The 123,141-nt window shown below is 38.3% G+C and overlaps 3 protein-coding genes across 3 annotated transcripts in view; 1 reads left to right on the forward strand and 2 right to left on the reverse strand.

The window, feature by feature from the left end:
• The window catches only part of mtor (mechanistic target of rapamycin kinase), a 243,218-nt gene extending 214,638 nt beyond the window's left edge, over nucleotides 1–28,580 (reverse strand). Inside the window, exons 1-16 of the mRNA XM_082187716.1 lie at nucleotides 28,490–28,580; nucleotides 27,581–27,735; nucleotides 19,044–19,152; nucleotides 18,623–18,855; nucleotides 15,572–15,772; nucleotides 15,336–15,470; nucleotides 14,579–14,854; nucleotides 12,386–12,494; nucleotides 12,004–12,187; nucleotides 11,231–11,359; nucleotides 8,668–8,912; nucleotides 5,843–6,058; nucleotides 4,025–4,230; nucleotides 1,714–1,836; nucleotides 975–1,058; nucleotides 470–562 (exon numbers count right to left, since the gene is read on the reverse strand). Of these exons, the coding sequence (XP_082043842.1) occupies nucleotides 470–562; nucleotides 975–1,058; nucleotides 1,714–1,836; nucleotides 4,025–4,230; nucleotides 5,843–6,058; nucleotides 8,668–8,912; nucleotides 11,231–11,359; nucleotides 12,004–12,187; nucleotides 12,386–12,494; nucleotides 14,579–14,854; nucleotides 15,336–15,470; nucleotides 15,572–15,772; nucleotides 18,623–18,855; nucleotides 19,044–19,152; nucleotides 27,581–27,700 (2,463 nt within the window). The 5' untranslated portion in view covers nucleotides 27,701–27,735; nucleotides 28,490–28,580. The remainder of the gene's footprint in view (nucleotides 1–469; nucleotides 563–974; nucleotides 1,059–1,713; nucleotides 1,837–4,024; nucleotides 4,231–5,842; nucleotides 6,059–8,667; nucleotides 8,913–11,230; nucleotides 11,360–12,003; nucleotides 12,188–12,385; nucleotides 12,495–14,578; nucleotides 14,855–15,335; nucleotides 15,471–15,571; nucleotides 15,773–18,622; nucleotides 18,856–19,043; nucleotides 19,153–27,580; nucleotides 27,736–28,489) is intronic.
• Nucleotides 28,581–53,373: 24,793 nt separating this feature from the next.
• LOC309512261 (uncharacterized protein) lies at nucleotides 53,374–59,720 on the forward strand. The gene is made up of 9 exons (XM_082187761.1): nucleotides 53,374–53,520; nucleotides 54,447–54,659; nucleotides 54,933–55,051; nucleotides 55,219–55,488; nucleotides 56,011–56,054; nucleotides 56,837–56,908; nucleotides 57,003–57,065; nucleotides 57,942–57,983; nucleotides 58,412–59,720. Exons 1-9 carry the CDS (start codon nucleotides 53,452–53,454, stop codon nucleotides 58,843–58,845), a joined length of 1,326 nt encoding a protein of 441 aa, XP_082043887.1. The 5' UTR covers nucleotides 53,374–53,451; the 3' UTR covers nucleotides 58,846–59,720.
• Nucleotides 59,721–60,014: 294 nt separating this feature from the next.
• qars1 (glutaminyl-tRNA synthetase 1) lies at nucleotides 60,015–110,050 on the reverse strand. Its single transcript, XM_082187741.1, has 23 exons — nucleotides 109,891–110,050; nucleotides 109,580–109,730; nucleotides 108,312–108,421; nucleotides 106,384–106,459; nucleotides 106,234–106,298; nucleotides 106,094–106,147; nucleotides 102,880–102,931; nucleotides 98,615–98,686; nucleotides 90,215–90,300; nucleotides 90,001–90,087; nucleotides 89,820–89,919; nucleotides 89,314–89,392; nucleotides 73,696–73,935; nucleotides 73,529–73,621; nucleotides 68,771–68,908; nucleotides 68,589–68,676; nucleotides 67,463–67,609; nucleotides 62,115–62,216; nucleotides 61,921–62,013; nucleotides 61,553–61,680; nucleotides 61,371–61,437; nucleotides 60,369–60,494; nucleotides 60,015–60,282 (listed from the first exon to the last, which is right to left on the reverse strand). Exons 1-23 carry the CDS (start codon nucleotides 109,999–110,001, stop codon nucleotides 60,232–60,234), a joined length of 2,316 nt encoding a protein of 771 aa, XP_082043867.1. The 5' UTR covers nucleotides 110,002–110,050; the 3' UTR covers nucleotides 60,015–60,231.
• Between the last annotated feature and the right edge of the window lie 13,091 nt (nucleotides 110,051–123,141).

Consider the following 123,141-nt stretch of genomic DNA (forward strand, 5'->3'; position numbering starts at 1 on the left):
AGTTTGATTCAGCATGATTGATGTTCACTCCTGATACAAATTAATAAATTACTGTCACTGTAAAATATTTTTTTGTAAAACACATGTCAAATATCAATGCTGGAATTTTAAATCTTTAAGTAAAGACCAAACGTTCGCTCCTGTCATGCTCATTTTGCGATCTAGATTGTTTTCAGTCAGCTGGTAAAATGGTGATGTCATTCTATGGAGGCGTGTTAAAGGCGGGCTTTAGGGTAGCGCTGCGGGGCTACTGGCCCGACAGTGGAAACCGAACTTGATTTTGAGCTCGGTGCTTGAGGCCCGAGGCTATTGGCCCTGCCTTTAGCCCTGGCTTGCACTGGCCCGACAGTGGAAAAGTGGCTACTGAGGTTAATGAAACTGCCAAATCTTAGATCACACTACCAAACGAAAAAATATAAAAATACAAGCATAACGATGGCCCTAAAGTTTAAAATGGGAATGAGCAAACCTGTCGCTTAGCTAATGAAGATGAGTCCTGCAGCATGTCCATGATGATGGGGAACAGCTCATCCATCCATTTCCTCATCTCCAGTCCACTCACCTGGAACATATTAAAGAAAGGGACATTTCAGCATTTCAAATGAACAAAATCAATGAGCTTTCAGGGTTGACTTTTTGAGTGTAATGTCATTTTGAATGTGAATCATCCAGGTGGCTCTAGTCCACTGTTTAATACCAACCGTAGTAGTCATATCTAACGTCACCATTTATCTGCTTTGGAAAAAACAATTCGCTCTTACACTTAATCCCTTTTCTCCAACCTCCTTCTTACCCATTATTACCCATTGTCCATAAACATTCTGTCTCTATGTTTGTCTTCTCAATAGAGCTACCCTGACCATTCTCCTGAAAGTTTCCTAAATATTGTGCAGCACTGAGTAGGAAGTAGACATGGTTATTTTAAAGGTACTGTAGATGATGTCTAAAGTTCAGGCTAGAAAATGATCCATTACCTGGGCAAGTTCTCCAATGGTAGCTAAAACACTGATAACGACTGCAGGGTTTGGATCAGGATCTTTCAGCTTTAAGATGAGGGCCTGTGTGAAGAACAAAATTGGATAAATACATCCCAAACATTTAGTCACACTTCAAGACCATCACAATATCTACATCCAGAAAAGGGACTGGCAAGTTATTAGATATGGGAATTTATAAAATTTACCTCAATAATTATGCTTAGTATAAAGTATTATTAATAGCAACAAAACTATTGATATAGCAAAAAATGAATAGCAAAAAAAACTGAACAAAAATTCTTAACACATTGTCAAACGACAGTAATTAATCCGTTGCTAAGCCCCACTTTGCAAAAAATTACTGACCATGACCAATCCTACATTATATGTTGACTATATTAAACAAGTTTTTCTCTTTTCTAATGAAAGTCTGTGTTTATCTAGTTTTACAAATGTTTAAAAAAATAAATAAGTTAAAACATTGTTTATAGGGCACTTTAAGAAAATAAATATTGATTCTTGAAAATTCATGCAGTGGATTAAACTGTGAAAAGTCCTCATTCTGAAATGAATATATACTATTAGTAGGAACACTAACATTTCTCGAATGTCAACTGCAGAAATTATCTTGGCTATTTTCCAAGTACAAACAAATAAACTTCCTGTTACAAAATTTCACAACACATTTGACAACATCCCTAAAACACATGCAGAGGTATTAAGGATGTGACTGTACCTTGAGAATGGGCTCCATGTATGGGCGGATGAGTCTGGGGGCATTAGACACCAAGTGACCCAACATGCGGGCACTTTGCTCTTTGTTTCGGCCCACACCGCTATGTTCCAGCTCAGTCAGGATCTGGACAATGTTTTATTGCATTGGACAGTACCAAGTTTGGCATTATTCAATTGTGTAACTACAGACACATTCATAACAGATGTGTGACAAAACAATTAATATTTGATCTAAACAGAGACTGTATCATATAATAAAAACAAATAAAACAAGAACTCTTCTAATGAAAAGACAGTAATAGCAGCACACTTAATATTAAAGGTTTCCAAGCAATATGAAAGTTGCTAGCCAACAGTTAAGTGAATTTGTTGAGGTGCCAGGGAAAACAGAGTCAGACAAGGCTGACTAGTGCTATGGTGAAACAAAACAGCTGCTATTTCAGCGGAAAAACATTTACTCACCGCCATCTGTTGGTAACTGAGATGAAGTAAAGTCATAGAAAAGAATGGCTACATACAACTCCTCGTAACAATTCTGCAGTGTTTAGTATGAGCATGAGTTTATTATAACCTACTACATTTGGCAAAATATGCAGTATAAAAAGTATTCCACTATGTGGAATAGTGTATCCCACCATGTTTAACATCTCTATTTTAACTCATTTTATTGGTCTGCCAAGAGTGAAGACATTTTTACACTAAATTTAGATACAGTAACTGTACTGCAGAAGTTATCTGTACTGAAGTACCTTTGAACCTAAGACTTCCACTACTAGAGGATAACTCTGTGTTTAAGAAACAAAATTATATTAATTTTAGATTTGTAGAAATTACAATGTCTGTGCTGCCTTCAAAAATCAATCAGATGAAGGTGTCAGTAGACAAGATGTGACAATCGTTGGATTCAGACATGGCTTGTTGCCTTCCTACCTGCAGAATTTTTCAGCTTTGGGACACAGCCAAATGCAGTTAAGTATGATCAGGGTTAGAGCTAAACTCTGCAGGAAAGTGGACCTCTGGGCCAGAGTTGAGAACCCCTACTGTAGCTCAACACACTATGCTCAACACACAATGCTAGGCCAGATCAGACACCTCTTGGCCACTCCAAGTCTTGAATCAATCTTTAAATGTGACTTGGTTTATATTATACATCACATGTGATGTATAATATATAAAAATTGACAGAATTAACATAGTTTTCTGAATGTATTAACTGTATGTTTAATGTCATTATTTAGAGAAACTCACAATATAATGTGAATAAAAAATAATAACTGACAAATATTTAGTAAAAGGATTTGAAAAATCTATTATCTCCAATGTCACGTGGTTTAAACAGGTATTCACAAGATAATCTACATAAATATTTCTCAATTGAGCGAGTTGATTTAATATTTAATATTTAACAACTTGAGTGATGCAACAATTGTCTTATTTCATGCATATTTTTGTCCAGTCTACAATCACAGTTATGCAAAAGTACACATTTGTAGTAAACATCTTTTCAAGTGAGTTATTTTTAAAATGGGCTTCAAATTACATTCACTTATAATTACAAATTACAGTTACTTTATAATAATGAGATCATTAGGTTTGTATAAAAAGTTATTCTTAGAAATTCCTAGAAATACAATATAGTAGATATCAGCAGTTGTCCTACATTTTTTACTTTCTTTCAAGTGTTTTTACAGACACATTGAGAAATGCGAGATAAAATAAGTATATAATAAAAGACACAGTTGTGTCAAGTGTCAAGTGTCAATTTCAGTCTCAAGCCAAATAACAAGACAATATCACTAGGGCTTGTGTTGTTTAATACATTCTTTTCTCCAGCGCACAACTTACATTTGACCTCTATTTTATATACTCTATAAATGTTATGAATTGAAATTCATGCGTATATTTCCATTTTGCAAAACAATTTGTCATAACAGCAACAGAGTCACTGTTCAACTTTAAAGATGGAGAAAAATAAGCGCAATAAGTTAATCTAAAATATGAATTTGAAACAAATATTTGTTGTTGGATATCAGATTTACACAAGGATTAGCATAATTTTTTTTAATAAAAACCATTTGGCTGTATTTTTGTATTATCGCTAGTATTATTATTAGTTCTGACTTACATTTTTTAATGCTGGTGCTAACACATCAGCTGTTGGTGATACCATATGTACAATTTGGTGGCACCAGCACCAACACTCTCATATATTAGTCAGGGGAACTGAATATTGAAAATATATAAGAGTAGTATGAGTAGTATGGTAGGATGCCATTTCAAATATAGCCATGTGCTGTGAAAAATGTAAATACCTGGATAAGCATCTTGCGCAGGAAGGGCATGACAAAGGCAGGGTTCATACTGCTAAGACGGCCGATAGTGCAGATGGCCAGTTCACGAATCTCAAACACTTCATCATTAAGTGCCACAAACAGAGCCTGGAGGTTCTCTGCTTGTGCCAGGTGGGCATCAAAGCGTTCGTCCAGGGAGGCCAGCACACAGTATCGAATATCAGGGTCTGAGAGGAAGCCACAAGTACAGTGCACAGCATAAATGAGTACACCCCCTCTGAACTTACAATTTAGCAATTTCTCTTCACATAAAAAATCTGGTAGATCAATTACCAAAAAAGCATGTCAATATTAAAGAGGAAAATACAATTTTTTTTTTGTCAAAGTGATAAAACGTTGTGTTGGGAAAATGAGTACACCCTCCAGAAGTTACCAAATTAAAACTTAATAAAACATGCAAGTTAAAGGAATTTTTTTGATAAAAAAAAAAATGGGAAGGGACTTGAAACAAGGTCCCTGAAATAATAAGACCTTCACTTTAAGCTTCTTGTGATTTTTAGCTAAGAAAAGAGCAGAAAAATGGCAAGCAAGTGTCTAAGAGCTGGCGAAAGCTACGAGAAGAGTATTGACTATTTCATCTCCCACAGTAAGACGCAACAGCAGTGAAATACACGGTTGTTGTCAAAAAAAAAGAAGAGAGTACCTAAAGTACTCTCTCTTCAAGTCAAGCATTTTGGATCTAACAGCATGTTGTTGTTTAAGGGGGAGGAGTACAGTGAGAAGTAGCTGGTACTCACAGTGAACATGGCAGTTTAAATGGAAGTTTAAATAAACCATACAAATTATATATTTCAACAGGACATCTTGCTTTATTAATATTTATTGTGAATTTCTTAACCAAATTTTAACAACATAAGGGCATATCCCTTGAGCACAGCTGATGACGCTTTGAAATGATGCTTAAGTGATCAAGAACATTCCAATGTACAAAAAATCTTTCTTTTGATTCCTACATCTTCATTTTCTTTCCTTGTATCCTTCCCTCACATCCGAAGGTGGTTGAGTTAGGGAGCGAGAAAAAAAAGCAAGGATGCACAAATAAGAAATGAGAAGCACCCATTAACTCTATTCTCCCAAAGAATTTCACCTGACCTTTAGACTACTGAGCACCATTTTGTAGAGACAAGTTGAGCAACACTTCCCATTAAACAAGGAAGTCATCCTTGAGGAGTTAAATAGGATAGATGTGACAATTTTTTGGCCTTCCGAAAACGAATACAACGCCGGCACTACACAAGTCGTGGTTGCAAGGTTGCTTCCGATCGATCTGCTTGATCATTCACATTTTCAGAATCTGACTCGGGCTTGAACTGATATGGTAAAACCGACGACAATAACTGTTAACCGTTTACAACTGCTTAAGAAGCCATGGAAGCTGAAGCTTGTGTTATGGAAAAAGGTGCTTTGTAGAAACTGGAACTCAATCAAAGTGTTTCAGACAGACTGGGAATAGAGGTAATGCAACAATGTACAATATGTGAAAAATAATGTGTTTTTTGAATATTAAAGCATGTTAACCTATTCTAATACACCGAATAATCATAATGATGAACTTTTAAACTATTAACAGAACCCCAGATTCTATGCATTAAACTTTACTGGCTAAAACTCAACTTATGTATTTCTATTTATTAAGAAGAATCTCCACTATGCAACACGTTTTCATTCAATTTATGGACGTATTCATTTACATTTGTATGAGTATAAACGTACTTGCACACAGAAATGTGTATACATAATCTATAAGCTAACATGCATTTAAACAGCTGTGTCTCTCACCTGGGTCAGTGATGCCAACCACCAGTAACTTGCTGAGAACATCAGCCACCACCTGCACAGCGGTTTGACTGACCACATGTCCGTGGCCGCTGATCAGGTGAATGGACGGGGTGAGCAGACGTGAGCAGGTACGTGCTGCCTCCATGCGGATCTCCTTGTGCTCGCTGTTCAGGAAGTGGTCAGCACAGTGGCGCACAAACTGGGTCAAGGAGTGACCTAAAAATCAACCAAACAGCAAAGAAAAAAACATAATATTTTCTAAAGAAAATGTAAGTGATCAGTTGAGCCCAATTAGATATGAATATTAAAAGGTTAGATCAGATGTTTTATCAAGCAATTATTATTTACATTTAGATACATATGTAAGGCAGAAAAGATACTGTATAGGGTTCAGAGTTGTTCCTCTTGAACTCTGGACTATTTTTATATTTTGCTTAAAATAAGTATCTACTAAAAACAAACAAACATTGTACATAATAATCAAAATGCCCTCATCATGAGCAGAAAAAAAGTTTTTGTTGTCTTTCCCTGCCATCTACAAATAATTTTCCCAATTATAGCAATCGTGTGTATGTATGTGTGTGTGTGTGTGTGTGTGTGTGTGTGTGTGTGTGTGTGTGTGTGTGTGTGTGTGTGTGTGTTTTAAGGCTCTTACATGCTGATTAATAATGCTAAATCTAGATGAAAAAACGTCGTCACAAACCTGGTTTGAACGGTCAGAGTCATATATGCCAGATAAAATAACTATATTTGCAGCATTGTTGTTTTCTGCAATGTTTTAGCAAAAGTATCTATCTATTTTACTGATCACTGTGTTTCTAATACTGTTGTTAAAATAACCACATCATCTGCAGCTCTTCGTGGTGCTATAGTGTCTTTAGCAAGGAAAAACAACGTGCATGGAACGGAAAGAGCTTGAATGAAGCGATTTTACCTCTGGATAAAATTATTAGAGCATATAGCGCCAAAAGTTCATTACCATAAAGGACCATGAGCACTTGTGGTTTGAACCACTCAGTTGTTTTGACGTGCTGCTCACTTTAACTGGAAACGGTCAAATGGTACAACAGTTGTCATTAAGTCTCGCGGGCCGGTTGGAACCAAGCCAGGGTCCGGACCAGGATCGCGGTCTGCCATTTGAATATTCCTAATTTAGGGAATATTAGTGTCTATGTCTATATTATAATTTTTTTTAAACTATTGATTTTGCAGTAAACAATTTGTATATACTTTATAGCAATAACTGTTCTATCCAGACCATCAAATCATCATTTGATGATAATTTTTTCAGGTTGCTCCTTTGCGCTTAAATAATTGTATACTGTTCTGAAGAATTGAATACAGTATTGTATACTGTTTTAGGCATGCCTTATGATGGAATACTAGTTATTGTAACCTCATCTATATCTTGCTGCCTATCAAAATAATCTTTGTTTAACATTGGTGTATATCTCCTCCTTGTAACATGCATTGTACGCTTGTTATATTAATCAGACTATAAAGGGACACAAAACTGCCAGCCCATTCTAATCAAGCAAATGAGTCAACTTCCAAACAAAGGAACTTTTCCCGGTTGAAAATTACACCTTTCTCGGTCAAGCCAAATTCGAAAGGTGTGACCTCCACAGAAGTTAAAGGGCACTGTTTTAGTGCTCTCCCTCTTCCGTCTTCTTCTGGTTGCTGTTCGTGTGAAAAGAGTGGTGACATCCGGTCTGAATAAATTAGGTCAACCCAACCGGAACCGAGAACACTTCCCATAACACCCGATGTACTTGTTACATAAGAAGAATGGCATCTATGCTAATATTAGTCTCTCTGTTTATCCCGAGGTTCGCTTTGTACCCAGATCAGATGGTGGACCTGCACCTAGACACGACCACAACGCAGCCCTGAACGTCAGCTGAGATCCTGCCAACTAAACAATCCCCTGTGAAGGCCTCGTCAACACGACAGCCATTGGCACAGATCCTTAGCAAAGACCACAAGAGGCAGACAATCCCTCTGCACAGACCTATGACCAGTTTCGTCTCAATACTGGCGTGATGAATCCGATCTTCAAGAAAAAGGAACTGGATGAAATATTTGAATGCTACGATCCACAATCTGATTTCTGACGTGTGATGCAGCCTGAATCATAATCAAACCGTGTTTGTTCTTTGGCCAGATGACAACTGGCCCCCAGACTGAGTCTGGTTCTCTCAAGGTTTTTTTCCCCATTCTGTCACCTGATGGAATTTGGGTTCCTTGCCACTGTCCCCTCTGGCTTGCATAGTTGGGGTCACTTAATATTCAACAATATTATTGATTTGACTGAACCGACACTATTCGAAGAGAACTGAACTGAGCTGGATGATGACATTACTATTTTCTGCAGAACTACTTTATAGTTGAAATGAACTAATTTAATAATTAATGATCTTTACACTGGAACTGAATCAACACTGAACTGACTTCAGCTGAACAATGACACTATTTTCTTTTAAAGCTGCTGTTATCACTGTAAAGCTGCTTTGCAACAATCTGTATTGTATAAAGCACTAAATAAAAAGATGACTTGACTTGACTACAATAGGTGATAGTCCAGGTTACTAGAAACTTCCAGGCTGGTGTGTTGGGAAAAGGTTGTAGTAAAACTTTGCAGGACATTGGCCAGCAGAAAGAGGATTGGACATCTCTGCCCTTGACCAATAGGTGACTTTTAAGACACTATTCATGAAAGTACATAATTAAAAGTAGATCTTTGCAAAAATTTTTTTTATAATTTATGAATAAACTGAAAATAAAATGGCATTTTAACCTAAAGTGTCATCTAAAGTATCCTGTACCTTCAAATTCAAAGCTGCCGAGAGTACGCAGTGCCAGGGTGATGCTGCCCACATCGCTAGCCTCAGGGATGTTGGTCAGGCTGGGTGATGCCAACTGGTATGCCAGGCCCTTGGGCATACCTGGGTGACGCAGAGGCTTATGCATGAGCACAAGTGAAAGCATCTTTAGCAGACCGTCCTGAATGTCCTTCTTCAGCTGTGGGATCTGCCTGCTCAGGTCGTAAAGCACTGCGGTGAGAGCAGGACTAAAGAGAAGAGAGGGAGAGAATCAGACAGATGACACAGGAAATGATGTCTGAATCTTCTGGCATGTAGAATAGAGGTCTGCACAGGCTTTAAACTGAAGCCCGAAACCGTTTGACCCGACCCAAACCTGAACGGGAGTGTTAAAGTTTAAGACGCTGAGCTTTTATTGGTTGAAACAACAAGATCATATCGTACAAGGTTTAAAACATAATAGACACATCAAGTGGTAAAAAATGTGAATGATTCAGAGACGCACAGAGATGGCAACACGGCTATTTTCATGCATATAGTTTGCACTCATTTATTTATCATATCGTACAATGTTTTAAACATTTAAATACACATCAAATAGTAGAAAATGTGTATGATGTAGTTTTAGTTGATAGCAGCCTTTTGACAAAGCTGATTTCTGAGAGACGCAAGAGAAACAAAGCTATTTGATTTACAAAAGCACATGCTCATTTCATTCATAGAGTTTTCACTCATTTGTGTATCATAATATAATCTATCAAATCGTCTCTCAAGGTTTAAAACATTTAAATATACATATCAAATAGCAGAAAATGTTTATAATGCAGTATTTTATTGATAGTAGGCCTACTCTTGACAAAGCTCTGATTTCTGAGAGACACAGAGACGGTAACGCAGCTTTTTTGATTTGCACTGTGCTTAGTTTACACTCATAGTTTATGTATAATTTTGTGCTATCCCCTGGCTCACCTGTTATCCAAAATTTTTTCCTTTTAGGCCTATTCAGTAGTATTCGTTGCAGTGCAGCTTTCCCTGCATCATTTGGCACGGTAATACGTTTTCCCTCAGTAATTGTTTGCCTTATCGCACTCATAGTTAAGGTTTGAGTGTCGTCTACTGTGTTGTGACTGAAAGAGCACGCGAGAGCACACGCAAAAAACAGTTCTGTTAATATATATATATATATGTGCACTCTTTCAGCCACAACACAGTAGACAGCACTCAAGCCTTAACTACATATAGTTTTTCTTAGTTAAAAACCCGAACCAGACCCGAAGCCAAAGATATTCATGATACATTAACCCAAACCCGGCCTGAAAGGACACGTCGGGCTCAGGTCAGGTAGCAGACTTCTGATATAGAATCCAAGCAAAAAGTCTTTGCACAATCAACTGCATTTATGTTTAGTAGTTTTATTATTAGTTAATAATAACTAAGAAAAGATTTGATTTAAACTAGGGCTGCGATAAAGGGAAAAAAATTACATTGCGATATTTTTTTCCCGACGATATATATTGCGAGCCATCAATCCAGGCTAAAGTCAATAATTACCATTCTATGATATTAATAATTTCACTAATAAGCGAGCTTCATTACAAGTGACAAAAAGGTCACTTAATATTTTATTCCAAAATTAGAACATATTTCTGTCAGAATTCGGTGAACGTTCTACGCAATCCAACGTGGCGGCGCTCTTAACAGATGTTTGTTTGTTCATTAGGCTATAATTCCTTAAAATAAGTAAAAAAAATCTTATTTCTCTAATCTTAAAATCTTAAATCTCTCTCTCTCTTTCTATCGCTCTATGTTTTCGGTGCTGATGCAGTGACGGGTTCATGTAAACGGCACCTAAAAGCTGTCACAAAGAACAAGCAAAAGTAATGATTATGAATATGTAAAATATTGCAACGAGAGACATTTTAATTGTTTATTAATAAACAAGTGTTTTCTGTGTCGGCTGCAAAAATGAAGTTGACGATACTGACTCGCGATCTTCGCAGTAGAGAACGCGCCGGAGAGAAATGCATATTTCATACGGATTACATCGTTTTATTTTGTTTTGAATGGTTCCGTTTTAAAAGTAGAGATTTCTGTAGATAATAGATATATTTCTCTTTTTTTTTTTTTGGTGTGTGAGGCGAGTAGGCTACCTTATACGCTGAGTTTCGGTTCATGGATGATAACTTAAGCTCCAGTTCAGGCGCTGGCGCCTCCGTGTCGTGATTATCTATTGTCTGCTATATTTCCTTTTTATTTATTAAATCCAGGAAATTGGATAATGAAACACTGATTAAAATTAAGATACAATTAATACAAAACGAAATTCCGTAATGGAGAAGTGTCACGTAACATTGTTTTTTCCTCATAAATGCGAACACGAAAAATAAAAGACAAAAGACTTTTTAAAAAAGACAACCATCCACAACTTTATAACACTCCAGGCACTCGCATGTTCCGGCGATATATGACTATCGCTCATACGCACATCGCGATGTCGATATTAAAACAGAATATCGTTCAGCCCTAATTTAAACACTAACTCAAAGTAGTTTGACTGGTACAGTACCTGAGACCAACAGCTAACATAGGCTCCAGAAGTTCTTTGACATCCTGTTGGATGCTAGGCCCCATAGCTCTGGACAGCATACTTATACAAGTAAACACAGTAGCATCCACCTGCATAGTCTTCTGCCTCCTAAAAGATTACAACACAGGACAGAGGGAGAAAAAGAAAAGAAAAGAACATTTACAGTGTATATAATTGTAATGTAATATAATTCTTAAATTTTTATGTTTAGTGAAACAGTAACAACACTAGTACATTTTATATTGAACTCTGATCATGTTGCCCGGCACTAATAAACATTGGACAGCAAACTTACTAACCTAATATTACTAAAAGTTGTACCCCTAGAAGTTGACGAAATTAAATGTTATCAGATTTTGTACTTGTTAAAATGTACAGTCTTTTGCTTCCAGGGAAATACAAAAAGCTCTCTAGAATGAGAACGTTCTACAGTTTAAACATTATGATAGTGGCTTCATTACTTTTGTCTATGGTACAAGCTGTCAAGTGAAAATGCTTTACATGAACACAAGAAAGAAACTGATCAACAGCCAATTGCATGGGATCAACTAAAAAAAAAAAAAAAAAAAATGTATTTAGCATGGATCATAACGTTGCTATAGTCATAAACAATAAATCAAGCTGAATGGTTCATCTGCTTAATAATCACTGTATGCCCTCTTATTGCTTTCATTTTTTAGGCCTCTAGATAGTGCTTGGATCTGAGCTGTGCACTGAAGAAAGTTTGGATGTGGATGGTTTCAGATTCTTACTTGTGTGCAAAGTCTTTAGGTGGCAGTGCAGCTTTAATAATCTCCAGGATCTTGGTGAGGAAGGGCTGAATTTCGGCCCTCACAGCCACCACCAGCAGACCCAATGCTTGAAACGCTGCCGTCCGTTCCTTTTCTTTTTTCAGGCAGCCCAGCAGGTGCCCCATAGTGTCCTGCAAATACTGATCTGAGGGTAGAAGAAAAAAGTAGAAGAAAAAAATACATATAGTCAATCAAAAAAAAAGTAAAACCAAACAAAAGTATTATTGTAATATGCATAGTAGCACAACAACAAATTAAAAAAATTAAGCTTTGTTAAAAATAAAGTGTCACTGAATTAGAGAGACATTTAATTATTGATATCAAAAATCAGTTGGTGGGTTACCAGTAAAAATGTGAGGCTGGAAGGCAGCGAGTCGAGGCAGAAGGTTTAGGATAGTCATCTGGATTAGTGGATTCTTACTGGTCCTGTATTTCAGCACCCAACGGCACACCTGATACAACAGCAGAGCCATAATGTCATAACATTTATGCAGTTTGTTCCATTCATAACACTATTCAGAAACATAATTGCTACATAAAATTCTATTATAAATGCGAAAAGTTCAGAAACTGAAACACAGATTTTATGGGCCATTTAGACAATATAGATAATTTCTGAATTATATATTAGCTCAAATTTGATAAATCAAACATTTTTGAAAACATTTTAATCTTTAAATACATTCCAATTTCCAAGTGAGTTAGACAATCACCCTTTTTTGAAAAAGTATGTTTTTCAGAAAATTCAGGAATTCTATATGACCATTTAATTTGAGGGTATTGATTCAAGCCCATACATTTCTGCAATCATTGGCACACATGTAAATGTGCTTATTATAGCGCCAGCTACACTCAGTGGGAAGAAAAACGTCATATGATAATGGCTGCATGGTATTGTCATAAACCATTTTTTAGTTGCAAAGGGTTAGTAAAATGGTTGGTAACCAAATGGTTAGTAACAGTTTACAGAACTTTTCTGGCCATAAGAATTTTTTTATATTTTCTTAAATTTAAAGTAAATCAAATATGAACAAAAAAACGTATTTTTCTAACATTTTTCTTTTAATTTAAGGAACATCAAAGAAATTTCAAACAAACTGAAATGGTCTTTGTGCGCTTTCCATTGAATACAAATTTTGTTTTTCATGCTGCTAAGAGGACCACTGGCCAATTACACGCTGCAAAATTTCGTAAGTGACATCTACATATAAATGCATGATTCACTCTTGAAATTGTAATTGACAGTGATAACTAACACGGGACAAAAATATGCCATTTCAAAATAGATACGAGGAATGTAATTGCAGACAAACAGATAAATAGAAAAATATTTTTGATATTCCATTACAGTTAAAAAAGTAATGTCAAAGTAATGACTAATCTGAAATAATCTTAGATGTCTCACTGTACATTGCAATTCTTGTTATGGTGGAGCCATTGCTTACGCATTACATCTGCACTTTACTAGAGAACCATATGGAAGCACAAGTCTTTCTCTGCGTCTTGTGTGTGTCACAAACAGAACATTCACAGGCAGCGTGTTCTCTTTTGTCTTGTCGCACTTGAATGGTTTAAAAGCATTTATGAAAAAGAATAAGAGCGGGATCATATAATTTAACGCTACCCAAAGGATGACAGAAATTTACGGATGCTGCGTTAATTGCGTTAGATATTTTAAAGGGATAGTTCACTTTGAAATTAAATTTTGGTATGTTTTAGCTTACCTCAAGGGCATCCAAGATGTAGGTGTCTTTGTTTCCGCAGTAGTTTCAATTTTGATATTTTTAAATCAAACCGTTCTTGTCTGTCAGTCATATAATGCAGGTCTATGGTCACCACCTCAAAGAGCATGCACAGAGAAATCCAAATTAAACAATTCCCCATCGTAAGTACACATTACGAGCGGCACGAAACGAGCGGTTTGTGTGAGAAAACTAACCGTATTTATATCGTTTTTACCTCTACACAACCACGTCCAAGTGATCTGAGGGCGCGCGCGCTTCCTGGTGTGTGACGTGTGCGCGCGTTCTGGCTAAGTCTGCGCAAGCGCCGGAAAGTGTACAAGAGGTAAAAACGATATAAATACTGTTCGTTTTCTCACACAAACCGCTCGTTTCATGTCTTAGGCCATCAATGTGTACTTACGATGGGGAATTGTTTCATTTGGACTTCTCTGTGCATGCTCTTTGAGGTGGTGACCATAGACCTGCATTATATGACTGACAGACAAGAGAGGTTTGACCTAAAAATATCAAAATTGAAACTACTGCGGAAACAAAGACACCTACATCTTGGATGCCCTTGAGGTAAGCTAAAACATACCAAAATTTAATTTCAAAGTGAACTATCCCTTTAACGCGTTAAATTGGAAAAAAATTATCGCATGCGTTAACAGCCTTAAAAAAATTATTTTCTTCAATGTACATATAACGTACCCTAAATGATAGACTGATTCAAAAAGAAAGAAAACAGATAAAAATGCTAGTCTTTTCCAAAACATTAATTTCCTCTTCACTACAGTAATAAATACAATCACCTGGTCAAAACGCTCCTCCATCAGTTCTCTGCAGTACCGGCTCTCTACCAGCGTGCTTTTAGAGGGAACAGGTGCAGCTCCAAAACTTAGAAAGCCCTGTGGTGTGCTATATCCCAGCAGCCCCAGCAGAGCATTGGACTGCTGTGGCTGCACTGACTGAAAGCTGGTGAAGGGTGTGATGTGCCGAGGCTTAGTGCTGAAACCCATCAACTCCTTACAGTACTTATCATGAACCATCTGCTGCTGCGTGATCTCCTCCATCTCTTCTCTCATACGCTTCAGGAATAAAAGAACCAAAATAATTAATCAAATAAGTAAAAACACTGAAGCAACGAATTATGCCAAATGAGTGAAAGATCAAACAAAATGAAAAATACAAAGAAACAAAAATAAACAAAGCAAGCAAAAATTGTGAAACCAAAGTTAAACAGAAACGAACATGCAAAAGGAAAACAAGATCAAGCAAATGAACAACTGAAAATGGCAAAAGATAACAAAGATAACAAAAGAGCACGAAAGAAAGAACAAAGAAAAAGTAAAAGACAAAACAAGAGAAAGAACAAATGAAAGAACCAAATAGAACAAAGAAAAAATAAGAAATTAACAAATGTACAATAAAAATAAGCAAAACAATAAGAAAAAGAACCAATAAAACAGAACAAAGAAAAGAAAAAGAAAGAGTAAATAAGCTTTAGTAAGGCAGAGTAACGTGAGGTAATCATGTGTCATGCTGCCCGTAGCATGTTCAGTGTCATACCTCTCCCTCCATACTGCTTATTCGCACTAGTTCATTGAGAATGAGTAGAGCTCCATGCACACGGTCATCCTTATTCATGCCTTTCTCTTTAGCCAGAGTTTCATCAAAACCCTTCTCGGCTTCCTCAAATGTTTGCTGTTAATGACAATAAAATACATAGAATGTGTGAGTGCCCATATACCCATAGCATTCATGCAAACATATTTGAAAACAGTTAAAGCTGTGTTGATTCTGACCTTGTACCACTGTGGTTTCTGCATCTCTTTGGTCTCTCTCTGTGTGGTGAGGATCAGACAGGCTCTGAGTGCAGATACTGCACCCTCACGAATGGCCTGTTTGGAGTCCCACACAGCATAGAAAATGTTATCAAAGAACGGTTGCACCTGCTGAAAGAAGAATGTAGGTGCGCTAACGGCGAGCTCTCGCAAAACCAGCACCTGAAACAAAAACACAGTGCCAAGTGGGGTCAGTGGAGTCACACAGTGGTCACTGAGGAGAGCAATGAGATCACATATACTGAGACTAGTACTATTCAAGAAGCTAAAATAACCAATAAAGTTGAAGAGATTCTGATATAAAGTTTGTATCGAAACATATCCGTGGCATTAATTTAAAATAATCCTAGGAAAAATGCTACTTTTAGTCTACTGTATCATATTTGATACGGAAATTTCTATGGCCTATAAATTATCAACATGATCAAAACTGCTGAAAAAGTGTTGACCACAATCTACTACATGCCTTCTGTTGTCTGATGTGGTAGTTTATCATTTTTAGCAAGTTAAAAGCCTTTTAGTATAATTTTTAAATGACCCACTTCAGGTTGTGGTACAGACGTCTTTTTGCTGTGAAATCTTTACTGATATTTATAAAGTTTACGTAAGAATAATTTTTTATTGTTACATTTCAAGATGTACAAAATAATCTGATCCAACTTAAGTTTACTTGACTATCTATAAAATCCTTTTTTTTTTAAATCATGTAAAATGTGAGTATCAATTATGAAAGATCAAGCTTTTGAGGAACATTTGTTTGTACATCTCTAAATCATTGTTGTATTGCATTGTATTATATGTTTGCCCCCCACAATAAAAACTACATAGCTTTAATCATAAAACTAAGCATTTAAATATCATCTTACTAAGACAAATTATTACAAGAAATAGAGTGACAACTGATATGTCTGCATTTTATGTTGTCTGCTATACTATTATAAAGATCTCATTGTTTTACATTACAAGCGATCAGAATTTAATCTTATTTTTGGCAATATAAATATCGGTAACCACACCAAATCTCTTATTTTTGTTCAGTTTTGCTCAGTTTGGACCTGTGTGTTTTCTTTCTTTTTTTTTCTATCAGGGCTTGACATTAACAACAGCCAACCCGATAAATGCAGGTGGATTTGAGCAGTGGCATGTAACAGTCACTCCTATTAGCCACTTTGGCTGGTAGAATTTTATATATAATATATACATTTCTCAATTGTAGTCTTTTAAAAAGGCATTTGAAATATAAAACTAAGTGCAATGTAGTGTTGTCAAAAAAAAAGTTTAAAAAAAATCAATACATATCGATACTGAAATATCTGAAACGATTCCAATACTTATTTTCCGCAGAATAGATACACAATACCAGCTGCGCTTTCTCTCTCTCTCTCATCTCTCCGACAGCGAGTTACACACAAACCCGCTTCCCCTCACTCACTCTTTTCATTTGCGCCAGATGAATATTGTTGGTGTTACAGGGCTTGAATTTGGTGAGGGATTGCGCGTATTGTGCATAATTTTGCTCAATCGAGCATATTTTTGGGCTCACACATAAAGCCGTCTCTCAGTACTAAATTGAGTATTATTTCGCTGCTTATTGTGCTTAAACAGTCAAATATACACAAAATAATGTAAAAAAATGCTGGTCTTGGTAAGTATTCATGTTAAACACAGTCAGTTCTATTTTGAATGAACGTAAACAGTTGAGAAATAAAATGCATATGTAACAGTATAATAAATCTGTGTGTCAAGTCTTAAAGTGACAGCAGCCAAATTATAATTTGGATAATATTAAAAATATCTATATCAGGGTTTTTCCTGCATAGAGAATTACAAGGCGGCCGCTTCCGTCAAATTTTGTGCCACCTCTGGCTCTCACAAAACTCACACGCTCAATTCACATGCTCAGATACACCTTTTCCACTGTGACGGTTCTGTTGCGGGTACCCGGCCTGTGTCCATTCTCAAACCGTATAGTTTGGCGATAGTGCTGCGCGGATCATAATTCGCCGGTCGGGCGGGCCAACTAATAATTCCAATTAACCGAGGGTGGATGACAGATAAATCATTATAATGTGTTGAGTTTAATAAAGACACGGAACTCTCATCACGGTAAAACGCCATGAACGTGCGTCACTCTTTTACTTTCGTTTTCAACAACGTAATACTCTTCAGGGAAAACCAATCAAGGAAACATATCAGGGGTCGACATTAACGCTTGTCCGGGACACGTGTTTTTTTTTTGTTTTTTTTTTAAGGGACAAGTGAGAGAGAATTGTACTTGCCCAACCAGACAAATGCCCTGATTAAAACGGCAATATAAAAAAATTTAATATAAAATAACAAGGGAATCACCAAAAACACGAGGATGATTCTGATTTTATTTCATTTAATGTAAGTGGCGATTGATAGCCTATAGTTGATAATAATATAAACGTCTTACCGTGTTTCCCAACGTTTTGATTGTTAACAGCCTATAATGTCTTATTATTCTAATTGAATGTATTGATCAAATTGAAGAATTTGAAATGAAAGATGGAGCATACATTTAATAAAATGGTTGGCATGCCCCCAAACCCCTCTAGAGGTACCAAAGTCCACCCACAAAAATACTGTGGGAAACACAGTAGGCTATATGATGGTCTACGAAAAATAAAAATGTAATTATCTTACTACTAAAACATGATCAGGATTTTACCACCTCCGCCTCGTTTTGAGCCAGGAAAAACCCTGTATATGGCCCCATGGTTTTTCCCCATGGTATGGATGTCAAAATTGTGGCCAGTGAAAATGCTGAGTGGCTAGTAACTTCAGAAAAGTTCTGCAAACAATATATAAATGATGAAACTCAACAAAAATCACTTATTTTTATATATATTTTATCTAAAGGTTCAATAAAGGTTCCATTTTTTATTATTTTATTATTTCATATGTCAGGGTCTACAATGTTAAGATCTTCAAACAGACTGCAATTCACTGTGACTATATAATATGATGCAGTTAAGTGTCTCTACGCACCGCTGCATGCCGTCTTCCTTCATTCCTGTCTGCTCCCAGCCATTCGAGAGCTCTCTTCACCTCAAACTCCACATACTCTGCAGTGAAGGTGTCTCCCGCCATGGACAGGTGACCCATGGCCTTAGAGGCCATCTCCATGACCACTGAGTCACTGGAGGGAAGCAGATTCCGTAGGTAGTTCGCAAATCGGCTGATACGGGTGGCATTTCCCCCCTCCACACCAATCAAACTCACTGTAGAGAAAGCCATTACACAATAACATCACTTCAAACCAAGCAATGCAATGGTGAGTCACTTTCAAAGCAAAATTAGTTCGATCTGGCAAAATGGAAACCTAAGGTAACATAAATTGACATGTTCCATTATTTTATTAAAAATAAAAAATATGAAGTAGAGTGAATTTCATTTGATTCATACTCACCTATGGCAAGGATACCGCCTTTTTTCTCATTCACATCTGAGCTGGAAACCAACTCGAATATGTGGTGGTTCAGCTCATCATAGAAAGTAGTGGCTTCATCTTGGCTCAGCTTGAGTCAGAAGCAAAAACAGAACACAAAACATGACTTTTCCCAATATTTGTATACTTTAAAGAAAGGACGTACTCACATTTGGCACAGTTACGTTGTACCGTGCTCAAGCACGATTGTACCCCACAGGCCTGCACTCACATTGCACTTAACGTTCCGGGCCTGAGCATGCATACGTCATTAAGTTGAAACTTCATGTTTTGAAGAAAACAGGAAGAAAGGAGCTCTTGTCCAAGTAGTAATAGAAGATGTTTATTGTAATGATTACAGTAGAGCACACAAAAGTAGTAGCTGTTCAATGCTCCGGCACAGTTAGCGATCACACTTTATGCATACCTCAGCCCACCTCTTCAAGCAGGCCAGGGCACATTTTTTTATTGCACCCATGACCAGTATGGAGTGATCACACTAGTCAAACGAACTGGACCTTGGGTGTCAAATTGGGTGCTCGGGCACAGTTCAGATAACCAAGTGTGAGTACACCCTAAACACACCTCAAAAATTCTCTACTTATATACTGTACATGATGTGCTCAATTAATCAATCGCCAAATAACTGTATGCTAATATTTACTAAGAAAAGCCCACAAATTAAGAAAATTCTTAAACATTACATTAGTCACAGAAAAAGCACTGAACAGACATTACAAACATTGGCTTTAGAGGTCACTATATTGTTTGTTGTATTTACATATGAGAGAACTTAAGCCTTTCACTGGTCTGCAGTAAACAGAAAATGCACACAGCATTTTTATTTTATTTATAATTTGTAGTTCAAAGTAGTCAAAACGCCCATGTTATGTTGCATTCTGTTTTTGAATACAAGAAGTGTGTGTGTGGGGGGGGGGTTATTATATTGCAGTTTTATATTGTTTATTATATTGCGGTTTTTAAGGGGCTTGTTTAGCTTTTTTGTGATATCTGGCAACCCTTCACCTGGAGCTTTAATGAAGAGTAGAAAGAGTTCAAAAGTGAGTAGAAGGAGAGCAGCAGTATGCAAACTGAACAGCAGGTACAGTTAGTGGAGTTACTTACTAAAGTAGTTTAGATTATACAAACCTTGTAACTGAATTACTATTTTACTTTAGCCCGATGGAGACTGAGACACTGTAATAGAAGATAGGGTACAACGGGGCTAAAGGCAAACCCTAAGAAAAATTTGCTTTTCACTACTCCCATAGTGTATGACACACTTTCAGGTGACACGCTTCAGAGTTAATCGCAAACTCTGGCTCAAACCTGAGTTGACAGAGAATGTTTATACCGAGCTTTGTGAGATCGTTTGAGCACATGTTTGAACCTCTCTACAGCACCATTAGCTGCCGGGTAGTAATATTCTTTCCTTCCTTTCAGAAAATTAGAGAAAGCAGCAGATGTAAACTGAACACCGTTATCAACAGCTATAGTCAATGTATTGCCATGGTGGCTGAAGACTAAAGATAGAAACGAAACCACAGAATCCCCAGTGAAAGTGTATGTAAAGGAGACCTCAGGCCATTTACTGTAATAGTCAGTATGTTATAGCAAACCTGCAATCAGATGCAGCAGTGTCAAATGGCCCGACTATATCCACAGCCATTTTCTGCCATGTTCCATCTGGCAGCAGCACCAGCTGGAGAGGAGAAGGATGTGACTGTGACTTGACAGTTTTGTCATTGAGCTGACACACGTGGCAAGAACTGACAGCATTAAGAGTACCTCTCCCTGATGTCCTTTGTGTGTTATGGATACCAGCACAGATCAAAGAGCAGCCTTGAATCGCCTATACACATGATTCATCAAGAAGACTCTTTGCTGAAACAGTATGACCTAAGAACAGTAGACTGGTTTGCTGGAAGCGACACTTGTCTCTATTGAGCTGCATGCATAGTGTGTCACATTCATGGATGATAATGTCATCCAGGTAATTTTCAACCCTAACAAGCCAGTCAGGAAGATGGTCATCATCTTCTGAAATGTCGCAGGAGCTAAAGCCAATCCGTAAGTAGCATGACAAAAACAGAACACTCCATTGTGAGTAATAAAGGGTGTGAGGTCACGACTGTCCTCATGCAGAGGCACTTTAGTCTGGCTATCACCAGACCAAGCTCAATCTTTTAAGATTGAACATTAGTCTGGGGAGTCTGCTCTGTATTTTCTACTGCACATGAGGCGTGATCAACAGGCATAGTTCAAATGACTCTGTACGCAATTGGATAGTCCTTCAACCAATCAGACCAACGATCCAGGTGACGAACTTTGCAGCGAAAACTCCAGGCAGGACACGTGTCAACAAACATGTTGGTTAGGAGCATTGACAAGCGGTTTACAGAAGCAGCAATGGCATCGAGCGATTTTTGCAGGTTGTGCAAAAAAAACAACATGAAAGTGAGTGGTATTTACACCCACTCGAGCGATTTGTTTGCTAAACTAAAGAAGCCATTGAGCATCGTTGAGAGGTTAAAAGGAATTGGATTGGATTAAACCCGCCGATAGCACGCCAGGTGGATTAGCCAGTTTGTGATTGGTCCCCGCAAATTTGTAACGGAAGCAGGATAGAAGAATGTACAGGTTTCCAGCCTGAGCCTCAGGGCGAAATCAAATCGCCGGCAGATCGGGCTGGGTTTACCCAGTCTAGCAGTACTTAGTAGTAAGCATTATTTAGGTTGATGGTAGAGAAAACGGTACAACCTTTTAGAGCAGAGAGTAGTTCATACATGTGTGGCAATGGAAAAAAGTTCACGATAACTGCTTTATTTGGCTGTCTAAGGTCATGGCACCTTTTTTTTTTCTTTCTGCGTAACAACAATTGGTGAGACCCATGCAGAGACGCTTTCTATCACCCCCAGCTGCTTGCAAGCGATTTAATTACTTTGACAGCACTATGAACAGAGAGTGGCAGACATCAAAGTTTCTGGTGCACAGGTGTAACGGTTTCATCCAGCTTTACCTGGTGTATAAAGTTTTTAGCAAATCCAAACTTAGTTGACTCAGCAACAGTGCACTGAAAGACTGGCAAAGAAGCAGGCACAGGAAGGGCATTAGGAGGAAGGAAATGATTGTTTTCAATCTTCACATGCAGTGCAGACATTAGATCCCTCCCCATGAGTGGTGTCTCTTTGTCCATGATGAATTTAGCAGAAACTGAGTGGTCATGTAGGGAAACTTTCGCTGATAAACATCCAACCACTGGAATTTGGGCTTTTTAATATGTCACCAGCCTGGCTGTGGGTTGCGACAGCACAATGTTACTGAAATGGCATGCATAAGTGCTATAGGGCAAGATAGATATGGAAGACCCTCTGTCAACCACCAAATTCACCACACAAGTCTGTGAGTCAGAAGTCGATATAGTCACTGCGCATGTAATGCTAAGAAGTCGAGCAGAATATTTAGTGTACAGTACAGTAACTCCTGGTAATTCAATTTCACGGACCTCACATATTTGATTGCGATGATCAGCACAGTTTAGCATACTGTCCAATCGTTTTACTCTTCCTGCATGTTGTAGTTGCAGCGTTATAGCTACAGTAAGTGTGCCTCCAATCCACAGCGAAAGCATGACTTCCTCTTCCCCACCTGAGCAGAATTAAGAAGTGTATGTGACTGTTTCCCCGTTGTTCTGCGTTTTGCTGTTTGCTGCACCGCTTGTACGGGGGTGGTAACTTGGCAAGAATTTAAAATGGATTTAGCCTGATGGGTAGCAGATTCAATCTGGCTTGCTATCGTAACCACTCTGTCCAGTGTAAGATCAGTTTCTAGTAAAAGTCTCTCATGTATTGGTGGGCTATACACATTCTCTACTAACTGATCGCAAATCATTTCTTCAGTACTGGCACCGAATTCAAATGAAACAACAAGCTCTCGCACAGCCTGACAGCTTTTACAGAAGGCGTAGCGCTCAGCTACTATGTTAGCTTTTGGTACGAGGTAGGCTTTCAATGCATCCTCTGCATCCGAGCCAAGGCAGTGAAGCAGTACAGCTATCGGTCTTTCGTCGTCCGGACAGGCATCCCCTGTAGCATCAATAACCCATAGATCATTTTCAAAAATCCGCAGCCATGTGCTGAACGGCATAGCAGGCTTACCGGGGCAATGCAGGAAAAAACTTGGGCAAGGCACGTTAGCAACAACCATCTTCGTGACAGACGATAGAGAAAATATTTTTAATCCTCGTTGCCAATTTATGGCATCTGTCAGGAGTTAGTAAGCAATGAAGCACACGAGACAGGAGTAGCGAACTTCATCCATCTTGTTTACTCTTTTACTTTTTTGCACATTCTGCTTGTAAAACGATAACAAACGACAATAAGCACATCACTTCATCCAAAATTAGCGCCAGAGTAAGTACGTTACAATGTGTCAACATTTTTATATTCAGAAACAAACTATTTGCGGAATCAGATACTACTAACAGTTACGTGTATATTCTGTATCGTGCTGCTATTAAAAATGTTACGATACAACATTTTATTAGTACCGGTACTTTAAGAACGATAGGATTCTGAGCCGTATTCCTTAATTTCCATCGATGTATGACAGCAGGAGTACGTCAGGACGTACGTGCAGAGCTCTGCTTCCACTCCCTGGAACAGGGTGTAAAATATATCCACGCAGCACATCAAGGATTGTGTGAATGTGAACTGAAGTGGTCCTCTCCATTTAACCCCTCCAAGTCAGTGCAGTGCACAAACATTAGGAATAGTGAGTAGTGAACACACAACGTGGACACACACACACGGAGCAGTGCGCAGCCATTTTGCTGTGGCGCCCGGGGAGTTAGGTGCCTTGCTCAAGGGCACCTCAGTCATTTCCTGCCTGAATTGAGAATCGAACCCGCAACCTTTAGGTTACCAGTCTGACTCACTAACCATTAGGCCACTACTGCCCCCATCTTAGAGCAACAAAGAAACATGCAAGTGTAGGACGTGTTTGATGTTAAAAAGAGTTAAGCGCAAATTCAGTACTCATTCGCAGATCATTGAATGGTCAAAAATATGTCAAAATGCACATCATGGCGAGTAATCACGTAAACACAATATGATGTGTCTTTTAGGGATGTAACGGTTCTCTGTAAAAAGAATCTAACCGTACCATTCTCCACCCAAGGTTCGGCACGCACTTGCACCGCGATTCATCTTAAATCTGACTTTGCACCTATAATATGCTTTGTTGAAAATAACATGTAAAACAGACAGACAGAGTTCCGCTAATGTATGTTGCAGTCGATGGATACGCATTCTGGCTTCCCAATACTATTTACAACTAGGGTTGGGCATTGTTTGAATTTTAACGATTCCGATTTCGATTTCAATTCTGCTTATCGATTACGAATCTTACCGATTCCTAATTTAGATTCCAATAAGGTCATAAAAAAACCTTACATATCATTCACATATTGGGCCCTATTTTAACGATCTGAAACGCAAGTATCAAGCGCTAAACGGAAGTAACTTTGTGGGCGGGTCTTGGGCGCTGTTGCTATTATACCGGCGGGATAAATTACTTTTGCGCCCGACGCAAATCTAAAATGGGTTGGTCTGAAGTAGGTTCATTATTCATAGGTGTGGTTTGGGCGTAACGTGAAATAAACCAATCAGAGCGACATCTCACATTCCCTTTAAGAGCAGTCACGCTTGTTCCATGGCGGATTGATATTATAACGTGGATTTGCCAGGCGCGCGCCAGGAGTGGTTCACAGCCGAGGAGACCAACGTTCTCGTCAGGGCCGTAAAACACAGAGAACTGACATTGGGGATGGAGAAACACACACAAATTAGCTTCGGTTAAACAGGTGTATAATAATTTGGGTAAAAGTGTAAGCTAGATTTATGCCTATTTTTTCACATCTTCATGGACACAACAATGATTTCCCTCATGTGTTAATATTTTTCCTTGTAATAATGTATGGTTTTCTAAAAATGAGAACTGCTGCGTCTGTGTGTAGATGAGATAAGCAAAGTGCATGCGAGTTGTGCACACGCTACATTGGTTATGGCCAAGCATGCGCCCTTAAAATAGCATATGAATAACATGCGCAACGCGCCACTGACTTTAGACTAGGTTTTTCCTGGTCAGTGGCGGAATTGTTTTCTAAACCTGCAAAATACGTTTGCGCCGGAACAGGCCTCCTCTTTGCGCTGAACCGCCCCCGGGAGCGTAAATGCATTTGCTAGTTTACCGACGTGCGTCTGTGGAGGGAAAAGTCCGCTGTGCGCGGGTGCAAAGTAGGAATGATACATGCGTCGGTGTACAAAGTCAATTGCGCTGGGTGCAAGATAGGGCCCTTAGTCTTATTGCAAACCATTTAATTGTAGCTGAATATCATGAACAAAAATAAACAGACTAAAGAACACTTACGCAAGGAACATTATTAAAAACAAGTAAACACTCAGTAATTAAAAAAGAACAAAAAAATAGCAATCGCAACACATAGATACAACTGAATAAAGATTATACGATTTTCAGGTATTCAGGTACAGAAACTGTAATCAAATGAAAAATAACAGCACTTTATAAATAAAATAGCCTATACATTACAAATATAGTTACAAAAGTTATTCAGTCAAGAACAAGTGAATTTTCTCTTTGTCTTTTGTTGTTTGATTAGTGTTATTAGAGACAGATGCTGTCACTTTAAGAGTTGCACAGATCCAATATAGTTACACTTGCCTGCAGCACTGAAAACAGCGTGAGTCGTCTCGCGCTTGAATAGTTTAAAATCACATTAAAATCACAGTTTCTGTACGCATGTTTTGGATGTGTGTGCAACACATGAACACGTCTCACGCTTGAATGGTTTAAAATCACTTTTTCTGTGAGCAAGCTTAGGATGTGTACAGCACATAAAACAGTGCGTGAGTCTTCGATTTTTCGATTCCCAAGCCTAGTTACAACAGATAGGATCAAAAACAGACAAAACAGTCACTCTCTGTAAACTTTGTTCAATGCGAGTGCCGTATGCTCTAATTATATGACCAGTTGTTTAAGCCGTCATCACCCGGTGTTGATAGCACGAGAGCAGGTGAGACCTGAACGGTAGGGATGCACCAATATTTTGGCTGATACCGATAACCGATAATTCTTTATATTTGAAAGCCGATAACCGATATATCGGCCGATAAATCTAAATCCAAATTTGTATAAATTATCAAAACCCATGTCCCAAGCACACAGTTATAAAGTTCTCATTATAATTTTATGTAGCCATCTTTGCATTGCAGAGGTGGCACGAAAGCTGCATCTGAAGTGGCATTTAGATGTATTAACACAAACTGTCTACAAATGCATAAATAATGTAATAAGATGAATGTTTTAAATAAAAAATATATTGAATATAGATATATAAAATTTCGATTTTTTTTTTAAATTAAAATTAAATATGAAACTAAAATCGCCAATAGGTATGAAACAAGTCACTGTCTTAATGAAAGAGTCTTTCATTCATCATTCATTCATTCATTCATTCATTCATTCATTCATTCATTCATTCAACCAATTTGTTCAAATCGGCTGATTCATTCAGGAAAGAAGCAAGTGGATTCTTTATGCTGCATTTAACTGCATTTAGATGGATTCGACTTCTGTGAAAAGTAAACCCGCCTTCTTTGGTTTGATTTGATTGGCCATCTCAAACATTTTGACATTGGCGAGCACTGTTAAACCGCTGCACTAAGCCAGAGCATGCCAAATCAGTTAATCATTTTGAGTCATGTGGGGCACGAGGGTATTCACCTGGGCTGATGGAATTATACATAAATGTACTATTATACCATCTTTATACATTTACATAGCAACAGGCTCTCATTTACATAGCAACATTGTCCAGCGGGTCACTGGGAAAACTCCTGGTGCTCCAGATGGTCAGTGCGCCCTTGCTCTTCACTAAATAACTATTTTAGCTTTAATAAGAATTAATCTATATTTAATTTATGCAGTGAATAATATGCAAGACTATTCTTTTATTTTGCAATTGATTACTTTATTTAATTCCTGCAGTATTTCTTTCCTTGAATACTACTCTTGGACTCCACTGAAAAATTAGGCAGGATGAGTAAAAAATCTGAACCACTAGTGTGACCGGGCCACTAGAAAGTTAAGAAAATCCTTAGCGTTGAGCCCTGTAAGCTGTAAAATCTAAATCATCCTATTAAAGTAGTACTATCTGTTACTGGTAGTATTCCTGTTAGCGGATCTTGCAGAACATCTACAAAGGCCTGTGGTCATGCACATGCAGTTATGCTTCCATAAGTGTATTTACTGTAAATATGTTTCCTTTCTTGTTTGTTTAAACACACTGAAGGACGTGTCTCTGTTTTCTGACAGTCACAGATGTGGTACCTAGACATTACATTTAGTAAAAACATATAGAATATTCCTTTGACTGTGGTCAAATCTAGGGTTCTGACTCTGCTGATGAAGTTTAATTATGTAAATAGATCAAAGTTTACCTCTCTTAGTTCTGTAGTGACATAATGCTGGAGGTCTTTGGCAGCTTTGGCACGTGTGTCTTCATTGCGACTCTTGAGACCACTCACAAACTGCTGCAGAACTGTGGCAGTGCCAGACATGCTGGCGGCTGGGATGCAGCTATCAGTAGATCTACCTGTAATTCAAACAACATGTCATATCAGAAACAACTGTGTTATTGGGACTATAGAAACTAAAGTGAAGAAATGTTTTGATGTCCAGGATAAGCAGTCTCCAGAGTCTGTCAGTCTCTGAGACTGTACTTCGGAAAAAAAGAAACTTTTACAACTTCCAGGAAATAAAAAGCATTCCATTGAAAATATATTTGACATTCAGTGTCCCCTTTATGGAAAATATATTTGCCATCATTTTATAAAAAATGTGAATGTCAATTCAATTAGTTAAAGTATATAAAATTACAGTATGCTAATGTCTACAGTAAAAGTAATTCATCCCTTGTAGGGTTTGAACCAAGTCTTTCGGTTAACAGCTCAGATTTTCACCACTACAAAGCCCATCCCCATTTCATTAAAACATAAACATACAGGAGCTTACAATTTTAAGTAATTCAATCCCCAAAATTAGGTGTCCTGATCAAGGATTTAACCTACAATTTCACAGATCCTAGCCCAGATCTTTAACCACAAAGGCTACACAATCTCGACTGTATAACACGTCATATTATTATTAAAGCATGCTCAGATGAAAATAAGAGACGCGCATTTAGAATAATATAGAATAATGGAAGAACACAATAACAGGACGCATAGTGGTTAGCCAAAGATGCTAACCTACAATCATCATTAGCACTAGTGACTGTTAACCGTTTACGTAATATCAAACAGAACATTAAAAAGGATTAATGTATTTTAAAATGCAATATTTCTTACTTGTGTAAAAGGTTTTGCACTAGATGTGTTGCACTCGTGAAACTGCAAATACAGAAGGCGGGCACAAAAACGGAGTGACGTCGCTTCCGCCTATGACTGTCCAGTTTTGGTTTAACCAACCATTCGCTCGGACGGAAACAGGAGGAAAGACACATAGGGGAATTTCAATTCACATGCAAGCACCACGTACTAAAAATTTGTAAAATATTGGCAATGGCATAAAAAAGCGACAAGGTAGTAAGACAGAACGCCAGTGTTTTTAATAATAAAATGTTCAGTTAAAAACTGCGAGGCCAGCCTCTACTTTGAAAAACGGTCAACCACCGTTGTTTTTTTGGTACGTGCATATAGACATTACGGTAGCATGTTAAAACTATTTTCAAAAATGAAAGCGATCTTCCTCTGAACATGATTTCGCATAGGCCTACATTTATTCAGTCAGTCTGTCTGTCAAAGATTGAATTAATTATTAAATAACGTAACAAAGTAAATAAATATAAAATAATACAAATACTAAATAAAACGCATGATAATGTTCAAATAAATTAAAAATTGTAATAATCTTAAATGCTGAATTTCAAAATTACTGTCTGATGTTGAATTACAAAATAAAAGCCCAACCAAAAACTCATATAACCTGTTTTGTCTAAAAAGGAAACTTATAAAGTCAATGTAGAATTCTTGTTGACACTTTTTATACCAATTTGAATTTATAGGGGAAAAAACAGCTTATGAGTTTTTAGAGGGCTTTTCTTTTGGAATTAAAGGCTACATCAGACTACACAGGCTAAATAGGTCCTGTGTGAGTGACACTCTGAGTAGGTATTATCAGGCATTTATTTATTTATTTATTTATTTATTTATTGATTGATTGATTGATTGATTTATTGATTTATTGATTGATTTATTGATTTATTGATTGATTGTCAGACTGACTGAATAAATATATTTTATTATGTAGCTCCGCCCCTTTTCAGGGCCACACTCATTGTGTTCTGTCTTCCGATTTGCATTTCCACAGCATGAGAGTAAGATCTTACAGATTTATGAATTAACCACTCGTTTTACAAAGGTGACTGTTATGTCTACAATAAGTAAATCCCATCAATTAATTAGCCTACTTTTCGACAATGATGCCACAGCTTGTTTCTCTGGCGAATAAGGTCTATAATGAAAAGTCTCGGGTCACTTAACGTAACCATGGTTCCCTAGCTGATGTTTTGGGGAAACTCTTTCACCGAAAATACTGAAGCCTGATTGAATTGCGCCATTGCAACTGCAATATCCAATGGCACTCACACGATCAAGTGAGGGGTGAGGCCAACCGCTATATATCTCAGTCAGCGCTTTTGCCTCAGAATCTTTCTACGAGTGAGAGCATACATGCAAAGACTCTGAGGAAGTTTTACACTGAAACTTACGCAATGTCTCATTCCCGACTCCCAGGGAACGTCTCGGTTACGTATGTAACCTTCGTTCCCTGAAGGAGGGAACGGAGACACAGTCGATGTGTCGACTGATTGGGATCACGCTAGGGAGCCTGTCATCTTCGAGTATTGTAAAAACGAGCCAATTGGCGTGCGTGAATCGCATCACATGCCCCGCCCCTTATGGATGCACCAGTTGTTTTTCGCTGAGGAGCCAAGCGGAACCTGGTCAGCGGTGGTACAGCAATAGTGGCTGGGGGACTACGTCTCCATTCCCTCCTTCAGGGAACGAGGGTTACATACGTAACCGAGACGTTCCCTTTCAGTCGGTCACGTTCGACGTAGTCGAAAATGTGTGCAGGTCCCCTACCTTCTTGATAGAGCAAGCAAGCAGGAGAACTGTTTCTTAAAAACAGAATTTTTTAACTCAAGTGCCTGCAGTGTTCAGGGGAGGTCTCAGAGTGCAGTAGCGCTGGAGATAGGTCCCAAGAAGGTATAGAGGGGGCGCAAGGAATATTTCATCTCCTTGCACCGCTCAGGAACCTGACGATCAAGTCGTACTTCCTATATCTCGACTGCATCCTGATTTGCGTTAATATAAGGGCAACATCATTTTGAGGGTGGAGTGGAACAGCTACGATCCGACCCATCTTCTGCAGGAAGGAAGCACAGAAGTGATCGAAGAAGAAGATATAGTATCTAAGTTCTTTTAGAGGTAGATAGCTGAACCACCGCAACGGAACCTGGATTTCTCCGGTTCAGTGCGGGTGCCAACGGTGCCCCATCCCTGAGAAGTCTCAGAGGAATGAGTCAGGAAGGCTGTCTGGGGAACGAGGTCCTAGTTGAGTCATTACAGGGCAACTGAAAGAACCTGCTCCTTCTTACCTGACCTAACACAGTGATGTGCAAGAGGGCTCACTGGGGAATGAAGCCGGTGTCTCCGTGTTTAAGGGAGTAAACAACTGGCAAGGGGACAAGATCAGAGCGGCAACAGATGTAACTGTGCGGCCCCGAAGATATCCCGGACAGCTGGACCGCCTGAGGATGGAGTCTCCACTCTCTTTGGCAACAGGCTGTCGTGAGGCCACATGGGCAGCACGATTGAGCAGGCCGGAATTTAAAGTGGAAGAAGCAACCTCAGAAGCTTCTGACTCCATAGGAGGAGGTGGCGGGCGAGTTGTGACATGCGAGGGAAGCGTATGAACAACGGTCGCTGTACTGGGCAGTGCATCTTGCTGAGCAGCGACATCAAGCAAGGAAACTGCTATTTTCAACTCGAGGCAATTAAATGCCAATGCAGTGTGAGGTATGCCCAAGCCCTCCTTACTGCATGCCCGTTATACGTGGCCCCTGAGCTAGTGTTTAGTAGACACTTATTCTAGGAGCGATAAGCCCGGAGAAACAAAAGGTCTGAACACTGCTGAGAGTTTGGCAGCATACCAGGTGTTGTTAACACACGGAGCGTGTTGCTCTACCACAGTCACCTAGGGACTTGGTCATGAAGTCAGTGCTGAAGCGGTAATCATATGGAGGAAACCGGTTATATGCGGCTGCGTCTACCACATGCCCCAGGAGCCTCTGAAGGTTATTCAGTGGGACCCTTTCTCACTTTTAAGCACTGACCTGACACGTTCCAGTTGAGAAACGTGTAAACCAAGTCCACCTCCGAACTGGAAAAAAGCTCCTCAGTCCGTGGACGAGTTACTCTTCTTCAGTTGACCTGAAGACCCAACTGACTATGTAGCACTCGAAGGGAGGGACTTGTACTGAGACTTCGACCCCTCAACGCAAGACACAGGATGGCCCGTGTTTGCGGAGGAGTGGATATCTGAAGTACGCGTCCTTCAGGTCCCACGCTAAAGACAATTCACGGGGATGAGCATTAGTAATGCATACTGTGTTGTAACTTGAACGGAGGCTTGAAAAAGGGCCCGAATTAAGCACACAGATCCCTGATGGTCTAACTCACTATAGTTTGAGTACAATGAAGAACAGGCCTCACTTCATATCGGCTAGAGGAACGGCTCGATCGCAACCTTTGCCAGTAGGAAGTGACGACCGCACACATGGCAGACACAATTTGAAACACAGATGTGTAACAAATAGTGCTGCACATGGGCGGGTGCAAGACGAACTGAATCGTCTTTAGCCGAGTCTGATTATACAAGAACCGGCTGAGTCGGTCAGGAGCACCTTTCAGTGCTACAACGGACCAACACAGGGGGCCCAAGGTATCAGAGACGTACTCAGAGTGAGGCAGCGGGCTAGAGAACAGGGACCCAGCCCGAAGCAGGGTCTGAATGATTAACACCTGTCTCTAGTTTTTGTTGCGGCAGAGAGTGCGTGAGAAGGCGTGACCAGGTCCTCGAACGCACTCAATGCCAGCTAATGAAGCCGAGTCTGTTGGTACGGAGGAACCGCTGGATCAGCCAGGAGCACCGTGTAGTGCTACAACTGAGCGATGCAGGGGAACCACGGATACCACAGACTTCTAGGCAAAAAACAGGGACCCAGCTCGGAAGGCCGAAGGCGGCCCGAAGCAGGGTCTGAGTGTGTAGTGTGACTCTTACCTGTCTGTTCATGGCGGTAGAGAGTGCGTGAGAAGGCGTGAGAAGGTGTGACCGGGTCCTCGAACTGCACCCAACTGATGGCTGGCAATACAAGAGGTAGCTGAGGGGTGCAAGGCTTTACAGGGTCGCACACCACCAGTCTGGCCCTCTTTGAACCCAGGAACAGAGGAAACTGTTTTTTCTTTGAAGTGTGGGTACCGCCGGCTCCGCTGTTTTTGGGCATCAGCGGCGGAACAGTCACACACACACAACAGAGCTTCCACCCGATCCTCCACTGGGGGGAGGGAGTGGATCGGACCAACTCCAAGAGCATCCTCCTCCATCCATGAGTGGTCCGCTCAGGGAACGCTTTCGCTGTCGCTTGCCACCTGGCTTGGCAGTGCCTAGAGTGGGCTGGGCGCCCCTACTGTGGCCGGCTCCACGCTGAGGTCTGACTGAAGGCTGCTGCGGATGCCCAGCGGGAACGGCAGCAGGGGGACGCTCTCTGCGACGAGCAGGCGGAGGAACTGCCACCGGCGGGGTGGAGGCAGCAGTGAATCGCCGGGGCAGGATGTGCCAGAATTCCTCCGCCTGCGCTTGGGCAGCAGAGAACTGTTGGGCGCAGCTCTCCACCGCGTCGCCGATCAGCCCAACCTGGGAAATTGGGGAGACCAGGAACCGAACCTTGTCCGCATCCCGCCATATCACCCAGGCTGAGCCAACGATGGCGCTCCTGGACCACTAAGGTGGACATCGCCAGACAGATCGCGCATGCCACGCCACTCCTGCCCCAGAGGGCGAGGTCAGATGCGGTGTGGAGCTCACCTATGAGCGCACGGTCTGGGCTACCCTCGTGCTTGTCCATGAGTGCCCTGGCCTGATAGACCTGTAGCAGCGCCATGGCACGCAAGAGGAGGCGGTTTGCCCACAGACTTTGTAAGCTCTGCCCATCAGAACGGATGAGAACTCACAGGCCATAAGGGGGAAACGAGGGGCCCCCATCCAAAAGGCAGCGGCCTCCGGACACAGGTGCACCTGTGTCGCGACAGACTGCTCCATTGGAGGGATAGCCTCGCAATCCTTCACCACTCTTCCGGCAAGGGTAGTGAGTGGGGAAAAGCTATTCAGGCAGTTTCTGGCAGAGAAAGGTGCCATCCACGACCTGGTAAGCTCTCCATGCACTTCGGGAAAGAAAGGCATTGGGGCGGCGAGCTGAGAACCAGCACGGTCCGTCCCGAGACACCAATCAACCAACCGAGACTGTTCGGGACAGCGCTGCGGGGTCGTGTGATGCGATTCACGCACGCCAATGTCCATTGGCTCGTTTTTACAATACTCGAAGATGACAGGCTCCCTAGCGTGATCCCAATCAGTCAACACGTCGACTACGTCGAACGTGACCGACTGAAAGGGAACCATGGTTACATTTAGTAATCCGAGACGTTCCTTTTCGAGGTAGGTATCTCAATATTGCGTCACTAGCTGACGCTTCGGGGAATGTATAAAATCCCTGCCTTGAGAGCGGTCTGGAAAGTTTGTAAGACACGCCAGGTCTAAAAAGTCCTTGGTGTGGTCCTCAAGGCTTCGTTGCCCTGCTCTATAAAGATCAGGTGGACAGCTGGTAAGTCCATTATTTGATTTTCGGTTCAGTCTTCTGTCACAGCTGGTCTGGTAAGCAACACGCACAAACAGGAAAATACTAGAATAATTATTTTGGAGATACAAACTCAGGAACACACAATCAAGTCAATACACAAATCAATACAAATAAGGGAAATCAAGAACAGGTGTGGTACTAATTCGAAACCATAGAAACTAATGACCAGAAACACCGGCAAATGGGAACAGGGAAAACAAAAACAAAACACAATGAAACTAAAATGAAACAAGGCTGTATTTTATGTATGGGAGTTTAAATAAGTTTCATTAGAAATGTGTTTAATAGTAGATGTTAGGTAAATGTGACTATGCAGGGTCCAAAGAAGAGACAGCAAGTTTTAAAGTTGAGACACACTCACACACACATCTGGTTTACTATCTTTGTGGGGACTCTCCATAAACGTAATGGTTTTTATACTGTACAGACTGCATAATCTATCCCCTTACTCTAACCCTACCCCGGAACCTGCCCATCACATAAAGTTTTTTGCATTTTTACATTTTCAAAAAAACTCATTCTGAATGATTTATAAGCTTGTTTCTGCATAGGGACCTCAATTTAGGTCCTCACCGTGACACAAGTCCCCATAAGTTGTTGTGCATTCAGTTTGAAGTCTCCACCGGGATAGAAAAACATGTACACACACATTCTTATACATCTGTCTTTGTGAGGACATTTATTGACTCTCAATCTCTAGCTCCTCACCCTAACCTTACCCATCACAACTAACTGCCTTACCCGAACCCTTACCCTTAACCTAATTATAACCTTATCCCTAAAATCAAGTCTTGAACCTCAAACAGGCATTTAAAGTCGTCTCAGAAAGCGAGAACCGGCCAAAATGTCCTCACTTTACTCTCTTTGTCCTCACTCCGATGGTCTAAAACTCAAACCGCTAATGAGGTGGTGGACGCTACGCTGCGTTCCAGGTGAAGATAATGAGGAAATTACATTGTTTTTCATCCCTTAGAGTTAAAACTTTTGGGAAAAAAGTCTTATTATTAACTTGCTTTCTATTCCTTTAATACAGTGAATGACAACTGTCTGTAGTGTCCCATGGGCACTAGTGGCTTACATTATGGGCAGTTTAGTGTTAATTGATTAATTTACATCAAAACAAAAGATAACATGTATGCCTTCATCTCTGAAAACATTATTTTTCTTACATTTATCAATTCATAATAAACTCAGTTCCGACTCGCTTTCCATCAATTCCTTTTCATGTGTTATGTCTGGACCGATCAAACACACCATTGTTACACTTAATCTTCACAAGTCCTCACCCAGGCAGACTCCGTGATATCTGGTTGCCCCATTGTGAATTATCACTCTTTTGCTCCACTCATACACTTCAAAAGACACTTAGGACATTGATTGTTCTCAATGAGAGACCAGTACTGGCTACAACAAACAGACATGCAGTCCCATAAAAATGTAATTCTCTCCACTAATTCATTGACAGTCTGTCTAATAAATGAACATGCATTTCCCCAGTACATTTTGTGTATTATTACTGTTTGTATATTGTCTTTTTATATTGTATAGTTGCAGAGCTGTTTCCTGTCTGCCTGAGTGAATTGCATTGTAGCTCTGTATAGCTTTGTTTTTAAACAATTTTCTATCTTTCCTGTCATTTATATTGCTTAATATAATTTAATCATCACAGTTGATGAATGATGGACACATAACTCAGTTTTGAATGACGTTAATTCTTTTCTAGAGAACTGGCAGTTTCAGACAAACTACCGTACACCTTCGAGGCGAACACTGACGTCATAACTATAGATACCTATAAGGCACAATTGTGATTCAGTTATAACTAAGAACATATAATCAATGTTCTACATCCCCTTTCTTTAGTAATCTTTCATCAGTTTATAACAACAAATATCCACATCAACTCAAAATCAAAGCATGTGTAACTAAATATGCTATTGGCACTTAGTGTCACATTTTATGAACAAATGAAACTCTGAACATTTTACTCCAAATTATTTACCAGTCTCTCACAAATGCTTAACCATCTCTAAGAAGGTCACTGAATATACTTTGGGTTTGGTCTTGAGATTCTGCCTGATCGAGTCACATAAAGCTTTTTTTCAGATTCTTTGGCAGGTACAGTGGCCTCCGATGTTAATTTAGTGTCAGTGGATGTCACCAGAGCCGGATTAACGCAAAGGCAAACTAGGCACGTGCCTAGGGCCCGATTGGCGGGATGGGGCCCAGACAGAGGGACAAAAAAAAAAAAAAAATTAGAATAAAATGTACAATGTGAAGATGTTTATCTTAACCATAGACTGTTACATTACTGCAGTTAAACCAATTAATGTGTCCGTTACAAAGCGGGTGCCGGCTTCTGAAAGTATGTGTAACGAACGCATCCATCAGGTGCTGCGAGGCAAAAGCCTAATAAGCACACAAAGAAGCACAGCTCATAATGCAGGTGTGTGAGTTGTCGTCATCTATTTTGGAGTGATTGCAATGTATTCTAAATATAAACTTGTACTGTAGATCAGCGTCATTTCTGGAAAAATCATTCACCGCTTTATTACGAGTTTAAAAGAGCGCGAGCGTCATTAACTGAGACGCGACGCTTTGAATTTGCGCGTACAATGAATAACATCGCGTCGGGAGCTGACTAGTAAAAAAGCTACAAAATTAAAAGACAAGACGTCTAAGTTAAAAAGCCAACACACTATACAACATTTTTAAATGTTTCAAATAAAGGATCTCATATCTATGGGTCTATCTTCTAAATTCTGCTGATGATTAGATTATACCCTGACATTACGCCAATAATATCAGTTTATATATTTTTTTCTGCTCAGTAGCGATCGTGTCTTTCTCTTCCACTTGATTTGTGTATAGCATATTTAAGGTAGCAATGCAATATAAAAGCACTTAGTGGGATTCTGGAACTGTGAATAAATTGAATAAAACAGCAAAATAACAACAACAACAACATCTTCATTTAACAAAAAAGAGATTACCTTAGATAAAGTTTGATTAATATGTACCGGTAAAAGTCTGGACCCATTACTATTTTTAATGTTTTTGAAAGAAGTTTCTTATTATGCTCTACAAGCCTGCATTTATTTGATCAAAAATACAGAAAAAAATAGGAATATTCAGAAAGGATGTGTTAAATAGGCTATATAAAAAGTGATAGTGAAGACTTTTTTAAAACAACTTTTTAATAATCAAAAATCCTGAAAAAAAAGTATCACAGGTTATAAAATAAATATTAAGCACCATTTCTAACATTTGATAATAAATCAGAATATTATAAAGTTTTCTGAAGGATCACGTGACACTAAATTCAGCTTTGCGTCATAGAAAACCATTATTTTAAATTTTAATAATATTTCACTAGCCTATATTATTTTTCTGTATTTTTTATCAAATAAATCCAGGCTTGATGAGCATAAGAGACTTCTTTCAAAAACATTAAAAGTGTTTTTTACTGTGTAAGTAAAAATATACTGCTTTTAAAATTAAATGTTGTATAAATAAAAAAGGTTAGGAATCATATTTGTTTCAAGTGTTTTTTTATTGGGGGTGGGGGGCCTCCAACATGAATTTTGCCTAGGGCCTCCTAATGTCTAGAACCGGCCCTGGATGTCACTTGTGCATTTGTGTGATTTGCGAGGAAACTTTGAGCTTTTCCTGGTGTTTCCTTGTGTATTCATCATTTTATGATGGCAAGGTTTCAGGGACAGGCAAGATGTGTCTACGATTCCTTCTATAATCCCTCCCCTCTGATTCCACCACATACGATCTTGGTTCCTTCACTCTCAGAAAAAAAGGTACAAAAGCTGTCACTGTGGCTGTACCTTTTTTTGCATATTGGTACCTTAATGGTACATATTAGTACCTAAAAGGGACAAATTAGTACCTAAAAGGAACAAATTAGTACCTAAAAGGAACAAAAGTGTACCTTTTGAAAAGGTACAGCCCCAGTGACAGCTTTTGTACCTTTTTTTCTGAGAGTGTTGCAGATGTCTTTGATGATTCCCACTTTATTGTACCCTTGAGGTGTTTGTAACCTGACTATTTCACATTTGAAAAGAGGACGGAGAGGCTTGCTGCTTTTGTCATAATACAGCTTCTATTGATGACGCTTGTGAGCAAGCCGTTTTCTGACCGAGACATGGCTGCTGGGATTTTGCGTGCAGGTTTTACAACTGGGTGCACTGCTGGGTTCAGTTTCATTGAATATGTTACTGGAAGCTTACCAATCTCATCCTTGAAAAGGTCTGAATATTCAGAATGAATTTGGTTTTCAAAGCTTGAGACTTCATCTGCTGTCACATGATGAATTTCTTTGTTGAACGAGACCAATTTCTTTTGTAAGCAGTCTGGCAGACCTATCAATGGTTGCACATTTCTCTTAACGTAGAACGAGAGGTCATGCCCTTTCTGATGAGTGGCAGGTGAAAGTAGCAAAGCCTGCTGTGGGTATCTCCTCACCTAAACTTGGTGTTTTTCAATGAGCTAAAATCCTCTCCATTTTCGTGAACAAAGCCTCAGAAATTACATTACATTTGGCTACATTACAGGGTTGAATGTGCCCTCATGTCTACTTTAAGATCAACTGAATGTCCATTGATGTGCACAGTGTAAATTAGCTCAGTCTTTTGAGGAGTTTTCTTTTAAATTGTTTGTACAGCAGCCTTTTCAAGTGACACTCCATCCACATTGTAGGATTCATCTGCAGCATCTGTGGAAGTTTCTCTTGGTTTGAGCTGGTCTACTGCTTTTCTCCATCTATTTGGCATGTGCTATGGTGTAGTTTTACGGCACTTTTTAAAATGATTCCGTTTTTTACATTTCTGGCACTGCTGACCATAAGCTAAGCATTTTCCCTTTTTTGCTTCATGCTTGCCTCCACCACTATTACAATTCGCTATGATCTGAGAGCCTGTGCGATCAGAGTTGGATCTTTGTTTAAATCCTTGTGTCATTTTAGTCTTTATCTTGTAGTACATGCTGACCACGTTAGTGATGCTTTTAGGCGCTGCAAGAGTCTTTGTGTGCAGATCAGTCAGCTTGTGGATTTGACACAATTCTATTGCTTTGGCTAGTGACCACATTGTGGACCATCATTGACCACACCACACACAAGTCTGTCTCTTATGAGTTCATCTGATAGTTCAGTGGTTCCCAACCTTTTTTTGTCTGAGACCCCATTGTAGCAAATTAGCTCTAAAGAAATATTAATAATCAATCATAACTTGTTATAATTGATTATGAATATTTGGATCAGCAAATAGAATTAACTTAATGTAGTAAAATTTATATTACAATCAACCCAGCTGTTCGTCCCATGAACACTCAGCATTAATTGTTTATTAATTCTAAGAAATATTCATTTCCGGGGGAGGGAAATGTCTTTCTTACTGTACAGTACTACTAAGAGTCTGTAGTCAAAATCTAAATCGTAAAGTAAACTTTGTTGCAAGCAGAGAATCAGAACCAAATATGTATTGTGCACAAGTTTTATTAACTAAATCACGAACATAACTAATCTAAACACACATACATACATGCATACTGTAGGTAAAATGGTGAGTGACAGAATGAAACCGAAAGCAGGAACTGTAACTATGGAAAAGATTCATTGAACCTGAAAAGGACCATCATCTTATCATTTTCAGAGACCCTCATTAAATGTATACTTGCATGGCCTTTCCAGTGAAACATATCGTAAAGTTCCTGAAGAAGGATTTTTAATGGTCCCATGAGTCTCAATCGATTTCTTCAGCGTTGACTGAAGAAAAGTTGGTGAACTTGAGTGGTTTGTTTGACTCTGTTCTGGTTGAAGGTTTTCTCTCTCTCCATGAGTACATGGCTGAGCACATGCAGATTGTGGCCTGCCAGCCCTGGGCCGGAGAGGCCATGCAGGCAACCAAGGAGTGAGGAAGTCGGAAGAGTTAATGGTTGCCCATTCAGTGATGATAAAGTTGCAGTTTTCTTCTGAGTTGGATTGAAGAAAATACAGTCTGAGTCTGTTGGGAGAGTGAAGGCATAGCAGGCTGTGGTCACGGCCTCCCCACAGACATCAACCCGAAGAAGCAGCAGTGAAGGCCAGAAGAAGAGAGGCTGGGTCACTGTGAATTAATCTCTAATAAAGCCTAAGAAAAGCCCCACCTCTCCGGATTTGCTTGACCAATGAGAAGGGTAGAATTTCCAAGCGGGAAAATTCCTCTGTTGTTGATTTGTGAATCTTTGTTTTAAGTGTGCTCATTTGCATGTGCAGCTGGATTGGTTTCTGATGAAGAAACTAAGAAAGATTCTTGTAATACTAATATGTTGCGCAGATATCGACATATCATGTACATATACAATAATTTCGATCTTCAAAGTACCAATTTACAGAGACTTGGTATAGGTGAGGTTATATTGACCATTGGTTCTATCATAAAATACACAGTATCAAAAAAATAATAGAATCAAAAGACACTACACAAGACAGTAAATCATTTACACTATTTTCTGAGATGCATGTTCATTTATAGATCAGTTTGTCTATAAATTAATGCAGCAAAGTCTGTTTTAAGGTCTGTTTCTGTCTTCCCTATGGTCTCTGTCATGACCACATTTTAAACAGCAATAAAACATCTTATCTGATGGTAGTCATGGTTCTTGCCCTAGTTGGGGGGAAGGGACCATAGATCCCAGAGTGGGTTTTAAAGATTATTTGATACGTATATCAAATAATTGTATCTGATTTGTGTCAGTCGCTACACCATTTTTCCCAAGAAAATATTTTAGGGCCCCCCTTCAAATTCAATGATATTATCACTCTTGTAAGCTTGCAGCAAGGATGACAAAAAATTTGTTTTCAAACAAACGGTATTTTTATTACTATAAGTAAGATATGTTTGCACAAATAATAGCCTATAATATTGAAAATACAATAACAAAAACATCAGTAGGCCATTTGTAATTTAAAGGGATAGTTCACTTTGAAATTAAATTTTGGTATGTTTTAGCTTACCTCAAGGGCATCCAAGGGCATCAATTTTGATATTTTTAGGTCAAACCGTTCTTGTCTGTCAGTCATATAATGCAGGTCTATGGTCACTATCTCAAAGAGCATGCACAGAGTCCAAATTAAAACAATTCCCCATCGTCCAAATTAAACAATTCCCCATCGTAAGTACACATTGATGGCCTAAGACACGAAACGAGCGGTTTGTGTGAGAAAACGAACAGTATTTATATCGTTTTTACCTCTTGAACACAGCCACGTCCAAGTGATCTGAGGGCGCGCGCGCATCCTGCTGTGTGACGTGTGCGCAGACTGGTGCATAGATATATACACTAGATGTCGCCTTGGCTACGGTTTCTTTCCAATGAACTGCAGTAGCCAAGGCGACATCTAGTGTATATATCTATGCACCAGTCTGCGCACACATCACACAGCAGGATCAGATCACTTGGACGTGGCTGTGTTCAAGAGGTAAAAACGATATAAATACTGTTCGTTTTCTCACACAAACCGCTCGTTTCGTGTCTTAGGCCATCAATGTGTACTTACGATGGGGAATTGTTTAATTTGGACTCTGTGCATGCTCTTTGAGGTGGTGACCATAGACCTGCATTATATGACTGACAGACAAGAGAGGTTTGACCTAAAAATATCAAAATTGAAACTACTGCGGAAAAAAAGACACCTACATCTTGGATGCCCTTGAGGTAAGCTAAAACATACCAAAATTTAATTTCAAAGTGAACTATCCCTTTAAAAGCATAAGCCTAGGAGTGGCTTATAAATTGGCCCTATGTGAAATGCAACAAAAAAAATATCAGTATTCACACTGGTGTATAGAAAAACAAGAATGAATATAGGCTATTACAAAATGACTGCTGTCTGGGACCTCAATACTTGAATGTTATTTGTGAGGCTTTATCAATCAGTGTGAGGATTGCTGCTGGCAGTGAGTAATAATTTGGTCAATGCATGGAGAGATCTTTGACAGGGCAAGACGCATATCATCCTCGGGGGTCAGTCTGGCCCTGTATTTGGTTTTAAGGCCTGTCATGGTTGAAAATCCAGCTTCACAAAGGTAGGTCATCCTTAAGGGAATCAGCACCTTCATACGCTGATTTCACGCAGCCGCCATTTTGAAATCGAAAGTGAGGCTCCGGTGGGAAGAACCCCGGAAGTAAAGATAAACAACAATGCCTTGGACTACCAACCTGAAGCTGCTGCCGCGATTTACACTATTGGATGTTAATATCCAATATAGGATATGTATATAGTTCATTCCTGCTTCTTTTTTTACTTTCTGAATTATATATATAAAAAAGATTTTATTTATAAATGAATTTCACTGTATATAGTCTAAAGTATGAAAGAAATGTATGTACAGTTTTAGAATAACTCATTTTATACATTAAACACAACAATACGCCATCGCATTCATGACTCTCCTGTGATTAAAGGCGACACTTCCGGTTTTCTTCCCACCGGAGCCTCGCTTTTGATTTCAAAATAACGTCTGTGTGAAATCAGCGTATTGCAGCTGTATGACAGACTGCAGTTCTTCTGCAATTCCAGACCAGAATGATTCCAATGGGAATTTCCAAATTCTCAGGCTGGCATCAGAGTATATTTCTATAAGCTCTTCCAGAAGTCTTGATGGCAGAGTAGCTGGAAGCTTTGCTTCAATGTTCTCAGTGAAAGGGTTTCTGATCCACAGAAAATCAGCTGCCTGCTCCTCAGTTAGAGCTGGGAAACAACTATCAAATTTCTCCAGGACCTTTGACTGAAGGTGCACTGTTATTTGACGTTGAATGATTTTAAAATTCAGGTGTCTGTCTGCAATAAATGCATGGGTGTGCTCGAACATGTCACTGATTCCGGAGGAGACATGGGTTTTCCACATGTGAAGTTTTTTTTTGAAAGCCTCTACTCATTCATGCTGCAGTGTTTATGTTTGCACCTTGCATTGCTCTGTTAAGCTTGTTCATTTTACAGAGTATGTCTGAAAGGTAGCTGAGTTGAGAAAGCCATTTGTCATTGTCCAAAAACTCAGCAAGGTATGGTCTCTTGTCCGCAAGAAAGTCAAGCAACTCCTCCCTCAGGCTGAACAGAAGCATCAGCACCCGCCCTCTGGACAGCCACCTCACATCAGTGTGCATCAGCAGGGCATGGTAATCAGCGCATACGATTTTTACGGCCACATCTAAAACTCAATGAAGACTGGGTTCCATTTCTTTTGTAGCAAGCACCTCTCTGTGCAGAAAGCAGTGTGTTAAAATTCACAAGAGGAGCAACACCTTTGATACGCTTTGATAACACCTTTGAAACTATCCCAGACTGCTGTAATGATGCATGCAGGGAAGCTGAAGACAGAAAACACTAATAAGTTTAATTCTCACTCAAAAAGCAAGCAAACAGGCAGTGCAAACACATCTAAACATAACAGAGACTGGACAAAGAGTGAAGGCAAGAGTGAGGCTTAAATAACAAACTGAAACGAGCGAATAAATGACACCCAGCTGAAACCAATGAACTAATAATGACGGTAACCATGGAAACTGAACAAAGGCGGGAAACTGAACAAAGGAACAGGTGAAACTCAGACATGAACAAAACAGGGAAACAGATCAAAACAAACATAATCCTGACAGTACGCCCCCTCCTCGAAAGGCAGACAGTTCAACTAAGGAGGGAGGGCGGGGAGCAAAAGAAAACCCAAGGGGTGGGAGGGTGTGCACCCTGGAGGCTGACAATGCAGCTCAGGGGACCAGGGCGGAGCCAGCAGCTCAGGGGACAAGGGCGGAGATGGCCCTTCAGGCGGCCATGGCGGAGACGGCCCTTCAGGCGGCCATGGCGGAAATGGTAGCTCAGGGGACCAGGGCGGAGCTGGCAGTTCAGGGGCCCAGGGCGGAGACGACCCTTCAGGCGGCCATGGTGGACACGACCCTTCAGGTGGCCATGGTGGACACGACCCTTCAGACGGTCGTTCAGGGCTGAGCATCTCGGGGACAGCCTCCGTAGACGGGTAGCCCCGTCAATTTTCTGCAATTGTATGCCCTTTCTTTGCTTTGGCAATTTTTTCAGCAACTGTATACAATATTTTTTTACAAGTTTCTTGTCAGTAGCTGTGCATTCCCTCATCTCATTTTGGGAGAATGTCAATTCTTTTGCCTTGCGCTCCAAAAATGCCCTTGGCTTGTCACGGTATTGGGGATGAGTTGTCTGCAAATGTCTTATTAGTTTGAACGGCCAAATTTGTGAATTACAAATTTGTCAAATTTTTGGTCTGACAGGGGATCATGGATAAAATTACCTAATGTAATATGATCGTTCTCCTTAATGCTCACTGCTTGATCAAATTAAGGAGAGTAAATGCTTGTGATGTAAATGCAAATCTTTGTCTGAGTAAGCAGCTGCTATAAATACATTGTATTCTTGCTCGAATACTCGCCAGTTCTTACTAATGCTGCCATCAAACACTAGCGGTTTGGGTCTTCGGAAGCCTTCCGCCATTTCTGATGAGATAAGCGAAACTTTCTCATATCAAGTCTTTTTGATGAAGCTTGACTCTCTTCTAAGGCGTTCTCTTTTCCACGAACCATCTTCTGACACCATGATGAATGATGGACACATAACTAATTTTTTAATGATGTTAATTCTTTACTAGAGAACTGGATATTAATCATATATAGTTTCTGACAAACTACCGTACACCTTCGGGGCAAACACTGATTGTTTGAAGGTACAGTTGTGATTCAGTTATAACTAAGAACATATAATCAATGTTCTACAACAGTATATCTGATATTATCTAATTATGTCTGTCACATTGATCTGACATCGCTAGCTTTAATCTACAATCGCTATCGCTAGCACAACGCACTTGCATTTCACTAGCCAGTCAACCTTCCATCTGTGCTTATCGTGCTTTTCTCGCTCACGCCTTTTACGAGTCCATCAAACAACTGTGGTGAGTTGGATCAGTCACTAGCACTGCCTGCCACATGTATAGTATAGCCTTCTCTGTCAGCGATGAGGGCTTCACATGTGATAAATGCAGGGAGAAAGTCAGGCTGATGGAGAAGATTTCAGAACTAGGGACACGCATCCAAACTTTAATCAAGGTTAATTGTAAGAGTGCAAGGGCTTTAGATACTGCTTTGGATGCGACTAGCTTAGTGAACTCTGTACATTGTTCGGTTCTGGCTGTAGAGCCCGTGCAGCAGGGCAATTGGGTGACGGTGAGATGCTGTAGTCACGGAACAAAACACCGCTCTTCCGTTCCGATTACCATAACAAATAGATTCTCCCCACTCATTGAAACACCCACTGTGAATCCTGTTGAATGTGCTTTAGTTATTGGCGATTCTATTACACGGAATGTGAAAATAGAGCCACCAGCCACCATAGTCACATGTTTGCCAGAAGCCAGAGCGCCTGACATCAAAGCAAATTTAAAAAGTGCTGGCTAATGCTAATCGTACATTCTCTAAGATTATTATTCACGTCGGCACTAATGATGTTCGACTCCGCCAGTCAAAGATCACTAAAATTAACGTTAAAGAGGTGTATGAACTCGCAAGTACAGTGTCAGGCACTGTAAATTGCTCTGGCCCCCTTCCCATTCGCTGGAGTGATGAGATACTTATTAGATTGTCCTCACTCAATAGCTGGCTGTCTAAGTGGTGTCAGCAAAATAATATAGAATTAATAGACTATTGGAAAAGTTTTTGGGGCAGACCTGACCTGTTGAAAAGAGATGGTATTCATCCCTCCTGGGATGGTGCTGCTCTTCTCTCTAGTAATATGGCACATAGTCTTAGAGCTCAAACATGAATTGCGGGCTCAGGTCAGAAAGCAGACAGACTGGCTAAACCGACCGTCTGCTAGCTGTCTCACGTCACCAAGGTCAGATAAATCCCATCACATAGAGACTCTTTCATCTAGATATCATCATGTAGAGACTATGTCTGTTCCCCGAATTAGGACATACAAAAAACTTCCAAACCCACCTAAGGGTAAAAATTGAATTGATGTTCAACCAAAATGTTGCTGTAATTTATAGTAATATTGTCAGAATTACTAAGAAGTCTAGTATATAATTATATAAAAACATAATTCTTTTGAAGTGATGGTGCTTAATGTAACACTATCTAGTGTAAATGATAAATCACGTTTGAGATTTGTGCTGGCTACTGTATACAGGCCACCAGGGCACCATACAGACTTTATCAAAGAATTTGCTGATTTTCTATCAGAGTTAGTATTGGCTGCAGATAAAGTCCTAATTGTTGGTGATTTTAATATATATGTAGATAGAAAAAGATGCATTGGGATTGGCATTTAAAGACATTCTGAACTCTATTGGAGTAAGACAACACGTGTCAGGACCTACTCATTGTCGTAATCATACTCTAGATCTAATATTATGACATGGAATCAATGTTGATGCCGTTGAAATTCTGCAGCAGAGCGATGACATCTCAGATCACTATCTAGTCTCGTGTAAACTTCATTTAGCCAAGGCTGCAAAGCCGACTCCGTGTCACAAATATGCTAGACCTATCACTTCTGCCACTAAAGATTGCTTTATTAATAATCTTCCTGATCAGTTTCATCATCTCAGCATCCCAGATAGCTTAGAAGAACTCGATATTGCGACAGAAACTTTTAAATTTCTGTTTTACAGCACTTTAGACACAGTTGCTCCGTTGCGCTTAAAGAAGATTAAAGGAAATAGTCCAACGCCGTGGTACAACGAGCACACTCAGGCCCTTAAGAGAGCAGCCAGAAAAATGGAGCGCAACTGGAAGAAAACAAAACTAGAGGTATTTCGCATTTCATGGAAAGAGAGCACGATTGCATACAGAGAGGCCTAAAAAACTGCTAGATCTGCTTATTTTTCAACCCTATTAGAAGAAAATAAACAAAAAATAAAGCTTCAAGCCCAGACATTTCCAAGCAGCACAGCAGTAATGACTTTATGAACTTCTTTACTTACAAGATTGATAATATCAGGCAGAAAATGATAACTATGCAACAGTCTACTACAGTATTGCATCAGGCAGTGCATTGTCTCCTTGAGGAAAAATTTAATTCATTCATTGCTATAGGAGAGGAAGAATTTACTAAACTCGTTAAATCATCTAAATCGACAACATGTATGTTAGACCCTGTACCGACTAAGCTACTGAAAGAGATGCTTCCGAGATCATAGATCCTCTTCTTAATATCATTAATTCATCTTTGTCATTAGGATACGTACCAAAAACTTTTAAGGTGGCTATGATTAAACTGCTTGTTAAAAAACCACAACTTGATCCTACAGAATTAGTCAATTACAGGCCGATCTCGAATCTACCTTTTCTGTCAAAGATACTAGAAAAGGCAGTATCCTCACAACTATGTTCCTTTTTAGAAACAAATGATATCTGCGAGGATTTTCAGTCAGGATTTAGACCGTACCATAGTACTGAGACAGCTCTCATTAGAGTCACAAATGATTTGCTCTTATCATCCGATCGTGGTTGTATCTCTCTATTAGTGTTACTCGATCTTAGTGCTGCATTTGATGACTAGCAATTTCCTACTACTTAATTCTGAAAAAACAGAGATTCTAATTATTGGACAAAAAAACGTCCTCACGTAATAACCTAGAATACTGTCTAACACTTTATGGCTGCTCTCAAGTCTTCGTCGTCGGTTAGGAACCTGGGTGTGTGCTCTTTGATACCAATCTTTCATTTGAAAGTCACATGTCTAGTATCTGTAAAACCAAATTTTTTCATCTTAAAAATATATCAAAATTACGTCAAATGCTCTCAATGAAAAATGCAGAACAATTAGTTCATGCGATCATGACATCAAGGCTAGATTATTGTAATGATATTATGGGTGGTTGCACTGCACGCTTAATAAACAAACTACAGCTGGTCCAAAACGCAGCAGCTAGAGTTCTTACTAGAACCAAGAATTATGACCATATTAGCCTGGTTCTGTCAACACTGCATTGGCTCCCTATTAAACATCGTATACATTTTAAAATATTGCTGATCACTTACAAAGCACTAAATGGTTTAGCTCCCCAGTACTTGAGCGAACTCTTAACGCATTATAGTCCTTAACGTCTATTGCAATCTCAAAATTCCGGCCAGTTGATAATAGAATAAGAATATCAAAATCAACTGCTGGCGGTAGATCCTTTTCCTATTTAGCACCAAAACTTTGGAACAATCTTCCTAACATTGTCTGGGAAACAGACACACTCTGTCAGTTCAAATCTAGACTAAAAACACATCTCTTTGGCCTAGCATACACATAACACATTATAGACTTCTATAATTCAATTTTAGACTGCATAGATTAGGTCAGCCGTAACCGGGAACACTCCCCATAAATCCAGATGTACTTGTTACATCATAAGAAGGATGGCGTCTACGCTAATATTAGTCTCTCTGTTTATCCAAGGTTTACTGCAGTTACCGCAATTCCGGTTTGCGTGGCTAGGCAGACGCAACAAAAAATGTCTGGTATTATACATTTTTAAGGCCAGACAAGTAGTTTATTGAGGGTTGATTTGTAAAGGACTACACACCTGTGGGCATATATATTCAAACGCGCATACTGAACACGTAATGCGCATGTGTGTGACATCTGCGTTTTCGCAGGTTTGCGTTTTTGAGGTTTGCGCAGAGATAACGGTTAAACATTTGCACCTTCGAACCTATTTCAGGGAGTGTGTTTTCGAGACACCCGGCACCAGGTTTTGTGCGGATGGGCGGCCGGAGCGCGGTCCCTAAGTTAATAACTAATGATCTTCGCAATGGAAGTGAATCAATCAATCAAAACTAACTTTAGTTGGACAGTAACTTTATCCTGTTGAAAAGCCTAAACAATCTGTAAGGGTAATTTCCTATTATCTCTGTAAAGCTGCTTTGAAACAATCCATATTGTTAAAAGCGCTATTTAAATGAAGGTGACTTGACTTGACTTGACTTGACTTTTTGTTGACCATATAGAGATCAAGTAGGGGGTAAGATTTGACAGTAGATTGAATTGGGTGACGAGAACATATGATCAAGTCCCTGTAACTGACACACTTATTTACATTACCCAGTTGGACACCTTGCGGTTTATATTTAGGAATGCAGATATATGTAAACATATGTCAAAACCAAGTGGGATTATGTCTATAATGATTTTCGTAATGGGTCAAAGTTATGTTAAAGACCACCTGCTTTTCAGTAAACAACAACATGCAATTCAATGTTATTTATAACGTTTCACGTTATTTTGATGGTCCCTTTAACACATTCTGTTGACTATAAGTAACTTTGCACCTAGATGTCTACTAACTCTCATTAGATTGCTAGTAGAGTATTAGTAGACTGGTAGGGTTAGAATAAGTTGACATGTAGTTGCAAAGTTACTTATACTGTAGTCAGTAGAATGTCTGTTGGAGAGGACCATCACAATAAAGTCTTAGTAGATATAAAGCAGACAGTCTACTAATACTCTAATGAGAGTTAGTTGACATGTAGTTGCAAAGTTACTAATAGTCAACAGAATGTTTAAAAATGACCATCAAAATAAAGTGTTACCAACATCAGTTTATTTTTCAGTGAAGACAACACTAATGTTGTATTACAAAACAAAGCTTTGTAAGAACAGCACTATGCAGATTTGTTAGCTAACCCTTACATTACTGTGTCTTTTGGGGTTAAACGCACGTCTGCTAAATGACTTGAAATATTTTTAATATTTGTGACAATTACTCTCCTGATATAATGCATGATATCCTTGAGGGTGTCAGACAGTATGAGATAAAGTTACTTCTTGAACATCTTTCTGCCGTTCAAGACAAGACATAGGCTATGTAACAGAATCTATTCTTTCAATTATGGCTACTTGGTAAGAAAAAAACCGGCCTAGATTAAATCTGGGAATAAATACAGGGAATGGTACTGAATGCCATTCAGACATTCTGTTTAATTCGAAATATTCCTCTGATATTTAGTGAGGAATATATCCTCACTTCTTCTTTTGTTATTGCAGATCACTAACATAGTGTTTTCTCCTGTAATAACAGAAGGTATGACCTACTATCTGAAACACCTTATTGTAGAGCATCATAGTCTCTTTAAAGAGTTATATTCACATAAGAATTTGATTCCAAAACACAATTACATGTTACATTGTCCACGTTGCATATACGCAAGATTGGTCAATTAGTACGTGTATGGTCAATGAGTTTCGAAGCTAAAGACAAGTTTTTTTTTTAAAACAGCATAAAAAAACATCACAAAGTCTCTTGCATTAAAACACCAGTATGCAACTGCCAGTATGCAAATGTTAGAAATGTTGAATATGGGCCCTTAAAAACTCTGTATGTTGAGGATTCGCAATACCATGACACTATTCTTGAAAGGTATCCACATTTTTTGTATAATAAGATCACAGTAGCTTCATGGTTAAGGGATTCTGGAACTGAGTATCATCATGACCTACTGGTTTGCACTAAAATGGAAAAGTGCAAAAAGTTATTTTCAGTAAAATAGCTGAAATTGTTCTTATAGATGACCAAAACGTTTTGGTGACTAAAGACTTCGAAACTGTTGGTTTTGTCGAGCATCTTCATGCTTACTGTGTGCAAGAGAACAGAATATTTCTGGTTTGTCAAGAGTAGAGGATCTTTCTTTTTTCAGACCATTTGATTTACAAGCATCATATGGTTTTGAAGAACCATATTTGTATATTGTTCCAGTGCATTGTTTTGTGCATGAAGATCTTTAATAATCTTGAACTAATTTCTGATTTGTTGTGGAGCACACAAGCTAAAACAGTTTTTCCATGAATGAATTTACAAATTTTGTCAATTGAATTGATACTTGACTGCTTTTTGTTGCTTTCGGGCATGTGCTTTAGTGATAAAAGAAAGTTTAAGAATGTTTGTTCCTGGTCACCTCACGTTTATATGAGTTAGAGTTACAAACATCATTTGAACATAAGTCATTGTTTTTATATTTGATATTTTGCTGTTTGTATACTGTTTTATATGCACTTTTTCTGATTTGTCAGAACACAACAGCAAAGTTTATAGAACAGATTGTATTAAATGTTTCTTTTGTTTTAAATAGGAAATGCCTTGCTTTTATTTCTGAAAAGATTCCCTGTCAAAAAGCACATTTCATAAATAAAAAATCCAACAGAAGTGTGTGTGATATCTGCTGGATTTACGAATAAACTCTTACAGTGTTAAAATGTACTCTGTGAGTAATGTACATAATTCACACTATCACACAGAACTATTGAAACCACAAAAACACACTTACCTCGGCCTAAAAATGACTTCAACAGGAAACTTTACTTGGTTGTGATTGAACTCAAATAGAAAACTCAAAGAGATCAATTAAAACTGACAACCAAATCTGGCCCCAACTTTTCAAATCAATAATTGAACCAATTGTTTTATATGGCAGTGAAGTGTGGGGTCCTCCTATAAAATTTGATTTCTTAAATTGAGAAAAACATCTGATTGAAACTCTACATTTGGAATTCGGTAAAATAATTATCAAAGTCAGAAAAATAAAAATAAAATAAAGTGAATTCTAAGTTCAGTAGTTGTTTCATGACTCCTGTATTATAATCTGTTTTATTTATTATTATTTGTTGTTATTATTTGCTATATCCAGAGATGGGCATAAATACATGGAAATGTATTTAAAATACAAATACAAAATACTGTGTGGAAAAATGTATTTAAATACAAATACAAAATACTGAGTGAAAAAATTTATTTAAATACAAATACAGTATTTTGTATTTTGAAAATACACAAAATACATGTGAAATTGGCCGTCCAGTGCAGGGATAGGTCACAGTGAATGAAGAAACTACACAGGCCTACTGACTTTTCATTCCTAACCACATCTCTGCCCTCTCTTTCTTTTTTTCTTTCTTTCTTTCTTTCTGGAAATTACAAATAAACTTATGCAAAATAGCAGCCATTTATATACTTATTTCTGGTTCCAATGTAGTCTATTACTTGTGGTGAACACAATCAAAAAATTCATTCTGTATGTAAAACTGTGGGAACCTTTTCTGCTATCTAGCAAAGTAAATGGATGGGCGGTATGACCAAAATCTAAATTTTATGTCACAGTAACAATATCATGGTTTCACAATTCTCAATATCAGTTTTGATCCCACAGCATAAACTGAATTTCTCTTTTTTTTTTTTTTTCAGGTAGTCCAATGCTTTTTAATCATTTTAGTTTATTTGTTTCAATAAGTTTATTCAAATTAGAAAGTGTATCTACATTTTTAAATTAGAATTAATTTAGATTCATTTGACACTATTTATGTACAATAAAAGTAAAAGCTGGAGATGTTTGTGGTGTATCATTCATCAGTGTTTGTTTTTCCACTCCAACGTTCCAATTATTCCTGCCCACTAAAAGCTGCACGGATAAATTAGCTTACCCCACAAATAGGCCCATCTATGTAAACGATTTAGAAAAAGTTCCATCAATTCACACTTTATATCATCACTATGATATGTCATATCACCCAGCCCTAACATGCAGTAATGCTTTAAACACATTTGACAAGCTAGTTGATCAAAATCAACAATCGGTCAAGACTGATTGGCTAACGCTATTTTCCCACTTGTCTGTGCTTTTTTATTCTTGAATAATGCACTATTTTAATTTTAATCAACAAGTAGAATTGATCATGACATTCTCACCTTATTCCAAAAGAAATCGCTGATCCAATGTTGAGCTAGTGAATGTCTGAACTAGTTGATGCACAAAATCAGTAGCCTGATAAAGAGGTTGAATGGCAAAAAGTATTTTATGTATTTTGAAAATACAAAAATACTCATCTTAAATGTATTTAAATACAAAATACATTTTATTTTTTCAAAGGCTTTAAAATACAAAATAGTATTTTGTATTTCAAATACGTATTTTAAATACATGTATCTGAAATACTGCCCATCCCTGGCTATATCTAGCCATGTGTTTATATAATATTGTCTAGTTTTATTTAGTTTTATTATTATTATTATTTTCTCTACATAGGCTTTACGAAATGTTCACATGTACTAAATCATTTTCTATGTTGTTTTAATGATTTGGCAATACAAAATGTCATGCCATTAAAAAAAAAATGTAATTGAGAGAGAGAGAGAGAGAGAGAGAGAGAGAGAGAGAGAGAGAGAGAGAGCGCGTTCGCGAGAGATAAGCCCATTTCTCGCGAGAGTTTTCCAGAAGACGGTTAACTATAAACCCGATAACGAAGTTTAGCTCTTTGGCTGTGCTCTACTGCTCAAAATGACACTGTTAAAGTGTCAGCATTGTATTGGAGAAGATAAAGCAGCAGAGGACACAGATCACGTGGAGGTTTGGTGTTATTCATGTTATACAGCAGCTGTTTTACCATTAAAGAGAAAAGCCTGAGTTTATGTGAGCTAGCTGGCTAACGTTAGCACAGCTGACTGGATTTATATATATTTACGTTACCTTTATCGTTAACACTACATTAACATTATATAGCTCTTTAGCCTATTAAAGTAGTGTTTTAATGAAAGAAAGTTTTGCTTACTATTATGAATCTTTATCATAGTTATAGAACAGTTATACCATTGTATAATAACCGTTGTTATTACCTTTTGGTAAAACCATGTGGCTCTTCAGTGCAATTGTTTTTTTTACAAACCGAAATATGTTATGAAAAATAAACGTCTAAAGGTCTAAAAACACACGAAGAACCAATCACCACTGCTGCCATAGTCGAAATGTGACGCATTTTATAATGCTATAAATCTTGCTGCCATAACACAATAGTTAGTAAAGCTAAAGTTACTATACCAAATACTTTTTTTTAAATGGAAATAATATTATTTGGCATTGATTTCATTAAGTGATTGTAAGAGCATTTTCCATCAAACTATCATTAATGTGAAAAAAACAACAACAAAAAAAAACCCCTCCATAAAACACACATTATAAATTGTAAAGTATATGTGATGGAAGTACTTGCTGTACTGCATATAAGTTATGCTGATTCAAACACAAATTCGTTGTACTGCAATATTTCTTCAAAAACATCATTAAGAACAATAAAAATGACACACACTCACACACACACAAAAACCTTCAAAAGTAAATTACAGTTATTAAATCTTAGGCAATAAATGTGTTTAATTGGCATGAATATTTCACAATGCAATTAAAATTGAAGGTGACAGAGCAATAGAATCTTGACCTGGACATGTTATTGTGAAATTAATTCAGTGTGTTTTATTACCTGACACATTGTATTGCAGAAAATTTTGCCACCAGGGTACAGTCATCTGCTGTGTCGTCATGAACTGCTGGAAATGTCAGGGGATGTTGAAAACTTTCGAGCGTGTCTTAAATTGCAGCTGACTACAAAGGAGGAGGTCCAAAAGTGGCTGGAGGACTTCCAAAAGACCTCAGCTTTAACATGGAGGAAATCCAGGACATACCCTGATTCTGGACGCTACAACAAATACAGAGTAGGAACAACCTGTTATGTGTGTGACAGAGCTTTAAAGGCAACCTGATATCAAAATTGAGTCTGTATACTTTCTTAAGACGTTCCTGTTCTTATTATCTTATAATGCAATTCATCAGAGTAGTAACATTCTCTAAAATGATAACCCCCCCCCCACACCCCCCCACACCCCACACACACACACACACACACACCCGATTCCATATTCAGTTGAAACATTAAACGTAAGGCCATTCTCTCAAAACTGCTTAAGTACTGTTTTTGTATGTACCAGGTGGATCTGAGATGCCAACACAAAACATACAGTTCATCATCCAAGACATCCAAAAATACCAACTGCCCTGCTACCATGTTTCTAATTCTCAAGAGACATATGCATGAAAGAAAGTCCAGGTGAGATAAACATAAGACTTAAGGTGATGCACTGACTACAAAACCACAACATTTTTAACACCCAAACATTTGGTCATTAGAAATTTAATTTTCAATAGGTCATACAATCTTTTTTGAAACTCTGTGTTAAAACAAAATCCTATCTTATCTAATCTATCCTTCCACAGATCAGGAGACCCGCACATAGAAGAGGGCTATTTCCTTCATGTGAACTTGAGGAACGAACATAATCATAGACTGAACACTGCTGAGGTCATGAGGTGGAGAGATGTGTCTAATGACACCATTGAAAAGCTACATCAGCTCTACAGAACTGGTCACTCTCCTTCATCTGCACTCAAAAGCATTAAATACAACCTGCAGGAAGAGGAAGGTGATAACTACATTTACGCTATTGCAGATCGATCCATTTGCCCGGACCTTCAGTTCTGCTACAGGTCTGTCATTCAAGGGTGTTTGATAAACTATAGTAAAATCTATATTTAAAATGTGTTATGTAATGATAATGTAGTGAAGCTGTTTATGAGTCAGTAACAACAAAGAATTTTCATTATAAAAATATCTCTAGTTCAAAACAATATTTGCATTCATGTTTATGTTTTTTATCCTAAATATTGTTTCTATAAAATTTGACAAACTTAACTAACAGATACTTATTGACCTTGACACAGTCATGACAGCCTACAGGTATCCTCCCTGTGAAACCATTTCCTCTTTAATGGCTTCGTACATGTTGGTCACACCACACTGATCTTAATTTGGTGGACTAAAGTTTTCAATATATTACTTTTTCTTTGAAAAATATTTTTATAAAACTTTTTTTTAACACCACTTTGACATTTATGCCCCACAAATTGAAAACACGTTAATTGCAGAAGTGCATTAATTCTGTTTTATGTTAATATACATGTTGTTACTACTGAATACTGAGCCCTACTTTTTATTATATTTCACTACAGATTATACTACAAGCTTTATCAAAAGTCATATGCTGAACCTGCAGGTAAGATGATTCTGGCAAACCTGCAGTGTCTAGAAAACAGTTTAGAGCAGTGCAGCGGATATAGTCAGTTTATTGTGGCCATGTTAATGAAGTGGGTCACACAGGTGTAAGATGTTAGAGTGTAATCTGGCAGTTTTGATATGTGTTTGTGTGCGTAATATATATACAGTAGTCAACATTTGAAGTGAATCAAAACCTTTCATCAAAGTTATACATGAATTTTGATCAATACCCGTTCTTGTCTTAGGACAACTTTGAGGAACTTTTTTGATCCACTTCAAATGTTGACTACTGTATTTCATTAATATTCAAAATTATAAAACAAATAGTTGCAGTCCCAGATGCAAATCCATCTGTGCTAAAATACACCATATAGAAACAGCTGTTACAAGGGTGCATGCTGGGACTGATGTTGAACTCAGTTGCAGGGTTTTATTTAAAAGTGATAAATAGGAAATAAACAAAGACAGTACTGGATACATAGGTAATGTTACAATAAAGCAACAAGGTATAAGGATATATTGTGAATATACTCTTGTGTTTGGTAACAACAGCCTTTAGTAGTGACTACAATCACAATATAGCATGGCCTCTGGTATTTTATTACAATATGTGTATAAATAGGATGGATACTTTAATTTGAAAAGTGCTACAAATATATTCAACATTTAAGTCCTTTTAATCAAATCAAATTATATTAAATTACATGCAATTGCAGAAGATTTGTTATTAGCTTTGTTTAATCCCAGCATTTTTCTTGTGAAATATGGGTGTCTATTCAGAGAAGGACATTTCAGAAGAGCTTTTTAAACCATTAGAATTGGAACAGTCATGGGAGACGACAACAGTGACAGGTGAGTATGTCCCTGCTGAAATGAAACAAGACTATATCAATAATAGTTGTCTACAAAGAGATATTATCAACATTTTGCCCTTTCTCTAAAACAGATGGACACACTACGTGCATTGAAGATGGGGTGTCTGTTACTACTCTACCAGTCATCACCACAGGTGAAGCAACTCATCTTTTGTCACTTTGTTTGACTCAGTTCACATGTGTAGATATGAAACAGGTCAGCAATGCAAGAATTCATCTGTCAATCTATCCATCATGTAATGCTAAATAACTCCATTGCAATAGCAAGAAATTTCATGTTATGATCACTACATTTTCTCACCCGCCAATGGAAAGTGTAGCAAAAAGTTCATTTTTGTCAGGTTTTCTGGAAGGAAGGACCCAAGAGCAGACAGATGTATAGTCAACTTTACTGAGAAAGTAAAAAAAAACAAAAAAACAGTGAGCCTCCTTACTCCAGGCCAATTCAAAATAGCCAGACAAAGACTGGTCAGCCAAGCGAGAGTCCAACCAGGAGTCCATCCGATCAGTTATCAAATCCAAATTGTAAGCAAGAGGGGAAGTCAGACAGGTGAGCAGGTCAGAAATGGAGATTAAACGGGAATAACCGGACAAACCTAAAACAGAGTCAAGGGCAAGCACAGGTCAGGCACAGGCCAGAAGGGTGAGCTGAACCAATCTAATCTCCAGAGCCAGGGATGTAATGGTCAGCATCAGGATGGGCAGTCCGAGACCGCTGTGCTCTGGAGACAGGCAACCACAGATCTAACTGAGCAGAGGACAATTTCGTGAGCAAGACAGGAAAATGGACTAATAGACTAGATCGACTGAAAAGACTAACAGGCAAGTGTGATACACTGGCAAAGAAACACAGAAATTATGAATTAGAAATGTGGATGTGAATGAGAATGTGGAGGCCAAAATTTGCTTATTTGTTGTGACTCTTTATGTGAGCTGTGTCTCGATGTTTTCTGAGATGAAGATTTAATATGGAAGCAGACGTTTTGTTTATTTGTATGTCTTCTATTTAGAAGGAGAAGATTTTACAGAAGACAATGAGCCAGGCCCAAGTAGTACGTATTTTTTTTCTTAAAGCATTTTACATTAAAGGGATAGTTCACCCAAAAAGTCTGTCATCATTCACTCACCCTCAGGTTGTTCCAAGCCAGTATGAGTTTCTTTTTTTCTGTTGAACACAAAAGACGATATTTTGAACTTGAAGAATGTTAGTAACCAGACAGTTGACGGTTATGGCAGCCATTGACTTCCATAGTAGGAAAAAAAATACTATGCAAGTCAATGGTTACTGTCAACTGTCTGTTTACTAACATTCTTCAAAATATTTTCATTTCTGTTCAACAGAAGAGCGAAACTCATACAGGTTTGGGACGACATAAGATAAAAAAAAATTGGGGGGGGGGGGGGGGGGGTGAACTATCTCTTTAATAAGACTAATCCTGTTAACAGACAACACAGTCATTATCATTGTATATCTGTTAAGGCGGAGCTGAAGAGGTCGTTGGGTCTTTGGATGGACAGCTCGAGGAGATTTTTGGGATGCTAAAAAAGAAGTTAAACGAGGATGCAAGTTTTACACCACCCATAAGAGCGTTTGTGTCCAATTTCTTTCAAATAAAGACTGACAGTGCTCTGCAGTCATCACTTTTTTGTTTTGGTAAGGCCACTCAGACAATCAATCAGATCAGTGCACAACCAGCTGCAGGTCCACGGAGGAAAGGGGCTCTGGCTGGACGTAGAGCTGTTGGCAGACCCCGAAAGAGCTCAAGAAGAGAGCACCCATACTGCAACAGCAAATCCAACAACACTCCCCAAACTCTCACATTCTGTTTGCAGGAAAATAACACCCTTGAGAAGACAGTCCCTAACACACCACCACCAGCTTTTGGTGTGTGTGTAGATCCAACTACTGTTTAGAGTATATTACATTAATAAGCCTTAAGAAGCTGGGCTTTACAGTGAACATCATGAAATCATCTACTTTATATTCCTGGTCTTGTGCACAGTTCAACAGTGCATGTTGTTCTAGAAGAGGAAATGTTTGTTTTTGTATATTTAATTACAATGTAACGACTTATTGACTTTGTTCTGATGTGTGGGTATGAAACACTTTTCACCATGCAGGTAATTCACTATGGATAAAATCAAGTTCCACCCTACTTTTTTTTTTCTCATTGAATGTTTAACTCTGCAGTGTCACATTATGGAAGTAAATTGGGCTGCTAAAGCTGTTTCATGTTCACTTATTATAATGACTGCCATATTTTTTAAAAGTGTCCAGACACCTGTTACGATTACCTTTTAGGTTAACAACCTTATATGAAGAGAAAATTTGTTCCTGATACCTTCATTTTCCAGACCAATGCAACTTCTTGATTTTGTTTTTTTGCAATGATCTTTACTGTTGTGTATACACCACCTAAGTTTTATTCAGATCCAGTACCGTAACAAGCTGTCTGTGGTGGCCAGCTTAATTTGGTTCCATTATTTACAAAACATGACAAATGGTCGAATCTTACTCTTTATGCACATGGACAAAAAATATTATGCATCGTTTTGCCATTTCTAAATGAAATTTTTTTTGGACAAAATATACCTTGTCAATTATTTGTAAATTCATGGGTTTTCAGTCCCATGAATGGTATGGTATATTAGCATAGTTGTGCTTTATAGACAATGTTATTTTCCCTGGAAGGCACTACAAATACTTGCCTTTGTAAAATACTCAATAATAAACCTGTAAGATCACGATTAATACCAATATATCTGTGATTAAAATATTTTATATTGCATTGGTGCCATAAATGTCATCACAACAAAGGAATATTATGAAAATTCACTTAAGGTAGGACACCATCTTGGGAACCTTTAACATTTTATGAATTAGAAATGCACTAACCCTAATCTGGTATTAAGGATATTGTTACAATTCACCCATGCAAAATTAAATGGATTTGTTGGTTGTCCACTGGAAAGCTTAATTACTATCCCCAAAACTCATTTTTCTATTAATTGACAACTACGGGTTTTATGGGATTTGTGCGATTAATTCCATTTGCATTTGCATGTATTCACGAGTCAAAATCTTTCATGAAATTGTTTAATTCATAGATGACAAACCACAGCAGAATGAATAGGTTGTACAAAATATCTTGGCACCTGAGAGTAAAAAACCCTTTTCATAGTATGGATATAATACTAGAATACACTGAATTCCCCAGATTATTTAAATTAGTTTTATATTGAAAACTGCTTTGTGATGCATGGTTGATGTCAAAGAACAACTTCTTTCGTGTAGCCCAATCATATCTTCCCTGGGTCCTCCTTGAGTGTAACGGTTCTGTTGAACACCAGCTGGGGAGGAAGAGGTGACAGATGAGACAAGTGTTTTCCTCTACTGTATGTTAATCTTTTTGACAATTTAATGTTTCTGGAAATACCTTTTCAGATGTGCTATCAGGGTCCACAGAAAAATAACCCACTCTTTCAAACTGAAATTTATCGAACACTTTGGCCTTGCCCACGGAACGATCCACTAAGGCACTTTCAATCACTGTTAAGGAATTCTAGGAATGACCAAAAAAGTATTCATATTTTAAAAATGAGAAATGTCAGTAACACTTTAGCGTCCTTGTTACAGTACATGTACTTACTATTGTAATAACTGTAAATTATGCATAATTATAAGCAACCAATCCTTTTCCAAAAAGTTACTTAATAATTGTAACCAAAATGTCTATATTATTGCATTCATTTTCTGCAGTTGCATATAGCACAAAATCATTAGTGGTGGTTAGGTAATCATTTAGGGGCGGTTTCCCGGACAGAGATTAAGCCTAGTCCTGGACTAAAATAACCTTTTAAACCAGATCAATAGAAACCTACTTTCTCTGTCATTGTTTTAAATATTCCTAGACTTGGTCTAGTCCGGAGTTTAATACGCTGATTTCACCATGTCCCTTAGGGGTTTAGTAGATTCCATAGCTGATGTGTGCAGGTTTTCTTTACTGAAACAAAAGATCTCTTTTGAAGCAAACAGCAAAGTTTGTTTGATTGCATTCTTTTTCTGCTGCCATTGTTTTCCTGGGATTTGCTTCTCAGTTCCATGCGATTTTAAGCTTTTCTTGGTTAATTCGATGTTTTATAGGCAACCTCTGTCTTGCTAATTCAGATCAGCACAGTTGGTTTTAAATTAATCTAGTTTATTTTAGTTCATACTCTATAGTCCAGGTATTAGTAATCTGTACTCAATCTGTTTCAGAAAGCCATTTTTTAAGCCACGATTGACTTTTCTAGATTAAGGCCTACTCCTGGCTTAATTTAAACTCTGTCCGGGAATCCGCCCCTTAGAGTTTGCACTTTGGTGCATAGCTCATTTTAGTTTGTTGTAAACAAACTTCATTTAAAAATTCTAGCTTATCCTATATAATGTATTGCCTTACAGGGTTAATGTCACTCAGGAATCCAGCAGGAACTTCAGCTGGGTCCTCTGGGTGTTTATGGAGAAAACTACAGACAAAAACATGAGAGTGAGGGTAAAACATACACAGTCTTGTCAAAAAGACGCGAGACATATTAAAATGAAATAAAAACCTCTGGTTTGTCAGCACACAAGGAAACTTACAGGCTTTCATACAGGCGCACTTCACACCGCAGTGGCTCGCTCACCCAATGAATGAATGCTTTGGGTTTCTCCACAGAGTCTGAGCTGACACACGTCACCTCTAGCTCGCACACTTTACCACAGTTATCCTGACAAGAGAAAAGACATTTAACTCTACAAAGCCTACTGTATTATATTTGCCTCTAAATTATCAACATGATCAACTTTGCTGAGAAGCCTGTTGTACACAAACTTTTACATGCCTTTTGATCAATCAACTTATTTTTTTTAGCATCTAAAAGATTCTCAACAAAAACATGTGCAAACTTAAAAAAAAAAAGGTTATGCAAACTAAGTAGATCATGTGAGCTAAGTGAGTGGTGCTTCACCTTGATGACGCGCTGTACAGAGATAACGTATCCTGCATGTCTCAAGCCTACCGGCTGATCTGGAGTCAGACGCTTATAGCCCTTCTCCATTACCTACAGCAAACACACAAAACAGCAAAAATTGTCACCTCTGCTTATATGGGATGCTGGTCAAATTCAAAACAGATCCTCATATGAAATAATCTTAAAAACACCTCTCTAAAGTCACTCTGCTCAATAAAGATGGTCTTTGAGAAGGAAACCACATGGCTGCCCTTGGCTTCATTGGCTGGGAAGTCGGGGACTCGAAGCTCCTTCTGAATAGGGGAAAAAACAGAGGAGTGATGTATATCATTAAACTCCACTAACACATGGATGTCTGGAATACTTGATTTTGATTGGAATTGAGCGTAAATATATTTTTTGGTTAACCTAAACTATGTTTGACTGTTGTCCATCCATAGCACAACCTTTATGTATGTGTGTGTGTGTGTGTGTGTGTGTGTGTGTGTGTGTGTGTGTGTGTGTGTGTGTGTGTATATATATATATATATATGAAGAGTTCAGATGCAAAAGCCTCTAAATGCCATCTGAGATTTTCTTATAGAATGATCATTTTTATCAAGCTTGTGTATTTAAGTTCAGTAATTTCACTTAAATGACAATTAATAGGTAATCTTCATTGCCATTTGAGTGAAATTATTGAATTTAAATATACGAGCTTGATAAAAATGATCATTCTATAAGAAAATTTCAGATGGCATTTAGAGGCTTTTGCATCTGAACTCTTCATATATATATATATATATATATATGTGTATGTATATATGTATGTGTATGTGTGTATATATATATATATATATATATATATATATATATATGTGTATGTATATATGTATGTGTATGTGTGTATATATATATATATATATATATATATATATATATATATATATATATATATATATATATAATGTTTCTCATATCATTTTGAAATCTTTGCATCTGAAGACAACTAGCAACTATAGTAAAAATGACCTTAGAGGACTTCAGTAGTATTTTAGTAGAGAGCATAAAACTGTAAGAGACACAGAGCTGGATAACAGAAAAAAGGACACATTGATGCTAAATATGTGAGCTAATTAGTTCATAACTTGATAAGTAATTTTAAATTATTATTATATATTTTTTTTTTTACATAAATGAATACTGTAACATTGCAGTGTTTTTGTTTTGTTTTTTGCAAGAGATATTTTCTATTTTGTAATGGACTGTTTTGTTATGCAAGCTTTTAGCTGAACTAGAGAGTTCAACAAATTATTTAGTTTCCATCTGTTATTTATTATTTGGTTTATTTGGCAAGTAGCCACATAATAATCATGATAATGTACCATCTGACTCAGATGAACTCTGTTTGAGATCCATGTGCAGCAGGGTGCGATTTGTGAAAAAAACAGAGGGTCAAAACACTTATTTATGAATGGCACATTACAGCGCTTTACTTAGTTTAATAGGCTAGGCTACTTCTATATATATATATCAGCCTCTGCTGAACCACGGATTGATTGCAAAGTTAAACCATCACAGTAGAAACAGTTTTACTGCTGCTGTTCAAGTAATAACGTTAACTTTACATCGCGATGCTGAGCTACAGTGAAATGATAGAAAAGACAGATGCATTATCTGTGTTAGTCAATTTGCCTCAAATATAGCAGATAATATAATCATAGAGGTGCCGGCGCGGTCACTTGTATTGCACGTGAACTGGAGGGCACCTCATCATAAATTAACCGAAACTGTGTATGCCTCACAGACATGAGAAATATAAAGAAAGCTTGAAATGTCTTTAAACGAAACAATTCAAAACGAAAAGAAATAGGCAACTCTCTGATTATGTAATCCATGATGTGCATTTCTCTCTGCGTTCACAACGGAGCTGGCGATCGTCAACTTCATCTTTGCAGCCGACACTGTTTATTAATAAAAATCAATGCACGCCTGTCACCTGATTTACAAATGCACATCTTGCTTGTTGCACGCACACATTATGTACATATTACGAAATAACGAGATATTATGTTGAAATAACATTATTAATAATAGCCTAATAAATCTTTAAGAATATTTGATTGAATGCTGAATGTTGTGCTTGTTCAATTTAATAAAATTAATACTTTAATTGTGATAATTAAAATAATTGAATATTAAATATTAAGTGGCCAATGTTTGCTCATTTATTATTAGTATTTATATATAATATAGCCTATCTAGCACCCCCTCAGCACCTGCGTTAAAAAAAATTCTCTAGCGCTGCCGCCCCTGGTTATAACGGCCTACGTATTAAAAAATGTTCGGGTTTAAATCGGGCTCGGGCTCATAATTACAGTTAATGTGTCGGGCCGGGCCGGGCTCGGACACAACGTGCACGGGCTCGGGTAGGGTCGGGCTTGAATTTTTGGGCCCGATCTAAGCTCTAACACAGCTCCACTGCCCAGCGGACCTGCAACCGTCTCGCAAGTGTTGATAGGCTATTACTCGTGAGGTGTAACCAATCAGAAGCGCCGTGGGCGGGACATTGAGCAAGTCTGCAGAGTGGTGATTACAGAGAGGCAGCTATATCAGAGCCAGCCAAAGTAGCGCATTTTAAAATAAAATTTACTTTAATCAAACCACGGATCCGTGATAAGTTTTGTGATCCGTCTCGCCACTAGTGTAGTAGCACTGATCACTTTGAGGGGGGGGGGATAAATTTATCCCCACCGGTGATAAAAATAATTAAGCAGGGGCAGGGATACATTGACCAGAAAGGGGGAAATCCCACGCATCCCCCCCCCCGGCAAATCGCACCCTGATGTGCAGTTTATTATATACTGTAACTGGAGTGTCAACAAACAAACAGGCGTGGGTTGAAGCACCAGGATTAACGGCAACGTAGATAAAGCAGCAAACGTCATAACAGCGAACAATCACAGAGTAATCCAAAACAAGGCAGAGTCAAAAGGCAGGCAGCAAGGGTCGTAACAAGTCCAAAAACAGCAAGGGTCAAAACCAGACAAGATAAAGTACAAGGGAAAAACGCTCAGAAATGTCAACCGTGGCAAAACAAGACTTCGCACTGAGCTTGGCGTGCTCAGGGCTTCAATAGTCTGCAAAATGGAGTTCAGGTACGCGTTTAATCAGTCCAGGTATGTGGGTTGCTTGGAAATGTGAAAAAACGTCCCTTTGAGACAAGTAATTTCACTCGGCAGCCATCTTTGAAACGCCTCTCGGCCGTGCAAGTACAGCTCCTATCTCTTTGAAAGGGTAAACATCAAATTCTCCAAACTTGAAATCACCAATAAAATACAATTCTAAACGCTCGAATCATGACAGAAAACGAAAATGTTCAGGCTGGATCAAGCTAATGCGCATGCACAGTGGAAGCGTGTGTCTGACTGTTTCTATAGGAACCGGAGCTTCTAACGGCAGCTGCAGTGACTTTACCCAGGGCTGGACTGGGACAAAAATAAAATAAAAAAATCAGCCCTGGCATTTTGGCTTAGACTGGCCCACTATGATCATAAACACCACCCATCTTTGCACGCCCTTGAATACGTATACTAGTGGTTCTCAAAGGGGGCGTTCAGAGAACAATGGGGGGCGTTGGAAGCAAGATTTTTGAAAGGGGGGCGTTCAGGTGTAAATTGGTTCACGAGTTTAAATATATAACGCAAATTTTTGTTCATTTACTTTGAATCATTTTAAGCATTTATTAATTTATTTGTGATAAAGACTATAAGTGCGCTATTTAAAAAGTGTTAGAACTATGTATATGTTAAATTATGTTGTAAAACAAATGCGCAGAGTGTGATGTCATATTGTGTGTGCACGCACATCACATGTGCGCGTGAAAGAATACGTCAGCAGCGCTCCCAAAAAATTTTTCCGTCCGCAGCCGCTCTACTCCTGACCGCGAGTCCACCGTCAGTGTTGTAGGTAGGCACTAGCCAGGTTTTTTGGTGTTCATTTCTATTGCATTACGATTGAAAGCAGTATCAATAATGTCAAAAATATGATGTGCAGTCAAGTTCGAGTGCGTGTATTCTGTTTAAATGAGTGTTCTCACCGATACGCTTGTTGTGATTCGCGGAGTTTTGACGAGTTGTATTTTGACGACTTGATATTTTTTCTTATTCAAAAGTTTAGAATGCCTAACATTCGGAAATCTTCCAGTTTAATGTGACATGTAGCCTAAGCTATGCATCGTTACTTTTGCAACGACTCTATTATTTTTCCAGTCATAGACCAGCGCTCAAGCACTGACTAGAATCTCCCGAGAAGGCCCGAGGTCCACCCACCACAGATTTACCAAAAATCCTGTGAGAAACACTTGGATTGCTATGCCAATGCAGTTTATAGCTTTTTTTTGGGGGGGGGATTAATCACTGTGGAGTATAGTTCAATTGTATTAATAAATGACAATTTTTCACTTATTTCATCTGTTAACTCTCACTCGTTCCTGCTCGCTCATTAGTTTGGGGGTGGGGGGTGTTCAGGGACCTGGATATTGGATAGGGGGAGCTGGCCCAAAAAAGGTTGAGAACCACTGACGTATACCAACTCCTATTCCTTAAAACCATTAATGCCATGTAAAGAGTGAGTAGGAATGAATGAGAGTTAACAGATGAAATAACTCCAAAATTAAATTTATTAATACAATTGAACTTTACCTCCACAGTGATGAATCCTAAAACAAGCTATAAGCTACACTGGCATAGCAATACCAGTGTTTCCCACAGGATTTTTGGTAAAACTGTGGTGGGTGAACTTTGGGCCTTCTGGGGGGGTTAATTTTTATTGTGCGATAATGACCGTCTGGCTGTAATTAGCGAGAAAAGCTTGTGTCAGCTTGTCATTATTACAAAAACATCTTAAGGGCGCTTAACCAGAGGTGGATTAGCACCCCCAGGGGCCCCTGGGCACTGAAGCTCATGGGCCCCTGGGCACTGCTTAATTTGCTGCTGTCTCTTTAAGACCAGCCGTTGCTGACAGAGACGCTGATCTCACACGCGCCTCATTCTCTCACACCTCTCCACGTTCATCATAAGAATGCTCTTAAGTTATGAAGATACTCGACAAAATGGACATTTTTGCATAATTGTGTGTTATTGTAAGTTCAAGCACGAAAGAGAACTGTATTCTGGCATGCTGTCTGTGCGCACAATAGGCTACTGGCGCGTCTTTCTGTGTGTGTGTGTGTGTCACTGTCACACTTTTGTCTTGTCGCACATGAATTGATTAAAAGCATTTGCATGAATAAGAGCGGGATCATATAATGTAATATACACTTTGGATAATTATCAAGATCGAGGCCAAGCCTTGTGTATACTATTTTTATGTAGCGCACAAAAAAAACCCTCTGATCACGGAGGGCCCCTCTCTGCGCAAGGGCCCCTGGGCACGTGCCCAGATTGCCCGTATTTTAGATCTGCGCTTAACTGATTTAAAAAAATTTTTTTATAATGACTGGCTAGCTGTATATTATGCCTTATGTAACAAACATTCATGCATTTACGCATTTTTGTACCTGTGCATTGGATGGTAGGTTAGTGATGGTGACTTTCAGGGGCTCGAGTATGGCCATGGCACGAGGGGCGATGTCATTAAGGATCTCCCTTACACACGACTCCAACAGGTGTGGCTCCATGGTGGTCTGGGCAACAGTCACACCCACCTAAAAAAAACAAAAAACAGATGTCAACAACAGGGTACAGTTTCTAATGGTGGTTAACCAATATATCAGCAATGGATAAAAGGGCCAACATCTGGATTTCTTTTTTTAATTATTAGTTTAAGCAATTAGTTTTCCTGTTTGACAGTTTGGTGTTAGATGCAAGACTTATTTGGAATTCCACAATGAAGCACACAACATCTATAACATTCTATAACAAAAAATTTATATAAACTTTTTATTTCAGGAAGGTCTATTAACATTACTGTTAAGGTAAGTAGATATAGCCTACAAAATAAATCTAAGAAATCCCCTTAAGACATAAACAACCGATTAAGTGAATACTCCCCAAGCTGGCCATTTTGACATAAGTTTAATTTGCTTGTCAAAGTTGCGGTTGGGAAAGAGTCTCTTGCACGGATTATTGTGCTTTTAATAACTTTTTATTATCAAACACAACCCGCAATTTGGCAACATTAGACTGCATTTTACAAAAATCCCCAATTTTGCTGATTCTGACATTAAGTTTCGGCTTTTAGGGAGGAACGAATGCACACCACTGTGAAAGGAAGGTGCGCTACATGGAATGCGGCTAGTTTTAAATAGTTTTACTTCAACTATCTTCCCTTCACAATCCTTGGAAGCCAAAATCAAAAAATAAAATTACATTAAAGTGCCCCTATTTTGCTTTTTCAAATATTACCTTTCATGCAGTGTGTAGTATCGCTGCCTGTGAACGTAAACACACTGCAAAGTTGTAAAGTCGAAAGTGCATGATAAATAAAGTTACTGTCTCCCAATAGAAAGAATCGACTCCGAACAGACTAAATGAGTCATCAGGAATTCCAGTCTCACTTCCGTGGCCTGAATACGTATAACGTCTCTAGTAGTGATCATTAGCTCCTGCTACCATTCAATCTTTCAAGTATCTTGCTTTGAACTACTTATGATATCATACAATGTTGCTCCATTTTTCTCTCACCCGGGCACAGAAATTGTTGATAGCATGTGGAGGGAACCCACGTCTCCTGAGAGCTGTGAGGGTGAAGAGTCGTGGATCATCCCAATCTCTGAAACATACAACATACAACACAGGACACAAACGGATTATGTGAAAAATTTATGAAATTTTTTTTTTTTTTTTTTATGTATGTGTGTTGTTACCTAACAACTCCTGTTTCCACCAGTTTGATGATCTTTCTCTTGGAAACAACAGTATAAGTAAGGTTGAGTCTGCCATATTCCCACTGAACCGGGCAGTACACATCCAGAGCATTACACAACCAGTAATATGATGATCGTCTGAAAGACAAAAAAACCATCATGTAATACATACATACTGTAGCCTAAGATCTATGCACACAAAGAAAGAACTGTGTTATTATTCTGAGCTTGATTTCAACTTCTTAAAAAAAAGTTTCTAAGGATAGTTGGAGCCATGAATGCTGATTGGTTAATACAGTATTCCAGTTGTACTAAACTACACAATATGGTAACAGTCGTAATGTGAAAGCTATTAACTAGCTACTGTGTACAGTGGAGAAAATTATTATTTGATCCCCTGATGATTTTGTACGTTTGCTCACTTACAAAGAAATTAAGGGTCTATCATTTTGATGGTAGGTTTATTTTAACAGATAGAGACAGAATATCAACCAAAAATCCAGAAAAAACACATTCTATAAAGGTTATAAATTGATTAGCATTTGATCGAGTGAAATAAGTATTTGATCCCCTACCAACCAGCAGGAATTCTGCCTCCCACAGATTGGTTATGTGCCCATGTGAAACACAGATTAGTCCAGTCACTTTAAGAAGGTACTCCTAATGTCAGCTCATTATGTGTATAAAATACACCTGTCCACAGAATCTGTATCTTCCATTCCATCGTCTACACCATCGGTTCCCAACAGGGGGGTCGCGGCCCACAAGGGGGCCTCAGCGAGCTCTGTGGGGGGTCGCGTCATATTTTGAATAGTTTTGAGCAATGAGCATTAAATAAAAGTCCTTAACTTTTTTCTGTTCAAAATTTACAAAATTTATATAATGAGTGAGTTCATCATGAATCCATTTTCCAATCCGTGTTTTTGTCTTATCCTAAACCACTATGGTACACCTATAATATTTATTTACATTGGGACTATTTCACACTGGTTCGGATCGCTGCCGCTGCGGAGTAGCCCAGTACCTGCGTGACTCGTCATGAGAGAAGTAGTTCCGGCTACAATGTTCTTCCGAAAGACGCATTATTCTGTTAATAAACGCAAGTTTATTGTCGCTCGCTATAGCGCCAAAAATAAAGCCTCACATTGATAAAGCCTCACAAATAACATGCAAGTATTGAGGTCCCAGACAGCAGTCATTTAATAATAGCCTATATATTTTTTATTTTTTTTTTACCTACACATCAGTGTGAATATTTTTGTTATTGCATTTCAAATAGGGCCAATTTATAGGCTACTCCTAGGCTTACGTTTTTAAATTACAAAGGGCCTACTGATGTTTTTGTTATGCTATTTTCAATATTATTTGTGCATAAACATATCTGGTTATAGTAAACATACCGTTTGCTTGAAAACAACATATTCTGTCATCCTTGCTGCAAGCTTACAAGAGCAATAATATGATTAAATGTGAAGGGGGGCCCTAAAATATTTTCTTGGGAAAAAGGGGGTCTCAGACAAAAAAAGGTTGGGAACCACTGGTCTACACCACCATGGGCAAGACCAAAGAGCTGTCAAAGGACATCAGGGACAAGATTGGAGACCTGCTGGCTGGAATTGGCTACAAGACCATCAGCAAGAAGCTTGGTGAGAAGGAGACTTTTGTTGGTGTGATTATTCAGAAATGGAAGAAATACAAAATAATCTCCCTCAGTCTGGAGATCCATGCAAGATCTTGCCTCATGGGGTAAGGATGATCATGAGAAAGGTGAAGGATCAGCCCAGATCTACATGGGAGGAGCTTGTCAATGATCTCAAGGCAGTTGGGACCACAGTCACCAAGCAAACCATTGGTAACACACTACGCCGCAATGGATTGAAATCCTGCAGCACCCGTGAGGTCCCCCTGCTCAAGAAGGCACATGTAGAAGACCGTTTGAGGTTTGCCAATGAACATCTAATGATTCAGAAAAGACTTGGGAAAAAGAGCTGTGGTCAGATGAGACCAAAATTGAGCTCTTTGGCATCAACTCAACTCCCTGTGTTTGGAAGAAGAGAAATGCTGACTATGACCCCAAGAATACCATCACTACAGTCAAGCACGGAGGTGGAAACATTATGTTCTGAGGCTATAGATGCGTTCGACTCGTGCGCACAATCTAGTGGACTTTGTTTTCAAGCACTCAAGTCACCCAGACAGTGTTCGCTGACACTCCTGATGACGAAAATTATGTTACGTGAACCGTGATTGAACCGTCACGGAACGCGGATGGCCGAAGTATACTTCGGGCTTTACGCCTCAACCGCTAGAGCAGGGTTGACCAATCCTGCTCCTGGAGGACCACTTTCCAGCAGTGTTTAGCTCCAGGCCTAATTGAACACACCTGAATGCAGAGAAATAGCCTGTTTTGTTTTAAAGTTTTCCAGTCCATGTCACCAACCAATCCATGTCCTAAGGAAAAATAGGAACTTCCAGGCAGGTGTGTTGGATAAAGCATAAGTATTAAAGTGTAAGTTCACCCCAAAATAAAAAAATTCAGTAAGATGGCAGCACGGTCCAGGCGTGAACCAATCTCATCTTTTTACTACAAGTTACAGCACAAAATAAACATGAATGAACTTCAGAAGGCATGTTGAAAGAAACAGTACAACTTACTGAAATGAACCAGGTCTCATGTAATTGCTCAATAAGTGTTTCAACTATGAAAAGACTTCAGCAAAACATATATAATGTCACGCAATGCTACATTTACCTCAGGAGAGCTATTTAACGTCCATAAATTTGTTAGTCAAATAGAAAAAAACAACTGTTGAGAAGATAATTTTTGTACAAATATATTTATTTATAAATATATGCACTATTACATATTATTATATTTTTATTTAATCTGTTAGTGATGTCTTAATGAATGTTTGAATAAAACAAAAGTTATCTGTCATGACAGCGACTGTTTAAATGTTTATATTTCAACAATGAATTGGAGTAGAAACAAGTCTATCAATAAATATAAAAATGGTCTTATGTGCAATTTAAATATTTGTATGTGTGGTGAAGCAGGGTGGGGTTGAGAGCTGTGGGAGCGGAGCGAGGCCGGTGAAGAGAATGTTATTGAATGACACCTGAGAGACACAGCGGTCTCAAGTCCACAGAGGAGTCCCGGAAGAATAAAAACGACAGTGGAAGGCGAGAGATGACCAGACCTGGGACTGTTGTTGTTGTTGTTTTATTATGTTTATATGCGGCAGTCGGCCATGAGGCAGCTACAACTTGTTTTTGTTTTGTTGTTTTTTACATTAGAAGTGTTTACTGTTTGCTGGTTTCCGCCACCTTCTTCCCTAAACTATGAACTTTGCTACAATACAACTCTTTGATTGCTGATTATTACATTATTACACAAGTGTTGCTGGATTCCTCTTCATTGTTGCTTTTGTTGATACTGAATCAAATCAAAATCAGAATCAAAGAGAAATCAAAAACTTGTGAACTGGAATAGAAAAGAATCATGAAATCTGTGTCAATACCCAGCCCTATGGAAGCATATGGGTAGCAATATTCAATTTGAAATATAATATTCAAAATGACAATGCAATATGTAAAATGACAATGCTTTCTGTATTTAAATTTACATTTCCCATTACATTTGTGCAACGTTTGGTGCAAAATTCAATAAATTCAATTATATAATTTACATTTGCCATTTTATACACTAATTTTAATATGTAAATTGAATACATATTTTAACGCTTTATAAGTTGCAAAATTAAAATTAAAATGTATTACAAAAATGATTAGATATGTTTAACATGTTCAAGCAAAAACTGTAGCAAAATTATCATTTAAATGTTATTTTTCTTAATTGCATTTACCTCACAGTTAAGAGTGTCCTGCAATGAATGTAGCAAAATTCAATGTGCAATTTGAAAATGCATTCTGAGCCGATCACGTGCCTGTCCCGCCCTGTCAATCACTGCATCAAGGCGGGGCTCGGCAACAGGTAAACATAGGCTATGTTACGTATTTTAAAAGGTTAGTTCACCCAAAAATGAAAATTCTGAGAACTGGCTCACTCCTTCATAGGCTGCTAGGTAATCAATATCTGCCATCCCAGAAAAGTTAGTTAAGATGACCTATAAATATTCTTTTAATATCTAAAAAACCGAAGCAGCATAAACAAACAAAAATTACAGCACAAACGAAGTAAAAACTATTGAGCCTATTTTGCATTGGGTGGGGGGGCCAACTTCACGCAGTGATTGACAGGGCGGGACGGGCACGTGATCGGCTCAGAATGCATTTTCAAATTGCACATTGAATTTTGCTACATTCATTGTGGGACACTTAATGGAAATGCAATCGCAAGTGTCTTAACTGTGAGTGTAAATGCAATAAAAAAAAATAACATTTAAATGATCATTTTGCTACAGTTTTTGCTTGAACATGTTAAACATATCTAATCATTTCTGTAATAAATTTAATTTTAATTTTGCAAGTTATAAAGCGTTAAAATATGGATTCAATTTGCATATTAAAATTAGTGTATGAAATGGCAAATGGAAATTATATAATTGATTTTTCATTTTGCACCAAACCTTGCACAAATGTAATGAAAATTTTACATTTAAATACAGAAATGCATTGCCATTTTACATACTGCATTGCCATTTTGCATATTACAGTACATTTCAAATCGAATATTGCAACCCCATATGTTTCCATCCAGCCCTACCTGATACTCTGATAAAATGTTGAGTGACATACCTGGCCTGAAACTCTTTGGTGCACAGTGAGTGTGTGATGTGTTCAACAGAGTCACACAGACAGTGCGTGTAATCATACGTGGGGTATATGCACCTGTACACAAGAACACAGCGTCATAAAATTAAAGAAACAAAACCACACGATGTGAGCGAAACAAAGTGTCTTACCATGTGTCTCCTGTTCTGTGATGTGGCGTGTATTTGATCCGGTACGCCACAGGGTCCATTTTCCCATCTTCCATGACCATCTTCATTCTGAGAGTGGCTTCCCCTTCTGCAAACATGCCCTTCCTCATCCTGTCAAACAAAACTAAAGACTCGCCCACAGGTCGCTCTCTCCATGGGGAAGGAGGGACGTTGTGACCCTTGAGCTCCTCTCCATGCTGGTGGCACACATACGCATGACCCCTTACACACAAACAAACAAAAAGGATTCAGTAGTCAATAATATAGACCACATTCAGAACACACACACACATATATACACTCCCCTCCAAAAGTATTGGAACAGTGAGGGCAATTCCTTTATTTTTTCTGTAGAATGAAAACATTTGGGTTTGACATAAAAAAACAAGAGATCAACATTTCAGCTTTTATTTCCAGGTATTTACATATGGATCTGATAAACAACTTAGAAGATACCACATTTTGTTTAAACCCACCCATTGCTCATGTGACCAAAAGTATTGGAATATTGTGACTGACAGGTGTGTTTTGTTGCCCTGGTGTGTCCTATTTAGGGGTGTAACCAGGGCCGGCGCTCCGCACACGCACATCACGCACTGCGCGTAGGGCACCAAGTGCTTGGGGGGGCACCAAAAAATCTGGGTCGTGAAAAATCATCACAATAGGGTACTAGTATAAATAACAAATAAAATATGTCTAAAGCATGTTAATATTGGGTTTAAGTGGTCGTTCAATGAGGCGTATTATATGTTGATCCGACGAAAAGTATGTGTGTATTTAAGTGGTCCAGTGGTAGAATTTTTGCCAAGCGTGTCAGAGGTTCTGAGTTCTAATCCGCACTCATATGGTTTTTTTTTTGTTTGTTTTTTATCAAAACCGATTATGTTTTTTAGTGGTTGTATATCAGGCAGGGACACGTTTTGTGCTTTTTGTTTTCTAATTGTACCGGAGCGAATAGAGAGTCTCTCCACAACGGATTGAAACGCGCGTCTGAGTGAAGGCTGTGCGCGAGCCAGAAACAAACATAGTATCCGCGCCACTGATCGCTCGGCAACGAGCACTTTGATCAGTTGATTTAAAAAAACAACACATTTCAGCGCTAGATCGACTCTTATTTAAAAAACGAATGCTCTGCTGGTTAACTGGAGATGTTTTGTTTGTTTGTATTGGTACATTCGTGCGGCGAGATGTTTCAAAAGTGGTGGGGACATGTCCTACCCGCAAATTACGCCTATGCGTATGCATGTCCAGGGGCGTCGCTATAGTAGTGCAAAAGATCCGGGGCTTTAGCCCTGCATGGCTAAAATCTTCTTTTTTTTTTTTTTTTTTACTTTGAAACTGCAATTAGAAGAAAAAAAAAACCCACAATCTCAGTGTTTGTATATTTTCATATTCACAGAGTTGTCAAATTATGTACAGAATTATTATATTGTGCCTGACCTTTGCACTTTGCACTTTTAACTTTCTGTGTTTACATTGTTCAGTTCCAAATCTGTGTTTTTAGTAATTGTGGTGGTATTTGGTATTTATAATTTTAACCTTTATCTTATTTATTTCTTTTCATGTTTGGTGCCATTGTTAATGTAAAATTATTTATTTGCAGCAGTTATTTTGGAAGTAAAGAGAACCTAACTAAGAAATTCTGAATGGTTGTTATTCCCTTGGTGGGTGGGTGGGGGGCACCACCAAGCATTTGTGCTTAGGGCACCCAAATGGCTAGCGCCGGCCCTGGGTGTAACGATACACGTACTCGTATTGAACCGTACGGTACGAGGCTTTCGGTTTGGTACGCATTTTTCCTGCCGACCCTCGAGAGAACAGAAGGCTCTCCTGAGAATTAACATTTGAACTCTCTCCTGCATATGTAACAGCAACATCCGAGACGCAGCACACAATGCATCTCACACCTCACTAGGACAATCTCCCCCTTCTCCTCCTCACCTAAAACTCACTGAAAACCTATGCAATGTTAAGGATGTACAAAAAGTAAATATGCATGTTTGGTATCATTTAAAGTCTCTCAGTGCGCCTGGTAAAATGGTCTCATTTAATTATAATGACATATACCACCATTTGGTAAGAATATTTAATTATCTGGGTTTATAAGGAAAAGGAGCAGAAAAGTTCAAGGAGTCTGTAGGTTGACTTCCCACACGACTGCTGTGTGTAATTTTCGTTGCCAGGTAAATGTTTCTTTAATTCCTCAATTTCCGAATTATTGTTATTGTAGTTGATTTTCGTTGTCAAGTAACATTATTATTGGACTGACTGATGATTTTATTGTATGAATTGGATTTTGAATTATTGCTCTATTACCTGGTCAATAAATTGTAAACATTTGATTTTATTCTGACTGACTCTAAGATTGTTTTCCCAAGCAGATTATCGGATTTGTATATTCCCACAAGTTTTGCGTCAGATTAGTGACGACTAATATTTGACATCAATTCAAGTGTACTTTGTTTTGTGGAGGCAAGTTATTTCCGTTTAGGCTAGCGAATGCTGTTTGATCAACCTAAATCTGGGTATGTCTAATTACCTCTGTTTTAATTTAATGTTACTTTAGATAAGTGTACGTGAGAAATCACGGGCTTGGCCAATCCAGAGCTATTATAAGAGAAGTAAAGTTGGTAGATTTGGCCAAAACCTCAACTGAAGTAAAACGATTAAATTAAGTTCAAGTGATTACAATTCTATGGGGGCTTTCAAAGTATCTTTGATTGTGTAAGGGTGAATCCGACCATCTAAGATATTAGCCAATTACCTCTGTTTGATGAACATAACTGGCGAGATTGTGTCGTGAGACCGGCGTAAGACGTAAGGACCTCTAAGTGATATAGTTTCCTAATCTGAACGGGTAAAACATAATTAAAGAGTTAAAAAGAATAATCAAACATTCGCTCACTTTTAATGATGCCCAGATATCATTAAAACCTTTTTCATTTATGGAGTCAGATGAAATAACGAGTTAATACATATGAGAAAATGTATTTTATTTAATCTTGTTGTGTTGCGTAAAAAGGAAAGACAGTAACACGCAGAAACCTTCACCTGTATTATTGGAAATCCGACATTGGGCCAATGGACAGGCTTACATAACCATGGAAGTTTGGCAGGAATAGTAGGCTACAATGCTTTCAAATAACATTACATCGGTTTTATTTCGACATTATGAATAAAATTGCTGCCCTCAAAATGTAAATCTGAACTAAAATAAACCTTTGTTTATAACTACTACAATATAAAAAAAATTCAAGGAGCAAGGAGCTGTTTTTGTTTGATATGCTCCTAAGAAGAGTCAAGTATAGCTCCATCATTGCTCAAAGTAAAAAATGATCATACTTTATGATGTTAGTTTTAATAATTAAAAATAAATAAATAATAAAATCAAGGAAATTTCTCTGCCATATCTTTCTTTTTGCTGTATCGAAAACGTACCGAACCGTGGCACCGGTGTCTCGTATCGAACCGAACCGTGAATTTTGTGAACCGTTACACCCATAGTCCTATTACATTGATTATTCAAACAATAAATAGCACTGAATGTCTGCGCTCAGTTTCAGATTTGGGTTTTGCCTGTGCATTCTGCATTTATAGTTAGACGTGTAACCAACATGAAAACCAGAGAGCTGTGGGTGAAAAATAAGCAATTGTGAAGCTGAGAGAAAATGGAAATTCAATCAGAGTCATTGCACTAACATTGGCCATAGCCAGTACAACCATTTGGAATGTCCTGAGGAAGAAAGAAACCATTGGTGTACTAAGTAACAGATCTCGAATGGGTAGACCAAGGAAAACATCAGCAACTCAACAGAAACATTGTGAGAGTTGTAAAGAAAGACCCTAAAACAACTGTTAGTGACATCAGCAACAACCTCCAGAGGGCAGGAGTAAAAGTATCACAATCTACTGTTCGCAGAAGACTTCATGAACAAAAGTACAGAGGCTACACCAGAAGATGCAAACCTCTCATTAGCAAGAAGAATATGAAGGCCAGGCTGGAATTTCTATTTCAATGCAGCGATGGACGCGCAGCGTACCGTAAACTCTAGTGTGAAGACTCGCCGTCGCTTTGCTGAGAGCACTGTTTCTCTCACACACGCAAAGAGAGAGAGTGAGCGAGAGAGTCTTACATACCACGCAGAATCGACGCGCTACATGTAAACGATATTTTTTGTTGCATTTTTCTGCCAAAATAACCAAGTTAATTTGGATTTATTCAGCTTTTAAGAACAAGCAGAAGAAACGCCGGTTTCTCCGGTAGTGGGCGGAACTAATGCGCAAACGGCAATCGCACTTGGCTGGCGCTCAACCCTGTTTTGATTTCAGAGAGTGAACGCTGAAAACGTGATTAATATTCATGAACCCAGCAGCTCATCAATTCTTAGTGCGCTGTATATTGTTATTACTAGTAGTAGAATTAGAAGTAGTATTATTATCTTTTAATAATAATCACTATTATCAATTTTTTTTTTTTTTTTACAGAAACACTGAATGGCCAACAATATCTTAAGCACCTCCACCAGTCCTAAGTTCAGTTAAAATGACAAATATGCATTCATGGATGGTTACCAAGTTTTAGTTCTAATTACTGAAGTTCTATCATATACTATAAATAGTATATCAGTCTGGCGAGTAAATAAAAAAATTTACTAGCCAATGGCGATTCTATTGCCAAGGTGTGCGTAGAGGGTCCAACCTGTTAGAAAACAGCACAAAAAGTTTTTCAGTGTGTAAACTAAATTTAACATTTTATGCTTATACTTTTTGAAGTAAGCTAAAAGACTGATCGGTTACTCCTGTCTGCCTTGCTGCTGAGTGGTTTGCGTCTGTATGCTCCGTATAGCTTTCTGTTTTGAATCTTTATTTACAATCATTCCTTGTTGTTTATACTGCTAAATATAACTTACTCATCACCACACATTAACCTGACATCGCTAGCTTCAATCTAAATCGTTATCGCTAGCACAACACGCTAGTAATTTGCTAGCCTGTTAACGTGCCATCGGTGCCTGCCGTCTTTATTTATTCATTTATTTCTCCCACGCTTGTGCAGCAGGGCAACCGGGTTACCGTGAGACGCTGTAGTCGCGGGACATAACACCGCTCTTCCGTTCAGATAACATTAAACAGGTTCTCCCACTCAGTGAAACACCCACTGTGAATCCTGTTGAATGTGCCCTAGTTATTGGCGATTCTATTACACGGAACGTGAAAATAGAGACACCAGCCACCATAGTCACATGTTTGCCGGGAGCCAGAGCGCCTGACTAGGGCTGCAGCTATCGATTCTTTTTGTAATCGATTAATCTAGCACTTAATCGATCGATTAATCGGATAACATTTTTTTTTTGTGTTTTTAAACAATCAAAACAAATAATGCATAACGAAAATGATGTGGCTGTAAAATGATCAAGCATTTGGCTTTTATTTAAAAAACAAAACAAAAAAACAGAGGCATTTATTCCAACTCCAACATTTGGCTCCAAAACTAAGCATTTTTATTGCAATTTTTACCCATTTAGTGTTTATAAGTGCCAGTGCCAACAATTATATAACAATACAGTTAAGTCAACTTACTGTAAAACATGTATAACATGTAAAACTATGAATACAAACTTAAATAGTAAAGGCCATTTGGCCTTAGTTTTGTCTTCTTAATACAACATTAAAAAAAGGATTGCATTTAAATGCAATTTAACTTCAAATTGCATGCATTGGAGACACCTACACATAGTGTAGCTTTGAAAAGGGGAATATTTTATTGCAAATATGCATTTTGTTAAATAGAAAAAGAACAGCATTTTGTTTTTCACTTAGGCTAAGTATATTAGCATGTTCTATGCTCAATTACTTTGGTAGCCGATTACAATGTCTTCCCCAAAAGTACGAGTGGATTTGGAGAAGCCGGCTGGGGATTTTCATTTTTTGTTGTTGTCTGTAACTATTTGGCAGACGTGACATACAAACAAGGTCTCGTAAAGACTGCAATACAATATTTGTTCCTCCATCACGTCCCGGTGTATACAGTGAATGCATGCTGAAATTATTGTTGCGTGGCTACATAAAAGTTTAAGCATGTGATGCATTACCGCAACGGATTGAAGCGCGCGTCTGAGTGAAAGATAGAGCGGTGTGTGCGCAAGCCACACGAGAAAACACTGTATCCGCGCCACTGATCGCAGCGGCAACGAGCACTTTGATCACTTGATTTAAAAAACACATTTCAGTGACATGATGGGTTTTAACTTCATTCAGGAGATTTTGGGTAACTGCACAACTGACAGATGACTTTGAGCGCACCGCCAACAGTGTGTGTGTGTAACCATAGCGACAAAACGACCAACTTTCGGACCCTGCACTTAAGCCTATAATTTTGTTTTTAAAAATGTAATTATGTATTTAAAAGTTGCGTTTATCTTTACTCTCCGCCATCGCGCAAACTAAATTCTAAATGTATCACGCGCTATGGTGTGCTTCCTGAACATTGAACAACGGTCCGTATGAAACAATCAGATCCCTGCGCGTGTCATAGGAATTTAACGAGGCTTCGAGGCAGAGTTTTTGCCTCGAGGAATTTTTGTAATCGAGTTAATCGAGTAACTCAGTGAATCGTTTCAGCCCTACGCCTGACATCATAGAAAATGTAAAAGTGCTGGCTAATGCTAATCGTAAATTCTCTAAGATTATTTTTCACATCGGCATTAATGATGTTCGACTTCGCCAGCCGGAGATCACCAAAATTAACGTTAAAGAGGTGTGTGAACTTGCAAGTACGATGTCAGGCACAGCAATTTGCTCTAGCCCCCTTCCTGTTCGCAGGAGTGATGAGATACTTAGTAGACTGTACACACTCAATGGCTGGCTGTCTAAGTGGTGTCCGCAAAATAATATAGGGTTCATAGTAGGGGTGGAATGGTACACAGAAGTCACGGTTCAGTTCATACCTCGGTTCAGACATCACGGTTCGGTACGAGTTCGGTACAATGGAGGGAAAAGCAAAACAAAAATGTAGAAGGCAATTTTTTTTATTGTGCATGTCTCAGGATGTACCACCAAAGGAAAATAAATGTCTTAGGCCTTGTGTTTTTAAAGTAAGTTTTATTAATAAAGTAAAGGCGTAGAACCAATTTATTTGTAGTGCACTGACAATAGTTTTATATAATTCGTTTATTAATTAAATTAATAAAAGACAAAAAAACCTTGAGATATGTTTGGTAATTGTACCTGAATGAATTTCAAATTTATTTGCTATATTTCAAATCAATATATTTGTTTTCCTTAAAATTTTAATTAAACACTAACTTTATTCTCATCTGAATTATAAATAATTTATTTCTGTAAAAAATAATACTACCATTAAAAACAAATTTGATTTTCTTTTTTAATCAATGTAGAATGTGTAACTTACTCACTGTGTTGGGTGACAGTTGTAGGTTACAGTTTGACAAGAGTTTACAGTTTGACAAAAGCACAATGTTGTGTTTTTTTGCGAGTATACACAAATATAAACACTTTGCAGTTTGAATGATGTCCTATTAAAAAAAAGACGAAGTATGTTTTTATGTTTCCACTGTTCGATCGCGCCCGCGCCTCTCTTACACACACACACACACGCATGCACGCACGCACACAACATATTCCAGCATTGCAATCTTGACATCGCAGCCTGTCCATTATAGCCACAGAGCTTCAGAGCTAAGGCGGAGCTACAGATTAAGTGTCCCTAAAGAACCCACGTATCTAACAGTAGTTCCGCATTACATTAATTAATTTGCACGCAAGTTTTAATTATTTTTATACCGTGTATATTCATGCACCGAACCGTGACGGTTCAATACGAATACAAGTACCGTTCCACCCCTAGTTCATAGACAATTGGAAAAGTTTTTGGGACAGACCTGACTGTTGAAAAGAAATGGTATTCATCTCTTCTGGGATGGTGCCACTCTTCTCTCTAGTAATATGGCACATAGTCTTAGAGCTCAAACATGAATTGGGACTCAGGTCAGGAAACAGACAGACTGGCTAAACCGACCGTCTGCTAGCTGTCTCACATCACTGAGGTCAGATAAATCCCCTCACATAGAGACTATTTTACCTAGATATCATCATATAGAGACTGTGTCTGTTCCCAGAATTAGGAAATACAAAAAACTCCCAAAACCCATTAAAGGATAATAACTTAATTGATGTTCAACAAACAAAAAACAGATATAATACAGATGAACAAATGATAAAGCTCGGGTTGCTGAATATTCGTTCCCTTACTTCAAAAGCACTTATTGTTAATGATATGATTACAGATTATAACCTAAACGTGTTGTCTTTGACAGAAACCTGGCTAAAACCAAACGATTACATTACTTTAAATGAGTCCACCCCCCAAGATTACTGTTATAAACATGAACCTCGTCTGAAAGGCAAAGGAGGAGGTGTTGCTGTAATTTATAGTAATATCTTCAGAATTACTAAGAAGTCTAGTTTCAAATATAATTCTTTTTAAGTGTTGGTGCTAGGGCTGTGACGGTGGCAGTTTTTTACCACCGCGGTGGTAATGGACCAACTACCGGCGGTGTTGCGGTGGTTGGGAGGTTGTTTTGAAATGAATAATAAAAATAAAAAACAACAACACACTAAAGCTGGTAAAGCATTGAAATAAATATCAGTAAATACTAGTAACTTACATAATATAATAAAGTTTAATCTATAAAAAAATAAAATAAAAAAACATTTAATATTTCCAGACAAAGACGCGTGATATAGCCTACCGCTCTGCGCTATGAGAGGGATGTGGGACACGGGCAGGAAGAGACCATCAATCTCTTTTATGATATCTTCATGTTTTCTACTTGTTGTAAAAGGTATGAAGAGCGAATTTTATCTTCAACAAGGGCAAGGCATTTAGGCTATGTTTGCGCGCTGCCAGAGAAAGCCAAACTAAAATCACCCGCGCGTGTGAAACGCGCTTTACAAATGAACTTGACGCGCCTTACCAATTACCATATGTCTAATAACAAGCACAAACTGTTTAAAAAAGTATTTGACGTACAAGTAGCCTAAAAATGTAGGCTATCTGTCCTACAGCGTTTTTTTCTAAAATAATAGACCTAATTAAAAGCGAACAAAGGAAGAAACGTTTATAATCCCCTTCGGAAATGGGCGAGACGCGAGTGAAGATATGGGAAAAGAAACAAGAGATTCCATGCAGGGATGAGTCACGATTTTTGAATATTCGATTAGTTGATTTAATTATAGAATATCTAAAAGAGTTGTGCGATTATTCTCTAAAATAAAATCTCCATGTTCTGGTGCTGATGCGGTAGTGACGCATGTAACCAGAGGGTGACGCTGCCAGTAACGCACATAACAGCTGTCACAAAGAACCGGCAAAAGTAATGATTATGAATGTGTCAAATATAGCAAGGAGACATTTGAATTGTTTATTAATAAAGTGTTTTTTTTGTGTGTCAAGTGTCGAGCTGCAAAGATGAAGTTGACGATTCTGACTCGTCATCTTCGCAGTGAACGCGCCTATAGAGAGAAATGCACACTTCATACGGAATGCATATGCTAGTCGGTTTATTTTCGTTTTGAATTGTTTTGTTTAAAAGTAGACAATTCAAGCTTTCTATAAGGAATAACTAATGGAATATTTTTTAATTCTCTGATAATCGGGTGTCCAGATCGCAAACCAGAATTCAAAGCCGACAAAGTTTAAATTTATGGGCTCACTCACACAACTCTCTCATTCGTCATGAATTCAAACTTTTCCATGGCTGCGATATAACATTTAATTGCTAACCTATTATTTCTTTTGTAAACAAAGCTTTGTGTGTCATAATATTAATGTAAAACAGCATTCACAAACAAAATATTTTTTTGGCGAACCACCGCCGGTACTACTCAGCCACCGCGGTGGTGCGGTTGTCAAGTTTACCGGCACAGCCCTAGTTGGTGCTTAATTTAACACTATCTAGTGTAAATGATAAATCACGTTTGAGATTTGTGCTGGCTACTGTATACAGGCCACCAGGGCACCATACAGACTTTTTCAAAGAATTTGCTGACTTTATATCAGAGTTAGTACTGGCTGCAGATAAAGTCCTAATTGTTGGTGATTTTAATATGTACATGCAGATAATGAAAAAGATGCATTGGGATTGGCATTTAAAGACATTCTGAACTCTATTGGAGTTAGACAATACGTGTCAGGACCTACTCATTGTCTTAATCATACTCTAGATCGAACATCTAACTTATGACATGGAATCAATGTTGATGCCGTAGAAATTCTGCAGCAGAGCAATGACATCTCAGATCATTATCTAGTCTCGTGTATACTTCATTTAGCCAAGGCTGCAAAGCTGACTCCGTGTCACAAATATGCTAGACCTATCACTTCTGCCACTAAAGATTGCTTTATTAATAATCTTCCTGATCAGTTTCATCATCTCAGCATCCCAGATAGCTTAGAAGAACTCAATATTGTGACAGAAACTTTTAACTTTCTCTTTTCCAGCACTTTAGACACAGTTGCTCCGTTATGCTTAAAGAAGATTAAAGGAAATAGTCCAACGCCATGGTACAACGAGCACACTCAGGCCCTTAAGAGTGCAACTGGAAGAAAACTAGAGGTACTTCGCATTTCATGGAAAGAGAGCACGATTGCATACAGAGAGGCCTAAAAAACTGCTAGATCTGCTTATTTTTCAACCCTATCCGCTGATTTCACGCAGCCGCCATTTTGAAATCGAAAGTGAGGCTCCGGTGGGAAGAACCCCGGAAGTAAAGATAAACAACAATGCCTTGGATTACCAACCTGAAGCTGCTGCCGCGATTTACACTATTGGATGTTAATATTCAATATAGGATATGTATATAGTTCACTCCTGCTTCTTTTTTTACATTCTGAATTATAAAAAAAATATTTTATTTATAAATGAATTTCACTGTATTTAGTCTAAAGTATGAAAGAAATGTATGTACATTTTTAGAATTGACAACATCATTAAACACAACAATACGCCATCGCATTCACGACTCTCCTGTGATTAAAGGCGACACTTCCGGTTTTCTTCCCACCGGAGCCTCGCTTTCGATTTCAAAATAAAGGCTGCGTGAAATCAGCGTATTAAACACGAAGAAAATAAACACGAAAAATAAAGCTTCAAGCCCAGACGTTTCCAAGCAGCACAGCAGTAATGACTTTATGATCTTCTTTACTTACAAGATTGAAAATTATAACTATGCAACAGTCTACTACAGTATTGCATCAGGCAGTGCATTGTCTCCTTGAGGAAAAATTCAATTCATTCATTGCTATAGGAGAGGAAGAATTTACTAAACTTTTTAAATCATCTAAATCGACAACATGTATGTTAGACCCTGTACTGACTAAGCTATTGAAAGAGATGCTTCCAGAGATCATAGATCCTCTTCTTATTATCATTAATTTATCTTTGTCATTAGGATACGTACCAAAAACTTTTAAGCTGGCTATGAGATTAAACCGCTTGTCAAAAAAACGCAACTAGATCCTACAGAATTAGTCAATTACAGGCCGATCTCAAAACTACCTTTTCTGTCTAAGATACTAGAAAAGGCAGTATCCTCACAACTATGTTCCTTTTTAGAAAGAAATTATATCTGCGAGGATTTCCAGTCAGGATTTAGACCATATCAATAGTACTGAGATAGCTCTCATTAGAGTAACAAATTATTTGCTCATCCGATCGTGGTTGTATCTCTCTATTAGTGTTACTCGATCTTAGAGCTGCATTTGATAATATCGACCATAACATTCTTTTAAATAGACTCAAATTATGTTGGCATTTGTGGAACTGCATTAGCGGAATTGCATTAGCATGGTTTAAATCATACTTATCTGGCCGTTATCAGTTTGTAACAGTAAATGAAGTTTTTGGGACAGACCTGACTGTTGAAAAGAGATGGTATTCATCTCTCCGTCTTATCAAAAGTTCAGTATGGAGTACCACAAGGCTCAGTACTAGGACTGTTGTTGTTCACTCTGTACATGCTACCCTTAGGAGATATCATTAGGAAGCATGGCATTAGTTTTCACTGTTATGCTGATGACACTCAGCTCTATATTTCTTCACGCCCTGACGAAACTTACCAATTCACAAAATTAACAAAATGCATAGCTGACATAAAAAACTGGATGACTAGTAATTTCCTACTACTTAATTCTGAAAAAAAAACAGAGATTCTAAATTATTGGACAAAAAACGTCCTCACGTAATAACCTAGAATACTGTCTAACACTTGATGGCTGCTCTGTCAAGTCTTCGTCGTCGGTTAGGAACCTGGGTGTGCTCTTTCATACCAATCTTTCATTTGAAAGTCACGTCTAGTTTCTGTAAAACTGCATTTTTCCATCTTAAAAATATATCTAAATTACGTCATATGCTCTCACTGACAAATGCGGAACAATTAGTTAATGCGTTCATGACATCAAGGCTAGATGGGTGGTTGCCCTGCACGCTTAATAAATAAACTACAGCTGGTACAAAATGCAGCAGCTAGAGTTCTTACCAGAACCAGGAAGTATGACCATATTAGCCCGGTTCTGTCAACACTGCATTGGCTCCCTATTTAACATTGTATACATTAAAATATTGCTGATTACTTACAAAGCACTAAATGGTTTAGCTCCCCAGTACTTGAGCGAGCTCTTAACGCATTATAGTCCTTCACGTCTATTGCGATCTCAAAATTACGGCCAGTTGATAATACCTAGAAGATCAAAATCGACTGCTGGCGGTAGATCCTTTTCCTATTTAGCACCAAAACTTTGGAACAATCTTCCTAACATTGTCCGGGAAGCAGACACACACTGTCAGTTCAAAGCTAGACTAAAAACACATCTCTTTGACCTAGCATACACATAAGTTAACACATTATAGACTTCTATAATTCAATGTTAGGCTGCATAGATTAGGTCAGCCGTAACCCGGAACACTTCCCATAAATCCTGATGTACTCGTTACATCATAAGAAGAATGGCGTCTACGCTAATATTAGTTTCTTTGTTTATCCCGAGGTTTACTGCAGTCCGTCGGATCCAGGCCGTATCCAGATCTGATGAAGGCCCTGCGCCTGGACGCGACGACAACACAGTCCTGAAGTGTCAACTAGTCTATCCCCTGTGAAGGCCTCCCTCCCCTCCCTTTACCTCTCTACAGATAAAGCGTTGTCAGGATAATTCCGGTTCGTGGGGCTACGCGGAAGCGATAAAAATTCTGTATAATAAATTAAGGCCAGACAAGTAGTTTGTTGAGGGTTGGTTTGTAGGGAAGGACTACACGCCTGCGCACATATATTCAAACGCGCATACCTATAGACTGAACTCGTAATACGCATGTGCATGCCATCAGTGTTCTCACAGGTTCGCGTTTTTAAAGTTTGCGCAGAGAGAACTTAAGGGTTTTTTGTTAGAACGGTGTCGTGTTAGCGGCCCCTGAGTTAATAACTAATAATCGCAACGACGGAAGTGAATCAATCAAAACTAACTTTAGCTGGACAATAACTTTATTCTAGAGCTGATATAAAGCCAAATCAATCTCTGTTACTTTAATTTTCATTATCACTGTAAAGCCGCTTTGGAACAATATACATTGTTAAAAGGGCTATATAAATGAAGATGACTTGACTTGGCATAGTTTAAGGTCAGCCGGAACCGGGAACACTTTCCATAAATCCTGATGTACTTGTTACATCATAAGAAGGATGGCGTCTACGTTAATATTAGTCTCTCTGTTTATCCCAAGGTTTACCGCAGTCCGCTGTATCCAGATCTGATGAAGGACCTGCGCCTGGACACGACAACAACACTAGTTGAAGTGTGAACTAGGCTCTCCCCTGTGAAGGCCTCCTTCCCTTCCCTTTACCTCTGTACAGATAAAACTTTGTCGTTTTATCTGTACAGAGTCACCACGTGGCTATGCGGATGCGATAAATAATTCTGTATTTTAAATTTAGGCCAGACAAGTAGTTTGTTGAGGGTTGATTTGTAAAAAAAAGGACTACACGCCTGCGCACATATATATTAAAATGCGCATACCTATGGACTGAACACGATGCGCATGTGCGCAATGTCGATGTTTGTGCAGAGGTTTGCGCAGAGGTTGCGTAGGTTTGCACAGAGATAACTGATAATCGTTTGCACCTTGGAACCCATTTCCGGGAGTGCGTTCTCGAGCCACCAGGCACTGTTTTGTGCGGATGGGCGGCCGGAACGTGTTGAGGGTTTTCTGTTAGAACGGTGTCGTGTTAGTGGCCCCTTCGCAACGGAAGTGAATCAATCAATCAAAACTAACTTTAGCTGGACAATAACTTTATCCTAGAGCTGCTGTAAAGCCAAAACAATCTCTGTTACTGTAATTTCCTTTTATCACTGTAAAGCTGCTTTGAAACAATTCATATTGTTAAAAGCGCTATATAAATGAAGGTGGCTTGACTTGACTAAAAGGTAAAACTTTTCTTTATGTGTAAACTGACACATTTACCTGCTTACCAACTTGTTTTATAAACCTGGTACATTTTAAAATTTACCAACCTCTTTTATTTAAACCTGGGAACATCCAAGTGTTTACCAGCTTCCTTACAATAAACCTGGGAATATTGTTGTTAAAGGTACAGACTTGGGGCATTTACTTTTATTTTATTTTAAATGTGACGATACCAGCAATTCCCCCTAGCATTTTGAGCGCTGTTGAGCGGATTCTTAAACACCTCTGATTGGCCATTGTGTTCATGTGCTCAACATATACATCTGTGAATGGCTACAATAATCAACGCTTCCAAAACATGTTGTAAATACAAATTTTTGACACACTTCAACGAGCGCTTACACAGATACACACGGTAGCGTTTGAAAGCAGGCGCCTATCAGCGGATCGCTAATATATCCGCTGATAGACATATTCGATGATAGATGCCTGCTTTCAAACGCTCCCGTGTGTGTCTGTGCAAGTGCTCGGTGAAGAGCATCAAAGATGTCTATTTACAACGTTTGTCCCATAAATGGTATAAAAGGCGAAGTGTGTCCAGACTTTGAACTTAAAATGTCGTTTGGGCATCTATTATTTTACTCACACTGCTGTCCGCCATCCCATTAAATACCTATTTTTCTTAGGCTAGTTAACTTATGTCCACGTTTCCCTCATTCATGTGTTGAGAACTACCTTGAGGAGCCATGAACTAGAAAAATAAAGTTGTATTTCCACTATATATCCTGCGGTTAAAGAGCATTTATAATCTGACTCACTGAACGTTTCAGAGTAAGGCGTATGTTTGTTTACACACAAGAAGGTCATGATCCGGCGTTTTCATTGTCTCAGAGTAATAACAAATTTGGTTTATCAGAAAGTAATCTCCTGATCTCACACTTGTTCCTGAATTTTGTTGTTATTTCTAAACTTTGCTTTCTTATGTCTGCTTGTGCATGTTATAATGTGCATGGCACATTAACATACTAGACTTCAATTGTGCTCGTAAATTATTTATATATTTTTTTAATTAGGTGCACAAGTTCTAGAAGCATAGAGCCCTGAGACATCAGGTTTGTAATCTCACCTGCGAATGAGATCAACAGCAAGATCGTAGAGAAGCTGGAAGTGATCAGAGGCGTGCGTGACACAGTATGGTCTGTACCCTGAGTGATGGTGAAGAACAAACAAACATATACATACATGCGTGAAAAATGCTTGTCAATAGAAAAGTTCACATTTGAAACATTTTTGTAATGTCACTTAACACAAAGCCCTTTAAAAAAAAACTTTTTTCTTTGAAATTTTGCGTTTAAATGCAATTCAAAATGCATTGCAAGCATACACTGCAGCAAAGTCTGTTATAGCAAGTGTCAACTTTCTCTTTTGAAGTAACTACTGTGACAATGAGCAACCGTTTGAAAAGAACAGACCACAAGTGAGATAAGGTGCTCAACTTTCAACAAAAAAATAACAGACAAGTTTTTAGAACCACAAGACGGTAAGTGATGACAATTTTCATGTTTGAGTGAACTGCTCAGTCTCAGCAGACAGCTTGTGATTGGATCAGCCAAGTCAGATCTTAATACTCACCAAGCCACTCCACCATCTCTTTGATGGCAGTGAAGTACTTCTCCTCCTCTTTCTCTGGGTTTGTATCATCATACCGCAGGAAACAGATGCCATTATTGGCCTTCACACAAAACACAAGTCAGAAAGGAATTTTTTTGTTATGCAAAGTTGTTAATGTGAGAGTGTGTGTAATTGTTTGTACCTTGGCAAAACCAAAATTGAAGTTAATTGCTTTGGCATGACCAATATGCAGAATACCATTAGGCTCAGGGGGGAAACGGGTGCGGACCTACAAAGAGAGAATTTGATTTAAACAGAAAATACTGAACTCAGTTTAGTTCCTTAATGTTCCTGGTCTTATTGTGCACACTTCAGTGCCACTAATTCAAAAGACAAAAAGTGCATTCAGGTCATACCTGTCCTCCAGTGATTTCCAGGTGCTTCTTCAGCAAATTCACGGTGTTGGGTGTTACAACATAACCCTCTGTCTTGTAATTCTCCCCTAGAGAAAGAACAATAAAATCAAATGATTCACTTTGAGCCATTTAAAAAAAAAAAAAAGAATCCCCAGATGGTACATCGGGTTAAGCTTTGCATATTGAGGCTTTGTACAAAGTCTGTGGGTGCTTCTCAATACTCAAATGGATGCTTCCTCGTTCCTCCATCCTCCAGCCTGTGACATCTCAAATATTTCAAAAGGGCTTCTTGATTCATTAATATTTATTATGAATTTCTTAAATAACCAAACTTCAACAACATAAGGGCAGATCCTTTGTACGCAGCTGATGACGCTTTAAAGTGACACTCGAGTGATCAAGCATATACAAATAAGCTTTCCTTCGATTTAGGGCTGCAACAAATCATTATTATGGTAATCGATTAATCTGTCGTTTATTTTTCAGATTAATTCCCCAAATATTATACATTGAAATTTGTATTCATTACTTTAAACAATATTCTTGTTCATCCTACTCAATGCTGTTCTCCAAACAATGTATACTATAAAGCCTATAAAAAACAAATATAGTGAATGTATCTCTACAGAAGGGGTCGGCAAGTAACTTTGGCCGCGGGCCAATATTTTTTTTAGCCAGTAGATGGCGGGCCAGCTACACGGAGTAGGCCTATGGATATAAATTAAATACTCTATTTTTACTATTAAACTACTAAATAGTAAATAGAACTAATTAAAAACAGATTACAGCCATTTTAATAAAGGTGTGAATAGCAATCATGCCTCATTCGCTTACAGTCCGACTTTTGAATTTTATTCCTTTTCTTTATTATTATTTATTCGGGACACACACATACAGACATAAGGTTTAAGGAGGTCTGCGCGGGACTGTTTTTTTTTTTTTCGTCCCGCTCCCACAAGGTTCTATTCAGCAACCGCTTAAAATACACTCTGTTCACCCGCTTTATTTCCCGACCTGACGGGTCCGCAAAATTTAGATCTCTTTCCCAGAATCTCACATTCAAATATTTCTAATGGAAAGAGAGCGATTAAGTAGCCTATAACAATTATAAATGCTATACAAAAAATGTGTTCGTGTCAATATAAATATTATTTTAACATTGTACTGTCAGCAGAGAAAAAAATGTCACAGAAAAAAATAATGAAATATAAATAAAATAGGACAAAGCCTATCACTCAAATTTCTAAGCAACATAAACGAAAACCATATTGCCCTACTGACAAATGAAGTAGGCTATTTTCTGACAAACTATTTCAAACATCCTTGCAAAAAAAGAATGTTGTTGACTGACAATGGTTTCAGTACCAAACAGCTCATCAGAGCTAGGTGTACAGGTGGTCAGAATGAAGTGTGGATACGCTGTCAAAAGATGTCGGGAGAGGGCTATTGTCAGTCAGACCGCTCCGTCCAAAGTATAGGTATACCAGAGTCCCGTCCGCTACCGTCTTTATAATTTAATCCTGTGCCGCATGATTCCTTATGGGCGTTTCACACAGTATTCGGCGGTGAAATCGCCGCGCGGCTGCAGCTTTTCTCAAGTTTCATTTTAGTTCAGGAAATAAATAATGGAATTTTTTTTTTTTTTTTCTTCATTTTTTTTTTTTAAAAACGATTGAACGAATGATACACTATTTGTAAACCGTTATTGTAAAAAAAACAACAACAAAAAACGGACTTCCAAAATAATCCGGCGGGCCAGAAAATATTGCTGGCGGGCCAGTTTTGGCCCGCGGGCCGCCTATTGCCGACCCCTGCTCTACAGGCTATGCTAAAATACATTCTACAAACTTTATTTTTATTGCCGACAAGTCACATTACATGTCTCCATTGGGAATTTGTACAAGCATGTCGTTTTTTTTTTTCAATAAACAAAGCATATGAATGAACAAATGAACGAAACAACAAGACAGCACGGGGCATTTTAAATGATATACATAAAGCGAAAAAGTACTAACAGGGATAGAAATAAGCATACTTGCAGGTATAACCGCAGTCGAATTTAAACAAGACAAAAATAAAAAATAAACAGATAATAAAAAAAATAATAAAAAAATTAAAACCAAAGCTACATAGTGAAATAAATAATATTCCTGGTCAAGAATAACAAAAGCTCTAGTCTGCTCCATGCAATCTGCTGGTTAGTCATCCAAAGACTGAGCGGAGTTAACATAGGAAAGGAAGGGGCCCCAGTGTTTGGTGAATAGGTCTGAGCGTTTTCTCAAGCTGTATTTAATTTTCTCTAGGTGAAGGAAAGACAATAGGTCTTTTAGCCAGGAATTAGATGTAGGAGGTTTTGGGTCTTTCCAATGGAGTAAAATGCGTCTGCGGGCCACGAGGGAGGCAAAAACAATAATGTCCAATTCTCCACAAGAGAAGCAACTATGGTCTGCAGGGACGCCGAAAATAGAAATAGCTGGACTGGGAGTCAGAGGTCGATTAAGAGCTTTTGACAATGTGTCATAAAAAGTTGACCAAAATAAATCCAACTTTGGATAGGAAAAAAACATACGAGTATGATTGGCAGAGGAGACAGAGCACCTGTCGCAAATGTCGCTTGTATTGAACATCTTTTTAAGCTTAACTTTAGAAAGGTGTAATCTGTGGACGACCTTAAATTGTATTAATGTTAGGCTAGCGCAAGGGGAAGTGGTGTTGACCCTTTCTAAGGTCTCGTTCCACCATTCAGTTTCGAAGGAGGAACCCAGCTCTTTTTCCCAGGTACTTCTGACCGCTAAGGAGGATGAGAAAGATGTAATTAATCTCATAGCTGCTGAAATAAATTTATGGTCCGTAGGAAAGGACAAAATAATCTCAGTAAAGGAATCAGGTGGTAAATAGGGAAAATTGGGTAGATTGTGGAGTGCGAAATTACGAACCTGGAAGTATCTAAATAAATGAGATTGGGGTAAGTCAAATGTAGTTTTCAGACTGTTAAAAGAAGCAAAGGTCTTATCGATGAAAAGTTGTTTAAAGCAGAATATGCCCTTATCCCTCCACAGGGCAAAAGCTGAGTCAACTGATGAGGGAGAGAATAGGTGGTTGTCACATATAGGTATCAGCGGGGAGGTGGAAGAGATTTTAAAATCACGCCTGAACTGCCTCCAAATTTTCACAGTGGATAGAACAACTGGATTAGAGGTGTAGTTTGAAGGGTAAGAATTCAAAGGAGCACAAGTCAGAGTACCTAATGAGACAGAGTTACAAGACCGTGCTTCCATCTGACACCAACTGGTATTAGGGGAAGTTGTAATGTGTACATTTTTTGGATATTGGCTGACCAATAATAAGCCAATAAATTTGGGAGTCCAAGACCTCCTTCCCTCCTTGGTCTTTGTAGAGTGGCTAAATTAGCCCTGGGGTTCTTTCCTGCCCAAATAAAAGATGAAAGATGCTGGTTAAGATCTTTGAAAAAAGTATTTGGAAGGTACAGTGGTAGACACTGAAAGAGAAATAAGAATCTTGGGAGTACATTCATTTTTATTGTGTTCACTCTTCCTAGAAGGGACAAGGGGAGGGCGTGCCAGCGCTTGAGGTCGGACTTGATTTGATTAACCAACTTTAAAATGTTATCTTTATAAATAGACGACAAATTATTTGAGATGTTAATACCTAAATAACGAAAACACGAGGTGGTTAAACGAAACGGTAACGCTTGGGTCGGGATTCTTTTTGCAGCTTCATTAAGAGGGAAACATTCACTCTTACCGATGTTCAACTTGTAGCCCGAGAAGGATCCGAATGTGTGCAAAATTTCTAAGATCCCACTAATGCAGATGGTTGGATGTGAAATGTACAGCAACAAATCATCTGCATAAAGTGAGACCCTATGCTCCATTCCATTTCTGGTGATCCCAGTGAAAGACGAACAGCTTTTAAGGGCAAGGGACAGCGGCTCGATGGCGAGAGCAAATAACAATGGTGATAGGGGACATCCCTGCCTGAAGCCCCGTGTTAACGGAAATGGTTTGGACCGGGTAGAGTTGGTAATTACGCATGCTGTGGGATTATTGTATAACAACCGAATCCATGAAATGAATTTTTGACCGAGACCAAATCTACCGAGGACTGTGAATAAATACTCCCACTCTACCCGGTCAAAGGCCTTCTCTGCGTCCATAGAAATGACCATTTCTGCTGCTGTTTTGTTTGGCTCAGAGAGTGTTATGTTAAGTAGCCTACGAATATTTGAAGAGAGTTGCCTACCTCTTATGAAGCCAGTCTGATCATCAGAAATAATCTTAGAGAGGTGAGGATCTAAACGGTTGGCGAGAATCTTAGCCAATAATTTCACATCGAAATTGAGCAGACTGATTGGTCTCCAGCTGCTGCACTCTTCTAAATTTTTATTGGGCTTGGGAAGTAATGAAATTGAGGCCTGGGTTGAAGATGGGGGGAGTGCTCCATTCTCCAAAGAGTCATTGAACATATCTAACATCAAGGGGGCAAGTTGATCGGAAAATTTCTTTAAGAATTCAACAGGGAAGCCGTCAGGTCCCGGTGCCTTGCCGTTCTGCATAGATTTTAGGCAAACCAAAAGTTCATCTAGAGAGAGTGGGGCATCAAGGCGGTTTGTAGTGGTATTGTCTAATCCAGGGAAAACTAAGTTATCTAAAAAGTTGCGCATGAAGGTTGTGTCAGATGGAGCTTCTGATTTGTAAAGAGTAATAAAAACTGAGTAAATATTTCATTAATTTCCTTTTCATCTGAGACCAAGGTGGAAGGGGTTTTACGAATTTGAATAATGGATCGAGAAGAGGCTTGGTGTTTCAGTTGCATGGCTAATAATTTGCTGATTCTGTCTCCGTGCTCATAATATGTACTCTTTGTGCGTCTTAGGAGGGACTCTGCCTTATATGTGGAAAGTATATCAAATTCTGTTTGAAGCTTGAGCCTTTCAGATCTAAGGTTGCCATTGGGAGTCATCGCGTGCAGTCTGTCAATACGTTGAATTGCCTCAAGCAACTCGCTCTGTCGCAGTTTTCTCTGCTTATTAATTCTGGCATTATAAGAGATTATCTCACCTCGTAAAACTGCTTTTAAAATTTCCCACAAGAGGGAGGGGGAGGTGGACTCGGATTTGTTGGTTTGAATAAAAAAAGATATTTTCTCTGTTACAAATTTGCAGAAAGCATCTGAGGATAATAGTTCTACATTTAGTCGCCACAGAGAATGTTTGGGCCTTGAAAAAAGTTCAAGATCCATCAGGATGGGGGCATGGTCTGAGATTACTATAGTCGAGTATTCGCAAGATTTCACTGAGGGTGCTAAAATTTTGTCTACAAAAAAATTATCAATACGCGAGTAAGTATGATGAACCGGGGAGTAGAATGAAAAATGTTTAACTCTTGGGTGGAAAAAGCGCCAGGCATCTACACAGCCGATCTGATCCGTGAGAGAAATAAAGGCTTTTGCCATATTGGACAGGGATAAGTTCTTTGAATTGGATCTGTCAAGTGTGGGGTCAATTATTAAATTAAGGTCTCCTCCGAAAATTAAATGGTGTGAATCTAGGCTTGGTAGTTGTGAGAACAGAGTTGTCATAAAGCTTGGACAGTCCCAATTTGGAGCATAGACAGAGGCCAGGATAACAGGTGTGTTGAGCAGCATTCCCACGATTATAATATAACGGCCATTAGGGTCGGAGATAATTTGCTCAGGGGAGAACTGTAAGCGTTTGTGTAGAAGTATAGCTGTGCCTCTTGAACGGCTGTTAAAACCTGAGTGAAAAATTTGGCCAACCCAGGGCTTCCGCAGTCTGGTGTGATCACTAATACGTAGATGAGTTTCTTGGAGAAATATTACTTCAGACTTTAAGCTCTTTAGGTGAGAAAATACTCTTGCCCTCTTTATAGGACCACCTAGCCCCCTTACATTCCAACTTGTAAACCTAAGGGGCAGTCATGGCCTAGTGGTTAGGGAGTTGAACTGGTAACCCAAAGGTTGCTGGTTCGATTCCAGAACCGGTGGGAAATGACTGAGGTGCCTTTGAGCCAGGCACCTAACCCCTAATCGCTCCCCGGGCGCCACACAAAGGCTGCCCGCTGCTCTGGGTGTGTGTATCCACGTTTGCAGTGTGTGTGTGTTAACTACTCACTACTCTGCTCCTAATGTGTGTGCATTAACTTGGATGGGTTAAATGCAGAGGTTAAATTCCAAGTATGGGTTACCATACTTGGCCGTCACGTGTCACTTTCACACTTTCACTTTCACTAATAGATCCTAGTCCCACCACTTGATCTGAGGTCGCCATCTATGATAAGACTGCATGGAAACACTCGGGATGACAGGTAAAAAAAATAATACAAAATAAAGAATAAAAAATTTATCAACCGACTGGGTTGCATAGAACAAAGCAAAGATTGCTGTAAATATCCATAAAAATAATAAAATAATCAAGTACATGAGTAGGTAAATCGATATCAACGCTGCCCCGTGAGTTTGAACTACAACAGAAGCCTGAACTAGCTTCAACTGCATAAGACAAAAAAAAGACAAAAAAAGAAAACTTTGGAACATAAATATCCTTAACCCATCCCACCACGCAGGAGAGTACGCCTCGTAACATCTCAGTGGATTCCTAGGCAGAGGGTGCTTCCCTTAAACATGTAACATATGTGCACCAGTAAAAGAAAAGGGAGGAATAAAAGGAGAGAATTTTTTTTTTTAAATAATAATAGTAATAATAATAATAATATTCATCATTATTATTTATTACAAAAAAAAAAAGGTATAAATATAAAAAAATATATATCTATAAAAAATTAATAAATAAATAAAAATTATTATTATTATTTATTAAAAAATGTATATATAAAAAAAATAATAATAAAAAAATAAAAAAAATAAAAAAAATAAAACACCTTTTAAATTGCTGTTCCTCTGACACAGAGTAAACATTCTAAGCCACCATAGTTATTTTCCAATTGTCCTCGCTCCATGCAGTAAACCGGGCTGTCCGTCTGCAAGGTCCATGTTATGTCACTTACTCTTAAAGTTCTGGTAGAAAAGTTCTGCGTCCTCCGCCGAGTCGAAAGTGCGAGTCTGTCCGTTGATAGTGACCCGCAGCCGAGCCGGGTAGACCATACCGAAGCGTATGCCGTCAGTGTAGAGCAGGGATTTCACTTTGTTGAACTTGGCCCGTTTCTTGGCAAGCGTGGCGCTAAAGTCCTCAAAGATCCTGATAGGCTGGCCACGGAACGAGATGTCCCTGTTCTTCTTGGCCCACAAAAGCACGCGCCCTTTATGAATATACTTGTGAAAACGGATGATAAAGGGACGGCAGCCTTCTGATGGTCTCGGGGTCAGGCCACGGTGTGCGCGTTCCAGCTCCAGGTCCTGTTGTGTGTCACTGGTTAACTCTTTGAGCAGCTTGGACATAAACAGTCGAGCGTCACTCCCCTCCGCTCCTTCAGGAATACCGATAATGCGGAGATTCTTGCGTTTGGAGCGGGAAATTAGGTCTTCGACTGCCAATTGTAATGCTTCATTCGCCTGCATCGTGGACTCCAACATCGTTTTCAGTGAAGATACTTCGTTGTCCAGAGTGGATAGTCCGTCTGAATGGGCAGTGAGAGCAGTTTCCATTTCAGAAATGGTGTTAGCGTGGGCCGCTACCGTGTCAGTTATAGACTGAAGTGAGGCATTGATTGGAGCCAGCGCTGTGTGCAGAGAGTTGGTGAGCTCACCGGTTACACTTTTACGTAGTTTCTCTAATTCTCCGACTAGCATTTCGAGGGTTAGCTGCCCCGTGCTACCTGCTGTTGTAGAAGCTGCCCCGCTAACTTCCTTGCTCTGCGTCGGCGAGTTGAAGTGCTGAGTAAGTTGAGGCTGGTTTTTACTGCGACCACCGTGGGATTTGCTCATTTTGTCGTCCAGGAATGAAAGATTAGGCTTTCGGCGGCTTTGGATAGCAAGGAGGCTTCAAATGATTTGGTGCAATCTAGAGAAAAGTTTTATGTATACGGGAGGCAAACTTCACACGTTCGTTCACAGCGCCGCCATCTTTCCACCCCCTAAAATACATTCTAAACCTAAAATCAACTAATTGCTTACCATTTTAAAGCAGAAATTAAAATGACTAAATTAAAACTGACAATAAACAAAAACAAAATCTTAACTTGTACGAGATATGAAGAAGACACATTATTATTTAGTTGTTGCAGCCCTACTTCGATTCCTCCGTCCTCATTTTCTTTCCTTGCATCCTTCCCTTGCACCCTAAGGGGGGTGGAGTTAGAAAGGAAGAAAAAAAAAAGTGCGGAAAGAAAGAGGGGATGCACAAATATGGAATGAGTAGCACACTATGTAGCTAACTGGACACTGATATGTCAACACTCTCACCTGGCTTATGGAACTTCAGCGCCTCTCCTCTCAGCTGCTCCATCAATGATTTCCCCTCTGTTTTTCCTTCACCTAGAAAGAATGATGGAAATATAAACTAGACTTTTACATTTTAAGAAGAAAATATGTAAGGGTGCTTACACCCTCCTTTAAAGGGATAGTTCATTCAAAAATTAAAACAAAGAACAACAACAACAACAAAAATAATATGAGAAATCCTTTTGTTGTCCATAAAATAGCAGTCTATGTTCACCAAAACTTTGGTTACAGAAGAAAAGGTCATGCAGGTTTGGAATGACACAAGGGTGAATAAATGATGACAATTTTTATTTTTGAGTGAATTATCCCTTTAATGCAAGTCCATGTGATTATTTTTTTATTGTCCATCAGGCAAATAAGAAAACAACACATCAACAAGCCACATGATTGAAGGTATACATTTTGTACATAGCACAAATGGCATGGGAAAATGAAATGCCAATGTTTAAAAATGTAAAGTTAGGGGATTTATTCAAATCAGTATAATTTGAATAAACCATACTACATGAAAAAGAGTGAGCATACTTTAACAAAAGTTCAAGATCAGTAAATTATTTTCACCAGATTTCTTCAGTACATTAAGTTTTTAGGTCTATTTAACACTAAACACTGCAGTCTTCGCTGTATGAATTAAATATACATTGATTCTTATTAAAGCTACTAAAGTTATTTAGTCAAGAGCAGTGAGTGATTTTCTCTTTGTCTTTTGATGTTTGAGTAACATTATCAGCATAGACAGAAGAGTTATATTAGACAATGACATACACTGTGACCTAACACACGGATCTAATATCCACCTTAAATTAAGTAAGCCAATTCCTGTGACTGTGTGAAACTTATGATTCATTAGCTAAAGGTAAATAACTAGAACATAGTGAAAAAATTAGAATACTATTTGCAGTACAACACAGTGTGTACAATTACGATAAATTAGAATATGATTAACTTTTTTTTTTATTATGGAAGTAAAATAATGTCAAATGTTTTTGAAATAAAAAGCCTGTTGAATTGCACTTGAAAAAAATAGGCATTGCATTAACCATGCTTGCATTTTAATGCATTGTATTTTTAGGGCTTGCATTTTTATGGGCTGAAATTCAACATGGTTGAATATTTAAGCTGTGAATATTTCAATTAAAAACATTTCAAACACCTTTTCATTATTAAAAATTCAATAATCCATATTCACCATTCATATTTCACTTCCAAAATATTCAAACTGTTTAAAAATACAACCTATAATATTCAACAGGCAATTTTCGGTCCATTTTATTTCGCTTTGCAAATTCGCTTCCACAAATTCAGTGGTTCAAATTCAACAGTAAATTCAACATTGACGTCCAGGAACTGCAGGAAAAGCAGTAGATTGCCGAGCATACTCTCCATCTGCTGTTAGTCGACCTCACCATCAGATGGTGCAAAAGCGCGTGTTGTTGACGAAGACCAGCAAAATTAGAGCAAGTCATTCATTCATAAAACTGTGTAAAAAGTGTATTTGTGATTATTATGACGGCTGTTTTATGTTAAATTCAGTGCCTTCACGGTTACTTTTCCTGTGTAGCCTACATGCATCTTTCTCTACCGTGAACGAGATTATAATGTTATTCCCCGATGCGGATATACAGATCCAATGTTACATTTTTGAGGTTGACATATATTTCTCTTGGTTGTTTAGTTGCCTTAACTTTATATTGTGGCGATGTGCTGCATGCAGGCTATTAGGGTTTCCCTCAATACTTCAGGATTCCCCTGCTGGACATATAAAACGCTTAACGTAGCTTAATGGACTACAGTGATATAAAAGACCAAACTCGCAGGCAAGCAGATGGACTCAGAATAACGCGCAAAGCTTAATGCTGAGCGTTTCCCAGTGATAGACTGGCATAAAGTTGGCTTGATGTTGGACATTCGTTCGCACATTTAGGGACCGTCTCTAAAGTGTATACGACTTTGGTATACACGGTTCAAACTCCGATAGCATTTGAATAGAACGACTTACAGTCATAAAACTAACTGTAAAGTGTTCATGTAGTGTCAGGCATAATGCGCACCCTTTGGATTTTTGATATTTATTCAAATAAATTAAAGTTTGCTATTGAAGTTAGAAACGTGTATGCCAATGTTGTATGCAACTTTAGAGACGGTCCCTAAATGTGCGAATGTCCAATGTCAAGCCAATTTTACATTTAGTCATTTAGTAGACGCTTTTATCCAAAGCGATTTACAGTTAAACTAACAATAGGAAAACAATATGCAAGTGCTCTATATATAAATATAAATATATATAGAGAGAGAGAGAGAGAGAGAGAGAGAGAGAGAGAGAGAGAGAGAGAGAGAGAGAGAGAGAGAGAGAGAGAGAGAGAGAGAGAGAATAGAATAGAATAGAATAGAATAGAATAGAAGAGAGTGTTAGTATTAATTGATCAAGTGTTGATTTTATGCCAGTATATCACGAAACGCTCAGCATGAAACTTTGCGCGTTAAGTTCATATTCTGAGTCCATCTGCTTGCCTGTAGCCTATATAGTAGCCTACAGCCTACTTCCCCAATAAGGTGCAAGATTGGTCTTTCATATCACTGTATTAGTCCATTAAGCTACGTTAAGCGTTTTGTCCCGACGGAAGGGGAATCCTTGAGTATGAGGTATTGAGGGAAACCGATTATAATCCCGTTCATGGTAGAGAAACCTGATGACATGTAGGCTACACAGGGAAAGTAGCAATGAAGTTATTGAATGAAACAAACACAGCTTGTGTGTTTATGATCTTTTCCGCATATACTGACACAGATAATCATTTTCATTTTATGAATGAATGTCTTCGTCAACAACAAGCGCTTTTGCACCATATGATGGTAAAATGGTAAATGGTAAATGGACTGCATTTATATAGCGCTTTCACAGACCCAATGGCCACCAAAGCGCTTTACAATATTGCCTCACATTCACCCATTCCCTCACTCATTCATACACCGACGGCGGTGTCAGCCATGCAAGGCGATCCAGCTCGTCGGGAGCAGCTGGGGTTAGGTGTCTTGCTCAAGGACACCTCGACACTTGGTCAGGTGGAACCGGGGATTGAACCACCAACCTTCCGGTTTGTAGACAATCTACAGATGGTGAGGTCGACTAACAGCAGATGGAGAGTATGCTCGGCAATCTACTGCTTTTCCTGCAGTTTCTGGACGTCAATGTTGAATTTACTGTCGAATTTGAACCACTGAATTTGTGGAAGCGAATTTGCAAAGCGAAATAAAATGGACAGACAATTGCCTGTTGAATATTATTGGTTGTATTTTTAAACAGTTTGAATATTTTGGAAGTGAAATATGAAAGGTGAATATGGATTACTGAATTTTTAATAATGAAAAGGTGTTTGAAATGTTTTTAATTGAAATATTCACAGCTTAAATATTCAACCATGTTGAATTTCAGCCCATAAAAATGCAAGCCCTAAAAATACAATGCATTAAAATGCAAGCATGGTTAATGCAATGCCTATTTTTTTTTCAAGTAGTGCAATTCAACAGGCTTTTTATTTCAAAAACATTTGACATTATTTTACTTCCATATTTTTTACTAATACCAGTTTGCAGTATCAAGCAGCATTCCAGACTGTTTCTGTACAGCTAAAATAACTGGAAGCGACTGATACTGGAAGCACATTGAAGCTGTGCAAAAATCTCAAAGATCGCAGCAATTAGAAAACAACAATGATCCAATCAATTTCCTTTGGAAGTCTCAGCCTAAATTCTCTCATTTAGCTGATTCACTCAGATATGCAGTACTCTCCAAAAGTCTTAGTATTTTCAGCAAAAAAAAAAAAAAAGGTTTTAAGACAGTTAATGATAGCTTTTGCTGTAGTGTCACATTTCTTTTGCCATTAATTGAAAATAATCCAGTGAGACTTTTGTATGCACAAGGAGTCTGACAACAGCCAGTATGCTCCACACGGAGATCTGATCTCACCATCATCGAGTCCATCTGGGATTACATGAAGAAACAGAAAAAACTGCGACAGACTAAATCCAAAAGAACTGTGGCAAGGTCTCCAAGACGACTGAAGAAACCTCTATCAATAGAAACTTCATATTATCGCCACTATATTGTCATACCTAAACCTAGCCCCTAGTATTTCTGAAGCAGCATTTCACTAACACAAAACTAAAGATGCATAAATCACATTAAAGTGCAGTAAAAAAATGTCTCATAGCTTTCTGTGTCTTACCAGAAACCTGCTCAATCTTCACATCCTTCTCTGCAGCTTTGGTTTTGGCTGCCTGTGATAAAAGAAAAAAAGATGGCAGCACATTTCACAGCTGCATAGTTGACATAACTACATAATTATCTGTAATAGATAGATAGATAGATTGTTTTATTTAATGCCATGTCAGTATCTAAGGCTATTTTCATGGAAAAAATGTAATTACAAAAATATAAATATCATATAAATACAATAAAACCAAGCAAACAAGCACAACAAGTCATATTATAATTTTATTCTTAAATTAACATATGATAAAAAATCCAAAACGTTTTCAGGCATAATCTTACTAAAGTCCTTAAGTGAAATAAATTCATAAAAGATCATTCTACTATTACATAAGTAATCTTATGAACATGCATAAAGTTGGGTCTTCACCTTTAAGCAAAAAAGCATGAGTCAAATTTGTATGACCTATACGACATCTGGTGAATACACTTGATCAGATCTAGTTTTAAGAGTGATTAAACGTCTGTTTGAAATTTCCAGATGAATTTCACATAGCTTATTATTCTTGCACGTGTTCCACTCCTCTTATCTAATATATACCGATTAATAATAGGTCTGATATCTGAGGGAGGAATTTGACATTCATTAACTTCCTGATTAACAGCTTCCTTAGCAGCTGCATCAGCTCGCTCATTTCCTGAAAGTTCAACATGGCCTGGAACCCAGCAGAAGTTAATACTGAAGAACTGATTCTGTAGATAATCCACTTTAGTTAAGATGCAGTCCACTAAAGGATGAACCATTTTTAAAGTGTCCATTGCTTGAAGGCAAGATTTAGAGTCTGTAAAAATTATAGAATCCTTTCGTTGTGTATTTTCAATTTGTTCCAAAGCTAAAAGCAAAGCACATGCTTCAGCAGAGAAAATTGAGCACTGTTTTGGAATACGGATTCCATAACGTTATTATCTGTAATATGTTTTACACCAACATAGTGCCAGGGCTGGTGTCAGAGCTTGTGCCAAATATCGCCCTGTTCTGTGCATTTCCACAGAAGAAAAGGCTGTTAAAGCGGTTTGTCTTGAAGAAGAACAACAAGAACAAGAACAAGAACAAGAACAGATTACTCCCATTATAAGATGCAACATACATTCAGCTGGCAGACACCAATTCCTATTTTTGTCATTTTGCGATGCAGTAATTTTGGACTGGTACAATATAACCTGCACACATACATAGTTACATCATTGTGGAAAACGAGTAAGGATGTTAACGATTAATCGACGATCGATTAATTGTCGATAATACATTTAATCGTTAAAACTTATCGATCATCGATTAAGCAGGTTCATGCGCGTGCTGCTCAACCGCGAAACATGTAATGCGAACGCGCCGGAGTTATGTTTGGAACCATTTCAGAGCCAGGTCATCAGCAAAATCGAGATCTTCCAGTTGCTCAAAAGGGTTCCACTGTAGTCCTGTCCTTTGACCATCCACTGGCATTTTCATTGTCCAGTCGATGGCAATGAGGAAGAGGAGGGGAGACAGTAGGCAGCCTTGACGTACTCCTGTTTTTATAAGGAGGGTGTCCGAGAGTTTACTATTTGAGGTGACTTGACCTGTGACTCCATCATACATGCATTTAATGATGTTGACCAGTTTTATGGTTATTCCATAATGTCGGAGCAGCTTCCACAGAATGTTTCTGTCTAGGCTGTCAAAGGCCTTTTCAAAGTCGACAAAGTTTATGAATAATGATGACTGCCATTCAATGCGTTGTTCGACAATTATTCTGAGTGTTGCAATGTGATCTGTACAGGACTTGTTTTTCCGGAAACCTGCTTGTTCTCTCCTGAAAATCTTGTCAAGTGGTTCTTGTATTCTATCTAGGATTATTCGGCAGAGGATTTTGTTGGGGACTGAGAGGAGCATAATGCCTCTCCAGTTTTTACATTCGCTGAGGTTTCCTTTCTTGGGGACTGTGACAATTAACCCCTCCTTTCCAATCTTTGGGAATCTCCTCTTTTTCCCAGATGTCATTTAGGAGCCCATGGAGGATATCAGTGGAGGTTGATATCTGCTTTCGGTATATCAGGCGGGATGTTATCCTTCCCCAGTGCCCTGCCTAGCTTCAGTTTTTTGCAGGCTCTCCTTATTTCCTCCTTTGATATCCTACCACCATTGAAGTTTAGGTCTTTTCCCGCTTCCTCTATAGCCCCTTTCACACAGAGATTCCGGAAAATACACAGATAAAGTGACCCGGGATTTGACCCGGGTTCGTTTGATTTTGGTTCATTCACACTGCCAGTGATTTTCCGGAATCAGAGAGTACGTTCACACACAACCCGTAAAAATCCCGTAAGTACACGTGACATCGATGTGACTGGTAATGTCTCATCAGCGTCTTAAGTTTGCTTATGAGCTGCGATTTCTCTCTCGAGAAAACACACAAGTGCATTTTTTTCTCTGATTCCATCATAAACTTGCGCATTACATACCGTTTCACTAGCTGGCGAACGATCCTGGCTTCAGAGTCATCACTACGACACGGCATTATTACGGCTTTTGTACACACAGCGCGCGTTCCGGGACTGAACACGGCAATGTTACTAGGTCCCCAACCCGGCATCGATGCCGGCATCAATCCCGGGTTGTGTTTGTGTTCACACAGAAGGCACTCTGGCAATTTGCCGGCAATTTCCCGGGTTCAAAGTGCTGTGTGAAAGGGGTTTATGACTGGGGGGTCTCATTGGGTTTAGTTGCCGTTTTCAGCACGTTTTTCCAGGAAGAGCGCGTCCACAACAGTCACACATTCTGACAAGCACGCATCTGAGGCGGTGTTGGTGACACGTTGTATTTGTTGTTATATTTGATTATTAAATAATGAATTTATTTAAATGATCAATCACATTGAAACATTTCACAATCCTACTAGCCCATTATTTAGATTAAAAACCATTCTCATTAATTTGGTGAGGAACATGTAGTTTTGAGCAGCATTTGCAGACCCTGTCATGCTGTTGGCCATATGCCACTGCAGCAGACGCAAATTGCAACATTAAGGCTAACAATTAATCGATTAACTGATCGTTCATTTAAACCACGATCGATCATGGGAATTTGTGAAAATTGGCATCCCTAGTAATGAGACATGTTCACAGAACCCTATGATGTGCACCAGATCCTCACCAGCAATAAAACAACAAAATAGTGACCGTGAAAAAATATATACCTTGGGCTTTTTCTCCAGATCTACCTCAGTTTTTGGACCCAGAAGGTGCAATACCTAAAAGCCAAAAGAAATATTCAGTGCACGTACATTAACAATGATTTAGACTGATTAGAGTAAGGAAGTAAAACTGTCACATAAACCTGCATATCCACTTCATTCTTGACAATCTTTCCATCAGCCCATTTGAGAGCGGCTCTGGCCTCACCTGAAGAGCACAAACAGACACTATTCCTCACCAGCACAACACGACTGTACTCATATGACATATGACGTATGACATGTTGCCTCACCCATGAGTATTCCCATGTTGAAGCGATATCTCTCTGCCAAAAGCTGATCTTTGTGTTTCTTGATAATTAGTTCCACCTGTGGGAGAGTTATTAGGTCAATGGCGGATAAGGATTCTTATGAAACTATGAACATCTAGCATATTTTTAACATTTTTGAAAAGTGATGTACTCAACTTTAATAAAAAGTACTATAAAATTAGCTTAAATATAGAGAGGAAACAATTTCAATACTTGGCCACTAAATAAATAAATAAAAATAAATATAACAATAGAGAACAGTTATAAAGTAACTACTTGATATTTCAGCACTTTAATTGGGAAATACTCCCTATAGTCAGGGCCTAAAATGAACACTTGCCAAGAGCCAGATGAGAGTATATGTTGGTGAGTATATGAAACGGTGTCACTCGCCAGTTGGCCGGTAACATTTGCATGAATGTGAACAAACACGAACGATGCTCGAGACAGTTGACAGGTCGGCGCTGCATCATCACGAAAGTTTAAGCCTTGACAATTTAAATATTCATGCGCAAAAGGGAGATCAATCCATTATTTGCGTGCTTTGTGGAAAGCCTTGTGTGCGCAAACATCCGAAGAGTGCCTAGAGAGCGGTGTCTCAGACAGTGCGCGAATACTAAACTGAGCTCTCTTTCAAGTCGTCTTGCACTTTATGGGACTAATTCACACAAATGATGTCAAAAACAAAAATAACGATACCCTAGTACTAGTGGGAACATAATCTGGAGAATTTTGGAAATATTCCAAGTTGGAATTTATGGGAATTAATTGAAAATTTGGGGAAGGTAAATTTTTTTTGTCATATTCAAACATAAATATAAACTTTTTTTGTGGTCAGGAGCTGACGAGAGGGTGTCTGAATCTTAAGACTGGAGTAATGCTTCCATTCGAAGCGAAAATTATTCAGTGTCACATGATCCTTCAGAAATCATTCTAATAAGCTGATTTGTTGATCAATAATAATAATTAATTAAACACAAAATTTATGGAACCTGTGATCCTTTTTTCAGGATTCATTGATGAATAAACTTTAAAAAAAGAACAGCAATTATTCAAAATATAAATCTTTTCTAACAATATAAGTCTTTACTTTCACTTTTTATCTATTTAACACATTGTTGCTGAATAAAAGTATTAATTTCTTAAAAAAAATGTTTTACTGCCCTCAAGCTTTTTTTAACTTTTAATTCATCAAAGAAAGTACAGGTTATAAAAAAATTAAGCAGCACCACTGTTTTCAACATTGATAATAACTGAGTATCAAATCAGCATATTAGAATGATTTCTGTTAGGATCATGTGACACTGAAGACTGGAGTAATGTCCTTTTACCTCACACACACATGCAATGAAAATTTCAAAAACTTTTAGCCTTTTATGTTCAAACCGGAGTCAGACAATGATGGAGAGACTCAAGAAGAAGTGACAACATGTAGAATGCAACAGGACATTTCTGAATAGTTAGTTGATGAATTTATGCAGCTGATGTGGAGTTAACTATCTTCTAGTCATTAATTAGCATATTCAGTCATGATAATCTATAAATCGCATTCAGGGGGCGGGGTTTATGTAAATTGGTGATGTCACTAACCCGGGAGGAATGTCGTGTAGTCCCTACCAGCCATTTGTTAGTCCTTAAAAAACGATTTATTTAAAAGCAAATATCTTCCTTTAGTTTGAAGTTGAACTTTGAGCGTTGGAACATTGCAGATGTTGTTTATGCTCAAACAGCAACATTACACACTAACTGGAGTTAGAAAAGTGAAATCATAATCAACCACCCCTTTAATAATAAATGAGTAGGTGTGTCCAAACATTTGATTGCCATATTTGTTCTCCTCCTATAATATCTAGTCTATACTCACACCACAGAAAAACTTTTTGTGAACATTGTGAATAAAGCGTCCTTACTGCATCCTCTATCTGCTCAGGTGTGACCACCACTCCCACCCCACAGGCAGTCTCAAACTCACACCGATCCACATGTTCCTTAGGGTGACTTTTCACAAAGTCCAATGCCGCTGAGAAAAAATAACAGCAATAAAAATGTCAACAAGTGGTGAACAGCAAATTAGTGAACTATGCGAAAGGGCCTTGCTCATGAGAACTAATCATACAGGGGAAAGAAAGCATTAACATTAAGTGACATGGCATTTGGTGCACAGAAGCCAATGGCACATGTAGCTATGCTTAGTGACACATCCGGTCTTCATTGGCATGTGATAGTGGATAGTGGCATGTGCCACTGACATTGTCGCCAAACACTGACACGACACCTGACAGACACCGAGTCGCGGAACATGTCGCAGTATGTTGTGACACCTCCAGTTGTGACTGGCACATGTATTTGAGTGGCATGTGCCACTGAATGTTTTGAAATACCAGTGCTACTGTATGTTGTTTATCACGCAAAGTCACAAACTGCCCATTCTAGGAAAGACAAATTAAATCCATCATGGGTCACTACGAATAGCACGTTAACAGTCGCATTCGTTACTGTAAACCTTTATTTTTCATGATGCTGCACGGACTCATGCCAGTAGGTGTCAGTATAAGTAAGTGTAACACTGGCCAGCGCAAGATTCTCATCTGTGGCTTTAATATTTAAAAAAATATTTTATGGAATCCATTTCTGTTGCCACATTAACTCAGCGATGTAATAAATAATTTGTTTGACAGCATAAAGCATATTGTTCCACAAGTTGCACATTACGCAATCCATTGGCACATCACAAGTTTTAGTGACATATGCCACTTTCCATCGGCACATGCCGGTGTCAGTCAGGTGTCGTGTCAGTGTTTGGCGACAATGTCAGTGGCACATGCCACTATCCACCATCACACGCCAGTGAAGGACCGGATGCGTCACTAAGCATATCGACATTGCCACTGGATTCTGTGTGCAGAGTCTAGTGTTCTCTGCTATAGTTTTCTCTTTAAATTGCCTTTTTGTACTCCACAAAACATTGATGCTCATATCAGCATCAGTCCTATTATATTCATAATAATTTCTCATAAAAAAAAACAAAATAAAAAAAAACATTTCAAATGACAAATGTACAAATTCTTGATTCCTAAACAATTATTGATATACATCAATTACTTTAAGAAAACAAACATTAGAAACATTTAGAAACAAAAAAGAACAGAGTGACAGAATAATAAAGACAATCAGATACCTGACAACTGCAGTTCCGTGGTTATTTTTCGTGTAATGATGTATTCTGTGAGGAAAGAAAGTCGATGCGTGTCTTTAAGTCGTGTCACCATACTGTACAGGAGAGTGCCTGTAGTCTTATCAATGCCAGCGGACCCAAGCAGCCCTTGAGCCTGAGAAACAAAAACACAACAGTAACATCAGCAATATTACAAAACTTTTTTAAACACCCCTCGTAATGTAAGGTAAGGAAATTGTAAGTTCTTAAGAGGCTAATGACTTTTACAGCGCACAACTGCAATTATTAATTATGCGTATTAATTAATTATGTACCACTTCGATGGCCTTCTTGAGTGTTGATGAGAGCAATTCATTTTTCAGGGTTTCCTTAGCTTTCTGCTCACTAAGGCCAATTGACATGAAAATAGACACAGCGTCCGCCATTTCCCTTCCTGCACACACACACGCCGGTTTACACTTCCTCCAGTCCTGCAGAAGGCGTGGTTTCAGATTTGTACGACCATGATTTCTCCAATCAGATTTGCTTTCACGCATCCTTCCACCAAACGTCGGTGCGCCTCTAGTCTGTTGACACTTAGTTGCATCAGTCGAGCTAAAAGCCACTGGAATGCAAACCTGCAACCTTTAACTTAGCCAGTTTTTTTAAAAGTTTTTTTTATTGATATTCCTTTAACAAAGAAAAACAATATACAGCACTGCATTGAATACATTAACAAAAATAATAATAAAAAAATTAAATTAAAACAAAATAAATAAATAACTGCCTCCTCAAATAAGAAAAAACTGTACATAGTAAACTTTAGCCAGTTGTCGGACTCGGAAGCGCGGTGGGGGTGACGTTAAACTTGAGCGACCGTGGCATAGACATAATAAATACATATATATATATATATTTATAATACATATATTTATTATGTCTATGGACCGTGGTGTAGTTCGCCTGATGTTAGCTTTTTTTTTCCTGGCGATTGTATTTAGGATTCAGAATTCATAAGTTGGGTTAATTTGTGATCAGAGCATATATCAGTTACATTTGTACAAATTAAAAGTCTTTACAAATTGAAGATGTTTGCTTTCTTATTTACTGAAGGTGTAATTGTATTACATTTTAAACTCTCAAAAACGTAGAAAAGAATGGTTTGTTGTTGGTAAACTTACATTTATGGATATACAATTTGCAAAGAAGATACATTTAATTTATTAAAAAAAGCAAGCGTTATTTTTAGTAGGGTCAGGATCAAAGTGACCAAAAATAATGTATTTAAAAGTTATGGATATATCTTGCTGGATATTATCTTTAATAAATGTGTCAATAATTTCCGAAAGTTGTTCAGTATAGAAACATGGACATTTCTGAATCTGAACACTCTGCAAAATGAGAATTGTGTATCAATATCAGCTTTATATTTAGTCATGAAATGTTTGGGATTGTGATGCTAACTTCCGGGTTGGCGTCATCACTGCAGTAGCCTACTCTTTTTTTTATTCATATACTTGTTGAACATTAAAAGAAAGGCAGTCATAACTGAAAGATTTACAAAAAAAGACTGAGATTACAGATTACATTACAATTTTCACATCACATACTTTGCTTTGGGACTTGTCATCCCTCTCAATGTCTCCATATATATTAGAAAAAATGGTAACACTTTATAATAACTGCATGCTATTAATCATTAGTTAAGCATTACTAAACAGTTAATTCATCATTTATAAAGCATTAATAGACATTAATAAGCAGTTTAAAAATACAGCTATTAATGCTTTATTCTTGATTTATAAGCATATCTATAATGTGTTTAATAATTGTATCTTCATACTTTATTAATGATCAATTTATAATTTCTAAATGAAGAATAGCATTATTTGCAAACCATTTACATCATTTACCATTATTTACAAACTAGGTGTTTTCATTGATTAATAAGATCACTTAGAAAGTGTAAGTAAATGTAGTAGATGAAGCTGGTTATAAAGCATTTAGTAGTGGTCAGTTAACTATTTTGTGAGCTCATTTAAAGTGAGGACTATGTATGCTTTGTAAAGCATTTACAAAGGAGAGTTAAAGGCTCATTTATCTTCTAAACATAAAAAGTAAACAAGAAAAACACAGTGATACAGAACATACAAATATTTAACAGCCTTTAAATCTCCTTTGTAAATGCTTTACAAGGCATAAAAAGTCCTCACTTTAGATGAGCTCACAAAAATAGTTAACTGACCAGTACTAAATGCTTTATAACTACCTGACTTAACCATGAATTACAGTAGAAATACATGTTAATAAAGCATTTATTAACATAAGTAACTATTACTATATGTCTGAATTATAATATGTATTTAAACAGTTTATTAATCATTTACTTACACTTTCTAAGTGATCTTATGAACCACTGACAACTCCTAAATAACCGGTTTGTAAATAATGCAAAACTTAATTTAGAAATGATAGATTGATCATTAATAAAGTATGAATATACAATTATTAAACACATTATAGATATGCTTTAAGAAGAACAAAGCACAAAGAAGAACAAAGCACATTATAACTGTATTTATAAACTGCTTATTAATGTCTATTAATGCTTTATAAATTATGAATTAACTGTTTACTAATGCTTAACTAATGATTAATTAATCAATTAATTAACTAATGATTAATAGCGTGCAGTTATTATAAAGTGTTACCGAAAAAACTCTTAAAAAAACAATAATCTTGGAGGAATTTTGAAAAATTTGCATTTGTGTATGTAAAATTTCAGCAAAAGCAACACATTATTTAACATTACAAAATACACCTTTTTATCCTTAATTAACAAACCAAAGGTAAAAATTTCCCATGTAGGCTATCAGTATCAGTCCTGCAGGTATTCTTTGTTGCATCAAACTGAACGAATCATTTCAGAATGCGTACACCAAAGTACACTGAAAAAACAAATGTTCATCTGTTTCTCTAACTATATTTGACATAAATTTGAATCACCAACATTAAATCTTATTCTTATTCAAATTATTTTGCAGGGTATATATGATTCATAATTTTAAAGTGTACCTCCTTACATTTAGGGTTAACAGGAAATGAAAGGAAACTGGTCCTAAATTTACACACTTCTTTCATTCTTTCTTTCTTTCTTTCTTTTATAATGATGGAATATATAAGTTCCATTTACAGGTCCTGGGAACATTGTTGTAATAAACAATTCCATAAAAATTTGTTAGAGCATTTTCTATCACCAAAGCTTACTTTTTCTATCTAAAGATCATGCATTTTAGGTATTACCATTGAATATTTCAAATGTTCCTTTACTAATTTAATCACTGGCATTGGAATACTCTTGATCATTTTATCATATATTTTAATTTAGAGGAGCAACTTAGATTGTATTTACCACAAAAAGCATCATGGCTCAATACATTCCCTAAGTTGTCCATAACATGTGTTAGTGACCACATTCTTTTCTGCCACCACTCATCAATAAACAAAGATTTCATGTTCACTGTTACTGTACATCTGTTGTTCCAGATTTACATGTTATGTGGGCTAAAATTATGTTTAAAAAAAAAAGTTCAGTATAATAATACTTGTTGGTGAAAAGCAGAAAGTTTTATTGGGAGTTTAGAGAGTTGAAACAAAAAACTTATGTTGCCACATTTTTTTATTACAGCAGTAGGAATCTCAAACCAGAATGAGGAGAGGAATCATTATTAATGAAAGATTGTAACCATCTAATTTTGATGACCCCATTCATAATTTCAACGTCATCACTGGCTGCATCCGAAACTCAAAAATGCTGCCTTCGGAGGATGCATTCCAAGGTAGGAAGGCATCAAGGCACATCCGAATTCAATGTTAGCTTATCTTCTTGTCTCCTGAGATAACTTCATCTGATCGATTTTTGAAGGCAGTAGAGATGTTTCCTTTGCTCCCTTTGATTTCCCACAATCATATGCATTCCATTCGGTGACAGTTGAGCTAGAAAAAGAAAGATGGCATCTGAAATTTGCGGTTGCTGTTCAGTTTGTGTGTAAATGTAAATTTTGAACCAATGTTTTCCACTTCTGATGTCATTTTTAGTGAGAAATTACTGCTAGTAATTAAATATTTGTTTAGCTATCACCAAAGCTCGCTCTATTTTGCTGTAGATAATTAAACTGTTACGCTACCTCAGAAGTCAGTTTTGTGAGGTACCTTCGTGCGCAAATACTGCCTGCAGGTGCATGCTAAACAGAGGCAGGAAGCAGCAGCTCATTTGCATTTAAAGGGACACACACAAAAACAGCGCGTTTTTGCTCACACCCAAAAAGGGGCAAATTTGACAAGCTATAATAAATGATCTGGGGGGTATTTTGAGCTGAAATTTCACAGACACATTCTGGGGACAACATAGATTTATATTACATCTTGTGAAAAGGGGCATAATATGTCACATTTAAGCAAACCTGCAATAATTAAATATGTTAAATAACACTAATGCACTTTTACGAGTTTGTTTGCCCATAAAATCTTTAAGATATTAGGTTAAAATTATTTGGCTTGCTGTCCACTAATGAAGGGCTCGATGAAGCAGCTTCAACTCGACCTCTGATATACCCAAAAAGTGAAGAATAAATTTGGGACAGCAAGTTGGATTTAGCATGATCTAAATACTTAAGGATTAAAGTGTACAGGATACCTAAAAGCTAAAAGCATGATACCCCCCCAAAAAGAGTCGAATTTGTTTTTTTTTAAGCGGTATGAAGCGTGAATGAACACTGCTGCGGCAGTGATATTTAACGGGGCTCCTGCAGAAGCTGGGCTGGAACACAACTCCCTACTATATCCACCATGTGGAGCTATGAACGGTGTTTGAAAGAGTGTGCAACATGAGGCTTGTGCAAGTTTGCCCAAGGGACATACGATCCTTGGTACCTCCATTCTGCTTGTTAGGATAGGAGGGCCCTCCTATGGAGGCTCGTTATGGAAAACATGAAGGATCACACATCGATTTAGAAAAAGGGAGAGCCCCCACGGCGCCTGAATGGAAAGCTCACAATGCGATTCGACCAGGAGAGCTCCCACTGCGTTTCGAAGGAGAGAGCCCCCCGATATGTATAAATAGGAAGGTCACTCTGCAATCAAAACGAGAGAGCCCACACTGCAAGTCGAACGGGAGAGCCTGCACTGTATCTGGATGGGGGAGCCCACACAGCGATTCGAATGGGAGAGCCCACTCCAGGAGTGGTAGCTCACACACATCCGAAAAGGGAGAGCTCTCACTGCATCCAGATGAATACAAGCCCTTTGGGGCTAGGTAAGTGGAAAGTTGCAAAATAGTAGGGAGAAGCAGTCCAGAAAGATGCTAGTGTTTGGTGTGCTTGTCTGATGTGATGTAGATTTGATCAAACATATGTTTCGAAGGCATGGGATGACCATCGACGTAGCATTTTAATTTGGTGTTCGGATAGGCCCCTCTGCGCTGATGTGGTGGCTGCTCCTATGCGGCAGGAATGGGAAGAGAAATGTTTGGTTGGGATGCCGGAACTGTTGAGGCAAGGCAAGGCAAGGCAAGTTTATTTATATAGCACATTTCATACACAATGGCAATTCAAAGTGCTTTACATAGAAGAAATTAAAATAATAAAAAGAAATAAGAATAATTAAAACAGTTTAGAAAAATAAAATGAAATACAGTACAGTACAGTCGGACGAACAGTGGCACAGTGCTCATTCAGTAAATGCATAGCTAAACAAAAGTGTTTTGAGTCTGGATTTGAATGTGACTACTGAAGGAGCACATCTGATCTCTTCTGGAAGCTGGTTCCAGCTGCGGCTGGCATAATAGCTAAAAGCAGACTCGCCATGCTTAGAGTGAACCCTTGGTATTTCTAGCTGATATGATCCTAATGATCTGAGTGATCTGTTGGGTTTATACAGTATTCAGTGAGCATATCTGCAATGTATTGAGGTCCTAGGCCATTGAATGATTTATATACCAGTAATAATACTTTAAAATCAATCCTAAATCTAACTGGGAGCCAGTGTAGAGACCTGAGGACTGGTGTGATATGTTCATATTTTCTGGTTCTGCTCAGAATCCTAGCGGCAGCGTTCTGTATGAGCTGCAACTGTCTTATGGTCTTTTTGGGAAGGCCAGTGAGGAGTCCATTACAATAATCCACCCTGCTGGTGATGAAAGCATGCACAAGTTTCTCTAAGTCTTGTCTGGAAACAAAGCATCTAATTCTTGCAATATTTTTTAGATGATAGTATGCTGATTTAGTTATTGCTTTGACATGACTACTGAAACTAAGGTCTGACTCTAGTGTCACACCAAGATTCCTGACTTGATTTTTAGTTGTTTGACCCCTGGAGTGAAGGTATGCGTTCACCTTGAGAACTTCATCTTTGTTTCCAAATGCAATGACTTCAGTTTTATCTTTGTTTAACTGAAGAAAGTTTTGGCACATCCAACTGTTGACTTCATCAATGCATTGGCACAGGGAGTCAATTGGGCTGTAATCGTTAGGCGATAGGGCTAAGTACAGCTGTGTGTCGTCTGCATAGCTGTGGTAAGCAATTTGGTTCTTTCTCATTATTTGGCTCATTGGGAGCATATACAGGTTGAACAGGAGTGGCGCAAGAATTGAGCCTTGAGGGACTCCGCATGTCATGGATGTCCACTCAGACTTATGGTCTCCTATACTCACATAATAACCTCTCTCATCTAAGTATGACCTGAACCATTTTAGGACTATCCCAGAAAGCCCCACCCAGTTTTCCAGCCTGTCAAGAAGTATGTTATGATCGACAGTGTCAAATGCAGCACTGAGGTCGAGTAGTACCAGCACTGATAATTTGCCTGAATCAGTATTTAAGCGGATATCGTTTATTATCTTTATGAGCGCTGTCTCTGTGCTGTGGTGCGTTCGGAAACCAGATTGAAAATTGTCAAAGTATCCATTCGAGCTTAAGAATTTGTTCAGCTGATTGAAGACAACTTTTTCTATGATCTTGCCTATGAAAGGAAGATTTGAGATCGGTCTATAGTTGCTTAATATGGTCTTATCCAGATTGTTCTTTTTCAGGAGGGGCTTGACAACTGCAGTTTTCAGGGAGTTTGGAAAACTCCCATAGAGAAGTGAGGCATTTACCACTTCTAGAAGATCTGCTTCTAAACTGTTTAGCACACTTTTAAAAAAAGATGTGGGAAGTGTGTCAAGAGCGCATGTTGATGTTTTAAGGTGCTGTACGGTTTCTACCAAAATTTTGCCATCAATTTTATTGAAATCAGACAAAGTTACTACTTTTTCAGGTGGTCTGATCTGTCTGACCCCAGCGCAACTCAATGATGTGCTGATCACTTTTCTGATATTATTGATTTTGTCAGAGAAGAAGGAAGCAAACTCACTGCACTTGCTGTTTGAGAGCATTTCACTGGGAATCTGGCTTGGGGGGTTTGTCAGTCTCTCTACAGTAGCAAAAAGAGTGCGTGTGTTGTTTAAATTGCAGTTTATAATATTTGAGAAGAAAGTTGAGGGTGGATTTGAGGTTCTTTTGAAACAAATGTCTGGAGGCAGGGATGTTTTTATCATCGATTAAAAAGAGGGTTGTGAGGAGAGGTAATTTGGGATTTCCTCTGCTGAAGAAAAAGTTCTGTGGACTAATATGGTTAAATGGGTGTTGGCAAATTGAAAATGAAAATTGAATGACCGTGTCTCAATTGATCGGTTTTGCTTTGTTAGACGTTGAAACACAAGGGGCCCTATTTTAACGATCTGAAACGCAAGTATCAAGCGCGAAACGCAAGTAACTTTGTGGGCGGGTCTTGGGCGCTGTTGCTATTATACCGGCGGGATAAATGACTCTTGCGCCCGAAGCAAATCTAAAATGGTTGGTCTGAAGTAGCTTCATTATTCATAGGTGCGATTTGGGCGTAACGTGAAATAAACCAATCAGAGCGACATCTCACATTCCCTTTAAGAGCAGGCGTGTTTGTTCCATGGCGGATTGCTATTATAACGGCGGATTTGCCAGGCGCACGCCAGGAGCGGTTCACAGCCGAGGAGACCGACGTTCTCGTCAGGGCTGTAAAACACAGAGAAGTGACATTGGGGATGGGAGAAACCCACCCAAATTAGCTTCGGTTAAACAGGCGTATAATAATTTGGGTAAATGTGTAAGCTAGATTTATGCCTATTTTTTCACATCTTCATGGACACAACAATGATTTCCCTCGTGTGTTAATAATTTTCCTTGTAATAATGTATGATTTGCAAAAATGAAAACTGCTGCTTCTGTGTAATCAAAGTGTATGCGTTGTTGTGTACACGCTACATTGATTATGGCCAAGCATGCGCCCTTAAAATACTCCAGTAGGTTTGGAGTGTTCTGGGAGAAACGGCTTGTAATATGGTATTCGTGGATAGGGTATGGATGTCTAGAAGAATATGAGTTCTGAATAAGGAGGAACTGGAGTTGGGTTGGAGTCTGCTTCCGGAGCCAATGTTCTGAATTTCTGAAAAGAAAAAGAAAACGAGATAAAGCATCAGCTATTTGATTTTGATGACCTGGGATATGTTCAGCTTTGATGACGAATTGATGACAGGCAAAAATACAAATGAGACGCCTTAGAAAGGGCATGATTTTTGGAGCATTAGAACGGCTTTTGTTAATACTGTGGATGGTGGCAGAATTGTCACAGTGAAACAGGATGTTTTTTGTTGAACATTCGGAACCCCATAGATTGGCTGCTACTACTATGGGATACAGCTCGAACAGGGCGGTTGATTAATTGAGGTGTATTAGTGAGCTCAGGTGGTCAGGTTGAGGCGAACCAATGTCCTCTGTAGAAACCTCCAAAACCTGTGGAGGGGGTGGCGTCGGTGAACAAGGTTATGTTGCAAGGTCGGGACAAATACTTTGTCGTTGCTTGAGGAACGTGATCCATAATTTCAAGTCTGCCCGACACGGTTGGCTTAGTGAAATTATGTCTAGACCTGAGGCTGAGGTAGCGAGAGTTAGCAGGTGGGAAATGAAAGGACGGCCTTGGGGAATCATGCGCAGTGCATAATTTAGGTGGCCAAAGAGAGAAAGCAAATCATACTGTACCAAGTTTTATGAGTGGGAAATAAACAAGAGTATAGGGGCTTTCGCACCGGGTAGCTCTAGGAACTAATGGTTCCCCTAGGAACGTTTTCCTGGTTGGGTTCACACCGCCATCATTTTCGAGTCTATTTAAAAGAATGTTGTGGTCGATAGTGTCAAATGCAGCACTAAGATCGAGTAACACTAATAGAGAGATACAACCACGATCGGATGATAAGACAAATCATTTGTAACTCTAATGAGAGCAGTCTCAGTACTATCGTACGGTCTAAATCCTGATTAAATCCTCACAGATATAATTTCTTTCTAAAAAGGAACATAGTTGTGAAGATACTGCCTTTTCTAGTATCTTAGACAGAACAGGTAGATTCGAGATCGGCCTGTAATTGACTAATTCTGTAGGATCAAGTTGTGGTTTTTTGACAAGCGGTTTAATCATAGCCAGCTTAAAAGTTTTTGGTACATATCCTAATGACAAAGATGAATTAATGATATTAAGAAGAGGATCTATGACCTCTGGGAGCATCTCTTTCAGTAGCTTAGTCGGTACAGGGTCTAACATACATGTTGTTGATTTAGATGATTTAACGAGTTTAGCAAATTCTTCCTCTCCTATAGCAATGAATGAATCGAATTTTTCCTTAGGGAGACTACAATGCACTCCCTGATGCGATACTGTAGTAGACGGTTGCATAATTATAATTTTCTCCCTGATATTATCAATTGAAATCAGTTCATAAAGTCATTACTGCTGTGCTGCTTTGAAACTTCTGGGCTTGAAGCTTTATTTTTCGTTAGTTTAGCCACTGTTTCAAATAAATACCTAGGGTTTTGTTTATTTTGTTCTAATAGGCTTGAAAAATAAGCAGATCTAGCAGCTTTTAAGGCCTCTCTGTATGCAATCGAGCTCTCTTTCCATGAAATGCGAAATACCTCTAGTTTTGTTTTCTTCCAGTTGTGCTCCATTTTTCTGGCTGCTCTCTTAAGGCCCTGAGTAAGCTCGTTGTACCACGGCATTGGACTATTTTCTTTAATCTTCTTTAAGCGCAACGGGAGCAACTGTGTCTAAAGTACTGGAAAAGAGAGAGTTAAAAGTTTCTGTTGCAATATCGAGTTCTTCTAAGCTATCTGGGATGCTGAGAAGATGAAACTGATCAGCAAGATTATTAATAAAGCAATCTTTAGTGGCAGAAGTGATAGGTCTAACATATTTGTAACACGGAGTCGGCTTTGCAGCCTTGGCTAAATGAAGTTTACATGAGACTAGATAGTGATCTGAGATGTCATCGCTCTGCAGCAGAATTTCAACGGCATCAACATTTATTCCATGTGATAATATTAGATCTAGAGTATGATTACAACAATGAGTAGGTCCTGACACATGTGGTCTAACTCCAATAGAGTTAAGAATGTCTTTAAATGCCAATCCCAATGCATCTTTTTCGTTATCTACATGTATATTAAAATCACCAACAATTAGGACTTTATCTGCAGCCAGTACTAACTCTTATGGATAATCAGCAAATTCTTTGATAAAGTCTGTATGGTGCCCTGGTGGCCTGTATACAGTAGTCAGTACAAATCTCAAACGTGATTTATCATTTACACTATATATTGTTACATTAAGCACCAACACTTCAAAAGAATTATATTTGAAGACTTCTTAGTAATTCTGAAAATATTACTATAAATTACAGCAACACCTCCCCCTTTGCCTTTCAGACGAGGTTCATGTTTATAACAGTAATCTTGCGGGGTGGACTCATTTAAAGTAATGTAATCGTTTGGTTTTGCCAGGTTTCTGTTAAACACAGCATATCTAGGTTATAGTCTGTAATCATATCATTAACAATAAGTGCTTTTGAAGTAAGGGATCGAATATTCAGCAACCCAAGCTTTATCATTTGCTCATTTGTATTATATTTGTTTTAAATTTTTTGAACATCAGTTACATTTTTGCCCTTAGATGGGTTTGGAAGTTTTTTGTATGTCCTAATTCGGGGAACAGACACAGTCTCTATATGATGATATCTAGGTGAAAGAGTCTCTATGTGATGGGATTTATCTGACCTTGGTGACGTGAGACAGCTAGCAGACGGTCGGTTTAGCCAGTCTGTCTGTTTCCTGACCTGAGCCCCAATTCATGTTTGAGCTCTAAGACTATGTGCCCTATTACTAGAGAGAAGAGCAGCACCATCCCAGGAGGGATGAATACCAACTCTTTTCAACAGGTCAGGTCTGCCCCAAAAACTTTTCCAATTGTTTATGAATTCAATATTATTTTACGGACACCACTTAGACAGCCAGCCATTGAGTGAGGACAATCTACTAAGTATCTCATCACTCCTGCGAACAAGAAGGGGGCCAGAGCAAATTATAGTGCCTGACATCATATTTGCGAGTTCACACACCTCTTTAACATTAATTTTAGTGATCTCCGACTGGCGGAGTCGAACATCATTAGTGCCGACGTGAATAATAATCTTAGAGAATTTACGATTAGCATTAGCCAGCACTTTTACATTTGCTTTGATGTCAGGCGCTCTGGCTCCCGGCGAACATGTGACTATAGTGGCTGGTGTCTCTATTTTCACATTCCATGTAATAGAATCACCAATAACTAGGGCACATTCAACAGGATTCACAGTGGGTGTTTCACTGAGAGGGGAGAACCTATTTAATGTTGTAATCGGAACGGAAGAGCAGTGTTTTGTCCCGCGACTACAGCGCCTCACCGTCACCCAATTGCCCTGCTGCACGGGCTTCTACTACAGCCGGAACCGAACAATGTACAGAGTTCACTAAGCTAGTCGCTCCCCAGTATGTGCACTTCAGGTTGAGGGAGGTGAAATGCCATTGTGGCTTCGACGGAAACAATTGGCAGGAAACTATTGGATAAATCTTAGAGAGCATTAGGATAATCATCCAACAAAAAAGGTGTTACAGAAGTGTTGGGAAAAGGAGAGAAAGAAAGAAAGTTTTGGCTGGACAGGTGATTTAATTGCAAAAGAAGTGGAAGTGTAAAATAAACCATTTTCTAATACTGTGGTATGGCCTGTTAAACCAATTTGGACTTTGGAAATTCCGAAGTTTGATCTAGAGCTTCTATCAATCAAAGGATGTAACAGAAATATAGATATAATTAGTGAATATTATAAATATAATGACAACAAGTATAAAGACAGTATTCAGATTTGTACAGATGGATCAAAGGATTTACAAATAGATGCAACAGGTTATGTGGCATACATCCCTAATATTTAAATAGGAATTAGCAAAAGTACTTCTGACAGCTTAAATGCTTGTACAGTAGAATTATGTACTTTACTAATGGCATTAGAATGGATTAAACAGTCCAGGGATGTTAACATTATAGTGACTTTTTATCAGCTCTTATGAGTATTCAGTCTGGAAAAGCTAGTAAACATCAAGAAATATTATATGAAATCAGGGGTGCAACCATTTGCTGAAGGGTAAAAAAAAAAAAAAAATTAAAACAACAACAACAACAACAACAACCCAGGTAAAAAAGTAGTATACTTTAGTGGATTATAAATATGAATGAAGTACATGAAGTATAAAACAAGTATGCTTCTACTTGTTGTGCTTTATTTAAAGAGTATTTAATATGTACTTTTTAAAAGTATACTTCAAAAAAGATGTAATTAAGTTCAACTTATAAGAGTCCAAAAAGTAAGTATACTAATTTACCAGTAATCAAATAATTTTTTAAATGTACTTTTTGAAAGTGTACTTTGTTGTTTAAATTGTATAGAATTTTTTTTTTTTGATTTTTTTTTTTTAGTGTATTAAATTTGACATACTTAGAGTGGCAATTCAGTGTACTTATGGGAAGTATATTTTTTGGAAATGAATTGTTAGTATACTTTTTTAAAGTGTACTATGATCTCACTTCATTAGAAGTGTGACTTCTGTACACTTTATACAGTACACTCTAAAATAAGTGTATTTTTAGTGGCATATCAAAGTACTTTCATAAAATATGTTAAAATACAAAAATGTATAGTGGTAATTTAGTGTACTTTTAGTAAGTACGCTTATTTGTAATACAGAGTTAGTATAATTTTTGAAAGTGTACACTGATTTCACTTCATCGGTAGTGTAATCTTAGTACACTGTAAACAAAGTGCACTAAAATATAAGTGTACTTTTATTATCATATCAAAGTACCGTCATAAAATATGCTAAAATGCAAACACTTTTAGTGGAAATGTATAAATTTATTAATTTACTGTAGCCTACTAATGGAAAGTGTATTGACATTGTTAGGCTGATTTCTTAAAGGGTCATATGCTACAATGCTGCAGTGAGTAAGACATGTAAGTTCATTTTGTTTATCTACACTGTTACCATCATGTATTAACAAACACACAAACACTTGATTGACAGAAGGGTCACTTTATATAACAGGTAAAGAACAGTAATCTGTAATCTGGTTATGTAATGTTCTTGAACTG

The sequence above is a fragment of the Leuciscus leuciscus genome, assembly GCF_965113295.1.
Source record: "Leuciscus leuciscus genome assembly, chromosome: 13".
NCBI lineage: Eukaryota > Metazoa > Chordata > Actinopteri > Cypriniformes > Leuciscidae > Leuciscus > Leuciscus leuciscus.

Coding starts and splice junctions, on each gene's coding strand:
- LOC309512261 (XM_082187761.1), top strand. CDS start 53,452: ATGACACTGTTAAAGTGTCAGCATTGTATTGGAGAAGATAAAGCAGCA. Junction 55,489..56,010: donor GACCTTCAGTTCTGCTACAG/GTCTGTCATTCA, acceptor ATTTCACTACAG/ATTATACTACAAGCTTTATC. Junction 57,066..57,941: donor TCTACCAGTCATCACCACAG/GTGAAGCAACTC, acceptor TCTTCTATTTAG/AAGGAGAAGATTTTACAGAA.
- qars1 (XM_082187741.1), bottom strand. CDS start 110,001: ATGGCGGACGCTGTGTCTATTTTCATGTCAATTGGCCTTAGTGAGCAG. Junction 90,088..90,214: donor TGGAAATCACTGGAGGACAG/GTATGACCTGAA, acceptor CTCTCTTTGTAG/GTCCGCACCCGTTTCCCCCC. Junction 73,936..89,313: donor GCTGTTGATCTCATTCGCAG/GTGAGATTACAA, acceptor TTTGTGTGTAAG/GGGTCATGCGTATGTGTGCC.